This window comes from Lepus europaeus, chromosome X (assembly GCF_033115175.1).
Source record: "Lepus europaeus isolate LE1 chromosome X, mLepTim1.pri, whole genome shotgun sequence".
NCBI lineage: Eukaryota > Metazoa > Chordata > Mammalia > Lagomorpha > Leporidae > Lepus > Lepus europaeus.
Genome location: NC_084850.1, coordinates 124,223,181 through 124,367,359, shown reverse-complemented (window position 1 = coordinate 124,367,359; position 144,179 = coordinate 124,223,181). Strand labels below are relative to the sequence as shown.

The following is a 144,179-nucleotide window of genomic DNA, read 5'->3' as shown; positions in this document are numbered from 1 at the left end:
TAGTGGATAAAGCCGCCACCTGCAGTGCCGGCATCCTATATGGGTGCTGGTTTGAGTCCCCGCTGTTCCACTTCTGATCCAGCTCTCTGCTATGGCCTGGGAAAGCAATAGAGAATGGTCCAAGTGCTTGGGTCCCTGTACCTGTGTAGGAGACACAGAAGAATCTCCTGGCTTTGGATGGGCTGGCTCCAGCTATTGTGGCCGTTTGGAGAATGAACCAGCAGATGGAAGACCTTTTTCTCTGTCTTTCCCTCTATCTATGGCTCTACCTCTCAAATAAATAAATAAGCAAAACTTAAGAAATCTTGTGACTAAAGGGGCTGGAATTGTGGCACAGTGAGTTAAAGCACCACTTGCAATACCAGCATCCCATGTTGAAGTGCCAATTTGAGTCCCAGCTGCACCACATCCAATCCAGTTCCGTGCCAACGCATGTGGGAAAGCTGCAGAAGATGGCCCAAGTGCTTGGACCCCTGTTACTTGTATGGGAGACTCACATGGAGTTCCCGGTTTCAGCGTGGCCCAACTCTGTGGTATTGTGGCCAGAGGCAGATAGAGATTTTCCATCTGCTGGTTCACTCCCCTCAATGGCCTAATGGCCAGATCTGAGCTAATCCGAAGCCAGGAGCCTGGAACTTCATCTGGTCTCCCACGTGGATGCAGGGGCCCAAGCACTTGGGCCATCTTACACTGCTTTCCCAGACCATCAGCAGAGTGCTGGATTCTAAGAGGAGCAGCTAGGACATGAATTGGCACCCATATGGGATGCAGGCACTGCTGGTAGGGGCTTTACTCGCTACGCCACAGTGCTGGCCCCTAAAATAAATCTTTTTTAAAGGTTTTATTTATTTATTTGAGATGCAGAGCTACAGATTGGTAAACCATCCTCTTGTTTACTCCCCAAATGACTGCTGCAGCTGAAGCTGAGCTGATCCAAAGCCAGGAGTTAGGAGGCTCTTCTGGGTCTCCCATGCAGGTGCAGGGGCTCAAGCACTCGGGCCATCCTCTGATGCCCTCCCAGGCAATAGCAGAGAGCTGGATAGGAAGAGGAGCTGCCAGGACATGAACCAGTGTCCATAAGGGATGCTGGTGCCACAGGTGCAGGCCCAGCCCACCCTGCCACAGCGCCTGCCCAATAAAATAAATCTTAAAAAAACACTTGTTACTAAAGCATAAAAGCCCACATATCCTAAAGTGGACAGTGGACAGGTACATTTTCACAAAGTGAGCACGCCTGTGTAACCAGCAGGCAGCTCAAGTCCCCCATCTGCCAGGTCATTTTTCAGTTTCCATTGCTTCTCGGCTGGTAACACTTGACATTGGGAAATCCAGCATACCCCTTTGGAGCAAGATCAGCAAAGATGCCGTAGATTGCTTTGGTGTCTCTGCTCTCTGTACTTTGCCTCTCCTGCTCTTAGCACTCAGGAATCTGTCTGAGCATCGACTCTACTTTTTTGTGCAGCTCCAGTAACTGAATGGACAGTGAGCAGGGTGGGTCAGCCTGGCTCGGTGGCCTGACCAGGCATATGGGATCTTCTCCTTGGCTCCACACACCTGATGGGGGCCCAAGCAAGTGTGAGCAAGCTCAGGTGTTCTAAACTAGTAGATCTGAATCCTGGCGGCTTATTGGAATCCCTGGGGACCTTAAAAATGCTGTGATGCCTGGGACCCACCCAAAGGACTCTGATGTAATTGTCCTGAGATATGGCTTGGCCATGGAGACTTTAAAAAATACGTGTTCAAGTGATTGCAATGTGCAGCCAAGGCTGGGAATGATTCCTCTCAACTCAGATTCTCCTGGGCTTCTGTGGCTGCACTGCGCAGTGTCAACATGAGCCGAGGATTAAATGCCATGTCTCACTGACTCTGTAATGTTTTTGTAACTCACACCAACTTTGCTTTTTGTGGCTTTCCTCAGAGGACTTGTGTAATACTATTTTGACAACATTCCACTCTGCATAGATTGAATCAACAATCTCTAAGATGGCTGTGAATATACCAGGTCATTTAGGGCCTGGATGGGAACTAAGACTTTAAAACAATAATAAGTTACAAAAGTCAGTCACTCCCTAAACATAGTTGACGTGTTTTCCTGCCTCTAGTGCTGATGATGTGCCTTGACAAAATAGTGTGTTTACTGGAAGGAATGATGGCTTCAAATGTGGAAATTACACAAGAGAAACTTGCAAAGCTTCCATGCCTGGTCTGTGTGAATTGTTAGGGAACAAGAGAGTCAGGGGACTCTTCTACAGAGGACAACAAGTTTTGGAATGGGTCTGAGGGGCAGGGAGGCCTTCCCCAGACAGTGGCCTAGGCAGCATATTAAAGATGATTACAGATTTCCTTTATATGTTACTTTCAAGAAGGAAAAGGACGTGCCTGACTTATGAGCCAAGCAATTGGGCTGACCAGAAAGCAGACGCTTGAAGTAGAAAATGGAGAGAAAGGAAGAAGAGAGATGAGTCTAGGCTAAGTTGGCACTTGCGGGGGGTCCAAGGTGGGTGACTGACACCCACGAGAATGAATGAACAGCTGGCTTACTTTGTTAGCTGTTGCAAGTACAAGTTAGAGGCTCCTAGGCACCAAGGAACAGGAAACACAGGCAAGTGGAGCCTATGTTGGAGAGGGTTACAAACAATGAAGGCAAAGGTACACATAGGATTCCCAGGAAAATGTAGAGCTCTCCCCAGTCTCATTCCCTTGGGCATGGGCCGGAGTTCCCAGGAATGCCGTCATTTTCGGAGGAGTGCTCAGTGGATCCTAGCCAGAAGCTCCATCCCTACATACCTCGGGGCTGATGACACACTTTCCCATGTGATTTCAAGGCAGTGGTGGGGTCTGTCTTATATTTATACAACCAACAGAAAGAACCTATTTTAGAGAAAACAGGCAAAGAAGGGAGTTGAGGGTAGCAATTTTGTAGCCTGGTCTGTAATTTAGTCTTGTATTCTCTGTTGAAGGAGAAAATAGTCCCTGTGTTAACAGTCAGTGGAGGATGAGGGAAGGAAAGATCAAGTAATTTGGGCCCTGGTCCTAGAATTTTCAGTGTGCTGGGAAGGGAAGAAAAACTTTTTACATTTTCTCATCATAGCAAGGTACTGGTTACTTGTGGAGGAGCCAGATGCACAGATTAAGATGGATGGGTAGATGGTAGGTAGGTAGATAAATAGATGATAGCAGGGTGAGCAGTGCAATAATAGAAAGGAAACAAGAATATTGGCCCAACAGCATGGGCTCTGAAGTCAGACTGCTGTCTGGGATTGAGTTGGAGCTGCCACTGACTAAGTAAGTGACCTTGGGCAGCTAACACAACCTCTCTATGCTCCAGTGTACTCACCTGTAAAATGGGTTAATAAGAGTGCATACCTCATGGGGCCTGGCACCAAGGAAGCCAATAAAAGTTAGCTTTTGTTTTTTATTATAGTGTTACCATTAGTATAACTTCCAGGATATTATGAGAGGACAGATAGGAATTCCTTAATGCAATCTGAGGACATCAGAGAAAAATTGTTCCCCCCAGCCCACACCCCAGGCCAGGGGAAGTGGTGGCCTGGGGTCTTAACGGATAAATAGGATTCAGCATGAGAGAAGGGAGTTGGTGTTTGATTTTAGGCAAAAGAGAAGGGGCCTGTGAGTGAGAAACAGGGTGTGTGTAAAGAAGGTGGTTTTTAGTTTTGGAGCCACAGTTGATTCCGTGCTTGAGAAATAGGTACACATAGTTGTGGAAGTCACTGTTTTGTTCAGGCTACAGAATATGACTAGAGGGCAAGGAATTTCAAGAACATCTCCAGGGGTCTAGAGTTCAACCTGGAAATCATTGCTGCCCTTCAACAGTGCTATCCCGATGCAGAGTCACTGAAGGTTTCCAACAGGGGCTCCATGATGGAAATTATTATCCAGCATCTATTTCTTTCTCTCTTTTTTTTTTTTAAGATTTATTTATTTATTTGAAAGGCGGAGTTACAAAGAGGCAGAGAGGCAGAGAGGCAGAGAGAGAGAGAGAGAGAGAGAGAGAGAGAGAGAGAGGGAGGGAGGGAGGGAGGGAGGGAGAGAGAGGGAAAGAGGTATCTTTCCATCTGCTGGTTCACCCCAGGAGTCAGGAGCTTCCTGCAGGTCTCCCACATGGGTGCAGGGGCCCAAGGACTTGAACCGGCACCTGTGGAATTCCAGCACTACAGAGGGCAGCTCTACCCGTTATGCCACAGCACTGGCCCCCTCTAGAATCTATTTCAACCTCCTTTCAATGTGCCCTTTATGTGTTCAGAAACATTAGAACTACATTTCCCAATGCTGTATAATAGTTCAGACCTGGTTAACGCCACTCTTAGGATCATTGGTTACTATCCTCACCCTGTCTTTTATGACCTTGTCTAAATATGATTAGAGTTGGCGAACTTGGAAGGCTTCCATAGCCTTGGCAACTCATGACGAGAGCCTAGGGTGGTTACTGGCACCATAAACTAGAGTGTCAATTTGTTGGGTCAACAATAGGAGTCACTGTGCACTTGCTCCTCATGTGGGATCTCTGTCCTTAATGTGCTGTACATTGTGATTTAATGCTATAACTAGTACTCAAACAGTATGTTTCACTTTGTGTTTCTGTGTGGGTGCAAACTGTTGAAATCTTTACTTGATATATACTAAATTGATCTTCTGTATATAAAGAGAATTGAAAATGAATCTTGATGTAAATGGAAGGGGAGAGGGAGTGGGAGAGGGGAGGGTTGCGGGTGGGAGGGAAGTTATGGGAGGGGGAAGCCATTGTAATCCATAAGCTGTACTTTGGAAATTTATATTCATTAAATAAAAGTTAATAAAAAGAACTACATTTCCCAGATTCCCTTGCAGCTGAATGATTTAAGTTCCACCAATTAGATGTGGTCATGTGAGACATTCAGAACCCATTTAAGTGGGGGAAAAGACACGGTAGGAAGCTTCTGTTTTGCAGGTGCAGGTTGCAACAGGTTCGAGGTGATGCTGACGCCAATGGCTCAGCAGTGCCTTCCTGATTCCCAGATTAAATCTGAGAGCTGCAATGTTGGCGCCAGCTGCCGAAAGGGCACCTTCATGATTTGCTCACCCAGCTCTTCCCTGAGGGTAACTGAGTTAGCACTTGTCTGTTGTCTGCTATATTCTCCACCCACATCCTGCTTGCTTGCCTCTGACAGTGCTATCCAGTGCTGGGCCCAGCCTCACTTTCCCTGTCCCCTTTCTGCCTGCCTGTGGCCTTCCATTAGAGTCACTGAATTGACACTGAACTGGGGCCTTGGTTACCTTCCCCCAAGAAGGCACCTGGGCTCTTTATGTAAATTTTCCCACTCCTTTCACACTTAGGCAAATCTAACCATTCCCCTGTCTTTAAACTTTGCCTATCATTAAAAAAGGAAAGAGACTTGCTTCTCCTAGTACCTTAACACAAAGTGATGCCACTTTGCCTGAGGGGGTGGGGATTGTAGCCCTGGGGTCGGGAGATGCAGATAAAGCAGGCCAGTGATCTAGGTCAACTAGTTGAAAGGAGAAGCAGGATTTCCAGATAACTTACAAAGGTAGCTGGCTGAAGCAGGCATTAGGAGATGTCCTCCTAAGTAGAAAATAATTTTCCAGGAATCTGAGTGAGGTGCTTACAGAGCAGTGAAATGAGGAAAAAGTGGAGCACTGACCTGGGTTGTGCTGACCTACGGCAGTCAAGAGACTGGGGTGGGGGTTTCCTCCAGTCCTCGTGGCAGTTCACTTGTGCGGTGTGTGGGCTGTGTCCCAGGTGTGGGACACCTGGCAGAAGGAACCCAGTGGGAGCTGAAATTCAGCCTATGCCTCACTTGCCAAGCTATGGGTCCTGGCATGGGGCTGCATGTTCTAGAAAAAGGGGTGCCTTTTAAAATTGATGTTAAGGGGGCCAGTGTTGTGGTATAATGGGTAAAGCTGCTGCCAGTGAGTCCCTGCTGCTCCACTTCCAATCCAGTTCCCTGCTAATGCACCTGGGAAAGCAGTGGAAGATGGCCCCAGTGCTTGGGCCCCTGTACCCACATGGGAGATCTGGGAGAAGCTCCTGGCTCCTGGCTTCAGACTCACCCAGCTTCAGCTGTTGTGGCCACTGGGGGAGTGAATCAGCAGATAGAAGATTCTCTCTCTCTCTCCCCCCTCCCTTTCCCTCTCCCTCTCCCCCCTCCTCTTCCCTCCCTCCCTCTCTACCCCTCTCCCTCTCCCTCCGGCCCTCTGTTGGGGAGTAAATGGAAGATTCTCTCTCTCTCCCTCCCTCCCTGGTCCCCCTCCCTCCCTCTCTCTTCCCCCTCCCTTTCTCCCTCCCCCCCCCAACTCCCTCTCTTCCCCCTCTCTCCTGCTCCCTCCCTCGGGGAGTGAATCAGAAGATGGAAGATACTCTCTCTCTCTTTTTCTCTCTCTCCCCTTCCCTTCCTCTCTCCCTCTTTAACTCTGACTTTCAAATAAATAATCTTTTTCTAGAAATCCATGTTAAAGAGTAGCTGAAGTTCCAGGTGATTGGACAGAGAGGCCCCAACCCTGCCCATGTCAAAGCCGCCTGATACACAGAAGGGTGTGCCTTCCTCCACTTGCCACACCCAGATGAGTGCAGAGCTATTGGCCCAGCCCTGTCCCCACCTCTGCATGAGACAGCAGTTTGACCTTTTATTACAAAAGCACATAGAACAGGCAAGGTGGCACTGGCTTTGTGATTGTTCCCTCTGCTAAGTGTTTTCATGCTATAAACTGCACGTTACAAACTCTGCAATCATTCTGCGTACTTTGAAAATTGCTTAGGCAAGAATATCTCACCTCTAGAGGATGTGGGGAGAGGAAGGGGGGAAGAAAAGAGAAGGAGAGGAAGTCCTCTTGGAACGCAAGCCACTCGCTTGCCTTCTAGAGTGACCAACTGCATTTGGGCTTTTCCTTCCCCAGGGAACATATTCAACCAGGGTAACACTGGATCAGGTTGTTTGCGGAAGGCTTTGCAGGGCCCAGGCTGTTTTGCTGTAATAGCTACCCAGCCTGGGCCATCTGCTGCCTGAACCACATCCACCACGAACAAGTCTGACCAGGAGAAGCCACCTGGGCACTGAGGCCCTCACCCTGCTGTGAGCCTGGCACAAATTCCAGGAAGGGAGGACACGCAGAAGAAGCCTGCGTTGGCAACGGCATGTGCACAACTTGTGTGTCTACTGGGGCAAGAGAAAGAGATGTGCACAGAAGAGAATATGGTAGGTAGAAAGTCAGCCTGAAAGAAACCCACCGTAAATGTAAATCAGCAAAAGCCCTGAAGAAAAGCATCGAAGTCAACTAAGACACTACGCTTGGGATTGTAAGTGGGTACCACAGCATCTGTTTCCCTTCCCCACTGCCTTACTGGAAGTTCCTGAGCATTTACTATTTCCCTACATTCCAGCCCAACTTCCAACAGTCAGCAATTGCCACTCTGCCCTGAGATTGTCTCTGGACACAGAGCAGCCCTCCAAAACAGCCCTCGCTTTTCAGGCAGAGTTCTCATCACCCAGAGATCCCCAGCAGGATTAAGCTCCTGCTGCTCACCATGGTAGCTTGATTGACAACACACCCAGAAGTGGCTCCTTCCCTTCTCTTTCCCACTGCCTTACTGCAAGTTTCTGAAATCCCCCCAATTAACCTACTTGCACTGAAATTCTCATATCAGGACCTACTTCTGGGGGGGAGGGGAGCCAAATAAGACATTCTTCAACTTTTGTCCATTTTATTAAAATTTACTTTCTTTTTTTTTTTTTTTATTAAACTTTTATTTAATGAATATAAATTTCCAAAGTATAGCTTATGGGTTACAATGGCTTCCCCCCTCCCATAACTTCCCTCCCGCCCGCAACCCTCCCCCCTCCCGCTCCCTTTCCCCTTCCATTCGTGTAAAGATTCATTTTCAATTCTTTTTGTACACAGAAGATCAGTTTAGTATATATTAGGTAAAGATTTCAACATTTTGCCCATATAGCAACATCAAGTGAAAAAACTACCATTGGATTACTAATTATAGCATAAAATAGCAATGTACAGCACATTAAAGACAGAGATCCTACATAATTTTTTTTTTTCAAAATAATTAATTTTCTATGCCTTTTCCATTTTAACACCAGGTTGTTGTTTTTTTTTTTTTTCATTTCCAATTCTCTTTATACACAGAAGATCACTTCAGTATATAATTAGCAAAGACCTCATCAGTCTGCGCCCACACAGAAACGCAAAGTATAAAAATACTGTTTCAGTACCAGTCGTAGCATCACTTGGCTTTAGACGACACATTGGGGACAGATCCCGCATGGGGTGTAAGTACACAGTGACTCCTGTTGCTGACTTAACAATTTGACACTCCTGTTCATGGCGTCAGTAATCTCCCTGGGCTCCAGTCATGAGTTGCAAGGGCTATGGAAGCCTTTAGGGTTCGCTGACTTTGATCTTATTCCGATAGGGTCATAGTCAAAGTGGATGTTCTCTCCTCCCTTCGGAGAAGGGTACCTCCTTCTTTGATGGCCCCATTCTTTCCACTGGGATCTCACTCACAGAGATCATTCACTTAGGTCTTTTTTTTTTTTTTTCCCATGGTATCTTGGCTTTCCATGCCTGGTATACTCTCATGGGCTCTTCAGCCAGATCTGAATGCCCTGAGGGCTGATTCTGAGGCCCATATGGGCACCAGTTTGAGTCCTGGCTGCTGCACTTCTGATCCAGCTTTCTGCTATAGCCTGGGAAAGCAGTACAAGATGTCCCAAGTCCTTGGGCCTCTCACCCTCATGGGAGACCTGGAAGAAGCTCCTGGATCCTGGCTTCAGATCGGCGCAGCTCCGTCCATTGTGGCCAATTGGGGAATGAACTGGCAGATGGAAAACCTCTTTATCTCTCTGTAACTCTGAATTTCAAATAAATAAATAGTTCTTCACAAAAAAAGAAAACAAAGGCCTAATACAAAACTATCTGAAATACAATATTGATGGTATTCAGCCTACAGGAAATTTGTTTTTGTTTCCAAACTTCAACTTAGGACTATGGTAATATTTCAGTGTTGGTCATTAATTTATTTGACATGCTGATAAATCATTCTGACTCTGCATTCTTTTTTATTTTAAAATATTTATTTATTTATTTGAAAGTCAGAGTTACACAGAGAGAGAAGGGGAGACAGAGAGAGAGAGAGGCCTTCCATCCGCTGGTTCACTCCCCAGATGGTCACAATGGTGGAGCTGCGCCAATCCAAAGCCAGGAGCAGAGCTTCTTCCCAGTCTTCCCATACCATTGCAGGGGCCCAAGGACTTAGGCCATCTTCCACTGCTTTCCCAGGCCATAGCAGAGAGCTGGATTGGAAATGGAACATCCGGGACTTGAACCGGCACCCATATGGGATGCTGGCACTGAAGGCAGCAGCTTTACCTGCTACACCACGGTGCCAGCCCCTGACTTCTTTCTTTAGTTTTTCCAGTGTACTGGACAACAAATTAATATTTCAAGTTATATGAAGTAAAGAAGGAATGAGACTATATTCGTTTCTCAGAAATATAATACTAGGGCTTATTTCCATATAAAAGGAATGTCTACACAAGTAAAACTAGAAGAATTCAAAAAAGTAGATGAAAGGAACATCATCTATATTTCTTTAAAGAGCAAAAATATGTATGTATTTATTTGAATGGGAGAGGGGCAGAGGGAGAGTGAGAGGTCTTTCATCCACTGATCCAGTCTCCAAATATTCACAATGGCCAGGGCTGGGCTAGACCAAAGCCAGGAGCCCAGAACTCCATTCAGGTCTCCCACATGGGTGGCAGGGGCCCAAGCACTTGAACTGCTGCCTCCCAAGCACATTATCAGGAAGCCGGATTGGAAGCAGAGCCATCAGGATTTGAACTTGTAGCCCAGTGAGGGATGCGGGTGTCACAAATGGCTGCTTCACTTGCTGTGCAACAGTGCCCGCCTTCAGCACCTGTATTTTTACTGCATAAAAAAACTTATCATTGTGTTTCAGTTTATTTTCTCTCACTATTCTTAGTATGTTTGGTGTTTTTATTATAATCTTTGCATAAGGATGTTCTATGTTATTAAGCCTAATTGGACATCATGTGAATAGCAACATAATACCAGTGAGGGGCCAGCGCCGTGGCTCACTAGGTTAATCCTCCAGCTGTGGAGCCGGCATCCCATATGGGCACCGGGTTCTAGTCCCGGTTGCTCCTCTTCCAATCCAGCTCTCTGCTGTGGCCTGGGAAGGCAGTGGAGGATGGCCCAAGTGTTTGGGCCCCTGCACCCGCATGGGAGACCAGGGAGGAAGCACCTGGCTCCTAGCTTCGGATCGGCATAACTGTGGCCGTAGAGGCCATTTGGGGGGTGAACCAATGGAAGGAAGACCTTTCTCTCTGCCTCTCTCTCACTGTCTAACTCTATCTGTCAAATAAAAAAAATTAAATACCAATGAGTAGATAGATACACCATCGTCTCCTTGTCCAGCTCCCTATGTTCAGATACTTCTCTCTACTTTTTACTTTTATAAGTAATGCTCAGCAGAATTTAATTTGTGTTACAATGTGTTCCCCCACTGTACTTTCCCAATGATTGTTCGTCTTCATTCAGGATGGATGGATCCATCTCACACTTCACAGGGTTTCTGTCTCTCTCTTCCATGTATATTGAATGTTTGTTCTGTGCTAGACGCCTTGAGAGAGCCAAAGATGAATTGGACATAGCACCTATCTCTAAGGAACTTGAAATCTGGAAGGGGAGCACAGACCTATAATTCACAAATAAGAGCAACTCAGTAAGAGAGCTCTACACAGGGCATTAGAAAGGTACAGAGAACCAAATCTGTTAACTCTAGCAACACAAGGGTTTCAGAAGCGTAAATAAGAATTTTCTTATTTAAGTATGGGTAAGGGTAGTGAGAAAATAAGAGCACTATGATAGCAGTAGGAGAAGGGCAACAGAAGATAGTGGATAGGGAAGGCCTCTCTGCAGAGGGGACATTTGAACTGAGGCCTGATTGACAAAAAGTTTCTAGCCATCCAAGAACATAGCAAAAGAGTGCTTAAGGCAGAGGAACAGCAAGCACCAAGCAGACTTGAATGATCTTGGCTTGTTCAAGGAAGAGCATGGTGAGAATGTACATGTGTGAAAGAGAGAGTAGTACAGTCAATATCAGGGCATATGAGAGCAAAGTAAAGTGGTCCGAATAAAAGGATTGCAGGGCAAGTTTGAAAGTCCAGCTCATGTTGGAGAACATGCAGGGCAGGTTTGACTGTCCAGCGCATGTTGGAGAGCATGACTCAAGAGAGGCAGCAAAGACAATGGAACAAAGGAGTGGCTTGCCGTGGGGGTGGTGGAGTGTTTGTCAAGTTATGCTCTGAGGTCTAGGCTAGATAAGAAGAGTAGCTGTGAGAAGGTTGGGAAGAGGCAGAGAGTGACAAGTGAAGAAAATAGATGACTGAGGGATTGGAAGTCTTAGACATGGTAGAAACAAGATAGAGAGCAAGCTATAAGGATAAAGGGTTGGGTTCTGAGAGTGAACCCTGGGGTTTAAAAAAAGTAGTTTCAACAACTTTGGGTGATGTCAGGGTCCATCACTAAGATGAAATGGAGGTGATGGCTGTAAAGGAAATCAGGGATGGGAGGTCTAAGGTAAGATGTTAAGATTCGATCAAAGTACAACCTTTTGTGCTTCAGAGTACGCCATCAGGAAAGTGAGAAGTAAACTCATAAATTGGGAGAAAATATTTCCAAATCATTTGTCTGTTAAGGGACTTTTCTCCAGAGTATGTAAAGAACTCTTACAACTCAATACAACATGTTTAAGTTCATAATTGATCATAAAGATAGGATTAAGTGTCAAAGGGATCACATAAATAAGACCAGTGTCTGCTAATACTGATATAATTAAAAAGGAGAGAACAATCCAACATGGGAAGCAGGATACACAGCAGACTCATAGAATGGCAGATGCCCTAAACAGCACGCTGGCCTCAGAATCAGCCCTTAAAGCATTTGGATCTGGCTAAAAAGCCCATGAAAGTTTCTCAGGCATGGAAAGCCAAGACATTGTGGCAAAGAATGACCTAAATGAAAGATCTCTGTGAGTGAGATCTCGGCGGAAAGAAGGGGGCCCTCAAAGAAGTAGGTACCTTCTGCTGAAGGGAGGAGAGAACTTCCACTTTGACTATGGCCTTGTCTAAATAAGGTCGGAGTTGGTGAACTCGAGAGGCTTCCATAGCCTTGGCAGCTCATGACAAGAGCCTCGGGTGATTAATGACGTCATAAATAAGACTGTCAATTGTTAAATCAAACAACAGGAGTCACTGTGCACTTACTCCCCATGTAGGATCTCTGTCCTTAATGAGTTGTACTATGCGAATTAACGGTAAAACTAGTATTCAAATAGCACTTTATACTTTGTGTGTCTGTGTGGGTGCAAACTGTTGAAATCTTTATTTAGTATATACTAAGTTGATCTTCTGTATATAAAGATAATTAAAAATGAAAATGAAGATTGGAATGGGAAGGGAGTAGGAGATGGGATGGTTGCAGGTGTGAGGGTGGTTATGGGGGGAAAACTGCTATAATCCAAAAGTTGTACTTTGGAAATTTATATTTATTAAATAAAAGTTTTCTAAAAAAAAAAAACTCATACAACTCATTTATCAATAGAGTGATAAATAACCCAATTTAAAATGGTAAAATAATCTGAATAGAGATTTATTTTAAAAAGATAAACACACAGCCACATAAGCACAGGGAAAGATACTCAACTTCATCAGCCATGAAGGAAATGTAGATCAAAAGCACAGTGAGATACTGCTTCACACCTTTAAGCATGGCTGTAATCAAAAGATAATGAACAAGTGTTGGTGTGGAATGCTTGTGAACTGCTGGGGGAGGGGATGTTAAATGGGACAGCTGCTTTGGAAAATAGTTTGGGAGTCCCGCAAAACTGATTCATAGCAAGTGATTTGTAAGTATCTGTGGAAGCATGAAGGAAGATGGTCAGTCAAGGGCCAAAGTTCTAGAAGAACAGAATAACCTAGGGGGAAAACAATAAAACATGGGGATGTGGATGAGCTCTTTAAAATAAAAGTCTCTCGGTGTTTTTCAGCCTGGAGTATCACAACACACTAGAGTTGTGAAAATGATTTACTGAGTTGTGGCTAGCATTTTTTAAAAGAAATTACAATAGATTAGAATAAAATAGATCAGAATGTCTTGCACATAGTAAGAGTAAAAATTCCCGTGAAATGTTTGCTTAGATTATATACATGTGTGAGTGCATGTATATTATATAATGATTTTACTGTGAGTCCCAATAAAAAAGTTTGAGACAGTGCTGTACCATACTTCTGGCTCGAACATTTGTAACTGTAATTCTTTTCTGAATTGTTGATTAGTCTGTTAGATTTAGAATCAGTGTTTATAAATATAAGACCTTTCATCATCTGTACTAGTAATAGCATAGCTTTTAAAATATATTTCTAATTGACAGATAATAATTGTATATATTAATGGAATACAATGTGATGCTTTGATCTATGTACAGAATACATTACAAAAAGGTTCAAACTAATTGACCTGTCACTCATAGCATTTGTTAAGTCCAAATAAAACATTAATTCCGCTAATGTAAATTAAGAAAATTAAATTTCCCAAATACAAACATGAATGTGTTAAGAACAATTCAAAACAATAGCTGCTATCTGTATTAAAATGTTTTTCAGCCTCTAAAATGTATCAACAGTTATAATTATTTTTAATCATTTATCATTAAAAAAATCTAGGAAGCCAATGTTTAGTTTGTGGCAAAACATATGTCTTTGATACCATTTCTTTTAAAATGAATTACTCCAAAACAGTTAAGTCAAAGATTTCTTGCAGTGCATGCAGGACATCATGTGTGTTTAACAATACTTTCGGCCAACGCCACGGCTCACTAGGCTAATCCTCTGCCTGCAGCGCCGGCACCCCAGGTTCTAGTCCCGGTCGGGGTGCCGGATTCTGTCCCAGTTGCTCCTCTTCCATTATACATTGTATACTTATTGATTTTATGTGTTGTTTGTTCCAGAAAGGGTTCAAGGAGATTGATTTGCACATGGTTGGTACTAATGAATTAATGTTTCTGTGTAGTGTGGGTTCTTTGGTCATTTATGAGCCATAATTTGAGACCTTACTAGAATTTGATCAAACACTACAGAGTCCAATTTTGGACTCATCACTTCCAAAAGAGTTTGCAACGATGTTTCTTTTCAATTTCCATAGCAGGTTGCTCTTTGCTACAAGCAGCCATGCAGTGGTAGCTGGTAAATATTTAATGGTAGGCTCTCCAGAAGTGGTGGGGAAGGGGATGGAGCTTCTTTGTGGCATTTGTCAACTTCCATGGTGTGAATAATTCCATCGGTGCTGATTTCAGGCCGCTAACTTGATGTTACAGAATGCAGAGGTGAAAAGAGATACGTGTATTCAGCTGTTTGGTGCCAGTACCAGCGGCCCCAGCACACCGCTGGCCCTGAGACACGTGAAGCACCCATCAGAAGACAGTGCTGCTGGCGCCGTGGCTCAACAGGCTAATCCTCCGCCTAGCAGTGCCGGCACACCAGGTTCTAGTCCCGGTTTGGGCGCCGGATTCTGTCCCGGTTGCTCCTCTTCCAGCCCAGCTCTCTGCTGTGGCCCGGGAGTGCAGTGGAGGATGGCCCAAGTCCTTGGGCCCTGCACCCCATGGAAGACCAGGAGAAGCACCTGGCTCCTGCCTTCGGATCAGCGTGGTGCGCCGGCCGCAGTGGCCATTGGAGGGTGAACCAACGGCAAAGAAGACCTTTCTCCCTGTCTCTCTCTCTCTCACTGTCCACTCTGCCTGTCAAACATTAAAAAAAAAAAAAAAAAAAAAAAAAAAAAGAAGACAATGCCGCAGAAACTGGGACTGAGAGCATTGGTAGGAGATCTGCTTCATATTCATGTTGCTAATAAAGCATTTTCACAGTTACTGAATGTTTTTGAAAGCTATAGTTAAGCTGAATAACTGAAAAATTAGAACAAAACAATAATGACAATATTTATCATTGTCCTACATCTGTATAGCACCTTCTTCTCATTAGATTGCTTTTCTTGATGAGACAACCTATAAGATTTTGTTCTTTTTCCTTTTGTCAACCTATTTTATTTAAAAAATGTTTAGTTAATTTATTGTGCTTAATAGGGAGACATAATAGGCTTCTAAAAGTCATTTTTTAAAAAAAAAAGATTTATTTGTTTGATAGGTAGAGTTACAGAGGGAGCAGGAGGGAGAGTGATCCTCCATCTGCTGGTTCACTCTCCAGATGCCCAATACAGCCAGGGCTTGACAGGCCAAAGCCAAGAGCTAGGTGCAAAGAACTCCATTCAGGTCTCCTACATGGGTGACAGGGGCTGATGCACGTGAACCATCATCTTCTGCCTCCCAGGATGCATTAGAGGGAAGCTGGATTGGAAGTGGAGGAGCCAGGACTTGAGCTGGCACTCCAGTATGGGATGGGGCATTCCAGCTGTGCCCCAGCATCCACCTTGTAAATCTATTATTTTAATGACTAAAATACTAAGGAAGTAATTCCAAGAAAAAAAATGTACTCTTGAATTTTAATTACTGACCCCATGATCTTACTGACTCTGGTATTGGTAGGATTGTAAAATCAAAGATCAGATTTTAAAAATATGTACAGGCATGTGAATCATAAATAAGGGAGTCACCGAGGTTATGGATACTTTGATTGAGGATGTGTTTTAAGATTTTACAAAATGCTTTGCAGATAAATTTTTTAAACTCTAAATCAGAGCTTCTAAATGGGAAGTGGTATTGTCCGGGGAGACATTTAGGAATCCACAGTAGCATTTCTCTGGTTGTTAAATAATTTGGGGACTCTTGACATTTAAAGGGTGGGGCTAAACAATTCTAGAGTTGGAAACTGTCTCGTGTTCTGCATAACCTTCAAATGCCCTGATGGACCTTCACTTGGAGGAAAGTAAGCACTCAGTTTTCCACCACACAATTACCGTACAAATAGAAGGAATGTGCTTAGAAATTTCCAAGAGCTGTTCACCACATTACTTATAGCACAGCAACATGGTCAGTAGTGCCCTTGTGATTTGAGATGCCACTAACACACAGTTTTGTCAGTCTGCATCACCAGCTGTCACTCACCATGGTGCCATGCTTAGTGTACACATCTGGATACTTCATTTGTCTTTTGGTGTTGCCATGCTTGAGGTTTTACATTTTGACATTCATGTTATTTTATTATACATTCCTTTGCTTTTATTTCTTCTTTCTATGACGGTATTAGGGTAGGTTTTTAAAATTGTATATAGAGGCAGGTGGTAGCACCTGAAAATTTTATTTCAGGTTATTACGGGGATGAGGTTGTTGCTAACTATGAGTAATAAAACAGATCATTGGGTCTGAAGCTGTTGATCTGAATAATCCTTAGCAGATAGCAATACCTTTCTTGTTTCCAAGGTACCCAGCATATCTGCCTGCCATCCGACCTCAGAGTGGTGTATCATATTTCCTTGGCTTCAAGACTGTACAAAGATTGTTCAGTGATGCCTAGTCACTACCTTTTGTGATCCAGAATAACAGTTTCATCCATGTCCTTGATCACAATGCTTAAAGATTTGCCATTTATTGTTTGGAACATTGTGTGCCCACCTGGAAAAGCACAAAATCCAAAAGTCTAGTGGATCAAATCTTTAAGGCATTAAAGATTCCCCAAGGAGTATGGAAGCAAGCATTGAGAACATCTATTTATTCTTGCACCATACACATGGGCAATAGACACCATGGTAAGAACATAAGCAGGCAGTGTTATGTACACAGTAGCAAAAAATAAATATATACTGTGAGCTGGATTTCAATATGAACCTACAGATCATGTTGTCAACATAGTGAAAGATGAAAAATGCGCCTTCAGTGAGTAAACCTGTAACAGATATTTGAGGCCGACCTTTGGCAAGATTGCGAAGTAGCTGGCGTTTGTTTCCAGCACCTTCCATCTTCTTTATTTGGTGGCCTTTTCTCCTCTCAGCAACTCCCATAACCACAAGCCCAAGGGTGTCAGTGAACACAGAATAATTTTTTTATTTTTTATTTTTTTGACAGGCAGAGTTAGACAGTGAGAGAGACAGAGAGAAAGGTCTTCCTTCCATTGGTTCACCCCGAAATGGCCGCTACGGCTGGCGCTGCACCGATCCGAAACCAGGAGACAGGTGCTTCTCCTGGTCTCCCATGCAGGTGCAGGGGCCCAAGCACATGGGCCATGCTCCACTGCCCTCCCGGGCCACAGCAGAGAGCTGGCCTGGAAGAGGAGCAACCGGGACAGAATCCAGTGCCCCAACCGGGACTAGAACCTGGGGTACCGGCGCCGCAGGCAGAGGATTAGCCTAGTGAGCCACAGCGCCAGCCCGAGCACAGAATTAGCAAGTAGTTTTGAGCTACTTTTGTATGCCAACCAGTGTGGTAGGCACTATCAAATTCCTTTTGGATTTGGAGGCATTTTCCTGTCAGAAGAAAAGAAATCTGATAAACTGTTTTTCTCCCTTAGTAACTCTAGAATCTTTGGAAAGCAGGTGGGCTATTTTTAGAGATCAGGATTGTGGTTATCTTGGATAAGGGAGGTAAATAGGAAGGGGCCTGAGGGCTGCTGGGAAGCTGATACTGTTGTATTTCTTTCTGGTTTTGTTGTGGAAAAAAAACCACATAACATGAAATTTGCCATCCAAACCTTTTTCAAGTGGACAGTTCAGGGCTGTTAAGTATATTCAAATTGCCATGCAATAGATTTCCTGAACTCTTTCATCTTCAAAAGCTGAAACTTTATATTTATTGGAAACAAGTCCCCTTTGCCCTGCTCCCAGCCTCTGGCAGGCTCCATCGTTACTTTCCATTTCTCTAAATTTGACTACTCTGGTAACTCACATAAGTGGTACTTGTACTTTTGTGTCTGGCTTCTTTCATTTAATGTAATATTTTCAAGGTTCCTCCATATTGTAGCCTGTGTTGACATTACCTTCCTCATGTTGTGTTTCTTGCTCTATGTGCAGGCTGACTGGGAAGTCCGCTTGGGCGAATTCACCCAGCTGTGCCCTTTTTTATTGGGCATACTTCTGTGTGCATGTTTGACTTCCAAAAGCGTTTACTTGAAGTCAGTGGATACACACTTAAAAATCATTCCTACTATTTCTTTTTTTAAAAAAAGATTTATTTATGTGAGAGGAGTTACCAAGAGACGGAGAAACAGAGAGGTCTGCCCTCCACTGGTTCACTCCCCAAATGGCTGCCAAGGCCAGAGCTGGGCTGATCCGAAGCCAGGAGCCAGGAGCTTCTTCTAGATCCCCCACGTGGGTGCAGGGGCCCAAGGACTTGGGCCATCTTCTGCTGCTTTCCCAGGCCATAGCAGAGAGCTGGATTGGAAAAGGAACAGCCGGGACTAGAACCGGTGCCCATATGGGATGCCCATGTCACAGGCAGATGCTTAACTACTACACCACAGTGCTGGCCCCCTTAGTACCATTTGTAACTTACTGTGTTAATGTTTTAGAAGTACTGGTTAGGGAAAGCAGTGCTGAACTGAAAGGACTAGCTTGCTGGAGGTAAACCTTCAAAAGGCATGGTTTCAGTGAGGCTCTCCTGAAATATCACCTGAGCAGTGGCTCAGAGTCCCTCTGTATCAAAGGCTGGTGCTCTTCAACACGATCCTAGATCCCTAACAACTAATAATACACCACTAATGCTCACAAATACAAGCAGAAGGTAAAGAATCCTTAAAGAGGAGAGTGAAATTAGGAAGAGGGCCCATTAAAGTAAAATTTTAGGAGAAAGAACAAATCAAAATTGGAAGAAGGGAATCATGTAGGATTGCCAGATTTAACCCAAACCAAAACAACAAACAATCCAGGATGCCCAGTGAAATGCAAATTTCCAATAATCAACAAATAATGTTTAGCAGTGCATGGAACATACTTGTGCTAAAACATGTTTTTATCAGAAATTCAAGTTTTGCTGGACATCCTGTGTTTTATTTGGATACCCTAAATTCAGGAGAAGGAAGAGAGAGGTAACGCTCAAAGGCCATGTTTTTTTTTTTTTTTTTTTTTTTTTTTTTTTTTTTTTTTTTTTTTTTTTAATGTCTTTTCAATATGGGCAAACTCCTGGAAGTAAGATTCTCAGGAAAATACATAGCATTGGATAGCAATACCTGCCCTATGTGAGAGAAAGAACTTGCCACTAATGTCTTCATCTGTGTTGTGTTGCTATAACAGAATACCAGACGCTAGGCCCTTATTAAGAGGTTTTTTGAGAACACAGGTTTTATAGCTGAAAACCCAAGATCAGATGGCCCTACCTGTTTGATCTCTGGTCAAGGCCTTTTTGGCTGCATCCCAATAAGGCCTGGAGAGGGTGGAAAGGGAAATGTCAGGGTGCAGAAGGGGGCGAGTGCTTGGATGGCATCACTTTATAACTTGCTCTTAGGGGAACTATTAGAGACCACCATTTATCCCTTCTGATGGTGATGCCCCATGATCTAACTACTTCCCATTTGACCCCACCTTTGTTGGTGATGGACCATCTACCACCTGGGGATGTCACGCTGAGGACCAAGCTTCCAACACATGAACCCTTAGAGGACATGCTCGAACCAAATCCACATCATACCACCTAGGAATCAATTTTATTTTGCAAGTGACAAAACTTTAGGGGATGTTTTTAAATGTCTTTTTAGGGGACCAGAATGGAAACCAAATCCTATCACATTCACTGATTTCCAGAGGGCTAGGATACTGGTGTGTGGGCTATAGACAGGAAGTGCAAATAAATTCCAAAAGGCCTTGTAGTGACTTGCCTTGCTGCCAGTTTTCATCTGAAGAAAGTCTTGATGTATATAAATAGAGGTTGACATTAAAAGTATGACATTAGTACTGGAGGGGGAAAACAGATTTTTTAAAGCTTTTATTTAATGAATGCAAATTTAATATGTATAGCTTTAGGAATATAGTGGTTCTTCACCCCACACCCACTCCCCCACCCTCCCACCCTCACTCCCATCCTGCCTCCTACTTCCTCTCCCATCTCATGCTTCATTAAGATTCATTTTTAATTAACTTTATATACAGAAGACCAACTCTATATTAAGTAAAGATTTCAACAATTTACACCCCCACACACACAAAGTATCGAGTACTATTTGAAAATAAGTTTTGCAGTTAATTCTCATAGTACAACACACTAAGGACAGAGATCCTACATGTGGAGCAAGTGCACAGTGACTCCTGTTGTTAATTTAACAATTAACATTCTTGTTTATGACTTCAGTGATCACCCGAGTCTCTTGCCATGAGCTGCCAAGGCTATGGAAAACAGATTTCTGAACACTCTTCCCTTCCCATTCATCAAAGCAAAAGTGTATAAGCTTCACTCAAGGTGAAAGTGCAGTTGCTGTGGCAGACTCGGTCTCGTCACATAATTTCTGGTTCCCCTTTGAAATTCTGTAGTTATTTCTAATTTTGAGTTAGTAGAAGTATTGAATACTCTGACCAAATCAATGAAATCTTAAGCCCATCGTTAAAAAATGTTTAATTGCAAGTTTAGAATGAAGATTAAATATGTAGCAAAATGATTCTACATTCAAGATTTGCAAGGCCTATTTAAATGAATATTTTAAAATTATAAATATATCGTATATAGAATCTCAAGTACTCTTTATCCTGCTTACTCCTAGAAATAAACTGTATAGGGATCAACACTGTGGCTCAGTGGGTTACACCATTGCCTGCAATGCTGGAATCCCACGCAGGTGCCAGTTCAAGTCCTGACTGCTCCACTTCCCATCCAGCTCCCTGCTAATGCCTGGGAAAGCAGTGGAGGATGGCCTAAATACTCGGGGCATGCACCCTCTTGGGAGATCCTGATGGAATTCTGAACACTTGGTTTTGGCCTGGCCCTACTCTGGATATTGTGGCCATTTGGGACTTGAACCAGTTGGTGCTGCTCAACCTGCTATGCTACAGCACTGCTAAAAAAGAAGTAAGTCAACTGGTGCTGGCATCTCATATGCATCCTGGTTCATGTCTCAGCTGCTCCTCTTTTGTTCCAGCTCTCTGCTTATGGCCTGGGAAAGCTGTGTCAGATGGCCCAAGTGCTTGGGCCCCTGCACCCATGTGTGAGGCCTGAAAGAAGCTCCTGGCTCCTGGCTTTGGATCAGCTCAACTCTAGCCACTGTGGCCATATGGGGAATGAACCAGCAGATGGAAAACCTTTCTTTCTGTCTCTCCCTTTCTCTGTAGCGCTCTCTCTCAAATAAATAAAATATTTTTAAAAAAGAAATAAACTGTATATTCTACAATATTTTTTCACTATTTGCTTAGTAAGTTTTTATTTCCTAGAGGCTTTCAAGTAAAATTTGACCTCTCAGGTTGAATTATTACAAAACCTGAAAACATTGAAGATTATGTTTCTTTTTAAAATTAATTGTTTCTTTTTATCTGAAAGGCAGAGAGATGAGGAAAAAGAGAAATCATCCATCCACTGGCTTACTCTCAAAATACCCACAACAATGGCCACAACAACCAGAGCTGGGCCACTCTAAAGCTAGGAGCCCAAAACTCAGTCTGGGTCTCCTGCATGGGTGGCAGGGACCCAAGTACTCGAGCCATCATGCAGCCTCCTGAGATGCACACCAGCAGGAAGCTAGCTTGTCAGTGGAGCCAGGACTCAAACTCAGGTACTCTGATTTGGAATGCGAGAGTTCCAAGCAGCATCTTAATCACAATGCCAAATGCCCTCCCCAACATTACATTTCTAATATGGAAGTTGTAGCTATGACTGTTACCTGCTGGATATGTAGACTCTTGGTTGATACTTTTTATGCCTTATGAAGCTATGAACAGCCCTGACCTGTATGTCTTTGGATGATTTACTCCATTGTCAAGGTTTTTGCTTTCTCATCTACAAAATGAAGTGGACCAGCTGATTCCTGTCGCCTCCAAGCTCTGAAAGGTCATGACTAGATTATACTGTAGATGTGGCCATCTCTCATGGTTAGAGGATTTGGAACAGTCTGCATAGAGCTTTCCTTGGAAGTGATGTTTGTATTTTAATCAATAAAAGTAATAAGAGCATAGAAAAATGTTTTTACTTCCATCTTGCCCCTGGAAGTTTTTCACAGGTAATCATGATTTAGGATAAAAACAGAATACTCATAATGCCATAACATCTAGATGGGAGCAAGGCTTAAAGAATTGAAAGCTAGGTACTTCAAGAAGAATAAATGAAATAAAAACACATTTGTCTTTGCTTCCATAAATATCTAGATTTTGCCCATTGGGAATAATTCCATCACAGTTGGTACATTCAGTGCTGCCAGAAGTGATGTCTTCTGTTTGATTTCCATAACAGTGAGAAAAGTGTGTAATGGCAGTTGTAATATGCAAGACAAGGTCTACAGGACTGAATGCTTCTACCCACCTGAGCCCTGAAATGCATGTATGTAGTGATCCATTGGTAGCACTTTCTTTTAAGATTTATTTATGTATTTGAAAGGCAGAGTGACAGAGATGGGGGGGGGAGAGAGGAGGAAAGAGAGGAGACAGAGAAAGAGGAGAAAGAGCGAGAGAGAGCGAGAGAGAGAGAGAGATCTTCTATTTGCTGGTTCACTCCCCAAATCCCCACAATAGCTGGGCTGGGCCAGGCTGAAGCCAGGAACCAGAAACTCCATCCAAGTCTTCCACATGGGTGGCAGGGGTCCAAGTACTTGAGCCGTCATCTGCTGCCTCCCAGGCGGATTGGCAGGAAGCTAAATCAGAAACACAGAGTGGGCTGGCGCCATGGCTCACTAGGCTAATCCTCCACCTGCGGTGCCAGCACACTGGATTCTAGTCCCGGTCAGGGTGCTGGATTCTGTCCCCGTTGCTCCTCTTCCAGGCCAGCTCTCTGCTGTGGCCCGGGAGTGCAATGGAGGATGGCCCAGGTGCTTGGGCCCTGCACCCGCATGGGAGACCAGGAGAAGCACCTGGCTCCTGGCTTCGGATCAGTGCAGCGGCTGCAGCGGCCATTGGGGGGGGGGGTGTGTGTGTGAACCAACGGAAAAGGAAGACCTTTCTCTCTTTCTCTCTCTCTCACTGTCCACTCTGTCAAAAAAAAAAAAAAAGCACAGAATAGCGAGGACTTGTACACCCACCCCCATTGAGAGCACTTTGAGGATCAGGATGTCTCAGTCTTAAGAGTATGCATGTGCACTAAATCAAATATTTAAAAGGCAAATTATTTCTATTATGAAGCCCTTTTTACCAAAGAGGGAGTTGTGTCCTTTCTGAACTTTGGCCTACAATAATAAATGTACCTAAAACTATTCAACCACAGTTTGTTTTCTTAAAAAATATTTTTGTCAATATGATTAAGAATCTTAAACATAAGTAGATTATCTTAGATTATCTAAATGGGCCCAATATAATCACAGACACTCTTATATGAGGCAGACAGGTTGATAAGATTCAGAGAAGCTGTGACAGTGGCAGAAATTGGACAGTCACGACAAGGGTTGTTCAGCTCATTGCTTCTCAAAGTGTCCACTTCACTTCTACAAATTTCCTTTTAGGGACTCTATTAGTTCTCACAGATCAGGGAGAACATATGGTATTTGTCCCTTTGGGACTGGCTTATTTCACTAACTGATGTTTTCCAGATTCATCCACTTTGATGCAAATAACTGGATTTCATTTTTTAAAAAACTGTGTTGTATTTCATAGAGTACATATCCTATGATTTCTTCAGCTGATGGGCATTTAGGTTGATTCCATGTCTTAGCTATTGTGAATTGAGCTGCAATAAACATGGGGTATAAGTAACTCTTTTATTTGCAATTTAATTTCCCTTGGGTAAATTTCCAGAAGTGGGGTGGCTGGGTCATATGGTAGGTCTATATTCATATTTCTGAGGTATCTCCATAATGTCTTACATAGTGGTTTTACCAGTGTACATTCCCACCAACAGTGGATTAGGGTACCTTTTCCCCCACATCCTCGCCAGCATTTGTTGTTTGTTGATTTCTGTATGAAAGCCGTTCTAACTGAGGTGAGGCAAAACCTCATTGTGGCTTTGATTTGCATTTCCCTGATGGCTCGTGATCCCAAACATTTTTTCATGTGTGTGTTGGCCATTTGGATTTCCTCTTTTGAAAAATGCTTAAGCCCTGTGCCCATTTCATAATTGGGTTATTTGTTTTGTTGTTGTGGAGTTTCTTGATCTCTTTATAGATTCTGGTTATTAATCCTTTATCTGTTGCATAGTTACAAATTTCACCAATTCTGTCAGTTTCCTCTTCACTTTGCTGAGTGTTTCTTTTGCAGTACAGAAGCTTGTCAATTTGATGTAATCCCATTTATTAATTTTGGCTTTGCCTGTGCCTTTGGGGTCTTTTCCAAGAATTCTTTCCTGTGCCATTTTCTTGCAGGTTTTCCCCAATGCCCTCTAATAATTTTATGGTATCCAATCGTAGATTGAGGTCTTGAATCCATTTTGAATGGATTTCATTTAAGGTGTAAGGTAAAGTTCTGCTTCATACTTCTGCATGTGGAAATCCAGTTTTCCCAGCACCATTTGTTGAAGAGATTGTCCTTGCTCCAGGGATTGGTTTTAGCTCTTTGGTCAAATATAAGTTGGTTGTAGATGCTTGGATTGATTTCTGGCATTTCTATTCTATTCCTTTGATCTATTTATGTGTTTTTATACCAGTACCAGGCTGTTTGATTCTAACTGCCCTGTAGTATGTCTAGAAATCTGGCATTGTGATGCCTTTGGCTTTGTTTTTGTTGTATAAGATTGCTTTAGCTATTCGAAGTCTCTAGTGTTTCCATAGGAATTTCAGCATCATTTTTTCTAGATCTGAGAAGAATGTCTTTGGTATTTTGATTGGTATCACATTGAATCTGTAAATTTCTTTCAGAAGAATGGACATTTTGATGATATTGATTTTTCCAATCCATTAACATGGAAAATTTTTCCATTTTTTGTGTCTTCTTATATTACTTTCTTTAATGTTTTGTAATTCTCATCTGTGCAGTCCTCAGTGTAAGCACAGATTCCCCAGCAATGTCCCTCACCAGGTAACCAGGGAGCCCTAATCCTGTTGAGCCTCCCACAGTACTGCCCAAAGTCCCAGCCACACCCTGAGAACTCCCACACAGCCTCAGTGTTTTCACAGTCCTGGCACACAAGCCTCCCACAGTCATGAGCACCCAGCCCCCTGTCTGTTCTCCCCACCAGAGTCAAGAGTCTCCACTTGGCTTGTTGCTGGCATATCTGTTACGTGTGTCCAAAATGGCATCTGCTCTCTATCTGTTGTTACTGGATACCATTGTAGGGTGATTGTGGAGAGAGAAATGTGCCTCCCTTTGTTTTTTGTCCTCTAGTTTGACAGGTAGACTATCCCCTTCAGGGCTCCAAGCCGTCTTCTCTCTAGGTTCTTCCTGCAGCTTTTTTGCCAGTGGCAGTCTGATCTCAGCTCACTCTGCAACACTGGTGCTGAGGCTCTCGGCTGCTGAGGTCCTGAGTTGTGCGTGACCATGCCCTCCATGTAGGTCCACTGTATCTCTCCAATTTGCCTGGAGTTTCCTCTGCTGTTTTCTCCCTAACTCTTCCCTGAGACTACACTCTTTCTGCTTTTTAAAAACTATCTTCTTGTGGACAAGAGCAGCAAGCTCCTTCCCTACTCTGCCATCTCAATCCAATCTTTAGGACTTCTAATCTGCAGACTGTAAGAGAATAAGTTTATGTTATTTTAAGCCACTAAATTTATGGTGCTTTGTTATAACAGTAATAGACAATACAGGAGGATTAAACAGGGTGTTTTCAATTCCGCACAAATGGCTTGATGAAAGCATTGGGGGCAGTCACTGGTTGGCATGTTCAGAGAGCCTTGTTCTGCTAGCAGCTGGATACTATGCTAGGAACTGAGACCTCAGCAGTAGTCAAACATGCATGGGCCCTGGAATTCTGGAACTTGGCCATGAGAGGAAGGCTGACATTAAACCAAATGGGCTATTAATTAACTTCCAGTGTGCAATGTGCTATGGTGGAGGACTGCACAGTGCAATGGGAATTATTAAAAGGAGGCATAGTCCATCCAGATGGTCAGGGAAGGTTTCCTTAGGATGCAATGTTTGAGGCAGACCATAAGGATGAATAGAGATTAGCTATTTCGGGTCAGTGGGAGTGGAATGAGTATTTCAGACAGAAGGAGAACATAGCCTAAGGCTTCAGGCAGGTCAACATTTCATTTTGAGTGATTAAAAATAAATCTGATATTATGGGAATAGATGAAGTAAATGCTAGAACAACAGGAGAGGAGGGGAGTATGGGGGCCATGGAAGGAGAGTGGCGAGATGGTTTTTTATATTTGTAAGAGTTACTTAGGCTGCAGTAGATAAAAGAATTCATTGGGGGGGGGCGATGAGAGATGATATGAGGGGACCAATTAGAAGGACATTGCAAAAGCCAGATGACAAGTAAGCTCTGGCCAGGTTGGTGGCAGTTGGGATGGAGAGAAGCAGAGGATTCAAAAGATACAGAGGACACAGAATGAAAAATCTTGATGATTGATGGGATGCAAGAGGTGACAGTGAGGTAGGTGCTGAGGGTGCCTCCCAGATTCTTATTTTAAACAAGCTGGTCAGCAGAACCACCATTTTCTGAGCAAATATGTTAATTCATTTCCTATCGCTGTAACAAAATACCTGAGACTGCGTAGTTTATAAATAATGAAAGTTTATCTGGCTCATAGTTCAGGAGGCTGGGAAGTCCAAGAGCACGGTGCCAGCATCTACTTGGCATTTGGTGAGGATGTTTTTGCTATGTTGTAACATGTAGGGGGTGTCATGTGGCCAGGCAGAGCGCATGCCATTGTGGGGGCTCCAGCCTTTTGACTTCATCTACTCCTAATTACCTCTCAAAGGCCTTACCTTCAAATATCATTAACATCTGAATTTGTGGATTAAGTTATCAACACCTGAGCTTTTGGAGCTACTTTGGAACCATAGCAGGAGGGGAACAGTACTGGCTGAGGATTTGGACATGAATAGCTTGAGGGGATCACTAAGACATTCAAGTGAAAATGGCCAGTAGGCATTTGGCTATACATGGGCAGGAAGTTTAAATTTGGGAGTCAGAATCAAAATGGTAAGGTGAAGCCATGGAGATAAGGAAGACTGCCTAGAAGAGAGAGGCAAAGAAAAAGAGAGTAGAGGATAGAGCTCTAAGAAACCCTAAAATAAAGAAGAGAAGCAGAAGTCAGGAAAAGGTACCCAGTAGTGGCCAGAGAGCAGGAGGAACTCAAGGAGAGTATGAAGTCACCAAACCTAAAGGAAGAGAGAGGGTTTTTCAACAAGAGGGAGTGACCATGGGATTGAGAAAAACAGGACTAAAAAGTCTCTCCAAGAAGATCACTGGTGACCTTAGCATGAATTTTGTGTGCTGGAGGAGTGGAGGCAGCACCCAGGAACTGTCATCTCTGAGTGTTTCTGGTGGATGTCAGTGAGAGCGTGATCTTCAGGAAAACCTGTTTGGTGATGAGAAGACCAATCGGAAGCTGCTATTCGGGAGAGGTGGAAATGTGTGTACCCCCCACAGTCTCACACACACACACACACACACACACTCACTGCCTTCCCAGAAAGGCAAATGTAGGTGATAGATGCAAGTCTGGAACCCCTAGACCACAACCATATATATTAGCCTTTTGAGGCTTCTGTAATGGCTTGTAAAGGACAGCCATGTATTTCTCCCAAGATTGAGTTGCTGGCAGGTTTGATGTCTGGCGAAGCCTGCTTTCTCAAAGATGGCGCCCTCTGACTGCATCCTCACAAGGAGGAAGGGACTAGTTAGCTCACTGAGGCAGTTTTTATTTTATTTTTTAAAGATTGATTTATTTACTTGAAAGTCAGCATTACATAGAGAGAGAAGGAGAGGCAGAGGCAGAGAGAGAGAGAGAGAGGGAGGGAGGGAGGAAGGGAGGGGTCTTCCACCCCCTGGTTTACTCCCCAATTGGCCGCAATGGCCGGAGCTGCGCTGATCTGAAGCCAGGAGCTTCTTCCAGGTCTCCCACGTGGGTGCAGGGGCCTAACGACTTGGGCCATCTTGTACTGATTTCCCAGGCCATAGCAGAGAGCTGGGTCTGAAGAGGAGCAGCCAGGACTCGAACTGGCGCCCATATGGGATGCTGGCACTGCAGGCGGCGGCTTTACCCACTACACCACAGCACCAGCCCCTGCTGAGGCCGTTTTTTAAAGGGCACTGATCCCATTCACAAGGGCTCCACCCTCATGACCTAATCATCACCAAAGTTCTCACTTCCTAATACCACTACTCTGGGGTTAGCCTTCAACATATGGATTTGGGGGGCCACAAGCATTTAGATCCCAGCACCTGCCTCCTTGTGCACTTGTCATTGTCGGCCAGACTCACGCTACTTGGCTCTGTAGTCCTTTCTTGCTGCCATCTCCATCTCAAGTTTTGGTTATTCTGCGATGTGAGCCACCAACTCACCCCCTCCTTTACTTTCTTCCTCTCAGTAACCTAGTGTTGTGGGAGAGATTTTGTGTCTCCAGGGAGTCTGAGTGAAACAACATTTCATTGTAACTGTTTCTCATCCAGTGAGTACGCAGTGGGTTTTCATCAGAAACGTTGCCAACCCTGTAAGCAGACAAAGGACAATAGAATATTAGTTAGCAAGTGATTGACAGAGAATTATAAGGGGAGCTTACAGGCAAGTGTTCTACTCATGAGAAGCCAGGGTGGCTATTGAAAAACCGAGTTGCCTGAGTTTAAGGTTTAAATAGGGAGAACAGAGCATGTTTCTTTATTTTTTTAATTGAATTGTGAAATTCCTCTTATGCCTAATTCACATGTAATTTCTTGTCCATGACCATAAGGTATATATGGGAACCCAGCCTTCTCCACTCCATGAGGCAACATAGCATACGAATGGGGACAGGTGCTCCTCAGAATATGCTGCCAAAGAAAACCCAGGACTAAAGTGACTTTTTCACTGCAATCAGAGACAACAGGAATGCTGAGAAGGAAAAAAATGTGTAAGAATGAAGCCATTTGTGGGAAAGGACAGAAGAAGAAAAAGGTTATACAAGGAGTTCGTTACACAAGGAGAAACGTAATACAGCTCTGACTCATGCAATAAGCTTGCTTTGTAAGGTGGTGAGAAAATAATTGGAGTAATTGGAGAGTAATATCAGAGTTCTTAACTCGGTTTTGAACACAGACATCTTTTATTTGTAAATTTTGGGGTATTTTCCTCCTCTTTTCATTATTTTCTTTGCCTTATTTTCTAGGAAAGTGCTTGTCCTAACTCTTCCCTCGGGATCTATTTAATAAATTAGAACTTGAGGAACAAGAGCTGTGGATGACTATGTTGGTATTGATCAATAATTTAGTATGTTAGACCTCTTCTCATAGGCTCATGATCTCCTTTTTAGAGATCAGCTGAAGTCCAGCTCGCTCACTTTACATATGAGGAGTGGGGTGTGGAAACATGAAGCAATTTCCCCAAATCCACAGAGCTAGTTTGTGGCAGAAGCAGGCGTGGGACTTCAAGGTCAGGTGTTTGTGTAGGCTATGCTATCAAGTTTGAATGTATTGAAACAACAGCAGTGGATCAAGTAATTGGGAGCTGACCAAAGTCAGGAGGGTACTGTTACCCGTCCTCACAAGAAACCTGTGAAGGAAGCTTCATGACTCCATTATCTCATTGTCCAGATGAAGCAGTCAAAGCCCAGAGAGGTTAAATAACTCACCTAAGACCACACAGTCAGTAAATAACAGAGCCACCTAATCTTGTGGGATGATCAAGTAGGGATTACTAGTGTCTATGGCTGATCTTATATCTCCATTGGAACAGGTAGTGGCCTCCCTGGTGGCATAAGGAAGGTCCAAAGGCCCACCCAACCAAAATGACCGACCCAACTTCTTTGCTGTGGTGGCTTAAGATTGCATTTAGGATCATTGCTAGAAAAGAGTAGTGTTGGGCACCAGTGTTGTGGTGCAGCAAGTTAAACTGCTGCTGGTGACACCAACATCCCATATCAGAGTGCTGGTTTCAGACCTAGCTACTCCTCTTTTGATCCAGCTTCTTGTTAATGCACCTGGAAGGTAGCAGAATATGGCCTAAATACAAGGGTTCCTGGCTTCAGGGTGGCCCAGATCTGGAAATCACAGCCATTTGGGGGAGTGTACCAGATGGAAGATTGATTGATTCATTTTCTCTCTCTCTCTTTCTCTCTCTTCCCCCACTCCTCTTTCCCCACTCTCCCTCTCTGTCATTCTGCCTCTCAAATAAATGAATAAATCTTTAAAAAGAAAAGAAAGCAGTAGTCTTGGAATGTGGCACCAAAGAGCTACATTTTGTTGGGCAATGAGAAGGGAAACTATCAGAATCAAGGAGAATTCTTCAGGCCCAGCTGAATGATACTGGTCAGGTGGAGTCAGCATGAAGGGCTTTGATATCTGAAGAAGAAATGCTAACATGGAAGTGGATAATGCACATCTCAGAGTTATCTCTAGAATGAGGCTTGATCTTTGAGCCTCTAAATGGACTGTGATATTTATGGAACTCAGTAGCATTCATTTATAGAACTTGGTCAGTATGCAGTGGCTCTATTATTTCAGCATAGTTGGAAAGAATTGAATTAACAGTATTCCTGGGCTCAAGATACATGGGTAAATGCTTGGCCCTCATTTAAAATAAGTAAAAACATAAATAAATATGAACACCCATGCTGGGGTTTGAATGTGTCCTCCAAAACTCATGTTGAAATTTAATTGCCATTGTAACATTAAGCGGTGGGACCTTTAAGAGGTGATTAGGTCCTGAGGGCTCCACCCTCATGAATGGATTAATGCAGTTGTTGAGGGAGTAGATTAGTTATCACAGGAGCGTGTTGCTGTGGATTCGTTCTGAGAGGAGGAGCGTGGTGGGGGCAAGAGGCGCAGAGTCACCACATAGACCCCAGGAGTTGGGTGAAAGCAGGCCAGAGGCCAGCAGCCCACAGACTTGTTTATTTCAGTTGGTACAGCAAGCTTAAATAGCCAAGGCAGCCAATCTGGTCTATGCCCTAATCAATCAGAGCCTGTTGCCCGGAAGTTTCCGAAGCCATCCAATCACAGCCTGTTGCCAGGCAGGCTCCGTTGCCATGTGGTTTCCGAAGCCATCCAATCACAGCCTGTTGCCAGTCAGTTTCCGTTGCTAGTGGCCATCTTGGCATGGTCTTCTCATTCCACCACAGGAGCAGACTTGTGATAAAAAGGCTAAGACCCACCTGACCTTCTCTCTGTCTCACATGCTTGCTTACCCTTTCTCATTTTATGACACAGCATGAAGGCCCTCATCTGATGCTGGTACCATGCTCTTGGTTTCCCAGTCCCCAGAACTGTGAGCCACATACATTTGTTTATAGACTATCTAGGCTGTGGTATTCTGCTAAAGCAGCAGAAAATGAAATAATGCAACATCTAAATTAAATACTCGAACCAAAAATTAGAGTAGTTGATGAAGTGCTCTGACAATGCCAAGTTTTGAAGAGGATATGGATGAACAAAATTTCTTATTTATCCATGGGGGAAGTTGGTTTTACAAATTTGCATTATCTTGTAGAATTAAACATTCTCACATCTTTTGATCAATCATTCTATCTTCTTAAAGCCCCCCCCCCCCCCGGTTTTCCCTCCATTCTATCTCTTTCTCCCTTCTTCCCAGGATTACTCTAGATCCTTCTCTCAGTAGTTCCAACCCCAAACTTGTATATCTAAATCCATCAAGAAACATCTTGAAGAGCGTCTTGCAGATGCTCTTTGAGAAAAAGGAAATTATAGGACTAGCTAGTGGAGTTTTCTTCCTGCTACATCTAAAAATACAGACATACAGGAATCTTTTTTTCTTGAATGGGGAAAGTCTAGATCTTCAACAACACCCACTCGAAAAATCGAAGTTATGGTTAGATAAAAAGGAAAGCAACACTACATCAGTTGTTGCCAATTATGGGTTTGCTAACTTGATATCAAGGACTAGGGAGGTGTCATCTTATTTTTTCAGAGAGGTTCATCTGTGTGAAGCGATTTCAATTTTATATTTTAAAACTTATTAAAGATTTATTTACTTTGAAAGTCAGAGTTATACAAACAGTATTTTTCACTTTGTGTTTCTGTGTGGGTGCAAACTGTTGAAATCTTTACTTAATATATACTAAATTGATCTTCTGTATATAAAGAGAATTGAAAATGAATCTTTATGTGAATAGAAAGGGAGAGGGAGTGGGAGAGGGGAGGGTTGCGGGTGGGAGGGAAGTTATGGGGGGGGGGAAGCCATTGTAATCCATAAGCTGTACTTTGGAAATTTATATTTAGTAAATAAAAGTTTTTTTTTTTAAAAAGAGAAAGAGTTGGCCGGCACCGTGGCTTAACAGGCTAATCCTCTGCCTTGCAGTGCCGGCACACCGGGTTCTAGTCCCGGTTGGGGCGCCAGATTCTGTCCCGGTTGCCCCTCTTCCAGGCCAGCTCTCTGCTGTGGCCCAGGAAGGCAGTGGAGGATGGCCCAAGTCCTTGGGCCCTGCACCCGCATGGGAGACCAGGAGAAGCACCTGGCTCCTGGCTTTGGATCAGCGAGATGCGCCGGTCGCAGCGACCATTGGAGGGTGAACCAACGGCAAAAAGGAAGACCTTTCTCTCTGTCTCTCTCTCTCTCTCTCTCACTATCCACACTCTGCCTGTCAAAAAATTAAAAAAAAAAAAGAAAGAGTTATAGAAGGGGGGGAGGGAGGGAGTGTGGGGGGGAGAGAGAGAGAGAGAGAGAGAGAGATTGATTGAGAGATTGGGATTTTCTACCTGCTGGATCACTCCCCAGATGGCTGCAATGGCCAGCTCTGGGCCAGGCTGAAGCCAGAAGCCAGGAACTCCATCCAGTGGGTGGCAGTGGCCCAAACACTTGGGCCCTTTTCCATTGCTTTCCCAGGCCATTAGCAGGAAGTAGATGAGAAGTGGAGCAGCTGGGACATGAACTGGCGCCCATATGGGATGCGGGTATTGTAGGTGGCAGCTTTATTTGCTATGCCACAGTGCTAGCCCCAGCAATTTCAATTTTAGAGAACACATCTCCTCCCAGTTTTTTTTTTTTTTTTTTGTATCACTTCCTCTGTTAGGTCTTCAAATCATGGCAGAGAAAAACGCCTTGGCAACTGAGTAACACCTTAAACAATGATTCAGTGTTTAATTCACTGTATCTGCCATACTTAAGTGGCTGACCTGGGGCAGTTTACTTTTTTGAGCCTCAGTTTACTTGTCTGTAAATGGGTACACTCATATTTGCCTTACAGGATTTAAGTGAGGATTAAGAGGTAACTGTACCTAATGCAACCCTGGCATACAGCAGCCCAGGAGCAAATTCTTGTTAATTTATTATATAAACAGAAGCATAAGAGACACTCTGCAATATTTTTAGCACAGCACTGTGCAATAACAACTTTAATAATGTATTTTATTTAATCAGTTTATAAAAAAGTTTATCATTTCACCATGTAATTGGTATAAAAGTTGTTAATCAATAATTTACATTCTTTTTCATATGGAGCCTTTGAAATCTAGGATAAAGTTTGGATAATACATCTCAAGTTGGATCAGCCACACTTTAAGGGCTCAAGGGCCCAATGTAGCTAGTAGCACTGTACTGGCAGGGCAGTTCTAGCATTTCTTATGAGAGTGAATCTCTTTCAGTTTTGAAATCGGCTTTTCTATTCCACTCTATGGCACATGTCAAACAGTGGAAGGCATGAGGCCCCCCGGTCCTGTTCCTTTTGCATCACCAGTTTACAGTTGTTTCATGCATCAGGTGGTATAAGGGGCAGATTAGTCTAGAGCAGGAGTCCCTAAATTCTTTCCTTGAAACTTTCAAACCTCCAGAAAAGTAGGTAGAGCTTGGGATGGTGGGGTGTGGGGGAGGGAGGTTAGAAGAGTTGAGACTGAAAATAAGGCTGCTGTGGCCTGGGGAAGAAGCCCTCTTAGCCACACAACCCTCCCTGATGGAAATCATAGCAACTTGGAAACTAACCTGTGGTGAGTTCGCTGTTGGTGGCCATGCCTGTTGTGTGGAGGGGACTAAAGGTGGGATCTGTACTTTGGCCAACAGTTTGGTTGGATAAAGGCTTTACTAAACTTGCTGATGTAAGAAATGCCAAGTTTCCAGATAATAGGTGGCACGTTAGATGTCAGAGTCCACTGCAAATAATGGTACCTGCTCAGTTAATTATGGGCACTAAGTAAATATTAATAGAAGCTGATAAGATCAAGTTTTAGATAAAAAACAGAAGAGCAGTGGATTCTGACAAGTATGTATGATTAACCTTCATCTTCTAGGGTGAAAGAGAACTGAGAAAGGCCGTTCATATTATCTAACTTGGTTTATAATTTTAGAACATATTCCCACTTAGGGACTCTAGCGTTTCCTCAATGTCAAGTCTAAGCATAACATCACTCTAAGCATCCTTAAGTGACATTTTGCTCTATCCTTCCACACCTTTTTCTACACAAAAGTTTAGATGTCTTCTTAACTGAGCTCAAATTTAAAATATAATTTGGTATCTTTATTTCCCTTATTCTTAATGTTTGCATTTTACATTTCTCATGTAGAAATCCTATAATGAATCTTTAATGACAGTATAATGGTCCATTGAGTATGTGTGCCATGATTTGTTTAACTATTCTATATTGTTGTTTTTCTTGTCTGGATATTATTGGATAAACGAAATGAAGTCTGGGTTTGAACGTCCATGTGAAGAGCTAGTAAGACACCCAACAACAGTCATTACTGGAGGCTTGTCCCTGTGTGTAGGTACAGGGTAGCTGGAGAAGGCTTGATGTGAAAGTTAGGCTACCTTTGACTCTAAGTAACATATCCATTTAAGCTGCCCCAAACCACAAGGGAGATGTATTGGCCTATGTAATTGGAAGTTCAGAGAAGGTTTTAGGGTTTGATTTAGTAGCCTGACAAAATCATTGGGGACCAATTTTCTTCCCCTTTCTGCAAAATCAGGTTTGCCCTCTTCACAAGATGAGTGTTGAAGTGTTGACAGGTACTAGTTGCTTTACTGTGTATACTCAGAGATGGGGAAAAAGGTAGAAAGAGGGAAGGAGAAGAGAGAGTTTGAGAGAGGTGCTTCCAGAAGCTTCCTGAGAATAGCAAAAAAGTTTGTTTTTTTTTTTTTGCTGCCGGGTGTTTATTGTCATGACTGTACACGCCCGCTGGAAGCTTCTGGGCTCCAAGGATGTCAGGCACTGGGCAGAAAGGGCCGCTGCTCGTCGTCGCCCGCGTCGCCGGGAGGGAGTTCGTAGATGACACACAGGGAGGAGTACAGGAGGCCGAGGAAGGACACGAGGCGGGAGAAGTACATCACCCCGCTGGCACTGCCCATGGCCGAGGTCAGGGGCCCCAGGACCAGCGAGACCAGAATCTGGGCCATGAAGTTCTGGCAGCTGAGCAGGGAGATGTCCATGCCCATGCCCCGCCGGGTGCCGTCGGCGCTGGACCCTGCAAACTTCCTGCCCTGGTAGTAATCGCAGAGCAGGGAGTAGGGCAGGTGCACAGCGTGGAAAACAAGATCCCGTAGGTTACGCACAGGGACAGGACCACGTAGACGTTTCTGGACAGCGCGGCCAGCCCAGTCCCCAGGCCGAAGGTGAGATAGGCGATGAAGTAGAGGGTGCGGGACACTCAGGAACTCCTCCAGCTTCTCCAGGACTGCTGAGTAGAAGGCGGCGCTGAAGGCGTAGATGCACAGGCCCCGGCAGCCCATGGTGACGCCGCTGCTGTACTTCTCGTAGGCCTCCGAGGTGTGTGGGGCCTTGGGGTCCCCCTGGAACACCACCTCGCCCATGGAGTCCGTGTAGAAGAGCAGCATCCCCTCGAACGACAGCCACCCTGTGGCTGCACGGCCTTCTAGAAGGCCACGCCGACCTACGGCGGTGCGCGCGGTGGGCGCCCTGGGCCGCCTCGCTGTCCACCGCAGCTCGGCCGCACGAGGGACACCACCAGAACCAAACGCGGGGAGTGGGGGGTGGGGGTTTCTCCATTGCATCGCAGGCCAGGCCTCGCGGCCGCTCCACCAGAGCTGGACACAGCCGCGGCCCCCGCTAGGCCGAGGCTTGTCACGGGCACGCGGGCCCTGGCAGAGCCCCGGATGCTCGACGCCGCCTCGCGGCCGAGGGACGCATCGGCCAGCAAAAAAGTTTTCATCACAGAATCCCGCAGGGAATGTCTCCTCCTTTCCCATTGGCCTAATTGGGTCATGTGTCTATCCCTGAACTGAGAGCCATGGCCAGCAAGCAGAATTAAGCTCATTAGTTTTTAGATGGAACATATATATCATGACTGTTACTTTTCTCTCCAAAGCACAAATTCACTGCATGGGGAAGTGAACCAAAGTGGGAGCAGTTACCAATAGAAGACAAAATTAATTCTACAGAGATTACTAAATGTCTCCTCTGTCTTCCAATGTCTCTTTTCAGCCTTAGAAAGAAAAGCACTCGGCTATACAAAAACTGTTGCAACTCTAAGTGCAGTAAAACAAAACCCCACAGATTTAGTTGCTTAATATTTATCCTGTCACACTATCCTTGTCCTTAAAATCTTTTCTGATCTCCTTTGGAGAAAGAGATAGAGGTTAAAGGCTAAAAATGCTTTTCATTAGAAACAAAAGGAGGACTAGGGCAAACAGACTTCAAGAGGGTTTGGACCATCCAAATAGTCTCTGCAAAGCAACTAAAATCAGACACTTGTAAGAAAAGAACTACTGTTTAAAATCATACACAAATTTGATTAAGGATGTAAATTTTGCAAAAAATTCATTTAGTAACACTTGCTTTACTAGCTCATTCATTTGGTTGTAACAAATGCCAGGGAGAGAAATCAGGAATAGCCATCTATAAAAATAACCAGAACACAGAAAGGCTAGATGACTTTTATAAGGTCACACAGATAATTAATGAAAGAACCAAGTTTAGGACTGGATTGTTTGAGCCATGGACCAGTACAGTTTCCATTATACTGGGCTCTTTCCTGTTGTTCCGCACTTCTAGAACTTAGCTACGTTTTGGAGAAACATAATCAAAAGTAGGGACTTGAAAGTTTAAATAATCAAAATCAACAGAATAAGGAGATTTAAGGTAGCATTTTGTGTGATGAAAAGGAGTGAAAAACTGATTTCCAGATTCAGAAAGATCAGCACCATTTGTTGCTTAGGTTGGGAAAACATCCCTCTCCACCAGTAGCCAACTTCTTCCTGATTACTGACTACTCCTGCCACCAATTATACGCCACTGCCAGGTAACACCTGAGAAAGTCACTGGAGGAACCACAGGCCACTGGGCTTTGACTGGAAAAGACATAGTAGTCAACACACCATCACCAAAATCACCAGGAGGTACTTGAAGATTCAGAAGTATGAGAAGACCACTGGATGTCTTAACAGGACATGTGTTACTTTAAATTCAGAAATCAGGGGCCAGTGTTGTCGTGCAGCAGGTTAAACTGTTGCCTGTAATGCTGGCATCCCATATGGGCACTGTTTTGAGTCCCAGCTGCTCCACTTCCCATCCAGCTCTCTGCTGTGGCCTGGGAAAGCAGTAGAAGATGGCCCAAGTGCTTGGGCCCCTGCACCCATGTGGGAGATCTGGATGCAGCTCCAGGCTCCTGGCTTTGAGGGTGATGAAAGGCGGTGTCAGTAACCTTACATTTGATCCTTTGCAGTGGAAGTGGTGGGGAGAAGGGCATGAATCAGAAGTCAGTCCTGTCCAACAGGGTTGGGGGCAGGGAAGAAGAGCAGCAGAGTGCTACTTGATCTTGTCCTGTGGTGGTCGTGGTGGTCGTGGGAGGGCATGAAAAACAATCAGTGTCCTAACAGTTTTGTTCAAACAGTTTGCCCATGTGGGAATGAAGCTGGGGGGGTGGGGTTATGAGAGAAGCACTGGCCTAACCATTCTGACCACAAGGTGTTCTCTGGAGTGGGCAGGGGGCGGCGCACTGGGAGCCACGACAGTGACATTGCAATTCTGTCAAACGGTGGGGAACAGGCATGAAACAGAGTCAGTGGGCTTACATTTAATTCTGTCCAAAGGCGGTGGTCGTAGTGGAGGGCATGAAGTGATCAAACTAACATGCAAATCAAAATGTCAAGATACAAACACACAGCCTGAAGTGGCAACAGTCAGCCGATCCAGGGAAGGCCTTCCGGAAGAGATGACTTTGGTTGAGAAGGGCCCTGAGCCGAGCGTAGGATCCGATTCCGGGGGTAGGCTCCCGGCCTCCTCCCAGCCCCCTAGCACCTCGGCTACCTCTGGGCAGTTGAGAACCTCGTCAGGGGCGGAGCTAGGGGCGGCTGTATTGGCTGGGCCTGAGCTGAGTCCCACCAGCAGTGGAGAGAGACGCCAGAGCGGCGCCGCACCCGGGCAAAAAAAAAAAAACAAAAAAACAAAAAAACACCAGCCTGGGCGGCGGCGGCAGCCAATCAGCGGCGAGCGCGTGCAGAGGCTCTCCCCTTGCGCTCCTCGCACTCCGCGCGCGCCGTGTACGTGCAGCAGTCGGCCCCGCCCCCCGGGCGGAGCCTAGGGAAGCCGCGGGCGGCCGGCCGCGGCCCGGGAGTTGCAGCGGCTGTGCCCGCGGTGCAGAGATAGAGACGGAGGCCGGGGTGCGTGTCTGCTGAACGTGCCGGATCCGCGCGGCTAGGCTGCGCTAGCCCTTGCGGACGCCTGGGCATCTAGGCAGGTCAGGGCTCTGCTCCAGCGAAGATGCGGCTGTTTCAGTGGCTGCTGAAGCAGCCGGTGCCCAAGCAGATCGAGCGCTACTCGCGGTTCTCGCCATCACCACTCTCCATCAAACAGTTCCTGGACTTCGGTAAGTGCGGGGCCGCGGGGCCGCTGCCATCCGGGACCTCCGCCCCGCTTCCGCAACCTCCGGGTAAAGTCCGTGGGAACCGCGGGCGGGGCTAGGGAATGCCCAGGGTCTCTCCTCCGGGCTCAGATTTCGGGGCGCGGAAGGGCAGGGCCTGGCCCTCTTACACCCAACCTCCGGGCTGAGCCGGAGACACAAACCACGTCCGAGAATCCTCATCCCTGGCGGGACTCCCCAAACCTGCCATCATTAGCTTCAGATCAACCTGACATAAACCTCACCGCCATGAAAACTTAAGAACCCAGTGTGGGTGGCTTTTTAATGTTTTTATTTTTAGAGTTTTAGAGGGGTTGGGTAAGCGCTGTTTAGAAACACCTTGAGGCTGAGAAGATTATGCAATGGCATTTTGTCCCCTTGTCGCTCTGAGGCTGGAGCGGTAAGACTCGAACTGTGGGCTTCAGCATGTTATGCTAGAGCAGGTCGAGAGCTGCACCGCAAAAGCCTTAAATGTTAGGAAATGCCGACCTGTAGTCTCCTAGCAGCAGAACGGATTGTGTTACAACTCAGGCCTCGGTGCCAGCACCTTTCCTTGCTCCTCTCCTTTGGTGTCCCATCTACCTTCTCCTGGTCGGGTGGGCTAGTGGGCAGGTAGTGGGCAGCTTCCACAGATTGAAGAGGGAGTACAGAAGGCCCAGGCCCTCAACCTGCCAGAGGCCCGAGATAGGAATAGATTTCCACCACCTTCTGTGTACTGGATCGTATTTCTCTAGAGTGGGCCGTTTCACCAGCCACTGAATGTGGGGGAATTGGTTGTGAAACACCTGAAAGTCACACAAAAGTGTGCATCCAGGCATCAGAGAGAAACTAAGTAACCGTGAAGGAAAATAAAATCAGGCAGCAAAGGTATTCTAAACTCTCAAGAGAAAATAATGGGGTATCTCTTCATTTATGTAAATGTCAAAGGGATGGTGTCAGCTGGGGAAAAAATACCCCCCCCAAAAAAGAACCAAACAAAACCCAAAGTGCACAGTACATGGAACATTCCAGAAGACCTGAAATTGCAAAATGTGATGTCCATACTTAACAAAATAGTTGCGATAGGAATAAAGTTGACAGCAAATTAAAAAGAAACCATTTTGCCAGAGAATGATGATGAAAGCTAGAGTTCTGTGAGATGTTGATTTTTGCATCTTAAACTTTGCTCCCCAAAGCTTTTCAGTAGTTTTACTCTCCCATCCCTAGGCACTTGTGGAATTTTAGAGGGCTGAGGCAGTTCCTGATTTCAGAGTTTAGATAGAAAATGCTGTCATTGTTATACTCATGCTTTCCATCTACTTTATGTTTTAGAGAACTCTGGAGGTCTCAACCTTTCATTAGGGTAAACTGAGACAACAAAAGAAAGAAAAGTAATCCAGAAACTCCCAGTGTCTGCAACCCTCGAAGTTTAAGTGATAGCTCTATAGCATGGCTCAAATTTCAATTCATTTATTTCGATAGCAGCTAGTGTCTACCCATGTTAATAGATGTCTTGGCAAGGATGTTATTTGAGTAGGAAAACCACAGTAGGGGATAAAGTTATCTTGGAAAACCTATAAGGCCAGTATCTGGAAGTGAATGTTCTAATTCTGACCCTGCCTGGTGGCCTTTGGCTAAGTGACCCATCCTCACTGGGGGGTCAGTTTCCTTGTTAATAAAATGTGTAGATTGTATCAGGTAATCTGTAAGGCATAGCCCCCAAACCATATGATTGCAATTTCAAAGGAAAAGGGATAAGCTCTTAACAGGAAAATTACAGAATCTTTTGATAGATATTCACCATAAAGTCTTCTGACCTATTTTGGGATAGGTGGAAGAATTCATTAAAATCGGATCATGAGAGAAGCATAATAATTTGTCTTTGCCTTTAAGGAAGCACACAGAAGAGCTATATGTAATTGTAGTGGAATGTGCTGGAAACTACAAGCCTGGTTTTTAGTGCCCAGAGATGAATCAGGTGTTAGTGAGCCTATCTTTAAGAATATGACAACTTAAGGGGATTGTCATACAAAGGCCATTCCTACTACTTCTTTTGGTTCTGTCTCTTGATAACAATTCTTTTGACAAGTAATGAGGAAATTGGAGATTTCAGAATGGATGGAGGAATATTTTCAAGATGGAGAGGGGAGCAGCATAGAAACTGATGCCCCATGTGATTGGAGAAAACTGAGGAGAAGGGAGGGTTGCTCAAACGCTTAGAGTACTAAGTAGGAGCAGCAGGTGAATGAGGGGAGCCAGCCTGGTGAGGCTGTGGCAGTCTCCTGATATATGACTGGCTCTGGAGAGAGTAGCTGATGGCTACCAATTCAGTGTATATTTTAAAAGACCTTTGGCACAAACAAAATAGCTGATGGACCATGTTGTCCTGCAGGCTGCCAGTTTGTGAACTTTGTGTCTTTCTCCCTGGGCACTGTACAAATGAGGCATAAGTTTTGATGAGGGTAACTGGATAGTGACAAGAGAAAGAATGTACACAGTATTTTGGTTACAGTATTTGCTTTAACTATGTACACAGAAGTTACAGTTTCTGTGGCCACTGAAATAGCTTTCTTAGGCTACTGTATCCTACACCAGTGAGTATTGAGATTGTTTGTTTTGTTAGGAGTGAAGGCTGGGGCAGTCATTTGCCCTAGCAGTTAAGATGCTGCTTAAGACACCTGCATCGCATGGGAGAGTGCCTGGCTTTGATTCCCAGCTTCCTGCTAACTCAGACTCCTGGGAGGCAGCAGGTGATGGCTCACTCAGTAGCTGGGTTCTCATCTGGAAGACCTGGATTGGGTTCCCGGTTCCCGGCTCCAGGCCTAGGTCCAGCCTCGGCTTTCTGAGACATTTGAGGAATGAATCAGGAGATGGAAGCTCTGTGTCTGTCTGTCTCTCCACCTCTTAAATAAATAAACAATAATCATGATTAAAAAAATAGAGACTGTCATTGGTTGTTATTTTAAAGCAGGGCTTCAGAGTCTCAGCGCTCTTCATGTTTTAGGCCCTATCGTTGTGAGAGACGTCATGTGCACTGTGGGAGATTTAGCCACATCCCTGGCCTCAACCCCCTAGGATGTCATTAGCATGCCCCCATCCCAAGTTGGGGCAGCCAGCATATCTCTAGCATTGCCAGATATTCCCTGGGGTTCTCATTGTTGAGATCCCTTGTTTTAAAGCATTCAGATCTGTGGTTTTCAGGCTTGGCCTCATACCTCAAATTTTCTGATGTAAATGGTTTGGGGATGGGATTCAAGGCATTGATACTTTTAGAATATCCCAGGTCTGTCTAAAGCATCAGCAAGGGGGCAGGCATTTGGCACAACGGCTAAGCTGCTGCTTGGGACACCCACATCCCATGTTGGAGAGCTTGAGTTTGAGTCCTGGCTCTGCTTCTGATCCAGCTTCCTGCTAATGTATACCATAGGAAGGCAGCAGATGATGGCCCAGATGCTTGGATCCTTGCTACTCATGTGGGAGACCTGGATTGAGTTCCTGCCTTTGGCTTGGCCCAGCCCTGGCTGTTGCAGGCATTTGGGGAGTGAACCAATAAATGCAAGTTTGTTCTCTGCCTCTCTACCTTTCAAGTAAAATGAGAATAAATAAAGCATTTAAAAAAGAACCCAAAACATCACCAAGGTTAAAAACCATTAAGTTGATGATCTTCCTTCTAATCTACTATCCCCCTTTGATCTGTGTGCAGTGTTTCTCTGTGCCCTTTAAAATAATAAACTCTTGAATTTGATCTTTTCTTGAAATATGGCCTGCCACACAGTTAATGAGTGCAGCAAGAATCACAAGTATCCTAAATGGATTGTTAGTTTATTTTGACACTAGTCCATCCCAAAGAGTGAGAATTTTTTATTTACTTATTTATTTAATTTATTTATTTGACAGGCAGAGTTAGTGAGAGAGAGAGACAGAGAGAAAGGTCTTCCTTCCATTGGTTCACTCCCCAAATGGCCGCCATGGCCAGCGCTGCGCCAATCCAAAGCCAGGAGCTTCTTCCTGGTCTCCCATACAGGTGCAGGGGCTCAAGCACCTAGGCCATCCTCCACTGCCCTCCTGGGCCACAGCAGAGGGCTGGACTGGAAGAGGAGCAACTAGGACTCGAACCCGGTGCCCATATGGGATGCTGGCGCCACAGGCGGAGGATTAACCAAGTGAGCCACAGCGCCGGCCCCGAGAATTTTTTTTTAAATGAGGTTTTCTTTTTGGCCTGGGATTGTAGTCACAGTTGTAAATTCAAAAGATCGTAGTCAGAAAGGCCTGCTTCCTGCTTCTGTCCAGTGGCCTCCCCTTTTTTGCATAACGGGCAACCTATATCTTTGTCTGTACCTTGTTTTTAAAAACATAGTACATTAAAGAGCTTTTCATATCTGTTCTGTACAACTTCCCTTTTCTTTTTTATGGTTTCTGAGAACTTAGTTATATGGTCATATTGTAGGTGGCAAACTCCCTATTAGCGGCTTGTAGATTGTTTCCAATATCAGCTGTGACAGCAGCACTACAGAGAATTACTGTATGCATTGTAATTTCATGCATGTCTGAGTGCATGTGCGTGTGTGTGTGTATAGAACAGATTTCTAAACATGAAATTGCTGCATCAGTGGGTATGTACATTTGTAATTCTAATAGACACTGTCAGATTGCTTTCTGTAGAGGTTGTCTGTTCACACTGTTTACATTGTGCTAGAAGTGTCTGAGAGTGCTTATTTTCCTACACTTTCAACACGTTGTTGTCAAACTTTTGATAGGTGAAACATATCTAGGTAGAATTTTTCCCCCTTGGGAAAAAATTTCTTCATTTTGGCTTTTTATTATAGAAAATGTTAAACATATGCAGAAAGTAGACTAGTATGATGAACCCCTGGATTCATTTTATTGATATTCATGTACTGTTTGCCTCTGGCTATTATGTATATATACAGTGTGTTAGGTTTGTTTTTTTTTTTAACCAAAGTCATGCTTTGTTCACAAAGATAATTTTTTTTCTTTTTGTATGCTAGGAGCACTATATCTTTCAAATGATCTGTTCTTCAAAGATTTAGTAGAACCCCTAAAAAAGAACCCCTATATGAAAATTATTAGGTCTTTTAAATGTGTTGGGAAATTATTGCTCTGTGACAACTTTTTCTGTCCTGTGATATTTTCTGTATAGGTTTTTGGTCTCTTCTAGAATAAATGTGTTTTGTTATATTTTTCTAGAAAATTATCCTAGTCATGGAAGCTTTTAGTAAGTCAATTTGGATAGCTGAGAGAGTAGTCAATATATTAGCAGTCTCATTTTTCTCTAGCTGTTTCCTTTTTGAGTGTGTGTTTGTTTAGGTAATTTTTTTGGTTGGATTTATTAGTTTTATGACTTTTGTTTTCTAGTTCATTGATATCTACCTTGACTTTATTCATTTCTTCTGATCTACTCAGATTTATTCTTTTTGTAAAAAATTGTATCTTGGTTTCTTTCCTGTTGGGTTGTTTATGTTAGTATTTCAGGTTACGGTTAGTCCCCTGAGCACTGCTTGTGCACCTAATGCTTTGAGTCCTTTTCCTTCCTCCAGCTCTTCTGCATCCTCAGATTTTTATTCTTCTACAACCCAAGAATAGTTTGAGGGAGCTTTAAAATCTCTTGTGTAGGTGCAGTCTGTATTTTTATTTTTGTTTAGTTTTGCTACATAGTGACCACAGAATGCTTTCTGAATTATTCTGTCTTCCTTATGTTTACTTTGAAGCCCAGTATATTGTCATTTTTGGCAGATGTTCTTTGGGCAGTAAAAAGAAGGTTATGCTCTCTTCTCAGAATACAGTTTGATATATCAGATTAACTATATTAATTATGTTATTTAGGTCTTATACACCTTCCCCTTTTAAAAAAAATTCACCTAACTTACCATGTGATAAGTATAAGAGAAATAAAAATCTCCTAATAATAGCATCCTATTTCTCCTGATACTTACTCTAGTTTTTGTTTTGTGACTATTCATGTTGTGTGTGATACTTATAGCTGCTGTGTCCTTGTTGTGACATGTACTCTTTTAGCATTACGCAGTGTTGCCTTTTACTAGTTGAATGCTCTTTGGCCTAGATTCAACCCTATTTGACATTGAAATCTAGATCTAGTTCCCTATTTTCTTGTTTACCTTTCCTGGTACAGCATTGCTGTCCTTTTATTTTCAATCTTTTTGATTACTTGTTTTAAATATATCTCTCAATGTAGTATAGAGGTGAATTGCTTTGTGACTTGACCTTTTGTGACTTGTTTATATGACACATCTGTCATCTGTAATAAAAGTCATCTAGTTTTCTTTTGCTTTCTGTTTTTAAGCTCTATTTTTTCTACCATGTTTCTTTGCTTTGTTTTTACCATATTTTTAAACAAATAATTGAGTTTGAATTTTCGCTTCCAGTGATTATAATTATCATTTTATTTCTTTAGAGCATCTTTGTCCTGTGTGGTTGCCACCTCCCAGCCATATAAGCCTCTTGAGCACTTGAAATGTTGCTAGGGACAGGCATTTGGCATAGTGGTTAGGATGCTGGTTTAGATACCTGTATCCCATGTCTGAGTTCCTGGGTTTACATCCTGGCTCTGGCTCCTGATTCCAGATTCCTGCTAATGGAGACCTGGGAGGCAGGCAGTGGTGATGCCTCAGGTGTTTGGGTCCTTGCCATCCATGTTATTGTAGGCATGTAGGGAGTGTACCAATGGATGAGTTCGATCTCCCACCTCCTTCTCTTCTTCGCTCTATGTGTCTCTTAAATAAAAAAAGTAAGACTCAATAAATACCTTAAAAATTAAATATGGCTAGTGTGGATGAGAAACTGAATTGATTTAATTTAAAACTGATACTTTGTTTGGTTAACCTTTTTTTTTTTTGATAAGCAGAGTGGACAGTGAAAGAGAGAGACAGAGAGAAAGGTCTTTCTTTTGCTGTTGGTTCACCCTCCAATGGCCGCCATGGCTGGCGCGCTGAGGCTGGCGCACCGTGCTGATCCAATGGCAGGAGCCAGGTGCTTCTCCTGGTCTCCCATGGGGTGCAGGGCCCAAGCACTTGGGCCATCCTCCACTGCACTCCCGGGCCATAGCAGAGAGCTGGCCTGGAAGAGGGGCAACCGGGACAGAATCCGGCGCCCCGACTGGGACTAGAACCTGGCATGCCGGTGCCACAAGGCAGAGGATTAGCCTGTTGAGCTGCGGCGCCGGCCTGGTTAACCTTTAAGTATGTTTTATGTTTAAAAGAAGTTGGACATTTGAGTCTACCTATGAACTGTAAATTTTATGAAGTCTAATTGTAAGTCAATTATTTATGATAAAAATTGAACTTCTGAATTGAGATATGCTTAAGTATAAAATGCACACTGGATTTCAAAAAATATAAAACTAGGGGCTCGTGCTGTGGCACAGTGAGTTAATGCCCTGGCCTGAAGTGCCGGCATCCCATATGGGCGCCAGTTCTAGTCCCGGCTGCTCCTCTTCTGACCCAGCTCTGTGCTATGGCCTGGGAAAGCAGTAGAAGATGGCCCAAGTCCTTGGGCCCCTGCACCCATTTGGGAGACCCAGAGGAGGCTCCTGGCTTCATATTGGTGCAGCTCCGGCTATTGCAGTCATCGGGGGAATGAACCAGTGGATGTGGGACCTCTTTCTCTGTCTCAACCTCTCTCTGTAACTCTTTCAAATAAATAAAATAAATCTTTAAAAAAACAAATAAAGCTAGTAAAATGTCTCAACACATTTTTATTCATTACTCTTTTTTTAAAGAGATTTATTTATTTATTTGAAAGTCAGAGTTATACAGAGAGAGCAGGAGAAGCAGGGGGTGGGGGGGTATTCCATTCGTTGGTTCACTCCCCAATTGGTCGCAATAGCTAGAGCTGTGCCATTCCGAAGCCAGGAGCTTCTTCCAGATCTCCCACGAGGGTGCAGGGGCCCAAGGGCTTGGGCCATCTTCTATTGCTTTCCCAGGCCATAACAGAGAGCTGGATCAGAAGTGGAGAAGCCAGAACTTGAACCGGCACCCATATGGGATGCTGGCACTGCAGGCAGTGGCTTTACCTGCTATAGCACAGCACTGGCCCCTTATTACTTGTTAAAAAATAATATTATGGATATGTTGGGTTAAGTAAAATGAGAAAATGTTAATGTTTCTTTTTATGTTCATGTGGCTACTAGGAAATTTAAGATTATATATGTGGCTCAGGATCATTGGACAGTGTGACTTCAGGTAGTATATATTAATTCCTTATTAAGAGCAATGGAAACATCATATTTTAAAGCTTAAAAATCAACATTTATTGGCCGGTGCCGCGGCTCAGTAGGCTAATCCTCCGCCTTGCGGTGCCAGCACACTGGGTTCTAGTCCCGGTCAGGGCACCGGATTCTGTCCTGGTTGCCCCTCTTCGAGGCCAGCTCTCTGCTGTGGCCAGGGAGTGCAGTGGAGGATGGCCAAGTGCTTGGGCCCTGCACGCCATGGGAGACCAGGAGAAGCACATGACTCCTGCCATTGGATCAGCATGGTGCGCCGGCCGCAGCGCACAAACTGCTGTGGCCATTGGAGGGTGAACCAACGGCAAAAAGAAAGACCTTTCTCTCTGTCTCTCTCTCTCACTGTCCACTCTGCCTGTCAAAAAAAAAATCAACATTTATTGATTTTATTTCTTAATATAACTTTTATGTGTCTTGTTCCATTGTTTTTTCTGTGAACCGTGCTGGATGTTTTGGACAAATTTATTGTCCTTGAATGGCAGTCAATGTTACAGTGGCTTCTTGTTATATTTGTGCAAATTTGAGTTCAGTCTTTGTCTTTACTGGTGGCTATGAATTAAAAATTCTCTTGGTGACATAAGAAAAGGAGAACTTGGTCTGTAATGACATAAATTAAAGATAGAACTGAGTGTTTAATGAGTTGGTAGGAAATGATGCACATTTTCATTTGTACTAGCTTTTTTTTTTTTAAAGAATTATTTTATTTATTTGAAAGAGTTACAGAGAGAAGTAGAGCCAGAGAGAGAGATAGAGAGAGAGAGGTAGGTCTTGCATTCCACTGGTTCACTCCCCAAATGACGGCAGTGGCCAGAGCTGAGCTGATCTGAAGCCAGGAGCCAGGAGCTTCCTCTGGGTCTCCCACGCGGGTGCAGGGGCCTAAGCACTTGGGCCATCCTCTACTGCTTTCTCAGGCCATAGCAGAGAGCGGGATCTGAAGAGGAGCAGCCAGGACTTGAACTGGCACCTATATGGGATGCTGGCACTGCAGGCAGGGACTTTAATCCGCTGTGCCACAGCGCCGGCTCCTGTACTTGCTTTTCATCTTTCAGTGTCACACTGTGCACCTGTGGTTTCTTCATTTAACTACTTTCATCCTGCTCCCCACTTGTTTTCTTGCCCTATTACTTGTGCATGGTCGCACTTGTATTAAACATGTTCGCTCCTGCCTCCTTTCCCTTCATTTATCCCAGAGTGTCTCTGCACAGGGTAAGCACTCACCTCCTGGGAGGCTTCCTCAGCTCAACTTGCTCTGCTCAGAGTGGGGGCTCCATAAATGCTGAATGCTGATGGCATGCCTGACTCCACATAGGGTGTATTAACACGGTGGAACTTTAATTTAGTTAGTTGTTATATATGTGTAAATATAGTATCTTCTGCATAAAGCCACCCAGAAGCAGTTTGTCTGGCAACACTGCCTTTTTGGTGCAGAACCTCTCGTATTTTGATTTCTACCATAATCTTTCTGTGAATCTCACAGTCTTCAGCTACTAGAAGGCAGCAACCAGTTTCCCTGTTCTTACTGTTGTTGAGGTCCAAGGGCTCAGTTGCCTTTTTTTTTTTTTTTTTTTGACAGGCAGAGTGGATAGTGAGAGAGAGAGACAGAGAGAAAGGTCTTCCTTTTTGCCGTTGGTTCACCTCCAATGGCCGCTGCGGCCGGCGCATTGTGCTGATCCGAAGCCAGGAGCCAGGTGCTTCTCCTGGTCTCCCATGCGGGTGCAGGGCCCAAGCACTTGGGCCATCCTCCACTGCCTTCCCAGGTCACAGCAGAGAGCTGGATTGGAAGAGGAGCAACTGGGATAGAATCCGGCGCCCCAACCGGAACTAGAACCTGGTGTGCTGGCGCTGGCCTCAGTTGCCTTCTTTAGAAAGTATTTGAAGATTCAAATACCCACCAGAAGTTGACTTTGGTTCCAAATGACTACTCTTTGCAAAGTCTCGGCTTTTTAAAGTCATTTTGTTCCTGAAGCCTGATTACCTCTGGAGAGAGCCTTGCTTCTGTTCCTGGAGAAGATGAGATTGTTTCCTTAAAAACACATTAGGAGACCGGCGCCATGGCTCACTTGGCTAATCCTCCGCCTGCGGCCCAGCACCCCAGGTTCTAGTCCTGGTCGGGGCGCCAGATTCTGTCCCGGTTGCTCCTCTTTCAGTCCAGCTCTCTGCTGTGGCCCGGGAGTGCAGTGGAGGATGGCCCAAGTGCTTGGGCCCTGCACCTGTGTGGGAGACCAGGAGGAAGCACCTGGCTCCTGGCTTCGGATCGGCGCAGCGCCGGCCGTAGCAGCCATTTGGGGCTGAACCGATGGAAAAGGAAGACCTTTCTCTAACTCTGCCTGTCAAAAAAAAAAAACCAAAAAAACAAAAACAAAAAAAAAACCACACACATTAGGAAAGCGGGAAAAGATCTCACTCTGCTTCCAAGTATGTTTATTTTGTATCTCTACTATGTATGTCATATATGTTTTCTGTAAGCTGAAATGTTTTTCTGCTGTGCAGTGTTGCCAAGAATTAGACAAACCTGTTTGGAGACAGAAACCAACTATTCAGAATCAAAGGGGAGGAGAATAATTTAGGGTAAAGATATCTCCGATGACTTATCAGATCTTGGTTGGTTTTTATGTTTAAGGAAAGAATTGGGCTTTGGGGCCTTTAAGATCTGATAGGGCTGGATTTTCATATAGCCTGATTTCTTGGGCTCTAGAACGTCTTTAAGGCATACCAATTGTACGTCTGGCTCCCGTGCCTTCATGGTACTTCAGTATGTTTTGTGTGCTGGTGAATGGGAAACATAGCCACACTTATCATTACCTATTGATGGCTGGGTGGTTTCCTCCCAGTAAGCTTTTGGGAAATTGACCAGACTGTTGGCAAGATTTGGGAAACTTTGATTTTGTCATTGGATGTAATCACAAAGCATCACTTCTTTCTCTGTTCCTTTATGATGTATGGACATTCAATTATTTTTCTTCTGTGATAATTCAGTTTCAGAGTTGGGCAAATTCTTGTGTTTTTAGAATACTCTGGTCTAAGATAAAATATCAAAGTATAGTCTTACCACCAGGCTTTTTTTTTTTTTAAAGATAAACTTCATTTTGTTTAAAGATTTATTTATTTGAAAAGCAGAGTTAGAAAGGCAGAGAGAGAGAGAGAGAGAGAGATCGATCTTCCTCCACTGGTTCATTCCCCAAATGGCCACAACAGCTGGGACTGGGCCAGGGTGAGGCCAGGAGCCAGGAGCTTATTCTGTGTCTCCCCCATGGGTTCAGGGACCCAAAGACTTGGGCCAACCTCTGCACATTAGCAGGGAGCTGGATCAGCAGTGGAGCAACTAGGACTTGAACCAGTACCCATATGGGATGCTGGCATTGCAGACAGTGACTTAACCTGCTGTGCTACAATGCCAACCTCAGTAGACTTTATTTTTAAGAGTAATTTTAGAATCACAGCAAAATTGAATAGAAGGTATAGTGAATTCATACATCTTCCTCCCTCAACACAGCCTCTGCCACCATCAACATCCTGTGATGGTCTGGGACATTTGTTAAAATTGATGAATCAGCAGCGAGCCATTATTCTCATTCTGTGAGTTTTGATAATACCTGTCTTTGTAAATAAAGTTTTACTGGAACACAACTATGCCCATTCATTACAGATTGTCTGTGGCTTTGTCTCTCCACAGCAAGAGAGTTGAGTAGTTGCTAGAGATAGTGGCCCCACGTAGCCAGAAATGTTTACCATCTGGTTCTTTTCAGAAAGTTTGCTGATCCCTTGTCTAAGATAATTCAGTTCCCAGTTTAAAGAACTGAGCAGTGATTGCTCTTGATTTGCATTTAAGTGGTGAAGCTCCTTTTGTCCTGTGAGCTAGTAACACTGACACTTCCCTATCTGGATTGTGTGTCACTTCTGTGGTAGCTAAGACTTTTCAGGTAATCCAGTGGTTTACCCATAGGATATCTAGCTTTGAATGGAATTACCATGTGAAAGGGTTTGAGGGGGCTTATAGCTTTAATTTACAGGCTGTCAGCGAAGTGTATCAGTTTCTTCACAGCCCTGCCAAATGAGGTTTTATTTTAATTGTATAGCAGGTATGGTAGGAACTAAAGGTTTTTTTCCCTGCTTGAGACTGCATTTTGTTGTGTGTAAAATGCCTTTGATATTTTAGTAAATGGACTCTGGAGTCTTAATCATTTTCATGAATTGTTTGTGTATGCTAATAAATTAGTCAGTGTTCACATTGATTAGCACATTACTGAAAATGTGCCGAGGGGACTGTGGGTGGGTTACCCGCTGTTCCTAGATTTTCTACCTAGAAAACAGTGTCATGTAAACTGGCATTGAAACTAGCATTGAGATATCTCCAGTTAGTCCATTTTGCTTTTAGAGCAGGGGGACCAGTTTACCTCATTAATTCCCTTTGTGGCAGAGCTGAGTTTCATTGTGACCCATAGTAGGTGTCCTTCATATCCCTCAAGGAAAACCTTGCTCCTGGTCATTGTCTCATTTTAACTCTGAGATTATACCTTCTGTTATAATGAATGGCACAAAAATTATAGTAAATTATTATGTTTACACAGGTCACTATTTATAGTTCCTCTAATTGAATACTTTGGATTCTAACTCAGTGGTATGTTATTTCCCTAAGGGTCACTCATAGAGTTATGATTTTCTTTTCATTCTTAGACTTGATCTGTGGTTTTACTCAACTGTTGTACCAGTTCTAACTTTCTCTCTTAGTAGGGCACGGGGGTCAGTGTATAATAGGCTTACTGTTGGGAATAGATTATCTTCTCTCTAACATTTTCCCATATCACGAAGTTAAGTATTTTCCCATGTGTTGTTGGCCAGAAAACAGTAAGGCTCTTTGAAATTTGTAACATATGTATCTTTTTCCAACAATTGATACATTTTCATACTGAGCAAATCATACTCAGTCTCCCTTCTCTGTACTTTATCCTGGATTACTTCAAATAGAATAGGATGCTTCCCTAATCTTGGCAGCACATGTTCCTGAATACCTGATGTGGACTTCATTAAGTTTGGTTGGTTTCTCCTTGTGATTCTGTGATTAAGTAGGAAAGTGGTGGTTGCTACATTACTATTGCCGTACTGGTCACATAATGTGCTAAGTCAGCACTTTACTTGTAATAAACTCTTCTGGGAGGAAGCCGCTTGCTTCACAGTGGGTCTCCCATTATCTAGAAATTGTCCTTCATGAACAGGACACAGCTTCCTTGATTATTGCACACTCCACATTCTGTACACATGGTAGATGTCATCTGTGGCCTTTGTAGTCATCTTCCTGCTTCTTTGACTTAATCTTGGCTTAAGTGAAGTTGTTTGAGAAGGAAATAAAACAGACTCTGTATGTAACTGAAAAAGGTTCCATCAACCCAGATGTCTATCAACTGATGAATGGATAAAGAAATTATGGTGTATATATACACCATGGAATACTACACAGCAGTAAAAAAAAATGAAACCCTTTCTTTTGCAACAAAACAGATGCAACTGGAAACCATTATACTTAGTGAAATAAGCCAGTCCCCAAAAGACAAATACTGTATGTTTCCCCTGATCTGTGGTAACAGAGTACCTAAAATGTAATGTATAGGAGTGAAATGAATATTTTGAGATTCGATGATTGTTTACAGCCCTTGTCTCTACTGTTGAGGAACAGTGGGTTTTCTTCATGCTATTTGTTGAACTCTTTCCTTAGTGTAGGGTTAATCTGATGACTATAAAGTAAACTGAAAATAGGTCATTGTAAAAACTTAGAGTGGGAATAGGAGAGCGAGGAAGAAGGGTGGGAGCATGTGGTGGGAGGGAGGGTAGGGTGCAAAGTATCACTGTGTTCCTAAATCTGTGTATATGAAATACATGAACTTTGTATGTCTTAAATAACATTTTAAAAAAGAAAAAGATTCCATAGATTCAACTAGCACTTATTGAGTACCTACCAACACTTGGCTGTAACACGTAGTATCCTTTACCTCTCACAACAGCCATACCAATTTTAGAATTAGGAAACTCAAGCTAAGTAGATAGGTAAATTACACACACGGGGCTGGTGCTGTGGCACAGTGGGTTAAAGCCCTGGCCTGAAGCACCGGCATCCCGTATGGCACTGGACTGGCAGCTACTCTTCCAATCCAGCTCTCTGCTATGGCCTGGGAAAGCAGTGGAAGATGGCCCAAGTCCTTGGGCCCCTGCACCCACGTGGGAGACCTAGAAGAAGCTCCTGGCTCCTGACTTCAGATCTGCAACTCCAGCCGTTGCGGCCATCTGGGGAGTGAGCCAGTGGATGGAAGACCTCTCTCTCTGTCTCTACCTCTTTCTATAACTCTTTCAAATAAATAAAATAAATCTTTAAAAAAATTACACACACAATGGGTGGTAAAGACAGGTGTCTGCCCACATGGTAACCTTTTTTTTTTAAATTAAGATTTTTATTTACTTATTTGAGAGGTAGAGTTACAGACAGTGAGAGGGCGACACAGAGAGAAAGGTCTTCCTTCTGTTGGTTTACCCCCCAGGTGGCCACAACGGCCAGAACTGCGCTGATCCGATGCCAGGAGCCAGGAGCCAGGAGCCTCTTCTGGGTCTCCCACGCAGTTGCAGAGACTCAAGGACTTGGGCAATCTTCTGCTGCTTTCCCAGGCCATAGCAGAAAGCTGGATCACAAGGGGAGCAGTCGGGACTAGAACCGGTGCTGATATGGGATGCTGGCGCCACAGGTGCAGGATTAACCCACTGCACCACGGCGCTGGCCCCCCCCACCTGGTCATCTTGCATCTGCTTTATAGCTGAGAGAGAAGGTGATAGGTTCAGGTGCAGTACCTGAACAGAGCAACTGAAGGAAGGAACCAACAAGTGCAGTGTCATTGCTTGTTAAGCATTGGCATATCCTGAAGTACAGGTATTTCCTTCATGAGTTTTGTAATTTTTATCGTCCTCATTTAGGAAAGAAGAAAAAAGAGACAGAGTTGATAATACTGAGAAGTCGCTTATAGATTGTATTTGTGGCCAGTTTCCTGAGAGATGGAAACAAAACTCAAACATTGACATAGTAACTAAAAATATATGGGCAAACAAAACATTTCAGAAGCTCTATAGCCATGGTTTGATCATGAATTGTTTGAATTGTCTATGATGATGATAGGAGTTCTCAGTCCTGACTGCTCATGAGAATCATCTGGGGGAGCTCCTTAAACCTGGTGGCCTGCCCCACATAGAGCGGTTCAGTCAGCCGCTGGGGTAGGGTCTAGGCACTGGTTCTTTTGAGTTATCCAGATGATTGCAATGCGCTTCCACTTAGAGATTACGGTGTTAGATTCTCCAAAAGGTTTTCCCAAGAGCTGTGAACCATTGTAGGAGATAGTCTGTGAAATGCCAGTGGTTGGTACTTCAGTATACTGGAGTCTGTTGGCATTAGTTGAACATCCTTGATTTAAAATGAAATAGAAACTGAGAAGTGTTGTGAAATTGCAAAGGCTATAGTAACTGCCTTTGAGGAGCTCATTGATAAATGAGAAGCTGGGACAAACATGAGGATACTTCACAAAGTTTATGGGAAATGAAAATAAAGGATAAGTTTATTTTGATGCAAAAGATTTTGAAATCTATGCAAATAAGTGTTCTTCAGAAAGTTTGTGAAAATGCATATTATGAAAAAACTGCATCAACTTCAAAGTTTTTGCACCAAAAAAAAAACCACATCTTTTTTTTTTTTTTTTTTTGGACAGGCAGAGTGGATAGTGAGAGAGAGAGACAGAGAGAAAGGTCTTCCTTTTTGCCGTTGGTTCACCCTCCAATGGCCGCTGCGGCCGGCGCATTGTGCTGATCCGAAGCCAGGAGCCAGGTGCTTCTCCTGGTCTCCCATGCGGGTGCAGGGCCCAAGGACTTGGGCCATCCTCCACTGCCTTCCCGGGCCATAGCAGAGAGCTGGCCTGGAAGAGGGGCAACTGGGATAGAATCCGGCGCCCCAACCGGGACTAGAACCCGGTGTGCCGGTGCCGCAAGGCGGAGGATTAGCCTGTTAAGCCACGGCGCCGGCCCAGAAAAAACCACATCTTTTAATTCAATTTTCCATGAATTTTTTGAAGTCTCCTCAGACATACATTTATATATGTTAGCCAAAATCTGTGAATCCTGTGATGTTGTGGTATCTTTTCTTCTGTCCCTACCTTCTTCTGAAAGATTTTTGAAAAAGGGATACTTGGGGCCGGCGCTGTGTTGCAGCGGATTAACGCCCTGGCCTGAAGTGCCAGCATCCCGTTTGGCCGCTGGTTCTAGTCCCGGCTGCTCCTCTTCCAATCCAGCTCTCTGCTATGGCCTGGGGAAGCAGTAGAGGATGACCCAAGTCCTTGGGCCCCTGCACCCACGTGGGAGACCTGGAAGACGCTCCTGGCTCCTGGCTTCGGATTGGCGCAGCTCTGGCTGTTGCAACCAGTTGGGGAGTGAACCATCAGATGGAAGATCTCTCTCTCTGCTTCTCCTGCTCTCTCTGTGTAACTCTGACTTTCAAATAAATAAATAAATCTCTTTAAAAAAAAAAAGAAAAAGGGACACTTTCTGGGAATGTGTATGGTGCTAAGCCAGTTGTCCTTTATCCAAAGTCTCCTGGGGCTTTCTGGATGGAGAACATGCAGAAGAATAAATGTCAATGTGCATACTTTTTTCTTGATTTCTGCCTTATTTACTTGACTATTTACCCTTAGCACTGCTCTCCAGAGTGCTCCCAGAATTTGTGTTACTAGACAAGGTTGGTGTAGGATAAATAACTGTAAAGTATATAGACATAAAGTAAAATCTTACTCTCTCAGACTCATTCAGTGGGAGCTTGAGTTTAGGGATAGTCTGTAACCTCCCCAGTTTTACACATGAGATAGTTGAAGCCCAAGTAATGAAGGGACTGTTCCAACCATCAGCTGGCTGTTGATAGTACATTCTGGCCACATTTTCTAAAGGGAACCAAAAATTATTTGCAGGAGGCCAATAAGTTTACATTTGTGTACCACTTTGTCCATACACAACAGTTGACAGAGTTAGCTGTAATTCTCAATACATTAACGTGAAGTGGATGTTTTCATTTCTTAGATGATGAGGCTAAAGCTTAGATGGTTTAAGTCCCTTACCTAAGCAGAGTCAGGGGCAAAACTGTAGTTAAAATACAGGTAGGCTGAGCTTTTAAATCTATGTGCTTTACAATTCAATATAATACACCATTGCCTCCAATGCAGTTCTTTGTAGAAAACATAGTGTCTATTGATAGTGCTGTAGTTTTGTCTAAATTTGTTCTGTTACACATTAGGAAGTGGCATAATCTAATACTCATCTAGTTTTATCATTTTGGCACTATCAGTCTGCTATCTACTCTGCTTGCATTGAAACAGTTCTGATTCCAAAGACCATGGCTTATTAGCTTACCTTGTTGTCTCTGGGAGTATGTGAAGCAGTATATACAGACTTGTATTCAGATCTTAATTTCTGGTGCCTACCAGTAGTGTTAGCTTGGAGAAATCACTTAATCCCACTATACTTCAGTGTCTTTATCCACAAAATAGAAATTATAGCACCTAATCATCAGGCTGTTGCATGATGAGATTGAGAACATGCACGACACAATGCATGGAACATGGCAGGTGCTCAGTAGATGTTAGTTATAATTTAATTATTAGAAACAAAGTGACACAGCACTTCCTGGATGAAATCAGCTTCCTGCTAAGAATAAAAGCTGAGCTCTTAACCTTGAATTTTAATTATTTTCAAGTTTGTTGGCTGAAGGTCTCAGCTGTAGAAACTGATCAATTTCCAAGAAACACAGCACTTTCAGCACATTTGTGCTGTGAGCATGACTGACTTTGGGCTCCCTTAATTCAGTGTGATGGCTAACTGAACGTTTTGTTTCAATTAACCTCCAAGATGGGTACATTGTGACCTTTTCCAAGCTATTCCTGCTTCCATGACAACAAGGCGTCCTGTGAGCCACCAGTTTACCATTAGGAGTAGGTCCTACTCCCCCTTCTGGAATTAGGTTGATATGATGTGTGGCAGCCTTGGATACATAGCAGTTGTTACTCATGCCCTGTCTGCTCACAGCTCTGTTTGTGATATCAGTTCTGTACGTATCCATGCTGCTGCTTTCTGCTTTCCAGCCTGATTCATCACATTGACTGCTATTGCCACTGTAGTATCACCTTTTTACCTCTCTTTTGATTCTTCTCCTAACTTTAATTTTTAAAATACCCTCAATCAAGTATATAGAATGAAATTGATCTGTAAGAGGAATTTACCATTAGCATCCCTAATCTGAAAATCCAAAATGCTTCAAAGCCCAAATCTTTTTGAGGGATCACATGATGCTACATGTGGAAAATTCCACAGCTGACCTCATGTGATGGGTCACAGTCAAAATGCAGGTGCACTAAAAATATGATATAAAATTACTTTTTAGGCTATATGTATAAAGTGTATATAAAACATAAATGAATTTCGTGTTTAGATGTGGGTCCTATCCCCAAGATATCTAATTATGTATATGCAAATATTCCAGAATCTGAAAAAATACCCAGTCCAAGACGTTTCTGGTCCTAATAATTTAGGGTAAGGGGTAATCAGCCTGTATCAGCAAATGTTATTTTGAACCCCTGAATTTTGTTTACAATGATAAGTTTATGCTTAAGCTTACTAGATGTTTTAATTTTCAGTTGCGTGCTAAGTGACTATTCAATTTTCTTTTCAAAACATTAAAATTTTTTTAATTTAAGGTATATAAAATTTCATGTATTTCATATATACAGGTTTAGGGCATGGTGCTATTTCCTACCCTATCTTCCCTCCTGCTCACACTCCCAGCCTTCTATTTCCTTCCTTCCTACCCTACCCTCCCTCCTGCCCACACTCCCAGCTTTCTATCTCCTTCCTTTCCTATTCTCACTCTTAATTTTTACAGTGATCTACTCTGTTTACTTTATACTCATATAAGATCAACACTACACTAAGTAAAGAGTTCAACAAATAGTAAGAAGAAAAAAACACTGTTCCTCAGCAGTAGAGACAAGAGGCAGTAAACAATCATTGAAACTCCAAATGTCCATTTCACTCCTACATATAACATTTTAGGTACTCCATTAGTTCCCGCATATCAGGGAAAACATATGGTATTTGTCTTTTGGGGACTGGCTTATTTCACTAAGTATAATGGTTTCCAGTTGTATCCGTTTTGTTTAAAATGACAAGATTTTGTTTTTTATGGCTGAGTAGTATTCCATAGTGTATATTTACCATAATTTCTTTATCTAGTCATTACTTGATGGACATCTGGGTTGATTCCATATCTTAGCTGTTGTGAATTGAGCTGCAATATATGGGAATGTAGATAACTCTTTCATATGCTAATTTCATTTTTGGGTAAATTCCCAGGAGTGGGATGCCTGGGTCATATGGTATATCTGTTTTCAGCTTTCTGCGTGAGGTATCTCCATATTGTCTTCCACAATAGCTGTACTAATTTACATTCCCAGCAACAGTAGATTAGGGTACTTTTTTCCCCTCATCCTAGCCAGAATTTATTGTTTGTTGATTTCTGTTTGAGAACCATTCTAACTGCGTTGAGGTGAAACCTCATTGTGGTTTTGATTTGCATTTCTCTCATGGCTAGGTATTGTGAACATTTTTTCATGTGTCTGTTGGCCATTTGAATTTTATCTTTTGAAAAATGCCTGTTCAAGTCTTCAGCCCATTTCTTAACAGGATTGTTTGTTTCATTATTGTTGAGTTTCTTGAGTTGTTTTTATATTCTGGTTATTAATCCTTTATCAGTTGCATTGTTTGCAAATAATTTCTCCCATTCTGTCAGTTGCCTCTTCACTTTGCTGAGTGTTTCTTTTGCAGTGCAGAAGCTTCTCAACTAGATGTAATCCCATTTTTCAATTTTGGCTTTTACTGCCTATACTTCAAGGGTCTTTTACGAGAAGTATTTGCCTAAGCCAATATCTTGCAGAGTTTCCCCCATGTTCTCCTCTAATAATTTGATGGTATCTGATCATAGATTTAGATTTTTCATCCATTTTGAGTTGTTTTTTTTTTTTTGTATAAGGTATAAGATAGGGGTCTTGTTTCATACTTCTGCATGTGTAGATCTAGTTTTCCCAGCACCATTTGTTGAAGAGACTGTCTTTGCTCCAGGGACTGATTTTAGCTCCTTTCTCAAAGATAAGTTGGTTGTAGTTTCATGGATTGATTTCTGGAGTTTTTATTGTATTCCATTGGTCTATATGTCTAGTTTTGTGCCAGTACTGGGGTGTTTTGATTATAAATGCCCTGTAGTATGTGTTGAAATCTGGTATTGTGAGGTCTCCGGCTTTGTTTTTGTTGTATAAGATTGCTTTAGTTATTCAGGGTCTAATATGTTTCCATATCAATTTTAGCATCATTTTCTAGATTTGAGAAGAATGTTGTTGGTATTTTGATTGGGATCACATTGTATCTGTAGATTGCTTTTGGTAGTATGGACATTTTGATGATATTAATTCTTCCAGTCCATAAACGTGGAAGATGTTTCCATTTTTTGTGTCTTTTATTTCTTTATTTAATGTTTTGTTATTTTCATTGTAGAGATATTTCACCTCCTTGGTTAAATGTATTTCAAGGTATTTACTTTTTGCTGTAGCTATCGTGAATGGGATTGATCTTAGAAGTTCTTTCTCAGCCATGACATTGTCTGTGTATGCAAAGGCTGTTGATTTTTGTGTGTTGATTTTATATCCTGTCACTTTACCAAACTCTTTCATGAGTTCCAGTAGTCTCTTAGTGGAGTCTTGGATCCTCTATATATAGGATCATGTCTTCTGCAAATAGAGATAGTTTGACTTCTTCCTGCCCAATTTGTATCCCTTTGATTTCTTTTACTCTCTGATTACTCTGGCTAAAACTTTCAGGACTGTATTGAATAGCAGTGGTGAAAATACGCATCCTTGTCTGGTTTTGAATCTTAGTGGAAATGCTTCCAACTTTACCCCATTCAGTAAGATGCTGGCTGTGGGTTTGTCATAAATTACCTTGATTATGTTGAGGGATGTTCCTTCATACCTAATTTGCTGAAGGTTTTCATCATGAAAGGATGTTATATTTTATCAAATGCTTTCTCTGCATCTGTTGAGATAATCATAGCGGTTTTTTCAGTTTGTTAATTTGATGTATCCCATTTATTGATTTGTGAATGCTGAACCATGCCTGCATACCAGGGATAAATCCCACATGGTCCACATGAATGATCTTTCTGATGTGTTGTTGGATTTGATTGGCTGGAATTTTGTTGGAGATTTTTACATCTATGTTCATCAGGGATATTGGTCTGTAGTTCTCTTTCTCTGTTGTATCTTTTTTTGGTTTAGGAATTAAGGTGATGGTGGCCTCATAGGGTTTGGGAGGTTTCTCTACCTTTCAATTGTTGTGAATAGTTTGAGAATTGGATTTAGTTCTTTTAAAATCTGGTAGAATTCAATAGTGAAGACATCTGATCCTGGGCTATTTTTGGAGGGGAGGGGAGGGGAGGGTCTTTATTACTGATCTAGTCTCCACTTTGGTTATTGATCTGTTTAGGTTTTATGTCTTCATGACTCAGTTTGGTTGATTGTACGTGTCCAGGAATAATATGTGTTTATCCATTTCTTCTAGATTTTCCATTTTGTTGGCATAAATTTGTTTGTATTAATTCCTGATAATTATTTTTATTTCTGTGGTAACAGTTGTTATATTTCCTTTTTCATCTCTTATTTGAGACCCAGAGGACATAGAACTCAATGAGTGGGGCAATAGTGGAGGGGTTGCCCAAGCACAGGGCACAACTTCTGGGCCTACAGTGATATCTGTTAACAGCTTGCCTGGGTTTTATCTGGTATACAGAGGGGATAGATTTCTCACTTGTCTTGTTTCAAGAGATATATGCTTCTTTTTAAAAAATCTTCTTTATAAAAATTTATTTATTTATTTGAAAGAGGAGAGGCAGAGAGAGAGAGAGAGAGAGAGAGAGAGAGAGAGACAGTGAGAGTGTGTTCTTCTATCCAATGGTTCACTCCCCAGTTGGCCACAATGGCCGGAGCTGTGCTAATCCCGAAGCCTGGATCCAGGTGCTTCTTCCAGATCTCCCACGCAGGTGCAGGGGCCCAAGGACTTGGGCCATTTTCTACTGCTTTCCCGGGCTATAGCAGAAAGCTGGATTGGAAGTGGAGCAGCCGGGTCTTGAACCAGTGCCCATATGAAATGCCGGCGCTTCAGGCCAGGGCATTAACCCGCTGCACCACAGTGCTGGTCCCGAGATAACTGCTTCAAAAGAGCAAGCTAACCAAATTCCTGAAGAAAGAGTATCGAGGTACTAGTGTGTATTACATATTTCTCCTCAGCACAGGCACAGATGCATTTCAGAGAAGGATTCTGTAACCCTTGCCTCCCTTAATCGAGAATCCTGTCACGGTCACTCAGTATCTTTTCCTATCATAAGAACAGAAATCATTATATGAAGCTACCATGGGCTTCAAGCTCCATTAAGAATATCTGCATGTTCAGTATATATTATATGAAATTTTTGTATTTAGTTTAGAATAGAATGGTGCCAGTTACAGGAAGACTTTGTTTTTAGAAATCTTTTCTTCAAGAACGTTCCTTTTAATAGCTACATATTTCTCCATATAAATATATAGTATTGTAATATATTTTAGTTTTTCTGTATTATGGTATATTTAGGTTATCTTCAGTGTCTCGATTTCTCAACCACTTACTTGGAGAAATTTCAGACTTTTAGAATAAGTTGCAAGAATATTATAGTTAGGGCCAACACTATGGTACAGCAGGTTAAGCTCCTGTCTGTGATGCTGGCATCCCATATGGGTGCTGGCTTGAGTCCCAGCTGCTTCACTTCTGATCCAGCTCCCTGCTGATGCACCTGGGAGAGCAGCTTTGTCCTGGGACAGCCCTAGCTGTCTTGGAGAGTGAACCAGCAGATGGAAGACTTCTCTCTGTGTGTCTGTCTGTCTATTCCTCTCTGTAACTCTGCCCCACATCCTCGCTGGAATTTATTGGATTTTTTAGTTTTTATTTATTTTTATTAAAAAAAATTTTGAAAAGCAGAGTTACAGACAGGGAGAGACAGGAAGAGAGAGAGGGAGAGAGAGAGAGAGAGTTCTTCCATCCACTGGTGCACTCCCCAAATGGCCGCAGGGCTTGAGCTGGGCTGATCTGAAGCCAGGAGCCAGGAGCTTTTTCTGGGTCAACCATGTGGCCATCTTCCACTGCTTTCCCAGGCTGTTAGCAAAGAGCTTGATCAGAAATGGAACAGCCAAGACTTGAAGCAGCTCCTACGTGGGATGCCGGCACTGCAGGCGGAAGCTTAACCTAGTACACCACAGCACCGTCCCCTAAATAAATCTTTTTAAAAAGGACTGCTATAGTTAACACCCATGTGCAATACCTGGTTTCACCAGTTACTTTGCCATTTTTGCTTTATCTTTTCCCTTTTTTCCCATTCTTATCCTTGTCTTCCTCCCTCATTCTCACCCTTCTTCCCTCTCTCACTTTTTTTTGGAACCATTTGAGAGTAAGTTACAAGCATCATTAATGTAGATATGTCCTAAGCATAAGGGTATTCTGCTAATGACCCTGATGCAGCTGTTACACTTGGGGAATTCATCACTGATATAGTCATGACGTGGGTATTGACAGTTCTCTGAATGACTCCTGGCTCCTGAGTTAGACAGCTCATGCCTGAACCACTGTGGCTGAGCAGGCTGCTAAACAAGGTGCCACAGAGTCCAGGAGGGGCTCCCACCTCAGCAATGCAGTAACCAATAGAGGGCAGGAGTGCCAGGTAGAGCTGGCTGGGTACCAACCAGAGAATGAAGTAGAAGTCTGCCCACGAACAGCCAGGGCTGTGCCAGGCTGAAACCAGGAACTGAGAACTTGATCTGGACCTCCCATGTGGGTGGCAGGAACCCAACCACTTGAGCCATCCCCTGCTGCCTCCCAGGGTGCACATTAGTGGGGAGTTGGTACTGGGAGAGCTAGGATTCAAATGCACGTATTCTGATATAGGATACAGGAGTCCCAAGTGGTGTCTTTAACCCTGTACCAAATGCCCATTCCTGTAGTAGCTCTTTTTTTTCCTCCGATTTTATTTAGAAGATTTCAATATTTTGGAAACATTGAATTTTAGATAAAAGTAATTAGTTCTGGCATTTACAAGACTAAGCAATAGTAATTCAAAACGAAGTGTGAAATTTGGGTGTTACAGAGTGAGCCAGTGGATGTGAGATTTCTGTGTCTCTGCCTTTCAAATAAAAAAAATTAAAAATTTAAAAATAATTAAGAAGCTGAACTGAACTGTACTGAACTCTGAAGATATTTCTGATATCTATCTTCCTTCCTTCCTTCCTTCCTTCCTTCCTTCCTTCCTTTTTTTTGACAGGCAGAGTGGACAGTGAGAGAGACAGAGAGAAAGGTCTTCCTTTGCCGTTGGTTCACCCTCCAATGGCCGCCACCGCCTGCACGCTGCGGCCGGCGCACTGCGCTGATCCGAAGGCAGGAGCCAGGTGCTTCTCCTGGTCTCCCATGGGGTGCAGGGCCCAAGGACTTGGGCCGTCCTCCACTGCACTCCCGGGCCATAGCAGAGAGCTGGCCTGGAAGAGGGGCAACCGGGACAGAATCTGGCGCCCGGACTGGGACTAGAACCTGGTGTGCTGACGCCACAAGGCGGAGGATTGGCCTGTTGAGCCACGGCGCCGGCCTGATATATTACTTTCTTAAAAGAGCTTCTTCTAAATAATTGTTTAAGATTTGTTATTAATATAAAGATAACAGATTTCATGTGTCTCATAGATACAATTCTAAGAAAATAACCATACTTCCCTCTCTCCATCTCCTCTCTTTCCTTCCTTTTTTCTCCTTTAATTTTCGCAATAACAGAATTTCAGTTTACTTTATAAACACAGGCTTAATGCAGCGCTATCCATAATGTTCAACAAGTAAAATGTATAAAGACCACTGTTCCACAGGAGTATAGACAAGGGCTATAAACAGTAATCAAGTCATAAGATGTCAGTTTAATTCTAATACATTTTAAAATTAGCAAATACTTGGCTCCTTGCCTTCCATGTGGGAGACCCAGATGTAGTTCTGGGTTCCTGCTTTGGCTTGGCCCTGCCCTGGCTGTTGTTGGCATTTGGAGACTGAACCAGTGAATGGAAGATCTCTCTCTCTGTTTCTTTCGCTCTGCCTTTCAAACAGAATGAAAATAAATAAATAAGTAAATTTTAAAAGTTACTGCTAAAATCCTATTTCTCATTTATATTTTACCCATTTTAACATGGTTAATATATTGCAAACTCATTTAGTTGACAGTATTAACAAAAAACATTATCGGAATGAAGTGGTTCATTCTGTTGCCTTTACTGCCTTGCTAGTGATTTCCCCACCTATTGCTTTCCTTTTGTACTCCTTTATCCCATTACAGCATCTCCCAAACCACCCCAGTGAGTGGGAAAGTTAAAAGATGTGCACAAAGATAGCCTTCAGATTCTTCCTCTCCCTCTCCACATTTTAAGTGGCATTGTCTCTTGTTGATGGAAGAGAGCACAAAATGCAAGGAGACTTTTAAAAGTTCATAGGAAATGGTATTAAAATATAAGTGTATTTTGATGCAAAACTTTTTTGAAATACTTTCATAGTTTTTTAATGTGTATTTTTCTTTATTTCTTTTTTCAAAGATTATTTATTTGAGAAGGGAGTTACAGAGGAAGAGAAGGAGAGACAGAGGGAGAGATCTTCTATCTTCTGGTTCGTTTCCCAAATGGCTGCGATGATCAGTCCTGGGCCAGGTTGAAGTTAGGAGCTTCTTCCAGGTCTCCCACGTGGGTGCAGGGGTCCAGGCTCTTGGGCTGTACTCCATTGCTTTCCCAGGTGTATTAGCAGCGAGCCGGATCAGAAGTTCAGCAGCCGGGACTCGAACCAGCACCCATATGGGATGCTGGAGCTGAAGGCTGCAGCTTCAACATGCTGAGCCGCAGTGCTGGCCCTTCATGTGCATTTTTTCCACAGAATTTTGAAGAGCCTTAGTGTGTCTTCAGCCCTCTGCTTTAATTATAAGATACTTATTTTCAGGTGACTTCATTAACTGAAACTTTTTTCTACTTTCTGTAAATTAATCAAAAATAGGATTAAAGACTTGCCAGAAATACTGGCCATTATGGAAACCAGGTGACTAGTCAGATGCTCCTGGCCACGTCCTGGTCTCATCATAGGGAGGGATCCCTGTGTTCAGTCCAAAGTCATTTGTATTTCTGTATCTGCTCATCCTATTCTTGGTGAATGTAAAGTCTATGGAACCTTTCTAGACTGAGCAACTCATGCCTTTTGCATGGTGTAGTAACTGTCTGCAACTTCCAATTAAAAGGCAAAGTATAAAGCCAAACAGAAAGAGAAGAAAATTAAAGGGTTCTGAAATTAGGAAGAGAAACTGAAGACATACATGAGTATTTTTAAGCTAATGACTTATTTATGTCCACTGAGTCAGATTTTTCCAAACTGCCTCCCTTCTGTCTTTGTCATCTTCTGGACTGATACAAGGGAAAATGTCATTGGAAAATTGTAATAAGATGAAGTGTATGGGAAAATGCTGAATAAAAATAGAAAATCAAAATTAAGGAATGTAGACAAGCTAAGGAAGTGGGGGAAAATGAAGGCAAATAACTAGAAAGAATAAAACTGGAAGATACTCAGTATGGTAGAAGACTTAGAAAAACGGTATCTTTTTGAGAGGACCTTCATTTAAAACCATACTTTTCTGAGTAAGTTTATTATTAAAAAGATTGTTAGAGCCCTTTGTTTTAAGCTAAGTATCTAGTATTAACACCTAGGGTGAAACACTTTCAGTGTATATGAGGAAAGCCACAGAAAAGTTACAAAAATCAGTCATTTCATATTTATTTTTAGGTTCACTAATTAACTTACTAAAAAAGACTTATCCTCTTGTTTAAGCTGATGTATAATTAAGGTATCAGAGTACAAAGAATTTGTCCCTAAAGCTAAATTATAATGTAGGAGTCAAACCTTCAGATTTTTCAGCTAGTCTTTTTAAAAAATACAAACTTCTAGAAGTATTGTCCATTATATATGTGTGTGTATATATATATGTGTGTGTGTGTGTATATATATATATATATATAGCACTATAATAGATATTGTGAGGATAGAGAGACAGATGAAGTTTCTATCCATACATGTTTTGAGCAGTTTGATAAATCCAAGGAGGATAGGGTGAAATGCTTCCTGAAATTTGGTTGTCTTTGACTTTGCATGTTTCATCATCTCTTTAATTATGTAGACTCATCAAATGAGCCCAAGAGATCACAATGACCCTAGACTATGTGGTCACATTCTCAGTGCTGATCAAGTATCAGCCAATTTGCTCTTTTTTATTTTATTTGTATTTATTTATTTTTGACAGGCAGAGTGGACAGTGAGAGAGAGAGAGACAGAGAGAAAGGTCTTCCTTTGCCGTTGGTTCACCCTCCAATGGCAGCCGCAGCAGGCGTGTTGTGGCCGGCGCATCGTGCTGATCCAAAGCCAGGAGCCAGGTGCTTCTCCTGGTTTCCCATGGGGTGCAGGGCCCAAGGACTTGGGCCATCCTCCACTGTCCTCCCGGGCCACAGCAGAGAGCTGGCCTGGAAGAGGGGCAACCAGGACAGAATCCGGCGCCCCGACCGGGACTAGAACCCGGTGTGCCGGCGCCGCAGGCAGAGGATTAGCCTAGTGAGCCGCGGCGCCGGCCACAATTTGTTCTTGCATCCCATGGCTCCAGGCTGTTCTGCCAGATCATCCCTGGCATCGTTAGTGATTGCTATATAATGAGCTCCCCTCTAAGCATTCAGAATGTGTTAGTATTCAAGGTTAAGTACATTTTGAACCTCATCAAAGGTCTGCAAAGTAGATACTGTTCTTTTTTATAGTTGGTTACACTGAGGTTTAGCAGGTGTAAAGACTCTTGCCCACATGCATGAAGCTTATAAGTGCTCCAGGCAAATTTCAAACCCAAGTCTAATTCCAGCACCTGCCCTTGTCATTATCATTCCATAGGACCAGAGCCCCTTATCTGAATTCTGAGGTCTAAAAGGCAATGTAAATTTAATTTCTTTTTCATATGTTTGGTGGCAAAACTCATTCTGTGACAAAACATAACTTGAACTAGCTTGGGAAGATAGTCTTTATCCTATTTAGTGTGAATGTTCATGGATTTGACTGAAGCTAGATTGACTATAGTATTCTGTTACATAGTGAAGGACTGTTGACCTGCCAACCTGCTCTGGCTGCTTCCAGCCCTCCCTGCCTACCCTAGTACTGTGCGTCTAACCTGTTGTTGGCTATGGACTTGGCAGTTTAAGCATGCAAACTTTTACTACGCACCCCCCCAAAAAAATCAGATTTTTTTAATCATGAACTCATATTGATACTGTTAGGTACCATTCAGCCCTATAGCCTTCTTGCACTTTTTCCCTGTTGAGAAACCAGTATTTGAGAAAAGGAAGATTTTATTCAAGAGGGACCACTGCAGTGGGGAATTTGCAGTAGGGGAAGGAGATGGAGTTCAACCCTGAATGCAACAAGGATGTATGGAGGTAGATCGCAAAAGAACAATGTTGTTAGTGGGTGAAAAATTGCTAAAAGGAAACATCATGGCTAGGGGACTTTGCTGGACTAACTCAACTGGATTCTTGCTGAAGGCAGGCCAGAGTGATAATGTATCAAAGGCATGGTAAATTGCTTTTATTTTTAAAGAGATATTTCAGTCATTTTTACTAGATCTTTATTTTTTAAAAGATTTATTTACTTATTTGAAAGGCAGAGCTATTGAGAGGCAGAGAAAGAGAGAGGTCTTCCATCCGATGGTTCACTCCCCAGATGGCCGCAATGGCCGGAGTTGTGCCGATCCGAACCCAGAAGCCAGGAGCTTCTTCTGGGTCTCCCACGTGGGTGCAGGGGCCCAAGGACTTGGGCCATCGTCCACTGCTTTCCCAGGCCATAGCAGAGAGCTGGATCGGAAGTGGAGCAGCCAGGACTCAAACTGGTGCCCATATGGGATGCTGGCACTGCAGGCAATGGCTTTACTCGCTATGCCACAGCGCAGGCACCAGGGAAATTTCTTCTATTTAACTAACATGACTGGGAGAGTATGACAATTGCATTTACTTCTGAAACTCTGTTCTGCAGCCTTCATCATATAGGGAAGAATAAAGAGAGTTCGGAGGAGAAAAGTGTTTGATGAGCTCTGTGTCCCTCTTGGGCCTGGCCCAGGGAGTATAAAGCATCAGGGGGATGGTCTGGCTAGGGCCTGGGAGGTGGGATGGACTCGTATCACAGAGCATAAAAGGACTAGTGCTGATGGAATACTTTTTTCATGTCAGACTCCATAAACAGCGCATTTAGTCTTCACAGAAGCTAGAGTTTGAGCTGCACTTTACGGATTCAGATCGGCAGCTGAGGCCCAGAGATGTAAAACTTACCAAATGTTTACCACCCCAAAGTGGGAGAGTTGGGGCAGGAGGATATTTTTTCTCCAGAGCTCATGTGCTTCCTATCATGCCTTCTACCTGCCAGGCACCATCAAGTTTACAGCAGGGCTGGCAACCAGTTGTAGGCCAGACCCATCTCAAAACTGTTCTGGCCACGTGGCAGCTGCGGTAGGGGAAAGGGCTTAGGTTTTCTCTTTCAGGGGCCAGGCACTTTTTCTCATTGTGTCCTGTGTTTGTAAATTTTCTGTACAGACAACTCAGGGTAATTTCCAAAGGGCTCCCTGACTGCCTTCTTTATAGTCCCCACTATGCCTTCCCCTCTGGGACACGCCATAGCAAGATAGCCCTGCGTCAGTGCACCGGGAGCTGGTTTTGCTCTCACAGGCAATGGGCCTGAGTCTGAGTTAGAGCCCCTACTGGGAATCCTAGAGCTTCCAGAAAGGCAGAGCTATGGTTGCTAAAGAAACACATTGGGAGGAGCTTAAGAAACAGCTGATACGGCCAGCGCTGTGGCTCACTAGGCTAATCCTCTGCCTGCGGCGCCAGCGCCCCAGGTTCTAGTCCCAGTCCGAGCGCCAGTTCTATCCCAGTTGCTCCTCTTCCAGTCCAGCTCTCTGCTTGTGGCCCGGGAGGGCAGTGGAGGATGGCCCAAGTGCTTGGGCCCTGCAACCCGCGTGAGAGACCAGGAGGAAGCACCTGGCTCCTGGCTTCAGATCGGCACAATGCGCCGGCCATAGCAGCCATTTGGGGGGGGGGGGTTGAACCAACGGAAGGAAGACCTTTCTCTCTGTCTTTCTCTCTCACTGTCTAACTCTGTCAAAAACAAAAAAAGAGCTGATACTAGTAGATAAGTGTTTGTGGAATGAATCCATCTGTTGCCTCCTGCAGGCCCCTGTGGACAAGAGTGGATGTACCTGTTGCATTATTTTTATATTTGGCAGTTTTCCCACAGTGTGTATTTGAAAACAAGTTTACATTATATTCCAGGTCACTTTTATATCACCACTGGTAACACTGGGAACGTATTTGTGTTAAGAAAAAAAAAAAATAAGCATTCAAGGTTATTTCTTGGGATAAATGTTCTTTTTCTCTTTTGATTAAGTTGTTTTCTTAAAATGCCATTTCAAAGGATAAAAAATTATCTGGAGACTGCAGGATCATTGAATTTCTCTTCTCAATCAGTAGTAACTGTGCTATCAGGAGAGTGCTTTATTTCTCCATCTGTTAGACTGTAAAATCATGGAACATTTCTCATCTCTTAATAGGGAGAGATAATGCATGTGAGAAAACTTCATATATGTTTCTCCGAAAGGAACTTCCTGTGCGACTGGCCAACACCATGAGAGAAGTTAATCTTCTGCCGGACAACCTACTGAATCGCCCTTCGGTGGGCTTGGTTCAGAGTTGGTAAGTCAGTAATGTGGCTTAATAACATGGTGCTGTGAACATGTGGCACTGGAACCATTTCCATAAAAGGGCACACACTGCCCGTCTGAGAATGAGTCATTCAGGATAGCTGGGTTTTCCATGCAGTTAAGAGTTGATTTTTAAAAAAATTGTTCAATTGAAAATCGTTTTAATGAAAATACTGCCAAACTGTACTAGACACTTTCTTGACTTCTCAAATTTTATTTTTCTGGCTATAGATGTGATTGTTCATCGAAAGAAAATTGAAAAGTAGAGAACAATATAAAGGAATAGCACTGTGCAGCCCATGTAAGTGGGCCCGTGATGCTTCAGATAGGAGGATGTTTGCCACTTTTATCCAGTGTCAAGTTTGCTTCTTTTGTTTTCCTTTTAAAGTTCCTTGAAAATAGCAGTTCTCCTAGAACCATTGAAATCATTTAAAGGGGACCTCAGATTAGAAAAATGTCAGATCCCTGCTGTATTTCACCTACCCTAGGAAAAGCATGAAAAATTTTAACAGAATGTAACTTTAATAAGTTACAACTCTGATGACTAAAGCATATGTTACTTAATTGAGGAAGTTGAATTTGTGACGTACCTCCGTAGTAGGTAAGCAGAGAGAGACCGTGTGTGGTAGGATATAACAAGAGGTGGTGTGTTTTTCAAAAGGCATTTGCATATATTTGAGATGCATGTGCAGATCTGGTCTGTGTTACAAAGCAAGGTAGAAGTCACTGTATGGAGTTCTGAAGGAGTATGGGAGGCCAGATGCCCTGAGTGTCTCCAGCCGGCACAGTGCTGTGGGAGCCCAGTGGAGGGAGAAATGCTGGCTGAGCTTTCGCACTGCCCCTTGATGGGTGAGTGGAATTGACAGGTACAGGTCAAAGGAGAATGCGTTAGAAGGAGGGAACAATGTGGACAAATGAAAGGAGAATGGAACTATTAATTAGCTTGCATTTGGAGGGTTACTGGAGGCCGGGCTACGGAAAGAGAATGGACATTCAACAGGCATCTCTCAAAAATATTAATGATAGTAAGTGCTTAGGACTTAAAATGAACATGAGAAACACCATGTTGGGTGGTCATAGAGGCCCGTTGTTCAGTCCATTTCCCAGACAAGCAGCAGCTCCTCACTGGATGCCAATCGCAAGTCCTGGGCAACCTGTGCTTTTGACTGACTGGCTATGAATGAGGTTTCTATGACCCACTTCTGTGAGGTACAGGATCTTTAGAATATTGGAGAGGTGAGGCAGACAGTGTCCATGGCTTTGATACCATAGTCAGTTGCATTCTGTTTTAGATTCATACCTTGTTTCAGGAGAAGCAGCAAGTACTTATTTGCACATGACTTCTTTATTTCAAAGCCTATGTTAGGAGTTTTCTAGTAGAAAGTATAAAAGCACTATTGGGGAACCCTATGGTGGGGATTCTAGGTAGGCCAGATCAAATGCCCTGATTCTGGTGGTGGTAACAGTCAAACATTGAATATAATTTATGTAAATAAGTTCTTCGGGGGCTTCAAAGTGAATTGTTCATACTTTGGTGTTTCCTGACACTAAAAATCAATTCTCTGATTCTTTGGATACCAGCTAGTGTTCACCCTTTTAACTTACTTCTGACACTAACTACCTGAGTTAGTGCAGACCCAACAAATTTAGGGTTCAGTCCCTGGAGACTGCTCCTGCTTCATATGTCCATCACAAGTCCTGGACCACCTGTGCTTTTTTCTTTTTATTAAAGATTTATTTATTTATTTGAAAGGCAGAGTCACAGAGAGGCAGAGGAGAGAGAGACAGAGAGAGACAGAGATGCACATGTCTTCCATCTGCTGGTTCACTCCCCCAGTGGCTGCAATGGCTGGAGCGGTGTCAATCCAGAGGTTGGAGTCAGGAGCCAGGAGCTTCCTCCGGGTCTCCCACACAGATGCAGGGTCCCAAGAACCTGGGCCATCTTCTGCTGCTTTTCTAGGACATAGCAGAGAGCTGGATGGGAAGTGGAGCAGCCGAGACTTGAACCAGTGCCCACACTGGATGCCAGCACTGCAAGTAGTAGCTTCACCTGCTATACTGCAGTGCTGGCCCTGCCACCTGTGCTTTTGATGGACTGGCTATAAATTGGGGTTCCATAACCCCCCTCTCAAGTCTGGTCATCTACTAGGATGGCTCACACCCCAGAAAGGCAGGTGGCTCATGTTATAGGTGTATTATGAATGTTACAACTCAGGAACATCCAAATGGAGGCAGTGTAGAGGGCAGGGTTTCGGGGAATGTGTGTGGGAGGCTTCCGTGTCTTCCCTGGGCAGAGCACCGTCCCAGCACTCAGCAGTCCGAGTTTCTCCTTGTTTAAGAGTTTCTGTAGAGCTCATTTCCTGGCCTTTCTGTCTTCAGAGAGTAGGGGTGGGGCTGGAAGTTTCAGCCCTGTAGTCACTGTGTCTTTCTGGTGGACAGCCCCATCCTGAGGCTCCTTGGTGGCCCCACTCTAAGCCACGTTATTAACATAAGCTCAGGTGTGGTCAGGGGGCTCCTTATGAACAAGAAAAGCATCTCTAACCACTCCAGAGATTCTAAGGGTTTTAAGGAGCTCTGTGCCGAGACCCAGGGCAGACACGAACTCTGTTTTATATATACACACTGGCAAAGTATAAACTCGGACTGCTGCGCCTACTCTTCTTTATCTCTTCATTAATCCTCTTCCATGTCCATTTCAAACATGCATGCTGTGCTTTCCTTTTTGTTTCTTAAACATTCTATTTTGAAATAATTTTCTGCTTAACAAAAAAGGATTGCAAGACTAGTAGAATTCACACAGATCTTCACCCAGATTAACTAATCATTAGCATTTGGCACATTTATTCTATCATTGTCATTCATATTCATTTGATCTCTCTCTATTATGTATTTATGTGAGTACATGGGCACTCACAGATATGTAGTATACACATATGTACACACAGACACTCATCCATGTTAGGTTTTTTGCTGAACCATTTGAGTTAAGGTAGACATACCCATTTGCCCCTAGTTACTTTAGGGTGTATCACCTTGAAACAACTTTAGAAAACCAATGAGCATTATATTCAGAAATTTAATATTGATGTAGTAGTATTTCCTACTATATGGCGATTTTTAACATTTGTCTAATTGTCCCACTAGTTGCACACCCCCCCCATTTAAAAAAAAAAAAACAATTCGCCTCCTGATTTAAGAATCCAGTTCAGTGTCATATGTTGTATTCACTATCATTTCTTTTTAAAAGTGAATCCTGTAAGTTGTGGGATGTGAACCATACCACCATCCCCTCAGTCACAGTGTCTTCTCCCTGCTCCCTTGACTTCCAGGCTAGGGACTCGGCGTTATCTTTGATTCCTCTTCATTCTTGACTTTCCTCTTTACATGACTGCCCTTTTCAGAAAGGGAGTGATGCCTGCCTAAGTTTGCTTGCGTGTTGCAGGAGAGAAGACATCACCAGGGCTGGCTGGCTGACCTCTCAGCATGTTTTAAATTGATGACTTTAATGATATCTAATCTATCTCTTTATGTGCCCAGGGACTTGAAAATTATACCCATAGATGAGCATGCTTTTGTGTCAGATGCATTGTCCCAAAGTTCACATGAGGTTTATTAACCAAACGTCGTTCCTGTTTGTGTATCTGTGTATGTACATTTTTAGTTACCAGAGTATCTGTATCCTCTATCCAAAGAGAGAAAATAGGATTAGTGGTAATGAATTGTTAGAAAGAATTAGTTGAAGGGATAATTCTTTCAGGATGTCTTAAGCCCCAACATGGAGATCACACACTTCTAATGGAACAGGTGACTCCCGACCAGATCGAGCCAGTCAGGGCAGAGGGTGGCTGCTGCTCTGATGTGCCTCTCTGAATGCCACGGAGCTCTCTTCTGCGAATCCTAACGTTGGACACATTATTTCCTACACTGGCCCCGACAGAGGTGTGCAGCTGTTCTTAATCTAGAGCTGTTCCTGAGGGTCTAAGAGGCTTCCTCCTCTCCAGTATGTATTAGTGATAATAGTTTAACTCTGAGAAGGAAGCTTCTCTACTTGTAGTTTCTAAGTTCTTGGTGCGCACTTCAGTGTCACAGATGTACTGCTTGCAATTCCTGTGCATTTGGGGGCAACGAAACTGTAGACTTGTGCTGTCGGTTAGGGTGTGTGTATTTGTAAGCAGCACACACTAAGACTGAACATGGTGCATGTAACTAGAAGGTCCAGCCGTCGTAGGATGTTGGTTGGATTCAGAGCTTCGTGAGTCTCTCGAGGTCCTGCTTTTGGTGGTGTCAGCCTCACTTTCAGGCTGGTTCCCCTCGTGGTGGCAGAACGGCTGTAGCGCTTCTAGGCTTCACATTCCCCTAGCACAGTGTACAAAAGCAGAGCAAACTCCTTTCTCTCCTGCAGGCCTCCTTTGAGTCTGCTGTCGTCTTATGCTGGTCTAAATTGAGGTGGGATCCTCCGTTCAGGGGAATGCACTCAGTGCTAGGCTGAGATTTGGACTATTGGGCAAATCATCAGTGATAAGAGAAATAGGATTATCCGGAGAAAACTGGGGTCACCATGTATTTTGGAGACATCAGCTTCTACTGAAGCCCTTGAGCTATGTGTGGGAATGGATGGAGATCCGAGGGAAGACGTGGAGTGCTTTCAGGAAGGGGGGAAGAAGGAATGGATTCTGGGTAACAACTAACACAGTATACTCTTCTCTTTTAGGTATATGCAGAGTTTCCTTGAACTTTTGGAATATGAAAATAAGAGCCCTGAGGATCCACAGGTCTTAGATAAGTAAGTATGGTATAATTTACCTGAAAGTAAAACTGTCGAGTTAAAAGATGTTTTGATAGGTGGAACTCATGTCATTAAGGCCCAAGAAGAGTAATTCTGATGAAACATTAGTTTTCCTAGTGGGTATTGACACAAAATTGCATCTTCAGAATTTTGAGTTAAGAATTTAACATAGTGCAGAAGGAATGACACTTCAAATTACACTTCAGGACCTAATTCTTAATACATTTAGTCAAGGTGATCCGGGCACTCAGTATGAATATTGCAGTAAATGTTCCATCTAGTGGTAGCTTTAAGAATGCAATTGCCTTTGCAGATACATGAATTATCTACCCAATTCTTTATAATCTTTAAACAAAAATCTCAATGGGGTATTATATTTGAGCTTAGAAAAACTGTAAAGTTTTTATTTTGGAGAAGCTTAAAAGAGTGTGGTTTTTTTATATAACAAGCTGAATTCTATTGCTGCCATTATGCACAAAGGCTGTTAAATTCCCATGCACAAAGACTGTTAAATTCTCATGCTGATGGAAAATATTTGGTTTTCCCTTTTATTTAGCCAAGAAACACTAACCTTAGCTGTGAGTGTATTTTTTTCCACAAGAGAAATTATGTAGAAATCCAAAATGCCTGGGACCAGGAGGGTTTTAGATTTCAGATTTTTTAAGATTTTGGAGTATTTGCATATAATGTGATATCATGGGATCTTCCCATTATCATTTATATTCCATATATACCTTATAAAGACAGCCTGAAGGTAATGTAGAATATTTTTAATAATTGTGTGCATGTCTCACGGTGCAAAATTTTCCATTGTGGTGTTGTATCAGTGCTCAAAGACTTTTGGATTTTGGAACATTTCAGATTTCAGACTTTTAGATTAAGAATGCTGAATCAGTATCCATTTTACTTTATTTTTTTAAAGATGTATTTTATTTATTTGAAAGACAGAATTACAGAGAGAGGTAGAGACAGAGAGGTCGGTCTTCCATCTGCTGGTTCACTCCCCAGATGGCCACAACAGCCGGAGCTGCGCTGATCCGAAGCCAGGACCCAGGAGCTTCTTCTCAATTTGTCTGAAAGGAAACTTAACCTCAATGGCTCAATTCTCAGAATACTTCCCGATCGTCTCGGCTCTTCTAAGCTCTACCATTATGATCGCCACGTTTATTCTTCCACCACGTGGGTGCAGGGGCCCAAGGACTTGGACCATCTTCCACTACTATCCCAGGCCATAGCAGAGAGCTGAATTGGAAGAGGGGCAGCCAGGACTAGAACTGCGGCCCATATGGGCTGCTGGCGCTTGAGGCCAGAGCTTTAACCTGCTGCACCACAGTGCCGGCCCCCCATTTTACTTTAATTTCCTCTTATTTCATGTATACGTACATGAGTGTATGTAATAGGCCTGTTGTACTGAAGAATTTCTTTTTATGTATAAACCTAGTCCACATAGTTGTGAGATCAAACACCTGACATACAATTGCATGAAAAACACTAGGGAGGCGTGTGCATTTTGGCGTAACGAGTTAAGCCACCATTTGGGATGCCCACATCCCGTATTGGAATGGTGGGATTGAGTCCCACCTCTGCTTCCCATCCAGCTTCCTGCTAATGCACTTGAGGAGCAGTGACTGATGGCCCTAGTATTTGGGTCCCTGCCACCCACATGAGAGACCCGGATGGAGTTCCTGGCTTAAGTTTGGCCCAGATCTGCCTGTTGTGGGCGCCAGCAAATGGAAGATCAATCTCTTTCTCTCTCCCATTCTGCCTTTCAAATAAATTTTTTATTAAAAAAAAAAAACTAGGAAAATACCGGATTACACCAGCAACCTTAGGGAGTATTTAATCCATTCCTCTGAATTCACAGATAAGGAAACTGAGGTAAGAGATATGAAATGATTTGCCCAAGATTGTGACAATTCATAGTACAGCTGAACATATAAATCAGGTTTCCTTTTCCTTAGTTAGTGCATGGTTCTTTACAACACGCTGTGCCATCAAAACTCAGTCTGAGCCATGAATCACTGGCTCAAAGTAACTAGCCCAAGTTGGGTTGTAAATTAAAATATAAAGGGAAAGAAAGCCCTGATCCGCTTCATACTTTTCCAGGTGTTATGTCTTACGGGTCTTTGGAATGTAGAAGGGACAAGCAGTTGGGTTAGAGCCCCTGACACAGTGTTTTCCTTAATACAAGCCACTAATGTAATTTAGACTGTGAATATTAAATCGGTTGAATCCAGGAACTTTGTTTTCTCATAATTCATTAGTTGTGACATTTTGTTTGGTTGCAGTCCTAAAACTTAGCATTGACTTCTCTAACTTCAAATTTTGACATGTGAGTTTGTGGAAGTACATAATGTATTTCTACTCTATTTGTCCCAGGGTTCCATCTCAGTTTCTAGAACTGGTTATTAGTCAGATGCAGTATATGGACATGAAGTTGTCAACCATCAGCACTGACTCTATTGTATGCTCTATCAATGTGATAACAGCTCTCAGTCAGTTTCAAGAAGTTGTTTAGGTTCAGTCAGCTAGTTAGGATAGTTGGGATTTGAGAAGCCTGATGCTCTTGGTGAAGGAGGGAGTGAAAGTGAATCAGTATCACAATAGCAACTTTTTCTGTTCAGTGAGATCACCAGTGGGGCAACTGTTTTAGTAAAGTGAAAGAAGCTTAGAGGATAAACGTGGCGATCATAATGGTAGAGCTTAGAAGAGCCGAGATGATCGGGAAGTATCTGAGAATTGAGCCATTGAGGTTAAGTTTCCTTTCAGACAAACTGAGATATTTCTCTACTGTAAAGAGATGTTTTACTTTAGTAATACTTAATTTATAGATAAGTTAGAGTTTTATATAAAGGACAAATTGTTCTTTATGAAATTTCTTGTGAATAATGCTGACTTTATAATTTCACAGTTGGCTTATTTATCTTTACTGTGAAATGAATTCATTACAGAAATATTTCATCACTAAGAAAAATGAGACTATTTGAAAGTCACCCCAAATTTCCACTACCTGGGGGCAACTACTGTTAACATCTTCCCACTGCCCATACTTTTTTCCTAAACATGCATATTTTTGGATGTATAAAAGTCTTTACAAAATAACAATGTCTATATTACTAATATACACCTTTATTAATAACTTAATGATATTCATATCAATAGTCCATCTATGGCTAGGTCATGCAGTTTGACCTCCTATCATTGGATTTTAGATTGATTTGTAGTTTTCCTTCTTTTTAATACAAAGTACCGTCACTGATACTCTTTTTTTTTATAAAGATTTATTTTATTTATTTGAAAGAGTTACAGAGAGAGGTAGAGACAAAGAGAGAAGTCTTCCATCTGCTTGAAGTTGGGGACTTGTTGGCCTGCTGTCCCCATTAATTTGATTATTTCCCTACTGACTTGCAATGTCAATTTCTCAGTATGCTAAATTTTTGTATATGCATACTCACTTTGGGCCTGGTTCCAAACTTTTTATTTGATTCCATTGACTAAATTGTCTTTTTGTTCTTAGTTACCATTCCATATGTTTACCCCTTGTGTGTCTTTTATTAAAACGATTTTTTATTTGAAAGGCAGAATGACATAGTGGGAAAGCCAGAGTGAAAGATCTTCCTTCTGGTAGTTCACTCCCAAAATGTCCAAAACATCCAGGGTTGGAATAGGCTGAAGCCAGGAGCTGGGAAGTCCATCTAGGTCTCTCATGTGTGTGGTAAGGACTCAAGTACTTAGGCCATCATTCACTGCCTTCCCAGGCACATTAACAGGAAACTGCATCAGAAGCTGAGTAGCTGGGAATGGAACCGGTACTCCAGTATAGGATGTGGGCACCCCAAGTAGCAGCTTAACCTATTGTCATGACGCCTGTCCACTTGTGTGTCTTCATACTAATATGCCAGGATAGTTGAATAAATTAGTTGTTCTGTTTATATTTTATTGCTATATTTTACTGCACTGAGACATTTATTGGAAAATTTTACTCTTAAAAAAATTGTTTTTTATTTATGGAATCTCTGGATTTGAGGCTCCATTAAATCCTTGAAGATTTGGGGAGGATTGTCCCCATGTTATCAGGAGAAATCTTGATCTGTTCTGTAACTTTTATTCCAGAAACATTTATAGAACCTGTACTACTTACCCAAAAACTCAGTGGATACCTAAAAAGGTATTTGAACAGGTTTTTCTTTATTAAGACCTTTTGATTTTTTTGCATTTGTGAAAGAAGACTTTCTGTGGAAATTAAGTTTCAAGCAAAATCTGGAGTAGTAGTTGAGTTTCTTGTGAGTACTTCCTGTGGCATGTAATGAGAATGATGTCTCTACAATATAAGACTCCCAGCAGACAGTCTGGGAACAGAGCTGGTAAATCTGCATCCAACCTTGACATACAGAGACTGACCATGCTTTGTTTCCCTCCCTCATAGCTTTCTGCAAGTTCTGATTAAAGTCAGAAACAGGCACAATGATGTGGTTCCTACCATGGCACAAGGAGTGATTGAATACAAGGAGAAGTTTGGGTTTGATCCCTTCATTAGCAGTAACATCCAGTATTTTCTGGATCGCTTTTATACCAACCGCATCTCCTTCCGCATGCTCATTAACCAGCACAGTAAGTTGGGTTTCATTGGTCCTGTTTTGGAAAGGTGACCAGAAGGATTTCTCCTAAACGTTTTCCTGTTGCTTCACTTTCAACGTACTGAGCTGTATTTTTGCCTGTAGAAATTTTATTTCTAGTTCAGTTTTTCTTAAGTGAATCCCATCTATTAAAAGATTTTAATTAGTATTGTTGATGACAAGGGATCCTTGAAAGACTAATTCATCACTGTGCTGAGTCCAAAAACAGGCAGAGTGTCTTTATTTTACTCATTCAATTTATTGAGATAAGTGAATGTTATACAGCTATTAAGTGTGGGTTTATTTTAAATGCATATCTTTTAGAAACAGAAATGTGTGACAATTTACAGGAAATTTATAAGGAAAAAACATAAATACTATCCAACATAAATACTAACCAACCAGACTACTTATATAACTACAATTTCTTTCTGATCTAAATATGTGTGTATACATGTATATGTATGTTTTAAAAGCATTAATTAGGCCTATACATCACTGTTTTTCTTCAATTCAGTTAATTATGACTTTATTGGCCTAATGCCCATGTTTATCATTTTTTGTAATTAAAAATCTCCCCTATTTTATTTAGGTACTTTCCTTTTGTGGAGTCTGAATTATTCTCAATTTTTCCTTCATTTAAAAATAAGTACACATACAAACATTTGCATTCAGATTGCTTTTTTGTTTGGAGCTTCTTGTGGCTTTTATTCAGAAATAAAATTTTGCAAATCTTATGAATTGTGAAATTATTTCAATGTACTTTTAAAAATACTTGCACAAACAATGTTTGTGTACATGACATTGAAAAATAATCTCTATGATGGAGGTATTTGAAATGCTGCCAGTGAAGAAACCTTGTAGGTCTGTCCAGACGGTGCAGATTGTCTTCCAAATATTTAGTCAAGGTTGAAATCAGTGTCCAGAGTAGTGGTGAGAAGGTGGTTAAACTTGGCTAAGGATGAAAGTCCGTTTCTTCATCCAAGTCCCATTGGGTAGGGGAGAAAGGGTTGGACACCTGGCACGTATCACTGCTTGAAGAGCTGCTCATTGGAACTCACAGGTCTTAAAACACACCCTTTCTCCTTCATTGGCTGATAGAGTTGCTCTAAGTCGCTGTGGATGCTAAAATGATTCTTAAAAATAAGAGATCCTTTCAAAATGTATAAAGCTCTGTATTTCTCTGCTGGACCATCCCAGCCTGCCATGTTTTAACCCTCTCCCCCCTCCTCCGTTTTGTGTTTGTTTAGCACTTCTGTTTGGTGGTGACACTAATCCTGCTCATCCTAAACACATAGGAAGTATTGATCCTACCTGTAATGTGGCTGATGTGGTGAAAGGTAAGCAGTGTAATGTTATTGATTGCACTTGCAGTTCGAATGGGATTCTGGCTTATTTGAGGCAGTTTGGCTATGGGTTATGTTGCTATAATGTCTGCTGCGTCATCAGGCCACTGTGGCCCCAAGCCACTTGATCCGAATACGGAAAGTTTTTCCTGGGTGGTTCAGGAAAAGATGCATAATTCATAATGTTCAAAATATGGGTTTCTACTTGCAAGTCTATCTCAAACAGTAAGTACTAATGTAAAATTGTAAATTCTCATTGCTACCGTTATTAGAAAATTTCAGAAAATACAAATCCTTCCTATAAAATGAGACTGAACTTACATGTTTGTAAAATTTAAACATCTTCCTCTCGTGCACCCCTGGTTTTAGAATCTCTGTGGCACGCAGGCTTCGTGGGTTTGTTGAACATTCAGCTACACTCTATGCAAGTAGCCTCAGGGTAGACCTGAGCCCTATTTTTTTTTTTTTTTTTTGACAGGCAGAGTGAACAGTGAGAGAGAGAGACAGAGAGAAAGGTCTTCCTTTGCTGCTGGTTCACCCTCCAATGGCTGCTGTGGCCAGTGCGCTGCGGCCAGCGCACCCCACTGATCCGAAGGCAGGAGCCAGGTGCTTCTCCTGGTCTCCCATGGGGTGCAGGGCCCAAGCACTTGGGCCATCCTCCACTGCACTCCCGGGCCACAGCAGAGAGCTGGCCTGGAAGAGGGGCAACCAGGACAGAATCCGGCACCCGGACCGGGAGTAGAACCCAGGGTGCGGGCGCCGCAAAGCGGAGGATTAGCCTAGTGAGCCGCGGCACCCGGCCTAGACCTGAGCCCTATTGTTGTAAGTCCTTGCATTTTGAATTTAAGTAGCAGTTTCCTCATCATTCATGTAAGATAAACAGTGTCTCCAGAAAGCCTGCCTGGTTGTGAGTGATCCTCCAGGTCCCTGCACCTCTAAGGTTTCTTCAGTGTTATGGTACCATGTGCAGCCTCAGTTCTCCGGACTGGGTCTCCTATGAGGGCCCTCACCTTCCTTTCAGCACTCCCAAGTATTCATTACCGCGCGCCCCGGTCTTTACCAGGCATCGTTGCTGCTGAGGGAAACCTGGGCAATTTGTTTTTGCTGCCATTCCTAAACCCAGGAAGACTTTAGGTCTTAGCTCAGCTTATGATTGGTGAGCTGCGCTGGCTACTGTTCATTTAGAAAATGGTTACTCAAAGATGGTGCTGTGGTGTAAAACAAGCCTCCCTGTGCAATGTTGGCATCCCATATAGGTGTCCTTTAAGTCCCAGCTGCTCCACTTCCAATCCAGCTCCCTGCTCATATGCTTGGAAAAGCAGCAGAAAATGGCCCAAGTCCTCGGGCCTGTGCCACCCACATGGGAGACCTGGAAAAAGCTCCTGGCTCCTGACTTTGGCCTGGCCTAGCCCCGTCCTTTGCAGCCACTTGGGGAGTGAACCAGCAGGTGGAGGATCTCTCTCTCTTTCTCTGCCTCCTTCTTTCTCTGTGTATCTACCTTTGAAATAAATAAATAAATCTTAAAAAAAGAAAACGGTTAGTCACATTATTTCATCTATAAGGTGAATAGACCCAGACTCAACCCCTTAAGAATCCTGTAGTTGCTCTCTCCCATGATAACCTTGTGACTGATCATAACACCTGCAGGCTTCCATGGCGCAAGGGAGAAAGGATCATTCTTACCATAGCTTGTATTTTCCTTAGGCCTTAGCCCAGTGCCTGTCATGCATCAGAAAACATAATTCAGTCAGTTGACTACCCCTTTGATAAAAAGGCACAAAATCAGAAAGCAAAAATATAGTATAAAACATAGCATGTGTGCCTTTTTTCTTGAACTGTAATCAATTTGGTCAAGGTATGTGTCTTAACTTGGTTTTGTAGCTCATGTAGAACATATTATAGTACCTCTGGAGATGATTAGTAAATATTCCTTGGTTTGATAAAATTTTAAACCTCTTGATAATTTACTTTTTAAAAAAGCTTTATTGAGATACATAGTTCACGTATCTTAAAACTCATCCATGTAAAGTACACAGTTTGTTGAGTTTCACAGACTTGTGAAACTATCACCACAAGCCAGTTTTGAAATATGTTCATCACTCCAAAGAGAAACCCTAAGCCCTTTGGCAGTCACTCCCTGTGACCCTTCTTCCTGTTATAGGTAACCATTGATCTACTTTCTGTCCATATAGATTTCTCTGCTCTGAACATTTCATATAAATAAAATCATATGGCTGACTTCTTTCACTTAACATAACATTTTAAGAGTCATCTATCTTGAAGAATCCATCATACTACCATCCTTTTTTTGGCTCAGACATACTCCATGGTATTGATATATCACATTTATCACTTTATCAGCTGATGGGGAATTGGGTTAGCTGGGTGACCTTGGACATGTTAGATGACCTCTGTGAGTCTGAGCTTCTTCATCTGTAAAATGATACTATTGGTAATTCACCTGTGTATTGGGGCAAATTGAGTTACATGCGTAGAGCCCCTAATACAGTGCTAGCATAACACAGTTAAGACTGTACATAGGTTTATTAGCAGTAGTTCTTGGGCATTGGACAAGTCATTTGGCTTCTCATTTATCCCATTAGTAGTAAAGGTTGGAACCTTTACGTCTATTTATGTGATAAATTATAAAATATTTTAAAGCCACTTGGGCTTTCACAAGAAAATTAAAAATTTGAACACTGGATATTTCACATTAAGGAAATATTACTTATGTTTTAGGTGTGATATTGGTATTGTGGTTGTTTTCCAAAAGGAATCCTGGCTTTGAGAGAGGTATTTTAAAGTATTAACATATGGTATGAAATAATGTGGGATTTGCTTCAAAATTATACAGTGGGAAAGGAGTGAAAAATACTGGGCTTATGTTGAAAATGGCTGAGGCTATTGATGGGTGCATGGTAATTCATTATACTCTGTACTTCAGTATCTGTGTGAAATTCATGATAAAGTTTTAAAAATATCCTTTTTATTATCTTGTTATTCTTCACAGATAAAGTCTTTTACTAATTTTTAGGGAGCTTTTAATCAAGAATCAGTACAACAAGGAGTTATATGAAACTGTTACCAGTTCTATAGAGCAGAGAGTAATCAGACTCAAAGGCACTGTAAGAGAGTTCAAGGTGGTATCTGCAGACTTGAGCCAAGGCTGCAAGAACCTTATTGTTTCACAGCACTTACTGTCAATGTTGTATTAATTCATATTATCTGGTTTTACATTTGTACTGATGTTAATCTCTCTAACTGGGGTGTAAATTTCTAAAGGTCTGAGATTGTCCTTAGACACACACACTTTTGCATCGTTTCTCTTAGGGACAGAAGTTGCATAACAAAAACTAGTTGAAGATGTATGCAGTTCATTTTAAAGAAAAACCTAGATGTTCGTGTCTACCCTCTACCTCATAGCCTCCTGTTTTCTTTGTCTTTTTTATTCACAATTTTAACCTTGATCCCAGATTCCCTCCCTTCTCCCCCCTCTTCTTGTATTCACAGCTGTATTTTCACTCTTTGTCCTGCCCTCTTTTACTTTGTAGCTAGGGCCGGCGCCGAGGCCCACTAGGCTAATCCTCCGCCTGCGGCGCCAGCACCCCGGGTTCTAGTCCCGGTTGGGGCGCCGGATTCTGTCCCGGTTGCTCCTCTTCCAGTCCAGCTCTCTGCTATGGCCTGGGGAAGGCAGTGGAGGATGGCCCAAGTGCTTGGGCCCTGCACCTGCATGAGAGACCAGGAAGAAGCACCTGGCTCCTGGCTTCGGATCGGTGCAGTGCGCCAGCCGTAGCAGCCATTTGGGGAATGAACCAACAGAAGGAAGACCTTTCTCTGTCTCTCTCTCTCACTGTCTAACTCTGCCTGGTAAAAAACAAACAGACAAAAACAAAACAAAACAAAAAAAACAAAAAAACTTTGTAGCCAGTAGTGTTCATAGCTTGCTACATCTTCTGGTGAACTCATTCCCACCACTTGATCCATGTAACTGAAGCCTAGCTTCTTGGCCAATCCCTCCTGATAGTCACTCTCCAGACCCCCCTGGGACTCAGGATTTCACTTTCCCCAGTGTGCACAAGCTTGAGCACACACACGCCTCTTATCCCGCAACTGCGGTAAAGAGGAAAGACTGGCGTGTACCCTGCTTCCCACTGCATCTTTCAAATCATGTTTTTTTGGCTCAACAGCCTTGAGAACAAAATAGTGGCAGGTGGTTTCAGACTGTGAAAGTATGTACATGCCGTAAAGCAACATCCATGTAATCAACTTTTCTGACACCTGCTTCCCTTTGTCAGGATTGTATACTGATACGCACAGCACACAAAGTCCTCTTGGTTTGTATATGTTTTCTAGAATGCTTTTGCACTTCTCTTTCTACCCGGCAAGTTCTATGCTTACTGGGGGTCACTTAATTGTACCCGAACTGATCGTAGAAGTTATACTACCTGTTGTGACTGCATATTCTATTTTAATATTATATAAACTGAAGAAATAGTGGTACAAAAAGAGGCTTATTTCCATTAAAACCGAGTTGAATGCTTTGTAAAGACAATAAGAGGAAATCTTTTTTAAAATGTAATGAAATTACTGTAAGGAAGTGATTCGGTCACAGGCAGCGCGGAGTGAGATTCTGAGAAGGAACCTGTATTCGGGTTGCTTCACAAGTCTCTCTACTTTTGGTACACTTTAAAGACACAGGATTGGAATTCAGAGATGTATGTGGTGTCTTCTTCATAAGAAAGTTGACTGCAAATCAATCCATATTCAGAGAAAAGGATGTGGACTTATATGACAGGATTGGCAGAGGAAAACATTGTATTTTCAAATGTGCATTTTAAGTTAATGTTTATGGTAGTAATCACATTTTATGGTTTCCTACCTTATCCCATGTTTTTGTTAGTCATCCAATTTCTCTTCCTTATTGGGATGGTAAAGAGGACTAATATTGGGGCCGGCACTGTGGCATAGCAGGTAAAGCCATCACCTGCTGTGCCGGCATCCCATGTGGGTGCCAGTTTGAGTCCCAGCTGCTCCACTTTCCATCCTGGTTTCTGCTATAGCCTGGGAAAGCAATAGAAGATGGCCAAAGTCCTTGGGCCTCTGCACCCGTGTGGGAGACCCGGAAGACACTCCTGGCTCCTGGCTCCAGATAAGCTGAGCTCTGGCCATTGCGGCCAACTGGGGAGTGAACTAGTGGTTGGAAGACCTCTCTCTCTCTCTCTCTCTCTCTCTCTCTCTCTCTCCCTATCCTTCTTTCTCTGTGTAACTCTGACTTTCAAGTAAATAAATAAATCTTAAAAAAAGAGGACTAATATATTACCACAACAATAGAAGTGCTCATTGAATAAAATTTAGAAAGGGTGGAGAAAGAAGAAATAAAAATACCTGTTTTCATAACCCCCTGAGAACATGACTTTTTTCTTTTTTTTTAAACATTTCTCTTTTTTATATTTAATTTTTTATTTGAGAAGCAGAGTTACAGACAGAGAGAGTGAGAGACAGAAAGGTCTTCCATCTGCTGGTTCACTCCCCAAATGGCTGCAGCAGCCTGAACTGTGCCAGTCCAGAGCCAGGAGCTTCTTCTGGGTCTCCCATGAGGATGCAGGGGCCCAAGGAAATGGGCCATCTTCCACTGCTTTCCCAGGCTGTAGCAGAGAGCTGGATTGGAAGAGGAACATGCAGAACTTGAACCGGTGCCCACATGGGATTCGGCACCGCAGGCAGAGGCTTAGCCCACTATACTACAGTGCTGGCCCCAAGAGAACATGGTTTTATACTTTGATTGGTGTGTAACCGTATATACTGTGAGCAGTCTTGGCCTCTAGGAAATGCATGGTATTTGTTGCTTTCCCATCTTCAGCACCAACGGCCATCACATACAGCGTTCCTGGATGAACGCGGTACCTGACAGTAGCAGCCTCTATCCTGCTGTCTGTAACAGGGTTGTTGGCTTCCTTCCTGTGTCTGATGTGTGATACTCATAATCTGTATATTCACTTGGTTTTTCCAGCCCAGTATATATAATCTTTATTCCTCAATGAGGGGTTAGTTATTTTTCCTATCATGGTAAGATGGACTAGGCACTCTAGAAGGAACCCTGAAAGATCTCCTTTTTCCCTGAAGACTAAAGCAAAATTTAATAGTCAACTTTGTGTTTCATTTCCTTTGAATTCTACTTTTCATTTTGTGAGTGTCAGAATACCTACGCAGGAGCTCTTCTTAGCTCAGAGTAAGATAGAATAAATAATGCAGAAAAAAACCAAAGGTCAAAAGGCCTGAACGTTCTTCCATATCTTCTGGCTGAAAAGCAGTGGAGTTTCCATCTGGAGACACCCAAGGAGAAATGATCAGAAAGTCTCAAGCGGCCTGGGCCTCACCAGGTCTTCTCCCCTGTACCGCTCCATGTTGCCAAGGAGAGGAAGAAACCGATACCAGCTTCCTTGTACTCTTGGTAAAGTCTTACTACTCACTTCCTGTGTGTAGAGCAATCGGTGTTTTGCCCCTTTCCCTTCTCTCATGACCGTCTGGGGTTTCTCAGTTAATCTTCTAACTCAGTGTCTCTCTATCTAAGATTTTTTTCCTTTCTTTTATTTTATGCAGCTTGATGTAGAGGGAGTATGGTTCCAGGTTTAATGACAACTCCACTCTTGTTTTTCCCTGCTGGGAAGATCCTGCCTGGTGTAAGCATAGTCAAATGGGCAGCCCAAATGAGTCTGTGTGCACACATAAGTGTTTTAACAGCCTTACTGAAACGTAAGTGAACCAGCACTGTTCCCACACTTAGCTCTCTTGAGACAGACTACTTTGATGTAGAAGGGTAGGGACAATATTTTTATTTTGGGCTAGACAGTTGTGTAAACGTCTAAGAGTGGGGGTGCGTCCTGCACAACACTAACTGAATGCCTGGAACACCATGCCTCCTTGCTGCTTGTTTAGCATGTTAATGTCTACCTCTGCACATGTGCAAATTACAGACTCCAGGTAGTGAATGCCAGAATTAGTGTTGTAAAGCAGCTCCTGTTACCCTTTGGGTGGTGCCTTCCATTGTGACCCTTTTCCCTCCTTTATTTGTGAGAAACCAGGAAATAAAATGAAAAATCCTGTGGTAAGATCATTTTAAAGGCACAAACTTAAATACGTGGCACAAAAATCGGCCCTCACAGTGATGTTAGCTTGTCTGTGTTGTTCCTGTGTGCTATTACTGCTTAGCAGGATAGCGTACAAATGGTATTGTGAGAGACTGGCGTTATTCTGGTTTGGAAATAACATCTTTTACTGTCTCTCTGGGCTCTTCACCTTGTAGGTAATAGAGACCCACTCATAGTTCAAGAAACAGATTTATTAAAAGAACAGTAAATCCCATGGTCATCCAAGGATAGGAAGCACTTTTCAGTGGGAGCTGTAGAAATTGGAATTGGGATGTCGCTGGAGTTGCCAAGTCATGGCCTCTCCACCTTTCGCTGTGCCTCCTCTGGTTATCTGTTTTTTGTCTTTGCACTGGCTGATGGCTGCAGCTTCTTTAGGGCAGTGTCAGACATTGCAGGCTTTCCCAGATCATGCTGACTGTCCCTGTGCCCTTTTGGCTCCTGCCTTACTTGAATGACGATTGAGAGTATCTTGAGCCTAAATTTCCAAAGATGAATTTAGTTGGCTTGTTTTTTTTTTTTTTTTGGGGGGGGGGGGCACGACCACAGCTTGTAGGATTGTGGTCATCCTTGAAAGATGGACTTCCCTTACCTTAGGTGTTTGGCTGCAATCTCCCCAGTCTGCTGTGGTTTGAAGGTTGCTGGGGGATCCACTGCTTAAAATCACCCTGGTGGTCCCGGCTTGGGATGGGTTTTGGTAGGAAGGATGGTGACAGACATGCCTTGTTAGACTTGCTTCATCAGTTAAAAGGATTTCTAAAAAGCATCATGTCAATTCCAGGAGTTCCTTCATAAGGTAGTGTGTCTTTCATAAGGTAGTGTGGTCTTTATGAGCTTCCACCATGGTGCACTGCAGCCAGGCCAAACAGGGCAGAAGGTAGTAATGTAGCCCCTCAACCTCATCTGCAGGTGCTTGCAAAGTATTGCCGTTAGGTCTGGCTCTATGAGCAAGTGCATTTGTGGATAAAGGGTCATATCATTGATTTTGATGAGTATGTGAGCCTCCCATCAGGTGATGGCAGAAGGGAGTCATTCTGAAACAAAGTCAAGAAGACAACTGGATGCATCATGCTACAAGGAGATAATATTACTTGGCTTCAAAGTGTCTCCAACTAGAAATGATCAGTGAAGGAAGAAAATGTTGAGAAGGAGTAGCTTGCTTTTTTAGATGTCTTTTCTTGGGCTTATGGTTCTGAAACATTAGTTCATGTTGTTCAGATTACCTTTATGTTGTTACCAGATGACAAGAGTTACTGTGGGATTATTTTTTATTAAAAAATAAAAATTGAGGGGCCGGCGCTGTGGCACACTAGGTTAATCCTCTGCCTGTGGCGCCAGCATCCCATATGGGCTCTGGTTCTAGTCCCGGTTACTCTTCTTCCAGTCCAACTCTTTGCTATGGCCTGGCCTGGGATAGTGGTGGAGGATGGCCCAAGTGCTTGGGCCCCTGCACCCACACGGGAGACCAGGAAGAAGCACCTGGCTCCTGGCTTTGGATCGGCATAGCTCCAGCCGTTGCGGCCATTTGGGGAATGAACCAATGGAAGGAAGACCTTTCTCTTTGTCTCTCTCTCTCACTGTCTGTAACTCTACCTCTCAAATAAATAAATAAAAAATCTTTTAAAAATTCGAAAAATTAAAGTGTGACTTTTGTAATGCTTTATGGTACTTAAATCCTACTGTGTTCTGGCAGTGGCTTCTTTTGTTGGTGCTTTTATGTTTTTCTGTGTTCTTTTAGGGGAATGTTGGGCATTCTAGGCACCTTCATTTTAACTTTTTGGCTCCTTCATTTTAACTTTTTCAGCACTCATGCAAAATTCATCCTAGTCCCAGCCTTTTGTAAGATACTTGTAAACTAAATGAGTAATTACCTATATCTGGGTTAGAGGCTAATATTTGATAACAGAATTCTGTGGTGAATTTTGAATAAGAAAAGTCTTAACAATAGGAAAAATAATAAAATGACCTCTGTAATCTATTACCTTTTCCTGTGTGGTGTTCCTTAAAACTGATTCATGACTACTTTGGATCTGTTGGGCTAGTTGCTGTGTGAACCATCACCCTACTTTGTTTTTCTTTTTCATCTGTCTGTCTGTGATTTGGATATTTTAGCCAGAAGAAGTATTCCTGTGCCATACCCACAATTTTGTTTATTACTTTATGATCAACACCTTACCACCTTTGAAAACTGTTTCTTAAAATAATGACTGTTGGCCCAGTGTTGCAGTGCAGCAGGTAAAACTGCCCCCGTGATGCCAGCATCCTATAGGGCGCCACTTTGTGTCCTGGCTGCCTCACTTCTGATCCAGCTCCCTGATAACGACCTGGGAAAAGCAACAGAAGATGGTCTAGGTGTTTTGGCCTGACATCCACGTGGGAGACCTGGAAAAAGCCCCTGGCTCCTGGCTTCGGATTGACACAGCTCCGACCGTTGCGGCCAATTGGGGAGTGAACCATCGGATGGAAGACTTCTCTCTCTCTACCCCTCCTCTCTCTGTGTAACTCTGACTTTCAAATAAATAAATAAATCTTTAAAAAAAAGAACTTGAATTTTCTTCTAAAGGTAAAGGAATTTTACAAACCAGCAATTGAATTTTGGTTGTTATGATAGTGATTTTTGTAAGCTTTTCATTTAAAAAAATTTTAAATGTTTATTTATTTATTTGAAAAGCAGAACAACAGAGAGAAAGGGAGAGACAGAGAAAGAGGGATCTTACATCTGATGGTTCCTTCCTCAACCTCTAGGGCTGGCCCAGGCCAAAGCTAGGAACCTGGGACTCCCACGTGGTGGCTGGGGTCCATGTACTCGGGCCATCTTCGGCCGCTTTCCCAGGCACATTAGCAGGGAACGGGATTGGAAGTGGAGCAACTGAGACTCGAACCCACAATCACATGGGATGCCAGTGTCACAGCAGCATAACCTACTGTGCCACAACTCCAGCCCCAGGCTTTTCATTTTTATATTAAATTATTCTACTTAAACATAAGTGTCCTATTTTGAGTATATATGTGCTATGTCCAAAGCATATTATGATGTGCAGTGGGAATTTATAAAGATGTATATCAATATACATTTTGTCAGTGATGGCTCCAAAATGCTTTTGGCTGACTAGTACATTGTGATGTCTTGAGTTTTTCAAGGATCATCATGAACTTCTTAATTACAGCCTTGACATACTATAAGCTATAATGATGCTTAAAAAATTCATATTCATATGTGTTTTTAGGAGCCATTCCTTGTCTTTGAGTTTTCAGTGGCTGTTTCTATCTGGACTTGCTGTCTTCCACATGTTTGATCTGTGTTGCACTGGTTCTTAACAGTGCTATCACAGTCATGCTACTACTGGGCAAGCTAATACCATGAAGAATTAGCACATTGGGTGGATTTAGGTTCTCGTTTATAGTGAATGGAAGATAAGTGTTTAAAAATCTTTATGATATACCTGCAGGAATTGTTTTGTGGAGATGTATTGGCTTTGTATATACGTAATAAAGCATCATTTATAAATTTTCAGTATTTGTGACCTTGGAAGTCCATGGCCGGCTTTGTGCTATTGCGTCACTAGGTGGAGATGTAGCATTGTTTGGTGGTGTAGCCAAAGCAAAAGGAATGAGTCTTGATTTCTTTTTTCAAAGGTACTTTCCAGATATTCGATGATGTTTATTATATCCAAGAAAAATTGTAAACTAAGTATAATGTTTAATTTTAACTCTTTTTTTCAGGGTTGAAATTCAGTCTTACTTTCATGTCTGCTTTCACACTGATCAACTCAACATTTTTTTTTTCTCCTCTTACCGCTGTTTCTCCTTTGCTATTCCTCAGTATTTCATCTTGTCAGAGTTATTCTAAGGTACCTATTTTTGGTTCTTTGTAGTGTTTAAATTCTAAAAATATAATAAAATCAATTTTTACTCTGAGGTCAAATATATAAAATTGTAATCTGGCAGCAGTATGAGATAAGTGAGTCAAAACTCATAGTCTGAACAGTGTCCTGATCCTATCTTTGTATTACTTTAGGTTAATCATGTCATATTTTTAACATATTAAATTCTGGAGAGCTTATTATTCCCCTTTTCTTTGTTCCTTTTGTTCTTTTTCTGTCCTCTTTAATCTTAACAAGATCTGTTCTATGCACAGTATCGATATGGGGAATATTTAAAAAAAAATACAAGCCTGTCTCCAAAGAGCTGATACCCAGTTGAGAATGTTGCAAATGTGTCCATGAATCATTTTAATATAACCTGGGTCTCTGTTCTTTAGAAAGTATAAAGGTAAAACTTAAAAAAAAATTCTTGTTTTCAGAAGCAGTCTTACAGTTCCTTAAGTGTTTAAATGTAGACTTACTGTGATGTAATCCAGCAGTTTTCCACCGCGAGATATATATCTAAGAGAAATGAAAGCACATGTTCACCCAACAAGTTGGACATGAATGTTCACGGCAGCATTATTCCTAGTAGCCAAACAGTGGAAGCATTCCAGGTGTCTTATCAGGTGATGAAAGGATAAAGAAAAGTTGGTATATTTGTACAGTGGAATATTATACAGCAACAAAAAGGAGCCAAATACTGATTCATGCTATTTTATATCTATCTATCTATCTATCTATCTATCTATCTATTGAAAACATTAAGTGAATGAAGCCAGTCACAATAGACCATATATTATATGATTTCATTTATATGACATGTCCAGAATAGCAAATCTGTAGAGACCAGGAAGACCTGTGGTTGCCTAGGGCTGGGTAGAGGGGAGTGACTGCTAATCAGTGTGAGCCTCTTTTCATAGTGATAAAAATGTTGTTAACTAAATGGTGGTGAGGGTTGCACAACTTGGCAAATGTACTAAAAGCCACTGAGTTGTGTGTGCAGTCTAAATTGGTGAATTGTATGGTATAAGAATTACATCTTAATAAAGTTTTTAAAGTACATTATAAAAAAGTTGAAGATCTGTCAGGCCTAGTAATATTCATTAACCATCATCTGTGCAGGTGCTATACTGAGTTCTGTGCAAATTACCACACAAGTGGAAGACACAGATCCTGACCTCAGATTATTTACAGGTCAGGGGAGAAGGCACACGTGCAATGTGTCATGATGTATTTTTGTTTTCTGACTCTGTTGCCTGTCTTTTGAGCCTCCTGCATTCCCTCTTCCAGCTTTTTCTGTATTGTACTTCAGAATCTCCAATTGTTCGTTTCATAACCTAACTTTTAAAAACACTTGGAAATGAATTATACCCTTTCTCCTTTCAAAAGAGAACTGTTGTTCCTCCGTCTTTGATAGTATCAGTCCCAACCTGTTACCTTTAACTTTAAAGGATGTTTTAAAGCAGTAGTGGTGTTACTAATAACTGAAATTGCATGACTCACAGAAACCATTCATTCAGCAAATTCTTACTGATGTTTCATTTACAAATAGCGCCATCAAACCATAAGGCTGCTAGCATTGTTTAGAAAATTACAACAAATATATTTTTGCTACAAGTTTATTAGGTTGTGTGGCATTCAAAAGCATAGTCTTGAATTCATAGACTTCCATGAAAAATAACTTGTAGGGTTATTTAAACAATTGTGTGCTTGGTATGGGGCTAGCTAGCTGTATTGTCCATCTATTCTAATATTTTGACATGGTTGTGGTCATTAAAACTTTAAGGAAATAGAAATTTGCTTTAATTACATTAATTCTATTAAAGCCAAAAAGACTATTTTTTAGGAGATGCAGTCAATGAATTCTAAGTCCATTAATTTAGGCAGTTTGTTTAATACGTGTGTGTGTGTGTGTACACATCCATGTGCACTATGCCTATATTGTTAGTGCAGCAGCTTAACCTTCTGTTTTCTTTGCAGATGCATATGAGACAGCCAAGATGCTTTGTGAACAATATTACTTGGTAGCTCCAGAACTGGAAGTTGAAGAATTCAATGGTAAAGGAAAAATAATTTTAACTCTAAATTCCATGAAGCTAACCAAAAAACTGATTATACCTGAGTTTTATTTCACTGATAACATAGATCTATGCTGCCTTTTCGTCTTTTATCTCTTGAGAAACTTTGTGCAAACCTTTGATCAAACAGGTGTACTGTTGTAGAGAGATGTTGTATGGAAATTTGAATGTATTAGACTTCAACATTCTTGGAACAGAAGTAATCAAGGTAGAAAATGCACAAGGGAGGTAGGTTTTGAGGTACAAGGGGTTAGGCTTCTGCTTGGAACACCTACATCCCATATTGAAGTGCCAGTTTGAGTCTCAGCCACTCCTTTTTTTTTTTTAAGAATTATTTATTTATTTATTTGAAAGGCAGAGTTACAGAGAGGCAGAGAGAGGTCTTCCATCCGCTGGTTCACTTCCTAGAGGCCCACTGATCTGAAGTCAGGAACCAGGAGCTTCTTCCAGGTCTCCCACACAGGCGCAGGGACCCAAGGACTTGGGCCATCTTCTACTGCTTTCCCAGGCCATGGCAGAGAGCTGGATTGGAAGTGGAACAGCCAGGACTCGAACTGGCACCCACATGGGATGCTGCAGCTTTACCTGCTACTCCACAGCACCAGCCCCTCAGCTACTCTACTTCTGATTCAGCTTCTTATTAATGCACCTGGGAAGGCAGCAGATGATGGCCCAAGTACCTGGGTCACTGAGACCCACAAGGGAGAGACCTGGATGGAATTCTGGACTCCTGGCTTCAGCCTGGCCCAGCCCTGGCTGTTGTGAGGATTTAGGGAGTGAACCAGTGGATGCAAGATCTCTCTGTCTCTCTTTCTCTCTCCCCCATCTCTCATCACTCTGTATTTCACATAAATAAATAAAATAAATATTGTCAAAAATACACAAATATATAAATAGAGAGTTCTCAAAATAACAAAAGCAAGCAGTCAGTGAATATGAAAGCAATGCAAACACCATCAAAGAGAAATGCCATTTTTCTCATTCAAGATGACAGCGAGCACAATATTTTAATACTTTGTGCTCAGAAAAATACTCTTACCAGCACATGTATTTCATTTATATGTTTAAATTGGTATAGCCTTTCTTAGAAATGCTAACAATGTCCTTTCTCTTTGGCCAAGTAAATTAAATTAATCATAGTCATGCTCTTTGGTTCAGTAAATTAAGCTTTAGAAAAATTATAATAGAGATGTGCACAGATTATGTACAACACAAATGATCATAGTTTTCTTACAGAGAAAAGCTAGTAAGAAAAAAACCATTTTCCATAATAGAGGATTTTTAAAATGAATTGTGGTATACCCATAAGATAGAATACTACACAACTATTGAGAATAATGCTTTACAACAATAATGTATGGAAAACATTGAATTTTGTAAGAGATTTAATTTATTTATTTGAAAGGCAAAGTGACAGAGAAAGAAGGAGACAGAGAAAGAGATCTTCCATCCACTGGTTCACTCCCCAGATAGCCACAAAGGTCGAGGCTGGGCCAGGCCAAAGCCAGGAGCCTGAAACTCCATCCTGGTCTCCTATGTGGATGTGTTGGCAGAGGTCCAGTAACTTGGGCCACTTCTGCTGCTTTCCCAGGAGTATTAGCAGGGATCTGGATTGGAAGCTGAGCAGCCAGGACTTGAACTGGCCCCTGATACATGACGTTGGCATTGGAGGTGGTGACTTAACCTATGACTCCACAGTGCTGGCCAAAAAGTTGGAATTTTTAAAAAAGATTTATTTATTTATGTATTTATTTGAAAGGCAAAGTTAGAGATTGAGAGAGAGGTAGAGAGAAATAGTCCATCCGCTGTTTCACTCCCCAGATGGTTTCAGTGGTCAGAGCTGGAGTGATTCAAAGCCACGATCTTTTTCTGGGTCTTCCACATGAGTGCAGGGACCCAAGTACTTGTGTCATATATATTTTTTAATTTTTATTTATTTTATTTGAAAGTCAGAGTTACACACAGAGAAAAGAAGAGACAGAGAGAGAGAAAGGTCTTCCTTCCATAATTGGCCACAACGGCCAGAGCTGTGCTGATCTGAAGCCAGGAGTTTCCTCCGGGTCTTCCCATGCGGGTGCAGGGGCCCAAGGACTTGGGCCATCTTCTACTGCTTTCCCAGGCCATAGCAGAGAGCTGGATCAGAAGTGGAGCAGCCGAGACTCAAACTGGCACCCATATGGGATGCCGGCACTACAGGCAACGGCCTCACCCGATGTGCCACAACGCTGGCCCCGGTTTATCTTCAGCTGCTGTTCCAGGCACATAAGCAGGGAGCTGGATCAGAAGTGGAATAGCTGGGACTTGAACTGGCACCCATATGGGATGCCAGTGCTGCAGGTGGTGGCTTTCCCCCATTATGCCACAGCACTGGTCCCCAAAGTTGAATTTTTTTAAGCACAAGATATACAAGTTTGTGATAGTACAAATTTATTGGAAAATATTTAGAAATATTTCATACTACCAAAATACAAACAACAGCTCTCTGTATAGTAGAGTTATAGTTGATTTTTATATTTATCATATGGTTCTGTATTTACTTTTTGTTACTTTTGGTTACTTTTGTATTTTATTTGTAAATTACAAAGGAAACATGTACATTGTAAAAACACAAATACGGAAATGTGAGTAAAAAGTGAAAATCCCTGCCACTCTCTCAGTCCCATATAAAGCTTTATTTTTTACATAAATGGGATTGAAACTATACATGTCTTGTGACTTTGTTTTTATACTGCAGCCTGAAGATCTTTAAATATATTAATGTTGCTCAGAGATTACCCCTGGTGTAGATAACCATGATTTAACCATTTCCCTGTGGGCTTACACATAGGATTTCTAATTTTCCCATATTGTGTATCATGACCAATGAAAGTGTGTGTGTGTGTGTGTGTAGAATGGGAAAAGTTGTGAATATGTGGAAGCATTTCTTTTTGTTTATTTATTTATTTGAGAGGCAGAGTTAAACACACACACGCAGGAGAGACAGAGAGCTTCCATCTGCTGGTTTATTCCTTAAATGGCTACAACCACTGGGGCGGGGCCAGGCTGAAGCCAGGAGCCAGGAGCTTCTTCTGGATCTCCCATGTGGGTACAGGTGCCCAAGCACTTGGAGCACGTTCTGTTGCTTTCCCAGATGCATCAACAGGGAGCTGGATCGGAAGTGGAGTAGCCATGACTTGAATTGATACCCATATGGGATGCTGGCATTTTGGACAATGGCTTCACCCATTATGCTACAACACTGCCCATCTCCCCTTTTTAATTTAGGAAATATTTCTATAGGTTAGATCCCTAAATGTGGAATGACTGACTCTTGTTTTTAAAAAATTTATTTAGTTTAAAGACATAGAGAGAGGCAGACACAGAGATATCTTCTATCCACTGGTTGGTTCACTGTCCAAAGCTTGCAACAGCTGGTGCTGGGCCAAGCTGAAACCAGAAGTCTGGAATTCAGTCTGGGTCTCCCGCAAAGGTGCCAGGTACCCAAGCAGTTGGGTAGTCACTTGGTACCTCCCAGAGTGCACATTAGCAAGAAGCTGGATCAGAAGTGGAGACAATACTCGAGACCAGGGACTCCTATACAGGATGAGAGCACCCCAAGCAGTGTCTTAACTGCTGTGCCAAATGTCTACCCCAGTTACTGAGTATTAAGTTGTGGGCATTTACAATCAAATTTAAAAACCAAATTTCCTCTCAAAAAATACCAAAAGTTTTTTCTCTTAGAATGATAGCAAAAAGGTAGCCTTCACATTTGTACTAGGAGCTCTGATCCATGAGCCGCTTTCAGAGTCTAGTTTCCCTGAGAAGAGTTGTGTTCCCATTTGGCATAAATACACAACCAGAACTCAGTGGACTTGGCTTGAATATTCCACTTTAGAAGCATCTTAATCTTCTTGCCAGCTCTTCCTACTGGCCATGCAGGGCCTGACCTAACCATGCAAGTGTGTGTCTGTCAAGCCTGTTCTTGCTGTCCCAGGCCAGTTGTGTCAGCACGTTCCTTCCCAGCAAGGCACCCAATATGACAGAAGCTTTGCAGCTATTTTTGGTGGTATCTCATGAGTGCTTTAAGCCCCCTTTTTGTCATTGTCATATTTGTAAAAAAGATTTTTATTTATTTATTTGAAAGGTCAAGTTACAGAGTGAGAGAGTGTGTGAGAGAGAAATATCTACCATCTGCTGGTTGACTCCTGAAATGGCACAATGGCCAGGCCTTGACCAGGTCAAAGCCAGGAGCCAGGAGTTCATCCAACTCTCCCATATGTCTGGTCAGGGCTCAAGCACTTAGACCATATTCTGCTGCTTTTCTCATGCCATTAGCAGTGAGCTGGATCAGAAGTGAAGCAGCCTGGACTTGAACCAGTGTCCATATGGGATCACAGGTGGCAGGTTCACCCACAATGCCAGGCCTTATGTCACATATTGAAGTTCCCTTTCCCATCACTGAGATAAGTGTTGGTAGTTATAGGTAGCCTCTGGATTCCTGTTGCTTTGGGGAATGTAGTTATGAGTTCTGTTTGTTATTCCTTGAACTTCAAAGCCCTTTGTCCGAACGATGAAGGGAGTGCTTTAGTTCTCAGAAGTTCCGTATTAGAGCCATAGGCTGGATGCTGATCCTGAACATCTTACATAGATTCTTTTGCTTTACAATGAGACAGCATGTGTGTCCCACAGTGACAGCTGATTCAGGTTAGTGTAGGGAGGAGTCGGATCCAGATGCACGTAGATCCAGAGCTTGTCTGATGGAGGACAGCATCCCCTTGCAGGATGCTTTCGGTCCACACTGAGTGCCTTTCATAACAGGGTGCTGCCACTTGCTGCTCTACCTTCAGCAAGGCCACAGTTAACCCCAAACGACAATTTGTTGCTACCTAAAGATCTAGGTTCTGTTTCTTTCACGTTTTATATTTTGTGTCTGCATTTGGTTTTTTGTTCTCCCTTTCCCTTGTAGAGCCCCAAGAGAATAGTAACTGGGACTACCTGGAATGCCATCAGGATTGTGCATTGTTAGTATAATTCTGACTGTAGGGGGCAAGCTGACATTAATTTCCTTCGTTGTCCTTTCCTTAGCACATTTGACAGATACCATCTGACTAGCCAGGTGCCATCTGACTAGCCATCTGTGGCAACCCGTGGTCAGTTTTTCCGAAGGCAGGAAACAGTTTCATCACACTTGTGCATATTCTCTTGCTTTTCTTATTCAGTTGCCAAAATATTAAGCAAATAAACATTTTCCTTACCTTTTTTTATTCGTGGTAGACAGCATGATTTAGCAGGAAAGTGTGAGCTCACCAGATAGTGGAAATCCTGGATCTGACACTTCTGCAGCGGAGGCTTTGAACAAATCACTTCGCCTCTGCAGCGCTCAGCTTCCTCATCTGTGAGCTCACCTTGCTGGGCAGTGCAAGGAGAGTGTCGCTAGGGCCTTAAATATTGCATCGGAAACATACTGAATACTTCCTAAAGGGTGGCTACTGGGAGTCAGTGCTGTCACCACTTGCATGTTTTCACCATTTCTCCATTAGTCATTCCTGTCGAGAGGACACTTCGTAGCTTTGGATTTGGTGGGAAACGTAAACATTTTAATTTCTATATGTATATTTTGTTTTTAAAGGGCTCACAGAAAAGGTGTGTGTCTTTCCTGGCATCTTTGACCTCTGGTGTCTCCATATAGGAAACTTGTATGCATATTTTCAGTAAAGTTTTCTATATAGTGGAATAGCTATTACTGATTGCTCTGTCAGCACTATAGAAATTAATGTTTAATAATGCTAAAACCAAGATTTATGGACTACTTACTATATGGAAGGCTCTGTGTATACCAACTCATCACCATTATCCCACTTAATATTTCTGTTCAACCAGTGAGATACATACTGTATTCATTTCAGAAATGGAACCCTGAGCCCAGATGGGTTAATATCTCTTAAAATAGCTATCCAATGCCAAAGTCTGGACTTGAACCCAGTGGGACTTTGAACCATACCATATGCCTGTTTCTCATAGCCTTCTCCATTGACTTTGGGTATAAATGAACCACTTTAAGTGTACTGCTGTATCTTAAATGCATTTTTTCCTGCTTAGCTTTCAGGGTTTTTTTTCCCATTCAGTTAGAAGAACCATCTGAGAATAAAATTCCTTTAGTCTATGTACAGTACTATTGGTATTTATGCTGTTTCAACTAATGGTATTTGGAACAGTGGCTGTGCCAAACAGACTTTTATTTTTTGAATCTTGAGCATGAAAAAGATGAACCATTTTTCCTTTTGGCTTTTAAAAATGTACTCTTAAGTGGAAAATTCATATTCCATTTGTGTTTTATTTCAAAAAGTCAACAGACGTCTATTAAGCACCCACTAGTTAATAACTATTAGATACAGGATTAGCGAAGAGGGCAAAAACATTTGATGTGGTTTTAAAAGGAAGGAAAGAAATCTAAAGTGTAATGTTTCCAAAGAAAAGTGCAAGTAATTGAGCAAGCCCTTAAATGGCTCCTAGAGAATGTTGTTTGAACTTTTAAAAAAAAATCTGTAAAAGGCATTTTCACTTTCTTGAGATTTGGAGCGAAATGTTAAATTCTGAAGATTGTATATGTACATAATAATACCTTTTGGTAAGAGCTAGACTAAGCACACAGCTTGCTCCACAGGCTCCATTCAAATGGCAGCAGATGGGGCTGGCGCTATGGTGTAGCGGGTAAAGCCACTGCCTGCGGTGCCGGCATCCCACATGGGCACCAGTTTGAGTCCTGGCCACTCCACTTCTGATCCAGCTCTCTGCTATGGCCTGGGAAAGCCAATGCAAGATGGGCCAAGTCCTTGGGCCCCTGCACCCGCATGGGAGGCCAGGAAGAAGCTCCTGGCTCCTGGCTCCTGGCTTAGGATCGGCGCAGCTCTGGCCATTGCAGCCATTTGGGAAGTGACCAGTGGATGGAAGACACTTCTCTCTCTCTCTCTCTCTCTCTCTCCCTCCCTCCCTCCCTCCCTTCCTCCCTCTCTCTTTCTCTCTCTGTGTGTGTGTCTCTGCCTCTCTGTAACTCTGCTTTTCAAATAAATACATAAATCTTTTTTAAAAATGACAGTAAGGGAATCCAAAGGAAAACAACCAGGGAAACCAGAGGTCATTCATCAGTGGACCATTGCCTTACTCCATTCAGGCTACCATGACAAAAATACCAGAGACTGGTGGCTTAAACAACAGACACAGATGTCTGACAGTTCTGGAGGTTGAGAAATCAAGTTCAAGGTGCACACAGATTTGGTGTCAGGTGAGAGCCCGCTTTAGTGGTTCATAGACAACTTCTCTTGGCATCCTCACGTGGAAGAAGGACTGAGGCAGCTCTTGAGGTCTCTTTTATGAGGTTTCCAGTCTCATGATCTGATCACCTCCCCAAGACCTTACCTCCTAATAACCATCACTTTAGGGATTGGTTTCCAATGTACAAATTTTGGGGGGACACAGTCCATAACAACCATTAATCTCAAATCCTGAAGGACAGTCACTGGGTTGAAGTGTGCTGGTTAATGAGACAGAGCAGAGGCAGCCACACAGCAGGAGGCTGCAGCAGGGATGGCGACCAGTTCGCTGAGGGTTGTCCTGGAGGGACCCTAGGAGCAGTGCTGAGAGTGAAAACAGAAAGCCACGTGGTTGGGGTTAACTGAAGGTGTGATCTAAGGAAGAGCATAGAGGGATGAGAGCGAGAGCAATATGACTCTGGCTAGGCTCTGCCAGCTGATAGCCAAATAATACTACTTTGTTCAAGGACAGTCTGAGAAGAGCTGAGGTTGTTCATATTTGAGTTGTTGTGTCAGTGTAAATCTCTCTTCATTTGAACATTCGGAAGCCCCTCTGATCAGAGGCTGGCTGACAACCTGCTCCTCCAAAAAGCCAGTTAGAAAGTCTTAAAAAGGTCCAGAGATCTTCAGGTCAACCTTCCCATTTAGGGGAGAGCCCCAGGGGGGAATGAGAACTAGCTGCCGTGAATGATGAATGGTACAACCAAGCTATATCAGACTTTGGTCAAAAAGTGAGCAGCATGAATGAAACCTAACTGGCTTTAAACTTAGCAGCAGTGCTGTTATTGCCAGGAGCCCCTTCCAAATTCTGAGAGAAAATGATTTCAAATCCTGAATCCTATATCTAGCCAAGCCTTCAATTGAGTCAAAGGTGTAAGCATTGAGAAATGCGTCTTCCATGCTCATTTCCATGACGTAGACTTCTGACTGACGTGGTGGGAGGAGAAACAACTTTAGGGTGATGGCAGTGTAGAATTTTGGCAATCTGTTCTAATTTGCAAAATCTATGAAAAATGGCCTGGATACCATGCAATAGAATAAGAAGCTGGAAGATCTAAATGATATGGTAAAGGAAGCAGGCTTCTTGTCCAGATACCCAAAAGGAGGTGTAGAAACTCCAAGAAAAATACAAAACTGTGAAAAAGATGTAGACTAAATATGAAGCAACCCAAGAGGGTAGCATGATACTGAGCAGTTGCTATGATTTGAATGTGGTTTGCTCAGGAGTGGGTCATGTGCAGGAGGCTTGGCTCCTAGTGTGTGGTGTTAAGAGATGATGGAACCTTTATGAGATAGAGTGTAATGGAAGGTGGTTAGGTCATTGGGTGGGGCCAGCCTCGGAAGGGATTGATGTAGTTCTTGTGAGACTCTGGTTAGGTCTCGTGAGAGTAGGTGCTTATAATGCAAGTCAGTCCCATGCTTGTCCCCCCCTCATGCAGCTGTTGCCCTTTCTGCTCCATTTTGTTCTAATGTAGCCAGAGGGGTCTTCACTAGAGTCCAAACAGATGGGGCCGCCTGATCTTAGACTTCCAACCTCCAAAACTGTAAGCTAAATGAACTTTTTTTATTTTACAAAGTACCAAACCTCAGGCATTTTGTTATAGCAGTAGGAAACAGACAAAAACAAAGAATACAAGGGTACTTTAAAGTAATTTTGAGTACAAAAATTTTCAAAAATCCATGCATATGAGGGGGTCTTCAGAAAGTTCATGGGAAATATATATGAAAGAACTATGCTTAGACTTCACCATCTTTTCTTGTACCAAAAGAGACTTATCTTTTGAATTCCATTTTTCCATTAACATTTTGAAGTACCCTAATATAAAGAGAATTCATTTCACCTTAGGGCTGAAAATATTCTCCTCCTAGTGAAACCTGAGTCTTCAGACTCTTAAGGAAGGGAATGTTGTCCAGGTGTACTGTTGTGATCAAAATTTGCATAGCTATAATGTCAACAATACTATTGATTTTCAAGTTTGTTAAAAGATTGTATAGGCAACATACAGAACAGTTAATTAGGGTTACAGAAAAGAATGTAAATGTGAGGGAGCTTCAAAAGATGCATAGAAACTCACCTTATTTTTTTAACTGATTTTTTTCTATGAATTTTCTGAAGCCACCTCATTACAGTCCAAAAGACTATAGCAGACATAGTAAAGTGGCTGCATCTGGGTTTAGACTGAGGGGTGAGGTGGGAAGGATGGAGGACTTTTGCTTTTCTTTTTTAAAAAAAGAAATTTTTAAAAATTTTAAGTTAAAAAAAATATTTGATCCCATTTTGGGTGGGTTTTTAGCTTAGTAGTTAAGATGCCTGTGTCCCATATTGTATTATCTGGGTTCAATCCCTGGCTCTAGCTCCTAACTCTAGCTATGGTGATGTCTTAAGTTACTGGATTTGTGCCACCCACTTGGAAGACTTGGGTATAGTTCCCAGTTTCTGGCTTTGGCTCTGGCCCAGTTCTGGCAATAGTGAGAATTTGGAGAGTGAATCAATGGATGAGGGCTCTCTCTTTGACTCTGCCTTTCAAATAAATTTCAAAAAATCATTAAAAAATATAAAGTTGGAGGCTGGCATTGAGGCATAGCAGGTAAAGTTACCACCTGCATTTCTAGCATCCCATATGGGCACTGGGTCGTGTCCTGGCTGCTGCAATCCAGCTCCCTGCTAATGTACCTAGGAAAAGCAGCAGAAGATGGCCCAAGTGCCTGGGACACTGCCACCCATGTGGGAGACTCAGATGAAGCTCCTGGCTTCACCCTGGCTCAGCGTTGGGCATTGTGGCCATCTGTGGAGTAAATCAGTAGATGAAAGATATTCTTTCTCTCTCTTTCAAATAAATAAGTAAATCTTTAAAAAAAAATTGAAACCATTTGCATACACTACTAGGTAGTTCTTAAAATAATTGATAGTCAGAGTTCCCCAATCAGCATCAAAAGCCCCTGCTTCAGCTGTCCAGTTTTTGTGTATCATCCGTCACACAGCCACTCCACAGCCTGTTTGCTCACCTGTAAACTGTACCACCCAGCCTCTGCAGCATGAAGTACTGTTAGGAGTATTCCACTGGGTAATGTGTGGGAAGGCCCTTTAAAGTGCTAAGAAACAAAGTTTAACTCTAGTTTACAGTGTTTTACTTTGTTGTATGAGCTGGTGAGGTTGAAATGCTAATGTGGGTGAGTGTGTCTGCTTCTGCTTGGGACTATTCATGTAGCTTCCGTCTCTTAAGTGATTTGGGGTTGTGAGGAGGAGAGAGGACTAAATTTTTGAGCAGCTGATCTCTACCCCATGCTCTTGCTAGTGTTTGATGTGGGCTCCAGTATCCCTCAAACTTTCCTCAGAAGATCCCTGATGTGAGGAGAAAGGACTGTAGGTCTCCAGGAGTTTAGTTGCTACCTGCTAGCAGCAGAAGCTATGAGAACCTTACGTTCTCCTCAGCAATATGCCTTCCTTGTCTTAATTTAGCAACATGTTACACTGGTGGCTGTACATTCTCCCTGCTGACCAGTTGGGTCAGTGGCAGGGGTGTCCTCCACTTTGAAGAACACAAAGTGACATTTGGATGTCTCATGTAGTGCTTGGAATATTATGACATAGGTTGTACTGTGCTCATCTAAGCGTCAGAGAAACTGAGTGATTTGTCCAAGGCCACATAGCTGGTAAGGGAACGAGGTAGTTTTCACCCCAGGTTTGTTTGAATCCAAAGCATGCACTTTTGCTCAGCACTGCCTTTAGCGGTGGGAAGCTCAGTTAGCCTTTTCTCAAGCTGTTTTCTGAACCTGGAAAGTACAATGCAAACATCATTCTTTACTTTGCTAGTTTGGGTCCTTATTCATTGATGGTTTTGTCTCTTTTCAGCCAAAGCACCAGACAAACCTATTCAGGTAGTTTATGTGCCCTCACATCTGTTTCACATGCTATTTGAGTTGTTCAAGGTAAGTGGAATTTAAAAACATGGAAAGAAGTCTTGATTTTAAATTACTTTGATTCAGGGCATAATGGATTCATTAGATTAGCATAAGAAAAAGATTTTGCATAACCATTTAAAAATTCTATTTCTGATATCCTGTGGGTTCTATAATTTGTACACTGTGAGATGAAAACTTGCTGTGTGCAGTATACTTTTTGTGAATATTAGTACATATTGATTTTCAAACTTAATTGTACTGTAGTGACTTTATGTAAAATACGTAACTGTTTTTCCTTCAGTTATGAGATTAGAGATGCTTTTTAGTTTCCAAACCTGGCAAAGGCTTTATGGGTCATAGCCAGATAAAAATAAAACATTTATACCTCTGAACATTAACTGTATAGATGCATTAGTAATTGTTCCAATCCTGAGAGATCCTGTAATCCTTTTGCATATTTGAGTCAAGTCAGAAGATCTGACAGAGGCAGCTGAGAAAGATGTGATGGGCTGGTCCAAAAAGGACAAAAGGAAAAAAAAGAACTCTTCTGAATTTTCTACTGAAAGCTGTTGTTTTTGTTAACTGGTAGCTATTGACATTTACTGTAGCAATACTATAGGCACAAGGCTTTTGAGTTAAACATTTGATTTCTTCCCATGTGTAAAACACTAAATTGAACACATGAAAAAATCAATTATGCTGATTTGCTTCCAAAAATTAGAATGTTACTGACATAACCGTGAAAGGTTGAGATGGGCCTTCAATTTTGAGCTTGCACTTCAATAGCTGTGGCTTTTTCAGAATTTCTTTTTAACTGATATTTCTTCTACTTATATTTCAGCCAAATGGTTAATTTTTGTGGGAAGCGTGAATCCTTTGAGTTTTTCTGCTTTCCTTAGAGGAAAGGTGATCTATAAATGCAGACTGATAAATAGGATTTAAAGTGCACAAATTAGCCCCTGCAGCCTCATTACTTGGGATAAAAAAATTCCTCTGGGTTGAGTGACTTACATACCCTGAAGCAAGAAAAAAAGATAAAAGAAGGAAATGAAGAAAAATAAATATTTAGCAAGTTGGTTGGGACTAAAACTAAATGAAAAATAAAGTATCAGGATTTTTTCCTTGATCTGAACACATGTTCAATAGCTAAGCTTTTTTAAAAAAAATTTTTATTTTATTTAAAAGGCAGAGAGCCAGAGTGCAAGAGAGAGAAAAGAGAGAAGCAGAGAACTAGTGAGCGAGCATGGCGGGAGGAGTGAGTGAGTGGGAGTGAGCCTCTATCCCCTGGATCACTCCCCAGATTCCCTCAACAGTCAGGACTGGGCCAAGCTAAAGCCAGAAACCTGGAACGCACTCCAGGTCTTCCATGTGGGTGGCAGGGACCCAAGTACTTGAACCATCACCTACTGCCTCCCAGTGTGCACATCAGCAGGAAACTGGATTGCACATAGATCCAGGCCTCAAACCAGGCACTGTGATATGTGAAGTAGGCATTCCAAGTAGCATCTTAACCATTAGACTTAATGCCCACACATAGCTAAGCTTTTAAGAGGGAAAGAAATGCCACAAAAATCCAGCTGATATTTGCTTCACAGAGGAATTATTGTATGTAAGTAATGTTGTGCTTATTTCTTTTTTAAAATTGTAGTTTAAAAGTCAGTGAGTGGTTTGATTAAAAAGAAATGTCTTCTTCTAGAATTCAATGAGAGCAACGGTGGAACTCTATGAAGACAGAAAAGAGGGCTACCCTGCTGTTAAAACCCTTGTTACTTTGGGTAAAGAAGATTTATCCATTAAGGTAGCTGTTTTATTTGCATGCATTCTTTTTTATTATTTATATAAGATGAACAAATTTCATGTGTTTTATATATATATAGATTTAGGAGCATGGTGATACTTCCTACCTTACCCTCCCTCCTGCCCATACCCCCTCCCTCCTCCTTCCTTTATTATTCTTTCTTTTAATTTTTGCAATGACAGACATTGAGTTTATTTTATAATCATAGCTTAACCCTCCACTATGTAAAGAATTCAACAAATACTAAGAAGGAAAAAAACTTTTTCAACAGTAGAGGCAAAGGCTGTAAACGATAATCGAATCTCAAAATGTCAGTTTCACTCATATATATTTTTTGTAGTCTATTAGTTACCACAGATTAGGGAACACATATGGTATTTGTCTTTTGGGGACTAGCTTATTTCACTAAGTATAATGGTTTCCAGTTGCATGCATTTTGTTGCAAAAGACAGGGTTCTGTTCTTTTTTTATAGCTGAGTAGTAACTCCATAGTGTATAATATACACCACATTTTCTTCATCCAGTCATCGGTTGATGGACATCTGGGTTAATTCCATATTATAGCTATTGTGAATTGAGCTGTAGTAAACATGGGAGTAACAGATAACTCTTTCATATGCTGATTTAATTTTTTTGGGTAAATTCCCAAGAGTGGAATTGCTAGGTCATATGACATGGTAGATCTGTTTTCAGATTTACGAGGACTCTCCATAACATCTTCCACAATGGCTATACTAGTTTACATTCCTACCAACAGTGTATTAGGGTACCTTTTCCTCCACATCCTTGCCATCTTTTATTGCTTTTTAAATTTCTGTTTGATTTTATTTCTGCCATTCTAACTAGGTTTAGGTTTCACCTCATTGTGGTGTTGATTTGCATTTTTCTGATGGTTAGTGATCCTGAGCATTTTTTCATGCGTCTGTTGAATTTCCTCTTTTGAAAAATGCTTGTTCATATCCTTTGCCCATTTACTAACTGGATTATTTGTTTTGTTGTTGTTGAGTTTCTTGAGTGCTATTTATAGATTCTGGATATTAAACCTTTCTCAGTTGCATAGTTTGCAAACATTCCTCCCCATTCTTTTGGTTGCCTCTTCACTTTGTTGAGTGTTTCCTTTGCAGTGCAGAAGCCTCTTAGCTTGATGTAATCCCATTTGTCTATTTTTGCTTTGATTGCCTGTGGTTTTGGGGTCTTTTCCAAGAAGTCTTTGCCTATGCCAATGTCTTGCAGTTTACATAATGTTTTCCTTTAGTAATTTGATGGTATCAGGTCATAGATTTAGATCTTGATTCATTGAGTTGATTTTTTTTGTATAAGGTATAAGGTAGAGGTCTTGTTTCATACTTCTGCACTTGGAGATCCAATTTTTCCAGCAGCATTTGTTGAAGAGACTTTCCTTTCTCCAGGGATTAATTTCAGCTCATTTGTGAAAAATCAGTTGGTTATAGATGTGTGGATTGATTGCTGAAGTTTCTCTTCCATTGCATTGGTCTACATGTTTATTTTTTGCCGGTACCAGGCTGTTTTGATTATAACTGCCCTGTACTATGTTTTGAAATTTAGTATTGTGTTGCCTCTGGCTTTGTTTTTATTGTTTAAGATTGCTTTATCTATTCTGGGTCTCTTATATTTCCATATTAATTTTCTCATCATTTTTCTAGATCTAGATAAATGTGTCATTGGTATTTTGTTTGAGGTCACATTGTAAATTGTTTTGGGTAGTTTCAAATTTTTGATTATATTAATTCTTCCAAACCATGAATGTTGAAGATCTTTCCATTCTTTCAAAAAGATTTATTTTATCTATTTGAAAGGCAGAAATACAGAAAGAGAGAGAGAGAGAGAAGAGAAGAGGAGAGGAGAGGGGAGGGGAGGGGAGGGGAGGGGAGGAGAGGGGAGGAGAGAGGAAAGGAGAGGAGAGATCAGATCTTTGATCTGCCAGTTTACTCCCCAAATGGCCGCAATGGCTGGGACCGGGCCAGGCAGAAACCAAAAGCAAGAGGCTTCTTCCAGATCTCCTATGTGGGAACAGGGGCCCAAGCATTTCGGCCATCTTCCATTGCTTTCCAAGGTGCATTAACAGAGAGTTGGATCACAAGTGGAGCAGCTGGGATTTGAACTGGTGCCCACAGGGGAAGCGGGCACTGGAGGTGGAGATTTAATCTTGTATGCCACAGCACCAGCCCCACATTTTCCCATTTTTGTGTTTTCTTTTTTATTTCTTTAATATTTTGTAATTAATTGTAGGAATCTTTCACCTCTTTGATTAAACTTATTTCAAGGTATTTAAATTTTTTGTAGCTATTGTGAATGAGACTGATTTTACAAGTTTTTTCTCATCCATGGCATTGTCTGTGTATACAAAGGCTATTGATTTTTCTTTGTTGATTTTATATCCTGGAACTTTACCAAACTCTCTTATTAGTTCACACAGCCTCTTTGGTGGAGTCTTTTGGTTCCTACCACCCCACCCATACTCCCATCCCTCTTCCACCACCCTCTCTTATCTCGACTCTTATTTTTTACTGAGATCTATTTTCAATTGACTTTATACACATATGTTTAACTCTATGTTAAGTAAAGAATTCAACAAATAATATGAAAAAAAAAACTGTTCAACAGTCAAGAAAAGGGCTGTTTAAGTCAGTGCTTCTCTTTTTTTTTATTATTTATTTGACAGAGTTAGACAGTGAAAGAGAGAGACAGAGAGAAAGGTCTTCCTTCCTTTGGTTCACCCCCCCAAATGGCTGCTACAGCCAGAGCTACACTGATCTGAAGCCAGGAGCCAGGTGTTTCCTCCTGGTTTCCCATGCATGTGCAGGGGCCCAAGCACCTGGGCCATCCTCCAATGCCTTCCCAAGCCATAGCAGAGAGCTGGACTGGAAGAGGAGCAACCGGGACTAGAACCCCGTGCCCATATGGGATGCTGGTGCCACAGGGAGAGGATTAACCAAGTGAGCCATGGTGCCATCCCCAAGTCATTGCTTCTCAAAGTGTCAATTTCACTTCTACAGATTTCCTTCTAGGTGCTCAATTAGTTATCACAGGTCAGGGAGAACATATGGTTTTTGTCCCTTTGGGACTGGCTTATTTCACTAACTATGATGTTTTCCAGATTCATTCACTTTGTTGCAAATGACTAGATTTCATTTTTTACAGCTGTCTAGTATTCCGTGGTATATGTATCCCATACTTTCCTTATCCAGTCTTCAGTTGACAAACATTTGGGTTGATTTCATGTCTTAGCTATTGTGAATTGAACTTCAATAAACATGGGGGTGCAGATAACACTTTTATTTGCTGTTTTCATTTCCCTTGGGTAAATTCCCAGAAGTGGGATGGCTGGGTCATGTGGTAGTACTATTTTCAGATTTCTGAGGTACCTCCATACTGTCTTCCATAGTGGCTTTACCAGTTTACATTCCCACCAACAGTGGATTAGGGTACTGTTTTCCCGACATCCTTGCCGACATTTGTTGTTTGTTAATTTCTGTATGATAGCCATTCTAACTGGGGTGAGGTGAAACTTCATTGTGGTTTTGATTTGCATTTCCTTGATGGCTAGTGATCCTGAGCATTTTTCATTTGTCTGTTGGCCATTTGGATTTCCTCTTTTGAAAAATGTCTGTTTAAGTCCTTTGCCCATTTCTTAACTGGGTTGTTTGTTTTGTTGTTGAGTTTCTGGAAATCCTTATATATTATGGATATTAATATTTTATCAGCTGCATAGTTTGCAAATAATTTCTCCCATTCTGTCAATTGCCTCTTCATTTTACTGAGTGTTTCTTTTGTAGTACAGCAGCTTGTTAATTTGATGTAATCCCATTTGTTAATTCTGGCTTTGATTGCTTATGCCTGTGGGTTTTTTTTTTTCCTATGCCAATGTCTTTCAGGGTTTCCCCAGTGTTTGCTAATGATTTGATGGTATTGGGTCATAGATTTAGGTCTTTAATCCATTTTGAATGCATTTTTGTGTAAGGTGTAGGGTAGGGGTCTTGTTTCATACTTCTGCATGTGGAAATCCAGTTTTCCCAGAACCATTTGTTGAAGAGACTGTCCTTGCTATAGGAATTGGTTTTAGCTCCTTGGTCAAATATCAGTTGGTTATAGATGCCTAGATTGATTTCTGGTGTTCCTATTCAGTTCCGTTGGTCTATCCATCTGTTTTTGTACCAGTACCAGGCTGTTTTGATTATAACTGCCCTGTAGTATGTCTTGAAATCTGGTATTATGATGCCTCTGGTTTTATCTTTGTTGTATAAGATTGCTTTAGCTATTCGAAGTCTTTGGTGTTTCCATATGAATTTCAGCATTATTTTTTCTGTATCTGAGAATAATGTCCTTGGTATTTTGACTGATGTCACATTGAATCTGTAAATTGCTTTCGGAATAATGGACATTTTTATGTTATTGATTCTTCCAATCCATGAACATGGAAGATTTTTCCCATTTTTTAAATATTTTCCTCTATTTCTTTCTTTAATGTTTTTGATTCTCATCATAGAGATCTTTGACATCCTTGGTTAAATTAATTCCAAGGTATTTGATTTTTTGTAGCTATTGTGAATGGGATTTATCTTAGAAGTTCTTTCTCAGCCGTGCCATTGTCTGTATAAACAAAGACTATTGATTTTCATTTATTGATTTTATATCCTGCTACTTTACAAAGCTCTTCTATGAGTTCCAATAGTCTCTTAGTGGAGTCTTTTGGATCCCCTATATACATAATTGTGTCATCTGCGAATAGGGTTAGTTTGATTTTCTCCTTCCCAATTTGTATCCCTTTGATTTCTATCTCTTGCCTAATGGCTCTGGCTAAAGCTTCCAAGACTGTATTGAATAGAATTGGTGAGAGTTGGCATCCTTGTCTGGTTCCATATCTTAGGGGGAATGCTTTCAGCTTTTCCCCATTCAGTAGGATGCTGGCTGTGGGTTTTTCATAGATTGCCTTGATTTTTTTAAGAGATGTTTCTTCTATATCCAATTTGCTTAGAGCTTTCATCATGAAAGGGTGTTATATTTTATCAAATGCTTTCTCTACATCTATTGAGATAATCATATGTTTTTTCTTCTGTTTATTAATGTGATGTATCACATTGATTGATTTGCAAATATTGAACCATCTGTGGATACCAGGGATAAATCCCACTTGGTCTGGGTGAATGATCTTTCTGAAGTGTTGTTTTATTTAACTGGCTAGAATTTTGTTGAGAATTTTTGCATTTCTGTTCATCAGGAAAATTGATCTGTAGTTCTCTTTCTCTGTTGCTTCTTTTTCAGGTTTAGGAATTAAGGTGACGCTGGCTTCATAGAAAGAATTTGAGAGGATTCCCTCACTTTCAGTTGTTTTTAATAGCTTGAGAAGAATTGGAATTAGTTCTTTAAATGTCTAGTAGAACTCAGTAGTGAAGCCATCTGGTCCTGGGCTTTTCTTTGTTGGGAGAGTCTTTATTACTGATTCAATTTCTGTCTTGGTTATGAGTCTGTTTAGGGGATGTCTTCATGGCTCAATTTAGGTAGGTTGTATGTGTCCAGCAATCTATCTGTTTGTTCCAATTTCCTGGTTTGTTGACATACAGCTCTTTGTAGTAATTTCTGATGATTCTTTTTATTTCTGTGGTGTCTGTTGTTAAATTTCTGTACTTTTATTAATTTGGGTATTCTCTCTGTTTTTTTGTTTTTCTTTTCTTTTTTTTTTTTTTGGTTGGGCCACTGGTGTGTCAATTTTGTTTGTTTGTTTGATTTTTCAAAAAACCAGCTCTTCGTTTTGCTGATCTTTTGGATTGTTCTTTGGATTTCAATTTTGTTTATTTCTTCTTTAATTTTAATTATTTCTTTTCTCTTACTAGTTTTGGGTTTGATTTGCTGTTGTTTTTCTACATACTTGAGATGATTTGATAGCTCATTTATTTCTTACCTTTTAAGTTTCTTGATGTGGGCACCAGTTGCTTTAAACTTTCCTCTTAACACTGCTTTTGCTGTATCCCATAAGTTTTGATATGTTGTATTGTCTTCATTTGTTTCCAGAAATTTTTTTTTTATTTCGCTTGTTTGCTTCTATGACCCACTGTTCATTCAAGAGCATGTTGTTCAGTCTCCATGTATTTGCATAGGTTCTAGAGGTTCCTAAGTTGCTGATTTCCAGCTTCATTGTATTGTGGTCAAAGCTGCATGGGGTTATTTTGGTTTTTTTAAATTTGATCGGACTTGCTTCATGGCCTAGCATGTGGTCAGTCCTAGAGAGATTCCATCAATGCTGAGAAGAATGTTTATTCTGTAGCTGTAGGATGGAAAGTTCTGTAGGTATCTCTTAGGTCCATTTGGTGTTTTTTTTTCTTTTTTTTTTTCCTTTGGTCTTTAGTGTCAATTAAATCTGTTTTTTCCTTGCTGCTTTTCTGTCTGGTTGATCTGTCCATTGCTGAAAGTGGGGTATGAAGTCCCTCATTACTATTGTATTTGAGTCTGTGTCTGCCTTTAGATCCCTTAACATTTCTTTTAAATAGCCAGGTGCCCTGTAATTAGTTGCATATATGTTTATAATAGTTAGACCTTCCTGTTGAATTGATCCCTTAATCATTACATAGTGCCCTTCTTTGTCTCTTTCAACAGTTTTTGTGTTCAAGTCTACTTGTCTGATATTGAAATGACTACAAAAGCCCTTTTTTGGTTTCTGTTAGCATGGAATATCTCTTTACATCCTTTCACTTTCAGTCTGCGTGCATCCTTGTTGATGAGAAGTGTTTGTTGTAGGCAGCAAATAGATTGGTTCTTTAATCCATTCAGCCAGTCTGTGTCTTTATAACTGGAGAGTTGAGGCCATTTACATTAACTGTGACTATTGATAAGTAACGACTTTGCTCTGCCATTTTTCCATAAACATTCCTGTTGTTTACTTTGGATTTCCTTTGTATCTTTCCTGCGAGATTTTCTTTCTTTACCTTCTTTATATTGATGACCACATTTCTGTGTGTAGCACATCCATAAGCATCTTTTGCAAGGCTGCATGGATGGTGACAGATTCTTTCAATTTCTGTTTGTTATGGAAGGTCTTTATTTCACCTTCACTCGTAATAAGAGTTTTTCAGGGTACAGTATCTTTTGTTGACAGTTTTCTTCTCTTAAGACTTGGAATATATCTCGCCATTCTTTCCTAGCCTGTAGGATTTCTGATGAGAAATCCACTGTGAGTCTAACTGGAATCCTATGAAAGTAATCTGGCGTTTCTCTCAGGTACATTTTTAAATATTTATTTTTTTTGCTCTGGGGAGTTTGATTACAATGTGTCTTGGTGAATATCTTTTCTGGTCATGTCTATTAGGAGTTTTATGTGCTTCCTGTACTTGGATGTCCCTTTCTTCAAATTAGTGAAGTTTTTTGTTATTATTTCACTAAAAAGGCCTTCTAAGCCTTACTCTATTTTCATGCCTTCAGCAACTCCTAGAACCTGTATGTTGGGTCTTTTTATAGTATCCTGTAGATTCCCAACAGTGTTTCTTAGCTTTCAAATTTCTTCCTCTTGTTTTTGGTCTGACTGTATAATTTCCTGTGCTTTGTGTTCTAAGTCAGATATTCATACTTCTACTTCATTGATTCTGTTGTGAAGGCTTTCCACTGCATTTTTTATATGTCCTAGTGAAGTCTTCATTTCCAAGGTTTTATTTTAATTTCCCTTTAAGATCTCAATTTCGCAAGAGAAATTTTCTTTCATGTCACGTATGTATTTCATTAGTTCATGCATTTATTTCTGATTATTTCTAAGTAATCCTCTGATAAATTTTTTTAATTCCATTTCTGGCATTTCTTCAGTCTCTTCATCCTCACAGTCTAGTATTGAAATGTTTTGCTTTTTTTTTTTTGACAGGCAGAGTGGACAGTGAGAGAGAGACAGAGAGAAAGCTCTTCCTTGGCCGTTGGTTCACCCTCCAATGGCCGCCACGGTAGGCGCGCTGCGGCTGGCACACCGTGCTGATCCGATGGCAGGAGCCAGGTGCTTCTCCTGGTCTCCCATGGGGTGCAGGGCCCAAGCACTTGGGCCATCCTCCACTGCACTCCCTGGCCACAGCAGAGAGCTGGCCTGGAAGAGGGGCAACCGGGACAGGATCGGTGCCCTGACCGGGACTAGAACCCGGTGTGCCGGTGCCGCAAGGCGGAGGATTAGCCTGTTGAGCCATGGCGCCGGCCCTCCCCCATAGTAATTTCTATACATTGAGAAATCTGAGGGAAGCAAATAAAACTGACATATTTTGTCTTGTTGCTAAGTACAGTCATGCGCTGCCTAATGATGTTTTGGTTCACAATGGACCACATGTATCATGGTGATCCTGTAAGATTCTGTAGCCTATTGAGGTGGTAGCCATTGTATTTTGCGTGAGTGTGCTCTATAATGGTCACACTATGATGAAATCCCTAACGAAGCATTTCTCAGAACTTTTCCTTGTCATTAAGTAATGCATGACTGTACTGTGCTGGATTCTTAGCTTGTCACCTCACTTAGACTTCATTAGAATCCCGTTATACAGGGAGCTGAGCAAGATCTCAAACCCAAGCCTATCAGATCCTGCTGTATTACTCTGCCTGCTTTGTTGTACACTGTTCCCAAAGGAGCCAAACTTCATTGAGAGTTCAAAGCCCTTGTGTCTTCTAGAGTACTCTGTTTAATGAGCTTATGGCTGACTCCTAGGTACAGATTGACTTATTTTTAAATTATTTGTAACATTTTGTACACTGCAGATAAGTGACCTAGGTGGTGGAGTCCCACTTCGAAAAATAGATCGCCTTTTTAACTACATGTATTCAACGGCTCCTAGACCCAGCCTGGAACCCACAAGAGCTGCCCCTTTGGTAAGCATCCTACACTGCTGCACGAAGGAAAGATCATTTACCTGGAGAGGGGCTCTATTTAGTGGAGGGAAAGAGCTTCCCACCTCCCCAGGTTGCGGCAATAGCCTTGCTGAATTAGAATGTTCCTGTGTGGTTTGGAGGAGGGGCAATTTTTTTCCTTTGGCTCCTTTCATTATGATTGCTTTGAACTTAGATTTCTTCTCCACTTTGTGTCTGAGAAGTACTCTGAGTTGAGTGCCTCACTTCCAGATACAGAGGAAAAGCATTTCACGGTGGAGCTCCATTTACTACCTTCTGCTGCCCTTAGATGGGGTGGATTCTCCCAGTGGGTGGCCCAAAGGCCAGGTGCAGGGTGTAGGGCTAAAGCTTGTTCCTGGGTACTCCTCAAGGCCCAAGTAACCCAGGGCCTTTGATTCTCCACTGTCAAATTTGTTTATATAATTAAAGCATTCAATTATGAAAACACTCAATTTTTTATTTTTTATAACATAAGCATGAAACATATAGGTGGTACATGCATTTTCAGAGCCCTTTCTGTCACACTCTGGAAATAACCTTCAGCCCTATTAAGGCAGGGAGAAAAAGCTTCTGGTTACCATGGTAGCATTTAGACCCTGGTAGGGCCACACTTTCTTCCCCCTGCTGAGTGTTTCTAATTGACAAACAACAATTGAACCCTTTGTCATTAAACACAGCAACATACCTATCAGTCTGCAATACCATTCAGGGTATAAATTAAGTTTCATTTTAAAGGCCTACCTGACTGATAACCACATAAGATTGTATTTTATTTGTATGAATAAAATCAAATGCTCGGCATCATTTATTTGAGACAGAGTTTGTTAACTCAGCATGCTGAAAACAGGGGAAGTCCTTTATACAGGAGTCAAGACAATTCGTGAACAGTTTGGAAAGGCATTGCCTTGACCAACTTCTGGCACCTTCTGAAATAAACACCCAGAGAAAAAATGGCACTAGTGCTTTCCCCAGTTGTTTAAAATGAATCTAGGTTGTCTCTTTCAGGTCTTAAAATAGCATCTTGAGGGTGGCTTTATGTCATGGATTTTTTTATTAAACTTTTATTTAATGAATATAAATTTCCAAAGTACAGCTTATGGGTTACAATGGCTTCCCCACTCCCATAACTTCCCTCCCGCCTGCAACCCTCCCCTTTCCCGCTCCCTTTCCCCTTCCATTCATGTAAAGATTCATTTTCAATTCTCTTTATATACAGAAGATCAGTTTAGTATATATTAGGTAAAGATTTCAACAGTTTGCCCCCATATAGCAACACAAAGTGAAAAAAAATACTGTTGGAGTACTAGTTATAGCATTAAATAACAGTGTCCAGCACATTAAAGACAGAGATCCTACATAATATTTTTTTTAAATTAATTAATTTTTAAAATATTTTTAAATTTTTTAAACATTTTTTAAAAATTAATTAATTTTAAAAAATATTATGTCATGGATTTTTATGAAATGGAGGAAATGTGCCCAATGCATAGATGATGAGACTGAAGTCATGGCACAGTGGTACAGGTTGACTGTGTTCTTCTAGTGCAGAATCCTCCCACTAGAGTCTCTCCCAGTACATAAACTTCCCTCAACTTTAAAGTGGATGTGTGGCCATATACTACTAGGAAACAAATTTCCCTACTGACCACCTTAGCAGTTTAAGCCCTGTGCCTTGACAGTTACATTTCTTTGTCAACAGTGTCTGCCCACGTAAGGCCGTTGGCCCTTTCGTGCCTTGGGAAACCTTCTGTGAACGTCACCAAGGCCAAAATAGGGGCACCTTCCTCTGCGTTCCCTGGAACTCCAGGCTTCGCTGCCTCCTTGGCTTCAGTGCTGCCTCCATTAGATCTGAGGGAAAGTTCTGGGCCTTGCTTGACCACTGAGGGCAGATTTCCCTCGGCCTCTCCCTGGGGTCCACAGCTTTCCTTGCTCTGGTTTGCTCTGGCAGTACCGTGACTGGCTGTTCTTCCCTCCTGGCTGTAGTCAGCCCATCCTAAAGCCCTTACAAGACGGGGTGCATGCCATCAGTCTGTGCCCTTGCAGTCATGCCCTACCCTCAGCGGAGTGTCCATGTGAGAGGTTCGATGTTTGAAAATGGCAGAAATCCATGTTACTTGGTCAAATTGCTGCTCTTAGTAACCGTAATACCAGCTCTTCCATTTATTTAGTTTACTGGGTGTTAGACACTCTGCAAAGACTTTACATTTATATCCTTCCATCCTTACAGCAGCGCCAAGGTAAGCTTTTTATTATATGTTCCGGTGAGAAAACATTCTCAAGGAGGTTGAGTAAACTGCTCAGAGTTGCCCAACAAAATTGGATTTCAACTTAGATGTGTCTGAATCTAAAGCCGCAATTCCTCATGTACATTACCCTCCTGCTTGCCCCCTTCCTTGATCTTGTTCATAGATTTAACCAAGGCTGACAAAACTTGATGGTAGAACATCACCCCCTGCCACTGCCACCATTTCAGTTTCTGAATTTAATCAGTTATTCTTATTGGTTTTTTTTTTTAAAAAAAAACTTCTTACTGTTCTTGCCAATAAACACCAGTGATTTACAGTCAGGGTTCCATGACTTAGAGATATGGGAGGTAACTGGAATATTTTTGTCTCTAAAAATACATGAAGGGCCATATACCAAAATACTCTGGCATTCTGAGAACCTTATGGTGTAGCCTCTCAAAGTTGTTTTCTTTTCAGTGTTTTAGCCTTGTTATTGGTAGATTAGAAATCTGGTGCTATTACTTTTCCTTAACAGCAGGAAATCTGATAGTGGAACTTTGAAATGATATGGGTTAGTTTTTAGTTTTGTTATCCAAGTAAATTCTACTTTGAGATTTGAAAAAAAAAGATAAATGCTGCAAGTTTGCTTCAAAAAGCGTTAGTCAAAAACTAAGTTATGCCTATTATTATCTAAATATATGAACAGTGTTTCTGCAGGGTGAAAATAAAGAGATTGTGGGGACGAGTATGTGTGTGAATATATACATATATATGTGTGTGTGTGTATGTGTGTGTGTGTCATTGTAAAAGTTGAATCAGTAATTCATTTTATTCAAATCTGAATCAAGAATTTATTTTCATCTTCCCTGAATATTCTTCATACAAAATATGCCCACATTTGTGCCTGTCTCACTGCATTAATTTTCTTTTCTTGATAGGCTGGATTTGGCTATGGTTTGCCAATTTCTCGTCTGTATGCTAGATATTTTCAGGGAGACCTAAAACTGTATTCCATGGAAGGAGTGGGTACAGATGCTGTCATTTATTTAAAGGTACTGCATTTTATTTCTGTTACTGAAAAGGAATCTTTACTAAATTCTAATAACTACTCAAATTATTATCTCTTCTATTCAGCTCAAATTTGTGTCAGTTTCATGGGAAAACCATGTTATGCCTCACCTTTCATTTTAGGCTTGTAGATAGCAAAATATCAAGGATTGAAATATAAAAACCATATTATTATATTCTTAAAGACATAAATATGAAAGTTGTTCCATTTCTATAAATAAAAAACATCGATTCTTAAAACCCTAGTTCTTTAATTGTGAATTTAAATAATTGTGGTCCATTGAAAAGTTTAATCCAAAACAAGGCAGATTTTCATAATCTGAACATTTTAGTCTTTAGCTTTAAAAACTTTTTGGCTTTGCCAGAGTTATAAGAATTCAGTAATCATAATATGGTTTTATAAAAGGTTGACCTAATAATAAAGTTCTCTCTAATTCAATTTTTGTCATTTATTGGTGATGTTAGACTTTTGTTTCTATACTGTAGAATATTTGTAGCATTTTTTGAATGGGCAATATAGGCATATGATAAAAATGTAAAAACTGGCCGGCGCCGTGGCTCAACAGGCTAATCCTCCGCCTTGCGGCGCCGGCACACCGGGTTCTAGTCCCGGTCGGGGCACCGATCCTGTCCTGGTTGCCCCGCTTCCAGGCCAGCTCTCTGCTGTGGCTAGGGAGTGCAGTGGAGGATGGCCCAAGTCCTTGGGTCCTGCACCCCATGGGAGACCAGGAGAAGCACCTGGCTCCTGCCTTCGGATCCGCGGCGGCCATTGGAGGGTGAACCAACGGCAAATGAAGACCTTTCTCTCTGTCTCTCTCTCACTGTCCACTCTGCCTGTCAAAAAAAAAAAAAAAATGTAAAAACTACCAAAGGGAAAGCTTACTCTCTCCCACTACTACCCCTAAGCTACCATTTCTCTTCCCCAGAGGAAAACCCAGGTCCCACTTTTTATGGATCCTCTAAAAATTAATTCTGCATTTATAAACTTAGGGGAAAAATGAATTTTTCCCACATAAATGGAATTTTAGCACCTTGGCTTTTAAGACTTTCTAATATATCTTGGATATTTTTGCTTATCAGTTCTTTGAGAACTTTTTTTTTATTTATTTGAAAGTCAGAGTTACACACACACAGAGGGGGAGAGAGAGAGAGAGAGAGAGAGAGGGAGAGAGAGAGAGAGAGAGAGAGAGAGAGAGGTATTCCATTCATTGGTTCACTCCCCAGTTGGCCGCAAGGGCCAGAGCTGTGCCGATCTGAAGCCAGGATCCAGGAGCTTCTTCCAGGTCTCCCACACAGGTACAGGGCCCCAAGGACTTGGGCCATCCTCTACTGCTTTCCCAGGCCATAGCAGAGAGCTGGATCAGAAGTGGAGTAGCCAGGACTAGAACCGGCACCCATATTGGATGCCAGCACTTCAGGCCAGGGTGTTAACCTGCTGCAGCACAGTGATGGCCCCGAGTCATTATTCTTAACTATAGCATAGTATGCTGCTATATGCAATGCCATAGTTTAACCAGTTAAGAGTATTTCTCTTAGATGCCAGTGCATCTAAATGATATGATATTTGATATTATTTGATGGAATATGTTTATAATTCTGGTATATATGAGTCTTTATTTCCAGACCAGTTAGAGAGCAATTGTGTGGTGACAGTAGTCAAAACAGTTGAGTATCTCAAAGCAGTACTAACTGAATTAAAATGCATTCAGTTCTTGTCATGTGTACTTGAGTACTGGTTTTGAATAAGTGAATGTTTTTAATTTCTTTTAAAAAGCCTTGGGATGGGAGGGAAGGAAGGAAGTATTTATGAACTACATGAAATCTGTTCTCTTTATAGTAATAATAATAATAGTAAACTTTTGGAGTAAGTGTTATGGCACAGTGGGTTAAACCACTGTTTGGGACACCTGTATCCCATATCAGAGTGTCAGTTTGAATCCTGGACTCCACTTCCAATCCAGCTTCCTGTTAATGCACCTGGGATGGTAGCATATGATGCCCCAAGTACTTGGGTTCCTGCCACCCACGTGAGAGACCTGAATGGAGTTCAAGGCTCCTGGCCCAGCTTTGGCTGTTGTGAGCCTGTGGGGAGTGAACCACAGGATGGAAGATCTCTCTTTTTCTGTCTCTCTGTCACTCTGCCTTTCAAGTAAATAAGTATATATATTTTTTTAAAAAAAAAGCTTTAATTTTTTTCCTAGACACTCTAAGTACTAAAATGTAATATTAATTCAAATTCAAAATCACATATTAAGGTTTCTCATGTTTTAAGTAGTAAAATTTGGGATAGTACTTCACATGAAAAAATATGATACTGTGGACCATCGGGTGTTTCTCTTAATTTTTCCAATAGGCTCTTTCAAGTGAGTCCTTTGAGAGACTGCCGGTTTTCAATAAGTCTGCATGGCGCCATTACAAGACCACGCCTGAAGCTGATGACTGGAGCAATCCAAGCAGAGAACCCAGGGATGCGTCAAAATATAAGGCCAAACAGTAATGTGCCACTTTGATTTCGTTATAAAGAATCTGATTTGTCCCTTGAATGTACTAGCCAGATGCTTGATACTTTCTGCCAGATTTTCTTTGTTTTTTAATTGATTAGCAGGTAATACTTGCACATTTTGATGGTATGCAGTGCAATATTTCAACACATACATGGAATAGACTGAGCATTCCAGGCCAGTAGCCTTTCATTTCCATAACTTCTCTAAGTGTTTGGAGCCACCAGCTCTTTTCCCAGTTCTTACATACATTATGTAATCCATTATTGTGGACTGTAATCACCCGCACTGTGCTATGGAACACTAAAACTTCTTACTTCTATCTGACTGTGTTTGGTACCCATTATTCAACTTGTTTATATCTCCACCCTTCCCAACCTCTAGTCATCAGTATTCTAAGTCTAAATTGAGCTTTGTTTTTAACTTCACATGAGAGAAAACATAAGATATTTGTCATTCTGTGTCTGCTATATTTATTTCTCTTAACATAATCATCTCTAGTTCCATTCATTTTGCTGCAGTGTCAGGATTGCATTGTTTTTTATGGCCAGATCATATTCTATTGTGTGGACACATAGGTTAAGTCTGTATTTTGGCTATTGTCAATAGTGCTGCAGTGGATATAGGAATGCAAGTGTCACCTTCAGATGCTGATATCAAAATTCCTTCTGATCTGCACCCACTAGTGGGATGGCTGGGCCGTAGAGTAGCTCTATGTTTATTTTTTGAAGCCCTCCATACTCTTCTCTATAATGGCTGTACTAATTTGCATTCCCACCAACAGTGAATAAGAGTTTCCTTTTCTCTACGTCCAGCATTTGTTATCTTTTGTCTTTTTTATAACATCCATTCTAGCTAGAATAAGATGATATCTCATCATGGCTTTGATTTGTATTTCTCTGATGGCCAGTGATATTCAGCATTTTTTTTTTCAAGCAAAGTGATCCCCAGTGAAGGAAAGATTAGAGCAAACTTTTCACTTCAGACAAAGGCTAGCAAGAATTGGATACCAGAGGTACAGTATGAATAAAGATCCCACTGTTCAAGGAATCCTTGCACTGTAGAGGTATTAACAGCAAGAAGTAGGGGTTTGTCTTGCTGTATTTTATTTAAAAAGCAATTAAGTTTGCTATTTGTTGTGATCCTTAGATATTTATAGACGAATGTTTCAAGAAATTTTCTGAGTTGAAGCTAAAAAAATATAGGAGTTAAAATTATCAATCAATATAAACAAAATATGATCTATCTATACAATGGAATAATATCAGCCATTAAAAGGATGGGCATTAAAAAAAAAGAATGGGCATTCTAACGTATGCTGCAGCATAGATGAACCTTGAAGTCATTACGTTAAGTGAAAACAAGTCAGACTGGAAAGGACAAATATTGCCTAGTTCCATATAGCTAGAGAAGTCAGATTCATAGAACCAGAAAGTTGAAAGATTATTTGTTGCCAGGCGCTGGAAGGAAGGGGGGAATGGGGAGTTGTTGTTTAGTGTTGTTTAGTGCAGTTTTCGTTTAGGCTGTGAAAAAGTTGATAGAAATAGTGGTGGTGATGGGGGCAGAACACCGTGAGTGTACTTAATGCCACTGAACTGTACACTTAAAAATGGTTAAGATAGTTAAGTTCTATGTTATATACACTTTATCACAACAAAAAACTTAGAAGAAAAAATTGTCAGTCACAGGATAATGAATCTTCACTATTTCATGGTCATAAGGAAAATAATCCAGTCTTTGCTTTCCAATTTTTTTTTTCTTCTGACTACCTGTAAGCTCCAACTCTACTAACAAGGGTAAGAGTGCTTTTGGTTCATTTAAAAGTAGCCTTTTATTAATAGAAAAGCAGGATATATACCTTGTAAAAAAATTAGAAAACTTAAGTTTAAAAAAAGCAAGGAGAAACGACTGAATTCCCACAGCCAGAGATTGCCCCGTTACAGTTTCATGTATGTTCTGTCAAATATTTTGCTATGTATGGGTATGTTTGTGTATTTTTCCCAAAATGAGATCATGCTATTCATACTGTTTTACAACCTGCTTTTGTTTTGTTTAACCATCTTTACCTTTCCATATCAACAAATTTTCATCTCATTAAAATTCCCAGTGTGTCAGAACGAGGATACATTCCAGTATCACATCTGTGTAGTTTCAACTTGTCTTTAATCTAGAACATTCTATTGTTGAGATACCATGTTAGTTATCCTGCAAAATGTACCACTTTGATTTGTTTGATTTCTTTGAAATGTCATTTGGCTTACTTGTCCCCATTCCCTATATGTGAACTGGAAGTTGTTCTAAAGGTTCAGTGGAACGTTTTTGCTACAACACTCCCTAAGCCCTGTTGCAGAATTACACTGTGAAGCACATGGTATCTAGTTGATCCACCATTAGTGATATTAAGATTACATCAGTTTAGGTGCTGGTTGTCTGATCTATTCCTTTTTTTTTTTTTTACCTTAACGTAAGCTGTGTGGTGGTATTTTGGCACTATACAAATGTCTACTTATATATCAGCCATTCTTCCTAATGGTTTTTTAACTCCATTAGATAATTTTGGCCTGAACCAATAATTTTATTGGTGTTTGTAAAATGATTTTTTAAATCATTCATTTGACAGTTATTACCTGACTTTCCCCTATAAAGTAAAGCTCTTTCTCACCAACTAAAGCCATTCAGATACCTTCAAGTACAGTTCTTCAAATATGTGTTCAATTCTTTCCCTTTAAATTTAAAGAGAAACTTAAATTCTCTTTAATTTACCACTTTTCAAGGTAAGAAGGTAGGTTAAAAGCCACCTCAAGGGACTGGCACCTCAGTGGGCTCTGGTTCGAGACCTTGCTGCTCCACTTCCCATCCAGTTCTCTATTATGGCCTGGGAAAGCAGTGGAGGATGGCCCAAGTGCTTGGGCCCCTGCACCCGCGTGGGAGACCTGGAATAAGCTCCTGGCTCCTGGCTTCCGGTAGGTGTGCTCTGGCCATTGCGGCCAACTGGGGAGTTAACCTTTGGATGGAAGACCTCTCTCCTCCCTCTCCCCCTTCCCCTCCCCCTCCCCCTCCCCCTCCCTCTCCTCTCCCTCTCCCTCCCTCTCCTCTCTGTGAACTTTGACTTCCAAATAAATAAATAAATCTTGAAAAAAAGCCACCTCAAATTTAGTATTATTATGAATTATTATTTGGTGCTTAAATAGGCACACTTTTGGCCAGTGGAAGCTATTTTAATCTGGATCCTCTGTGTTCCATTGACAAAAACCCATTGAGAGCTTTTATTTTAAAATTTATTTATTTTTATTTATTTAAAAGGCAGAGTTACAGAGAGGTAGAGGCAGAGAGAGAGAGAAGTCTTCCATCCACTTGTTCACTCCCCCACATAGCTGCAACGGTCACTCCAAGACCTAGTCTTGGAGTTCGGAGTCTCATTATGTCTTTTCTAGGCCTCTTTCTGGACAGAACCATAAAAATGCATTTTTTTAAAGATTTATTTTATTTATTTGAAAGAGTTACAGAGAGAGAGGTAGAGAAAGAGAGAGGCCTTCCATCCATCCACTGGTTCACTCCCCAGATGGGCACAACGGCCGGAGCTGCGCCAATCCGAAGCCAGGAGCCAGGAGCTTCTTCCAAGTCTCCCACGTGGGTGCAGGGGCCCAGGGACTTGGGCCATCTTCTATACTGCTATCCCAGGCCACAGCAGAGAGCTGGATTGGAAGAGGAGCAGCTGGGACCAGAACCGGCATGCACATGGGATGCCGGCGCTTCAGGCCAGGGCTTTAACCCGCTGCACCACAGCGCCGGGAAAAAAATGCTTTTTTAAAATCATGAATCCATGTTGGTATTTTGTATTCTATTTTATCATTGGATTGTTTCTAATGTATTTTAATTGTATACATGTCTTACCCTGAAAACCTTTATTGTTAACATCCTGAATGCATCAGAAAGTTACTTGTATGCAGATATAATTTATAAAGCTTTGTGGTTTTATATCGTTATAGTAGTATTGGGAATGTTCATTTTTCTCTATGAAAGTCTCATGATAGACCTCTGTGCAGTATTGTGGGACTGGCCACTCATCTCCAGTGATGACATTTGGAGGAGTTTGGTTTGTGCCTGTATGCATGTGCATGTACACTTGTACACACAGATACACACACTCACTGCCACCATTGCCAGCCAGGAATAAACTAAATCAGCTTGAAATGCCAGATGAGATAAGTTTCCCTTGATTCCACTTTCAGTCTGTATGTAAGTCAGCATGCTGGACATCATATGACCAGTAATTCAAACTTCTGCTCTGATAGACGGAGGAATTTGGATCGTGTGGGAGCCATATTTGTAAAAAAATAAGATCTATGTGGGTTCTAAAAAGGTGAATTTAATTGAATATTGTTTTTAAAACAGTTTTAAAATTCTAAATAGGTTAGTAGGTTGTATACTTATGTATAAGTCTTAATTTCTAATATATTACTAGATAAATTATAACAGAAAGCAATTTTTAAAATTCTGCAATGCTTAGCCTGAGAGTTAAAACTGTTAAGCTATACAAATAGGATAATTGGTAGAGATTTGGTGAAATGTATTTAACAGGAATGATAAATTCACTAGATGGTTATACATGAAAAATTCCAAAAAAATGTATTCTCTAAGCAGTTTTTAAAGTAGCAGCTTTATTGAGATATAATCCATACCCCACAAAATTCACTTTTTCAAAGTTCAGTGAGTTTTAGTATATTCACAGAGTTGTGCAGTCTTCACCTGTATTAATTTTAGAATATTTTCATCATCCCAGAAAGAAACCTCGTACTCATTAGCAACCACTCCCCATTTCTAATCAGGTTTTTAACTGAGAATAAAGAACTGTTTAAAGTAGACATGAGTAATTGAATGGTGATTTTTTTTAATAACCCTAGAAAATAATTCCGAGATAAGGCAAGGATTTTTTAATTCTCACCATACTAAGTACTCTAAGTAAGTCTTAGTTAAAATATAGGTGGTTGTACTTGTAAACTCACTATGGATATTCGCATTATTTTCTTTGTAGGGACAAGATCAAGACAAATAGAACTTTCTAGAGAACTGAATTGTTTGGTCCTCTCTGTGAAGAAAGATTGTCTTCTGCAAGTCAACCAGAGAAAATTCCTTTCTTCTACCAACTCTGAGCGTGGCACCATAGCTGTCCCCAGTGCTTGAATGTGTGTTTTCTTCTGTACCAGATGGACTTTTCCATGGAGCCTTTCCTATAGCTACTCCAGATTTTCCACTAAAGTAGTGACTTGAGTAATTTTCATAATATCTTGCTATGGTGTGGTTGATGCCTGTCACAAATGAGCACAGAGCCTCCTTCGAGCTTGGGTGCACTCCTACTTTCCATCTTGTTGTCATAGAGTCCCGTGTCCGAGACTTCCCTGGATACTGAGCTCCTTCCCTATTCCATATACAGCAGTTCCTACGGCTGCTCTTTGTGACCAAATAGCAGATTTGGTACCTCCAGCTAGGGCCTAGGGAAGCTGGAAGTAGAGGATATCCACTGCACATGTCTTGGTAATTCAGTCCCAGGGCCCTCTCTCCACTCTCCAATTTAGGCTTTAGCCTTCTTCCATCTGCTCATATTTTCACTGTGCGGTGTGGTACTTGTGTGTTAGATCTTACTGACGCATTGATTTTATTTTAAGAATAATTTGTGTATTTCCATTCTATTGATTAAAATGTTCCAAAAGTTGTCTTGGAATTTTTCACTGAACTGCTTGGTTTCAAATATCTTAAGTGAAAAGCTGACTTTTGTCCAATACTGAGTATTGTAAAGAGTGGGAAGTGAAGTTTTTGTGCTTCTGTAAGACTTTCACCAATCCAATATTGTACCTTTGCCATCTTATATTCCTTTGTAGTCTTCTAAGGAATTGCAATTCCTGCGTGATGCACTTTACTAGTTGGAAAATAGACTACTTAAGGAAGAAGTTCTTTCTATTTTATTTTGAAAAATGCTTATAGGTCTCTGTAATTTTAATTTTTATTAATGTTACACAGTTTTAGAATTGTTGGCCTAGTCTGATTTTCACAATCCTTTATGATTTGCTAGAAGTTGGAAGTGGGAAGTAGCAGAGGACTTAGAGTCAAGGAAGAAGAATGGTGTCATATTATCCTGAGCTTCCTGAGGGTCTAGATTTAAGCCAGCCTCTTACGCATCTGCACAGGTTATATTTTCTCTTGGTCATACTTTTTCACATATATCATCTACTCTGACTTCTGTTCTCTTTCAGTGAGTGTATAAAGGTTGCTGTCCACTAGTGTAGAGGTTGAAGCTTCTGAAGTCTTCCTTCGCCTTCAGTCACGTGATAGTAGCAGTGCAGTTATCCGCTGCGTCCACAGCAAGGGACTCTGCCCAGATGGCATGGTTTGACTCCATGTCTGTTTCCCTCCATCCTGTTGAATCTACTTTTCTTCCCTTTCATTATATCACCTGAGCTCATGGTAGCTCACTTCATGTGAGAAAGATCTCCTCTCTTCTGTCCTTAGAAGGATTCTAGTCAGAGAACATTTTTAGTCAGTCGGGTAAAACAGATACCCATGAACTTTCCAGAGACAGGAAAGAGATGGGTCATATGGCAGCCTGTTGGTTTGAGGACAGAATCAGTGTCTTGGGGATGCAGCTTTTCTATATAATGATTTTCTTGTAGTATAAAAGATTTCTTCAAAATAATGATCCTTTACATTTAAAGTCCATCGTCTCCTTATAAATACTAGCTAGTGTATCAGTATCTTGGTAGGCCTCAGTTTCCAGCCACATTCCTTTACACTTTCAAATGTGATACAGTGCAGGAAAGGAGGCAACAGAGTGTGATTGTATCACCTACTACCCTGTCTTGGCACTGTTTTCAATTATTTGCGAAGTGCCTATTGCTCACCAAGCCCTCACAACAAGTACCCTGTAAGGGGCTGAATATACAGGATATAGTGCACAGGAATTCTATCACATTCTTCCCTTTACAAGTCTTTTCCAAAAGTACAAATTTATTTCAATGTTTTAATGACTTCATCGATAGTCTACTAATATTCTTTTGGACTTGCTCATTTCCATCTGACCGAAGTACAATATTGGTTCTCTTGCCTTTGTTTTCTTCACGAAGAACTTAATTGTTCTCCTAAAGCAACCACAAGAAAAGTTTCTAGGACATCTCATATTCTTACAGTTACCAACTCCTTTACCCAAGTATTCATTTATATGCTCATTTTCAATATGTATTTGGTTTTTTTGAAAGAGTTAGAGAGAGTAAGGGAGGGATAGATCTCCTCTCCACTGGGTCACTCCCCAGATGGCTACAACAGCCAGGGCTGGTCCAAGCCGAAGCCAGGGGCCAGGAGCTTCATCAGGTCTCCCACATGGGTAGTAGGAACTCAAACACTTGGGCCATCCTCTGCTGGTTTTTCAGGTGCATCAGCAGGGAGCTGGATCGAAAGTAGAGCAGCTAGGACATGAACTGGCACCCATATGGGTGTTGGCGTCCTAGGCGGCGGCTTTACTCACTGCACCGCAACACCGGCCCCCATTTGTATTCTCTTTGTTGGATGAACTCAGGCATCTCCCTTTAGCCATTTGCTGGGTTTGTAAGCAAATGGTCAGATTTCTACACATAGCTTGTAATGTACATAGACAGTGACTACTTCTCAGAGAAATTCTCCCCCCTTCCTCTGTTAGGCCTTCTCATTTACTCCCTTTTAAGTGTTTGAGAACTGTGTCTGCTGTTTGAAATAGTGCCTGGCATATAGTAGGTGCATAGTAAATATTAGTTGAATCAAAGAGGAAAACTGATGGACATTTCCCTTGAGTAGTGAGATAATACCTCTCTAAGGCCTTAAACTGTCATTGTCTCCAAAATAAAAATAATTCAGATCTGAAGCTATGGAAGTGCTGAAATTCCTTTTATAGTGCTAAGAGGTAACTTTAAAATGTAGGAACACGGAAGGAAGGAAGTAGGGATGGATCCTCAGGAGCTATCTGATCCTTTCTTTGTCTCAGATATCTAACTTGGCCTTAATAAAGGGATTCTTTCTGTGCGAACAATGGTGGTTTAACAGCCTTGCTTTTTAGATTCTGGAGATCGTTCACACACTGTCCCAGTGGATCCTTACAGTGCCATGAGGTGAACCACGCAGGCCTATCTCTGTTTTTCATGTGAAGTCCAGAGCAGTTAAATGGTTTGCTAAGGTGGCATGGTAAGTGATTGGAAGAACCAAAGTGAATAGTTGGGTTTTCTTGTTCCTCGACTAGAGCTGTGAACCAAACGCCAGGTAATTACCATTCCATCTTTTGAGGAATTTCTTGGGTATATTATTCCTCAAGGGTAAGCTCAAAACCAAAAATTTTATATAATGCCAGGTAATTCTACTCAGGAGAGGTTTTCTTTTGTGTGCTTCCATTTTGGCATAGGTAGAGGAGATAATCAGATGGATTTGGCAGCTTTTACCGAAAAAGATGGGCAACATAAAAGTATATAACTGTAGGTAATTGCTACAGTTATTTAGATGTAATTCTATGTTTGAGTGAAGTCAGTGTTCACTGCCAGCCCTTTCATACAGAGACTCCAGATTTGAGAGTTGATGCTTTTATCTTTGGTGGACTGGATTGCAGATTCAGCTAGATTTCCTCGTATATTTACACATGTATTTCTGTTGCTATTACTTAGGAATAAACAGTAACTTGGTGGGCTTTCATTACCCCTTTCCTTTGGTGGTGTTACCATGTTGTCGTTACTGTGTTGTTGTGTGTCTCTAACTGGTGATTCTGAGAGGTCTGACTCTAGATGCATTTTTTCCCTTTTGTAACTGACCTGATTGTTTGCCCTGGATGTTTGTGATTCTTTGTTTGTCCTTGAACTTCAAGAACTTCATTCCAGTATATCTCAGGATAAACAGTTGTCTGTTGACTTGACTTTTTCTTGTACACAGTGAACATTAGATTTTGACATTTCAGGCCTTAATGCATTTCATATGGGTTTATTCTTTTCTCTTCTTTAAAAATTTGTCCTTTTATTGGCTCTCTCTCATCTGTTCTTGGGATTTCTCTTTCCTTTGGTGGCTTTCATCTCCTTGTCTTTCCTTGTGCTGTGGGATTTTTGTGTCACTTTTTATCCTCGATTTCACTTACAGGTTTTTCTGTACTATTGAGTCTAGACCTTTTTGCTTATAATGTAGCTTTCGCTTTGGTAACCTTTTTTTTTTTTTAATTCGTTTCTTTCCTTAGCTCCTTACGTTGTCCTCTTTGAGTCCTCATTTCATTTCTTTGTTTTATAATTGTCTTGGTTTCTGAAATCATTCTTTTTCCAGAGAATTTTTATGTGTTTTTGCTCCTTGTGTTTCTTTTCTTGTATTGTGTTGCTTTTATGTTGCTGCACAAGTATCATGATGGCTGTTTGTGCTTATTATTTGTGTTTTGCATAAGACCAGTTCTCTCTGCCCAAGAGAGAACTCAACTCCTCCTGTTGAAAACAATTTTATGTATAATTGACACATAATAATTGTACATGGGATACAGTCTGATGTTTCAATACATTTGTACTTTGTATAATGGTCAAATAGAGATTAATTAGCTTATACACCACCTTAAACACTATTCATTTCTTTGTGGTGATTCTCTTTTGTAGCTATCTTGAAATATACATCATTATTATCTATAGTCACCCTAGTGTGCAACCAAACACCAGAATTTACTCTCCCTGCCTAGTTTTTTTAAAGATTTATTTATTTATTTGAAAGTCAGAGTAACACAGAGAGAGGAGAGGCAGAGAGAGAGAGAGAGAGAGAGGTCTTCTATCTGATGGTTCACTCCCCAATTGGCCAATCCGAAACCAGGAGCCAGGTCTCCCACTTGGATGCAGGGACCCAAGGATTTAGGCCATCTTCTACTGCTTTCCCAGGCCAAAGCAGAGAGCTGGATCGGAAGTGGAGCAGCCGGGACTCGAACTGGCGCCGAAATAGGATCCCGGCACATCAGACTAGGGCATTAACCCACTGCACCACAGCACCGTCCCCTTCCTGCCTAATTTTAGCATCATTTCCATTGACCAACCTGTTCCCCTTCCACCTACTCCTACCTATCCCATACCTCTTCCCTTTTTTTTTTTTAAGTGAGAAGTGTTTGAATGATCACCTTAGCTCTTCAACTGTAGTGCCTTCTGTGGACACTTGGATCTTCTGGCCTAAAAGTGGCCAAGTCCCATAGGAAGGAAGAGTGTCTCCTTGTGCTGTCTCCTCACCAGTTGTCACTCTAGGAGGAGTGAGGTGGGCCTTATAATTCTCTGCTGGATGGTATGGAGTGAGCATCTGTGTGATGGGCCCCTGACTTTCTCTTTCCACTTTTCCTCCCCACTGCTGTTCCTGTGTGGGATACCAGAGGGAACAGAAGGAAAGAATACAAATGGTGCGTCTGAGGTCTCGGCTTCCCCTTAGATTTTGTTTCTGGAAACCTGCGCAGAGAGTGCACTTAGCTTCTCCTGACTGCTGCCTGTCTTTATTTCTCCAACTTAGGAAAGGATTGGTAGAGTTCTTTGGTACCCTCTCACAAACTGTGCTCTAATTTTTGTCTGCTTGAGACTAGGAGAAATGAGAGAAATCTTTTTTGATTAGTGCCCAACTTCACTGTGTCTGTCATATATTCCCCCTGGAGTCCATGGTATGGAACTGTGGTTTTTATTAGTTTCGTTATGGACTGCTTCTTGCTCAGTTTTTGGATATGTATGCTGAAGGGCAGGAGCCCTTATGTAAACATGCACTTATTCTGCCAAGTTTCCCAGCAGCCCAGGTGCTTAAACATTGACTTTGAAGATAATGTCCTTCATAATCTATATGTTAGTAAACAGAAGGAGCCAATATTGCCAGCAGGAAAACACCATTAACAATGTAATCAATACAGGATTTTTGTTTACTGTTCCATGTGGAAAGATAACTTTTAACTCAGGTTCCTGTGTCATTGATTAGAAATATCAGTACCTTCTGGTTTGAAAATAGTGAACATGTGACATTTTAATAAATTTCAGAAGTTATCAGTCATTGACAGTGATTAATTAGTTGATTAAATATGATCAAATATTTCAGACTTGCATAAAATCAGAGTTATGAGAAGTATAAGCTCTTTTTTTATTATCAGGTTGTAGTCCGTCTGTCTCACTGATGGGGTTAACCCTCTGGGATCAGGCTTTAGCATGACTGATTGCCTCTTCAGTCAACCCATTTCAAAATCTGGCTTATTAAGAAATAGAACATATTAAATCTTCATCAAGTTTTTTTTTTCCTGTTGTTCATGAAACCTTCAGATGGTTTCTAAGTCTGGGGCCTACATTGAAACACACAGGTAAAGGTCTCAAAAGTGCATGTTACTGGTGGATCATGGAGTGGGGGTTTTATTTGGCCTGTTTGTAGGCCTGAAGCCCCTTGCCTCAATAGCCAGCACATTCCTCTAGACAGTCAGCATCACACTTGTTTCACCTTCAGTGCTCCAGTTTAATGACCAAGGAACAGGAGGGATGACCTTCCTGTATCACCAAACTCCACCCTTGGCCATGTCTTTGCTTGGAGGACTGATTTTTCCCTACTGTCTGTCTGGTGGGAAGTAGAGGATTGATTGCAAATCCCTCCATGTGTCACAGAAACCAAGGAAATGAAGGGGACAAAGAGAAGAGTCATGTGAAGGGAAACTGTGTTCAGTCCTCCATTTTGGTAATACCCAGTGCCTGTTGCATGCTAGAAATGGTGCCAAGTGCTGGGCACATGGCAGTGATCAGAGAAGTCAGAAGTTGCTGCCTTGTGAGCTCATGCTCTATTGGGGAGACAGCCTAGAAACTGAATAAGGCCCTAGTGTTGTCCAGTTGGGAGGTGAGTGCTATGGAGAAGAAAAGCCAGGAATGGGGGATACAGAGGTGGCCCCAAACGTTCTGAATGTTGCTTTCATCATGGACAAGTGTTCCTTAGAGGAGGAAGTGTTAATGCTCCCTGAATCCTTTTCACCTTTGTGTCTATTGTTCTGAATTTTGAGAGTCCATCTTGTATGCCTGGCTCTGCACCTAGTTCTGCAGGGGGCCCTGTGGAAGCCCCTGCATTGTGGCCTCAGGTACACAGAGCAGGCTGAGCCCATTGCAGTTCACTGTCTTACTGACCAACATGGAGCCATGTCAGGTCAGAGGAGCCAGCTTTCATAAGCAAATTTTCTGGAATGCTGTCCTCATAACAAAAACCCAGTTACAGCAGACTTTTTAGGACTTCGAAATCTTTTTTTTTTTTTAAGTTAAAGCCTCTGGAGGAGGATTACTGGAGGTAAGATAGCTGTTCTGCAGAAGGAGGAATCTCGTTCCCTACTTGCAGGTTCTTTTAGAGGTGAAGGAAAGGATTGTTCAAGAGGGCCTCCCTCTCAGGGCTGTAGAGTGCTGTCAACTGTGTTCACTAGCCCCAGATGAGGAAAATACAACAACAGCCATGTTGTAGTCATAGAGTTCTTGAGAAACCTCTGGTTCTGCCTTTCTGTCCATCTTTAAAATGGGACAGAATTCCCCATGATGTCAGGGGTAGGCTTAGGGCAGCCAGAGTGCAGCTTGTTATTTTGCCTGTGACACGGGCTGTCTTGCAGCCATCTCTGTCTCTGAAGAGAGCTGAAGTTCCTCACAGCCACCTACCTGACTGCCCTTTGGGGTGGAGCCCAGTGACCCAGTAACTTGCGGTTTAACTGCCGAGAGGGAAATGGGTTGTGTTTAGTTACTCCTGTAGCTACAGCCAGTTTGTCACCCTTAAAATGGACATAGTTGCATAAACAAAAGCACTGGAGGGTATCATGAGAGTCTCCAAATATCTGATCCAGTTACATGCCTGCAATCAAAGCCCCCCCCCCCCCCCCCCCCCGTCTTGTAGTGATACCCTTTCAGTGTTGGAATACTGCCACCAGGCAGCTTGTACGTGTGTTTCTTTGCCTAAAACACCCAAGATGTGAGATCAGTTTCCGGTCTCCTCATCCTTTCCTGCTCAGTGGTTGGCTACTGTAGGAGCAGTGTGCCTCCCAATTCCAAATGGAGACTTCATTTTTTGACAGAGGTCTCGACTGTCTCTTTTTAAAAAAAAATTATTTGAAAGAGTTACACAGAGAGTGAAGGAAAAGCAGAGAGAGAAAGAGCTTCCGTCATGTGGTTCACTCCCTACATGGCCGCAATGGCCAGAGCTGGGCTGATCTGAAGCCAGGAGCTTCCTTTAGGTCTCCCATGTGGGTGCAGGGACCCAAGGACTTGGGCCATCTTCTACTTTCCCAGGACTAGAACTGGTGCCCATATGGGATGCCAGCACTGCAGCCAGCGGCCTTACCTGCTATGCCACAGTGCCGGCCCCTGGATTGTCTCTTGAAAAGATAAGAAGCAGAGCTTGAAGTCTGAACTCCCATGGCCCAGTTTGGACTGTTGGGAATATTTTTGTGGCTTATTTTTAAATGTTAGAGAATTAAGGTAGTAAATTTGTGGTGATAGTGGATCCAGGAAGCTTACAGTGAGAAGAGTATGAATATAACCTGAAAAATATTTTCTCTGTTCTATAAATCTCTCGGTGACATTTGGATTAATCAAGCATAATTAAATGTAGTTAGATTTTTGTCAGATTGTAGTTCAAAATAATATTCATCTATGGAGAGGGTAATATATTCTGTGGAAATTTTATTAAGCACTTTAGTTAAGCAGACACTAAGGAGAACAAAATCAGCCTCAGGAAGGTTAATTACTAAAAAAACACAAAGTATAGTAGATTATGTAAATCATTTTAATTTTGAATACCATGGCTTGAGCTTTAATTTACATCAAGAGGTATTTTGGATTTGTTTTTCACATTATATTTTCCAAAAGCACAGAATTACAATTGCATTCTATAAAAGTTCTAATCATTTTAGGATTCCATTAGGTTTGCTTAACTTTTTCATGTTATAGTTTCTAAAAGTACATTCTAACTAATTACTTTAGGATTCAACTAAGTTTGTATACATTGTAAGACCTGCGTTTTTATGTCTGTGCAAGTGATGGTTTTGAGAGAATTATCAGGTGAGAGAATGTCTGTGAAAGCATCTACCCCATGCCTGCCCTCGCAATAAATGTTCATGTAAAAGAAAAAAAAAGTTAAAGTTAACAGTTAAGGAGTATAGACTGTAGTGATAAATCTTTTTATTTTCATAATTTCTTTGAAGGGAGAAATAGATCAAAATGATTTTATATGTATTTTTTTTGTACTCAGAGAATTACATTTTCCCTATCCTTGCCTGTCTCAGGGAATAGCCTTTGCTACAAACCCCATGGAAATCTTGGGAACTCTATCATAATGTGTTCAGAGTTGACAGTCCTTGTCTCAATTTTAGAGCTAGAATTTCAAAGTCTTGTCTCAGGAACATGAGATTCCCCCCCCCCCCCCATGATATCTGAGCTGTGCCATTTTCTTAATAAATGACATCCAAATTTCTTTTGTATTTTATCAAAGATCTCTTTATCATGCCTCTCAGAGATTTTCATAGTGAGAAAACCCTGCAATTTGGTATTGTTTGAAAATTTTGCTTCTTGGCTTCTCAGTGAGGATTCTGTTTTCCATTGAAACTTACTCCTTTGGGAACAATAAGCTTTCACTTGAAAGAACATCCGTTCTCTTAAATAATTTTAACTTCTGTTAACCTAAAAGTGGCTTGTTAATTTGAATACTCCAGCTAATTCTGCAAATGGGCCCAAACATCGCAATATCAAAGATCATATGTGTACACAGTGATGTTTGCCATACACTTAGCAAAGTAATGCCTAATCCATCTGCATAGGATTGGGTTAACTGCTCTCCAATTCATCTTTGTCTTCCCACTTGTTTGAAAATGGCAAACTTAGAATGGAATGTGTTAATAACAGAACTACTTAATGTTTTAAAATGTTCTTACCTTGAGATTCCTTTTTTTTTTTTGAGAAAAAAATCGTAACATTCAATTCTGCTGTTTTGACTGTTCACATATGCTAGACATTAAAAAGGCAATTGCAAAAGTGAAAACTGATTGGAAGTCAGTAGCATTCTCCATTTTGCCATGCTAAATGATGTGCCACAAAAGGACTTTGTGAGAACAGGTAGGTTGAGTGTAAAATGTTATACTATTGTTTATACCCCTTTCTTATCAATTCCATTTTTTTTGTCATTTGAACTGTTATGACTGTGAGGAATCTCATTCTGGATTTTAAAAGGCACTATATTTACAGTAAAAACTGACATTATATTTTTATCCAAAGAAATGCTGAGGTTGATATCCATCTCACATGTTTAATTAGAATGCTTTAGAACAGTTAAGACAAAAACCTGGAACTGTGGGCACCTGGCAGAACTTGACACTGTCTGTGGTGGAAGAGACCAGGCTGAATCTTTTGGGCCTCACTCGCCCAGTCCTCTTGGGAGACGGGTTTTTGCCTGGCTGCTGTAACCAGCAGAAAAAGTGACATAGAAGGGACTTGATGAGATCCCGTGTGTACTCCCTTTTCAAGATACCTATGTAACTCTTCTTGGGGAAAGCACTGCATCAGCTCCGTTGGAATCTTGCTTTTCCCTTTTAAGATTCCCTGTTAGAGCTGACTGGCAGGTGATTTTGACCAAGAAATTATGCATATACTTGAAAAAAATTTTTTAGACTAAATGTGTCTTAACTCTGTAGTGGACAGCCAAGGCAAGGTTCACCTATAAAATATAAAGTACGAAGTACTTGGGAAATTGAATTGGACTTTATGCAATGTTGGTGGAATCAAGTTCTGTTGCCTCTCTTGTTTCCAGTATGTTTATTGTTGCAATTCTAAATCTCTGCTCCCAGCGCTGCACTGCACTAAAGCTGAATGCTACATTCTGATGAGAAACCGGAGTTGTGCCTGAGTCAGCCCTGGCTGGCATGGCACGTTTTTTTCGAAGAGTGGAACCTCCCGCGTTAGCATTCTGACTCACCATAATCTTGGCAGAGTTCCTTGGTATTAAGATCATTGGAGGCCGTACTTGTTGCTTAAGGTTTACATACATGCTGTCTGCTGCTCTGAGGCTGCATCCTCACAGTGTATGCAAGTGCTTGAAATGTAAACATTGCCCAGGTCTAGAACAACCCGTGGATGCTTAAGAAATATTTGAACTGAATACGAAAAGCCATTGTAGAGTAAAACATAGCATGTTGAACATAGCTAGTGCTGCAATTAAATGTAAACTTGCTTGCTTTGCTGGTTTTTCATCATAATTCCTTGATTCTGAAAACGGAGTCTAAACTGGGAGCAATTGCTGATTTGATAAGAGAAAATATTAACTTGTACATGAAATATATGCTCATTGCAATCTTTGTACCCACAAGCTTGAATCTGACCTAGTTCACCCTGTGCCTCTGTCAGCTTAGTTACAGTGATAAATGTACACACATGTTCATGTTTCCAAGCAGCGTTGTAGTTTGTAGAATGAAGCCAGGCCCCCCCAAATTCTGTGCTCTTTGGTGGGTGGCCTGGCTTGTAGACACTGTTAGGAGTGAAAGGTGACTTTGGTTTAAGGTAATTTGTCACTCCGCGTTTCATGGAGAAAAATGTTTTGTTGTGATTGTTGGGAAAAAGTGTGACCAGAGAAGTGTGGGAACCAGATACCATTTCCCGTAGGTTGCAGAGCAATCTGTGGTGTCAGTCATAGCCAAACTAGTCCTGGAGCACATGGACGATTCTGTACCTGAATACCCAAAACAATAAAATAGTAGTTGTGATTCACTGTGCATCAGTGTGGTGTTTTCTTAGTTCTGGTCTGTATTCTCATCACTCCTACCTGTAAACTTCATCTTCTCTCTTGGTTTTCTGAAATTCATCTGTGAACAGCACCAAGAATCATTACAAGTTTCTGGGAATGAATGAGGTTGTTTACTTAAATTCTTATGATCCATTAAAGGAAAAATCAGTTGTTTCAATTCCATGTAGCAGGAAAAATGGAGCTCGCCTTTTGGAGAGCATTCTTTGGACAAAATATGGGAGCTGTGTAACAGTAAATTTTGATAGTGGTAGTTTTCAAAATATGGTCTATGGATGGGGAAAGAAGCCCGGATAATATATTGCCCAAGCTAGGACACTTTTGCAAATGAAAAAGAGCACTATTAGTATTCTGTGAAAATGGATGTAAACCACAACTGCCCTGGATAAACTGGAATGGCCCGGCTGTGGACCGCCTACAGCAAAGTTACCTGAAATGCAGCTTATCATAGATGCAGGGTCCTGGGCTCTGCTTCAGCTCTACCGACTTTGACTCTCTGCAGTGAAGTCTGTACAAATCTATATTTGAACAAATGCCCCAGGGGAATTCTTTAAGAAGTATGAGTTTAGAATTGCTGCCATGTGGAATATTCGGAAGATAAACCATTTGAATGTTTTCGATTAAAGAGCTGTTGATTGCTTTGTCTTGTGTCAGGAGTCAGAACAGCACTAGCACCAGAACCCAGGGCTGCAAAGACATTTGACTGCAATTACGTGCTTCCCCAGCAATAAGAGATGTATAGTCATGTTATTTAGCAATATGTCATTCTTTTACTAAACGTTCAGTGACTAGGGGATGTCTTGTCTTTTTCTAAATGAATATGAGAGCCATGTAACTACTGTCTTGCATATTTGTCACTAAAAATCAAAAGTTAGAGAAAATCTGAGGGGAAAACCATGGGTTTGAACGATTCTTGGGCAGTGTTGCTGTGGAAAATGAGGTCTTTTCTGCTACCAGCTCACTGTGTGAACTACGCCTTAGTTTCCTTATCTGTAAGATTTGGGAGTTGGAACGTGTGGATCCCAAGGCCCTTTCCCAGTTTGATGTTTCATGGCACTGTTTAAAATAGGAAGCAGTTACTAATCAGCTACTTTGAGGTTGTAATATATTTGGCCCCCAAAATACAAATCCAGTGACTCTTGAAAGTGACAGTGGTTTTAGTCAGATTTTGAAAATGATCCATTGGTATTTGAGATAGCCACTGTGCTAAGACATCATTCATAACTTGGGACTAGCATTCTCGGAGCAGCTACTTGTGTCCTGGATTGAAATTTATGAAGAAAGTATGCTTTAGACTCACAAAGAGATGCCCACTCAAGATCACGTGGTTTGCTGGAACTGCTGCAGAGCGCTGTCCCTCGGCTCTTTGTCCTTCAAAATCCTTCCAGACTGACTTGAAAATGTGTAGTTACAAGTGACTGGCTGCTGATAATATTTTCAGATGTTAACTTCGTAAAAGTGTGTAGGTTTACACATGAATAAATCATAAGGCATCGTGGGATATGAGGGATTGCCTCTGGGAAGGGCTTCTGTAGCCCACCATCTACCACTAGACTCTCTATGATGATGGAAACATTCCATGTTTGTGCTGTCAAATATGGTAACCAATGGCTACTGGAACAGTTGAAATTAGGCTAGTACATTCAAGGAAATGATTTTTAAGTTTTACTTTTTAAAATTAAATAGTTATCTTTGGCTCATGGTGATCTTAAGGGAAAGGACCATATCTAACAGCCATTTCATCTGCTGAGCTTTTTGATTAAACAACATTGAGCACTGATTTTTGCCAGTCGCTGGGTTAGGTGCTTAACAGTAGCTATGTCATTTCTAAAATACTGGTCTTAAAAATAATGATTTAGGGCAGGCTTTCTGGTGCAGCAGGTTAAGCCTCCGCCTGCAGCACCAACATCCCACATGTGTGCTGGTTCGAGTCCCAGCTGCTCCACTTGCAATCCAGCTCCCTGCTAATGCACATGGGAAAGCAGCTGAGGCCGGCCCAAGTGCTTGGGACTCTGCACACACGTGGGAGACCTGAATGAAGCTCCTGGCTCCTGGATTCAGCCTGGCCCAGCCTTGGCTGTTGTGGCCATTTGGGCAGTGAACCAGCAGATAGAAGGTATCTCTCTCTCTCTCTTTCTCTCTCTCTCTCTCTGACTTTCGAATAAATAAATAATTTAAAAAATAATTCTTTGTCTTCAGCTTTCTAATAACAGTATCTTTGGATAAGAAAATAAATGGTATTAAGACATTTTCCATTGCTATAACAAAATACCTAAGACTGGTTAACATACTAAGAAAAAAGTTTTGCGGGCTGAAAGTTTCAGATCTGGGAGCCCCATGAGTTTGGCCTCTAATGAGAGATTATTAGCAAATGGCATCATGATGGGAGCATGTGCAAGGCGAGAGATCACGCAGTGAGATAGGAAGCCAGAGACCACAGAGGGGCCAGCCCTATTCTATTATTACGACTCACTCCCTTGTTAACTAAGAGGTCCCACAAAAATCACATTAATCTCTTCAGAGGGTGATGTCCCCATGACTTAATTACTTTGCTTTAGGCCCACTCCTTAAAGGTTCCCTCACCTCTTAATACCACCGCACTGGGGACCAAGACTCCAACACCCGGACCCTGGAGGGGTACACTCAAACCATAGCAGATACTCTCTTGGTATGGCCGTATGGCAAGCCAGTTCTCATTTCGCATTTGCCCTTGGTGAGATGAAGCCATTGATCTACCATTTGAATGCAGTTACTCAGGCTCCCTTTGTTTTCTGAGCTCTGATGTAATGCTACAGCCCCAGAGGGTCTCAACCTGGCTCCACGATGGAGTCTCTGAGACTTGAACCCCACTTCAGACCCGTCACAGGGGTACTGGGAAGTATTTTTATGTGTCTATTCACAGGTTATAATGTGTGACAGGGTTGAAAACCACTGATAAAGTTCAAACTATAGACCATTCTTTGAAAACACCAAGAATGCCTGCAGCAGCAAATCCTGTCTCTGTGGTACAGAGCAGGCCTAAGGTCCTTGCGACTATTGGTGCTCTGACAGGGGTGAGGAACAGTTTTTCTGCCAAAGGCCATTTGGATATTTGTAACATCATTGAAGGGGGGGGTGCAAACAAAATTATCAACTTAAAAATTAGCTTGCTGTTGATGTACTGAATTTTGGGTCCCGTGTGTGGTTGCCCTGGCAGGGCCGGGTCTAATGATTTCACAGGCTTTATATGGCCTACAGCTGAGACGTTCCCCGCTATTGGAAAATGCTTCCAAAGGAGGAAAGGCTATATCGGTTTGGATTTGGGGCAGCCAAGCAGTCTTGCTGTTCCATTCTGTGCAGGAAACTCTAAGCTAGGCTAATACACTACTCTTACTGTTTTCTGGCATTCTTGTCCAAACAGAATTTGCCAGTCCTCAGACAAAATACACATGTTAATGATTTCACCAACCGTGATGGATGCAGGAGGTTTCAACACTTCCATAGTAACAGCTTAATATAATAGTGTAATTATTTCTAAAGTTAGAGATAATTATTGTCACCTTAGCACAGTAATTGGAATGGAGCTTCCTATATGAAAACTGCTCTTCCCCTACGGCTTCAACTGGTAATGAAATGACAGTTTATGAGGGCAAATAAATGTCCCATTATTCAGGTGAGAAAGGCCCATCAAGCATGCTGTAATCAAAAGAATCTAGGGTGAGACCTGGAATGACCATCTCACCCATAAAACAGCCCTGTCCAATTAGGAGAGTTTAAATGATTACCCTTGAGGCCCCAGCCTTATTTGTCGAGGCCTTGGAGGAAGGAGTATGTGTCGATGACTTTGGTAGCTCTCCCAGAACCTTACCATTGTTCATGGACCTAGCTAAGGCATGACATTGTCAGTCTCCTCTTTTAAGAACAGAGTGCTTCGAAACAGAAAGCTTTTTTGAAATCTCATCTCCCCGTTTTCCTCTGCTCGGAGTAAGAGTTGGCAGTCTTCACACATTAGGACAGAGCAATCCACCCCGAGGAAATCAGGAAAATAGTTTTCAGGTTCTCTTTGATACCATCAGAAGTCTTGGTAGCCAGCAAATGGACTTCTCATTATGAGCTCTCTCAAGTCAAAGGTAGGGCCAGTAAGGAGAGAACAGAGCTGTTAGCCAGGCTATTAAACTGAAATTGGGGGCAGGGGACGGGGATTGTGTGTCTTTAATCTTTATATCCATAGCACCTAGTGGCTCACTCAAATGTTTATTGAATACTTTAGATGGGAATGTACGCCAAACCTTAAGGTAAAATGTGGATCAAAGGCCACAATAAAGATAAAGAGTGTGGAATAGCTTGCTACTGCATGGCTGAAAGTGAGTCGCAGCTTAAACTGCCTGTTGGTATCCAAAGGACCAGAAGGAAAAAAAGAATGGGCTAGTAGGCAGGAAAGACGCTTGCCTGTGGTATGGTGTAACCAGGTAGCTAAAGTTCGGGCAAGCTGAAACCCTTGTATCCCTGCAAAAATAATGCTTTAACTGTCTCTTTAACTGTCAGCTTGATACGCCCACTTTCCCAGGATGCACCTGTTGCATCCGGGACCAGGGCACATGCTCAGACCCCACCCCGGTTGAATACCCGGTTGGAGGGTCCATCCCCTTCCTTATAAAGAGGTGGAAGGCGGGAAGGCGGAAAGTGCTTTCTCCACCGCGGAAGGTCCTCGGGTGTGCCACTCCCGTTTTTCTTCTTTCCACGGCAGTCCGGACGGAGCTCTCCTGCTCTCGCTTAAGGTACCGCTTCCCAAGTTTTTCTGTTTCTCGGTTGCGGGCAACTCTGGCCCACTCATGTTGCATATTTCTCAGTGTGGGGCGGCGCACACTGGAGCGCCTGAGTGTGTTTCTTTCCTGACTGCGAAGTAAATTCTCTTCCTACTTGCACACAAGTCACCACTTAGTATTTTTACCTCTTTGGGAGACAAAAACCTGGATTGGAAGTTAATAAATTCGTTGCCCACATCACCCGGAGACCGGAAGCTCTATGCCTATCCATTGATCAAAGTCTTTGGCTAGTCCTTGGCTCCAGTCCGAATATGGATTGGAGGATGTGTACAGGGAACAGGGGAAGGGCCTCTCAGATTTCCTTCTCTGTTGGCCATAGCTCCATGTTCAGAAGTTGAAGATTCCATTGTGCCTCTCCCATGGGCCAATTACCATGTTCCTTTGGGTCACACATCTGGTCTAGCTAGTCCATGCCTCTCCAGTGGGTATCAGGGCTTCAGAACCATTTATGCAAAGCAATCACTAGTAATTGTTAAGTAGGAATTGAAATGTTAAATAGGGATGTTTTTTCTAAAAAAAAAAAAAAAAAAAGAACTCTCTGCATGAGGGTTACTGCTCTTCAACGCTGTCAGGACTTGGAAAAGATTCAAGGGTTTGTGATCGCTATTCTGTCACCTTGTGGTAGAATAATGGCGACAGCCTAATCCTCTAAAACCTGGGAAGATGTTGTATTACAAGAAGTCATTAAGCTTATTGGTGAAATTGCTGAGGACCTTAAAATGAGGAGAGCTTGCTGGATTATCCAGGTGGGCCCAGTGTAATCACAATAGACCTGTGAGGGGAGGAAGGAGATGGACGGTGGTCGGAATGATGTGACGTGGGAAAGACTGGACTGGCCATTGCTGGGTTTGATGTGAGTGGGCCATGAGCCAAGTGAACACCAGAGCTGGAAAAGGCCAGAAAGCACTCTCCCTTAGAGCCTCCAT

The 144,179-nt window shown here is 41.9% G+C and overlaps 1 protein-coding gene across 1 annotated transcript; it reads left to right on the top strand.

The window, feature by feature from the left end:
• Positions 1-38,677: 38,677 nt before the first annotated feature.
• Positions 38,678-138,414, top strand: PDK3 (pyruvate dehydrogenase kinase 3). Its single transcript, XM_062184397.1, has 12 exons — positions 38,678-38,951; positions 70,040-70,181; positions 74,901-74,972; positions 79,402-79,586; positions 80,842-80,931; positions 93,929-94,006; positions 105,169-105,245; positions 106,915-107,016; positions 115,750-115,860; positions 119,042-119,155; positions 121,525-121,664; positions 126,708-138,414. The coding sequence occupies exons 1-12, from the start codon at positions 38,846-38,848 to the stop codon at positions 126,736-126,738; spliced, it is 1,248 nt and encodes a 415-aa protein (XP_062040381.1). The 5' UTR covers positions 38,678-38,845; the 3' UTR covers positions 126,739-138,414.
• Positions 138,415-144,179: the final 5,765 nt, after the last annotated feature.

Bases quoted from the DNA above. Each gene is read 5' to 3' on its own strand.
- PDK3 (XM_062184397.1), top strand. From the start codon at position 38,846: ATGCGGCTGTTTCAGTGGCTGCTGAAGCAGCCGGTGCCCAAGCAGATC. The intron at 79,587-80,841 runs GTAAGTTGGGTT...GTGTTTGTTTAG, and splicing joins CATGCTCATTAACCAGCACA to CACTTCTGTTTGGTGGTGAC. The intron at 119,156-121,524 runs GTACTGCATTTT...TTTTTCCAATAG, and splicing joins ATGCTGTCATTTATTTAAAG to GCTCTTTCAAGTGAGTCCTT.